Source organism: Nansenia antarctica, assembly GCF_963989245.1.
Source record: "Nansenia antarctica genome assembly, chromosome: 12".
NCBI classification, from domain to species: Eukaryota; Metazoa; Chordata; class Actinopteri; order Argentiniformes; family Microstomatidae; genus Nansenia; species Nansenia antarctica.
Window position 1 is genome coordinate 8,367,447 of NC_137682.1, and position 144,179 is coordinate 8,511,625.

A 144,179-nucleotide genomic window follows, 5' to 3' on the forward strand; every position below is an offset into this window, starting at 1 on the left:
CACGCACACACACACACACACACACACACACACACACACACACACACACACACACACACACACACACACTTTGAAGACACATTAGCATCAGGGTGAGGAATACAACTTGTGTGATATGCATTCATGATAGTCTAATCGACTATGTGTGAGCCACAATACTGCATTACTAGGTATTATTAGCAGTATTAGCAGTATTATTACCTAACCACTTTTACAACAATCATGGTGATATACCAAGGCACTCTGTCATCACCACAAAAGTGAAACCCATTTCTCACAGAGACATAGATTCAATAGATAGGAATATTGGGTAGTTTAAACCTGCTCAGCAGGACCCTATGGAACCTTTAGATACCATAGTGTTACTGGGGGAGTCATTTTGGCAACTCCCTGATGCCCCCTCCTGGCCACTTGGAATTCTGCACTCGATCTGGACTTAATTATTGATTTGTGTCAGCCGTGATTGTTTGTATCTTGCTATTTAAGTGTCCCACTTCCCTGGGCCCTATTCCACGAAGCTCGATAAAGTTCTAAGCCTCGATAAAGTTTTAAGCCTCGAAAATGTTAGCTTGCGTTTGGTGCCATCAATGTGGCTCAAATAATTCGCTGCTTGGTTGAGCTCCTTCTGAGTCAGATATAACTAGCCTGGTCGCGACCAGGCTAAAACACAGGCTATAGTGAGACGCGCGTTGAAAAAGGCTCACAGGCGGAAACTACATCCCGAACGACAGTTCCTCCCTAGGAAATATTAGTTCCCACTTCACACGAGATAGATAGATTAGATAGTTTGACTGTGTGATAGATAGATAATTTGATATTTTGAAAGTGTGATAGATAGATCGATATATCAATAAAGAAAAGAGTGTAAAAAAAAAAGTAATTCTCTCAACTTGCATTGCTGTCATCACAGCGGTCTGGCTGGCGTAGTGGTTAAGGCTGCGGACTCGAGTTCCAAAGGTTGCGAGTCCGAGACTTGACTAAGTCATTATTTATTTATTTTTTTTACATTTAACCGAAGATTTCATGCAAAGGTTTCAAACACCATTGTAATCGTGTCAGTTCTTGTAAATTAGCCTGCACCATAATTTTATAGCCTACATACTTTTTTAGATGAGATTTTAGATTAGATTCAGACAACGAAATGCAGTAAAAAGTGCGCCTGAAGAGGGATTTGAACCACCGATATAAAATGACGAATAAATCCTATGGCAGCGGTCGATACCACTAGGCCATTGTGGCGATATGACGGGTTGTAGCCTGCTGCTGATATCACCACAGTAGTAAATATTCATTTATTAAAATATGAACATATAACAATAACTGGGGCTAGTATGACCTACGCATTTAATCGGTCAGCAATTTCTTGCCAAACCATTTCCCTCGCCTTGTTAATTGCGGCAGTATTGCACTATTTTACATCTTATTTTTCCGTCTTCATAAAAAATCAATAATTCGGAATGCTGCGCAAATGTAGTACCCCTGCAGAGTGGAGTATCTTCATTTCGACAGATCGACTCTTCTGGGCTGCGTATGTCTGCGTGCACGCGCCCATATCGAAGATTTGTAAGCCTGTCTTCTGTGAACACTGATGACACAAGGCTGATCCTCATTCGAGGAATCACCTGAGGCTTGAAATCCAATCTCGAGTTCCCTGAGCACCGCATTTATTTATAGCGCCGCTATACTGATCCACCTTTAGTGGAATGACCCGGTCCCCTTGTCGCTTGATCGCCTGTCGGAACCAGCTACCTTATAGAACCTGTGATTGTTTATTTTAATGTTTATTCCTATCAGGGTTCCCTCTTTCACCAGCTGTTGTCACATATGACTGAGAATGAAACTTGGCATATTGAAAGACAACATGATTTTCATCAATATGATAGGCCAAGCTATCAGAACCTTTTGAGGAAGGTAGAGGAGTTGCAAACTGCCATGGCAATACCTTTAGTAGCAACAGATCACACCCATACATTTTGAATAGAGTGTCAAAACAGATTTGGCAACAGTGACACAGTAGGACATTTAGTTTAAAATGAATTTGAAATTGATAATTATGATTATGACCAGATATACAATCCTGTTCACAGTCAATGAGGGAAGGTTTGGACGGATAGAGTGTGTTATGCAAAATGTATTTCTTCATACGAGGCAAGGACTCAATAAGGTGTGATAGCAACACCTTCATTGACAGAAGTTGTCACTGTCCTTTAGGTTTTTTACACCATGTGAAATCTTTCCCAGTTTTACATCTAATAGATTTGATTGTACTACCATTGAAGGATCAGAGAACAAAGTGGTTGGATAAAGGAGAAATGAAAATGTCACATGAAACATCGCTCCTCTACCCTGTTATGATGTCACCTCCTCCAGTGGTTGTTCACTGAGAGAGATGGGCCAACTGAAAGATAGTTTTCTGCACAGTGAGTGAATTGCTGTCACCACTGTGGTTATCCAAGTAGCACAGTAGTAGGAAGCTGCATCATCTGATTTCAGGTTATAGATTGTCAGTTTGAAGATGTCTGACCCTTCTTGCTTTTCAGCTTGTAAATGTTCATAACCAGGATCCTTAATTGCTTTCCCACCGCCTTTGTGCACGGATAGGATCCTCTTCAGAGCTTCTCCGTCTCTTTGCTTGTACCAGTAAATATAACTAGTGCTGACGTGTGTGGCTCTGCATTCCATAACAACCGTCTTGCCCGTGGACCGGGTCACTATGAACTGGTCTTGAACCAGCTCCACAGCCTCTACCACTATGCAGAACAGAAAACATGATTGGTGATTGGGATAAATCGTATACAGTACAGTAGAAATATAGTCAAACATGAATTTGACCTCAGTATTACTAATATAATCTCAAATGAACATTACTCAAATTGCACACATTCACCTACCAACATGAAAAGAAAAAACCAAGACACAAAGAATGCATGATTGTTTGTAGATGTGTTGGGCTGTCATGCTGCACGCTTCCTCAGTTTGCTCTGTATGGTATGGGATGATGAGTTAGATGCTGCATTTGACTGGTAAGGCTTTGTCTCAATACCAGGAAGCAGAACAAGAAGTGACTCACAAGGATTGAGAGAAAACTCTAACTGGGATCCTTGGGACGGTCCAAGCCTGATGTCACCACAAGTCAAGTCATTAAAATCCAAAACGTTTTAGCTAGGGGTTAGGTTAGGGGTTATAGCTACGGTTAGGGTTAGCAAGGCTTATGGTTATGGTTAGAGTTAATGTAGGGGTTAAGGTTCGGTTTAAGGGTAGGGTCGTCCCAAGGATCCCATTTAGCACTGGAGTGTAAAGGCTGGAACAGCTTGACGAGTGACACATGCACATAACATGTGATGGTCTCTACAAAGTGTGATGGTCACTACCCACTAAACATTGTTTATGGTCTCCTTTCCTCCCTTCAAGTGATCACTAATCTAACAGAAAAGTGTAAGTGAATGTATGGTTAACTAACTCCTTACAGTTTAATCCAATCCAGTTATGTGAGGTCTAGATCACCATAAAAAAGGATGCATCGTTGAACTAAGACAGGACCAGGACCAGTCCAATGTAAATCTGAAATCTATAGTGACAACAGTTTTAGTCTGTGTGTGTGTGTGTGTGTGTGTGTGAGTGTGTGTCTGTGGACGACGACGACGACGACGACACACTACAGGGGGGGGGGGGGGTTAGGGTTAGGGTTATCCCAACCCAAATTTGATTGGTCCGCCTGTGTCTATCTGCTTGTCTGTCTTTCTGTTCGATACAGAGAAATACTTTTAGTTCATGGTACAATATGCTGTGAATCCATTGCACCCTCTTGTGGCTCGATTTATGCAACCTTTCACTTTGAGCTTAGAGGGACTGAAAATACATTGGGTATATTTGTCACTGGCAGAGACTGAGGAGTTTGTCAGGATCAAGAGCAAATTATAAAAATGTGCTGAGTCGGTAGTGACATCCTAATCTACACAGTGTGTAGTTGATTCCTATGCAAATCAGAGACCCTATAAAAACAAAGATATTGATTCCAAAATTACATAAACTGTTATCCTTGCATTAAGATGAACTCAATTCAACTTATTGAATGATTTGTTGATGACATTTTAGCTTTTTAGCTAATTTTAAGAGTGTCATAGCCATTTTCACAGTATATATGTTACGGTACATGTGGGAATACGGTACATGTGGGAAAACTAGGATTAGGGTTAGGTGCTACGTCGACTTGGTACATGCTGGCATGTCTAACCCTAATCCTAACCCTAACCCTAACCCTAACCTTAATCCTAACCTTAACCCTACCCCTACCCCTAACCCTAACCCTACCCCTACCCCTAACCCTAGCACCCAAGCACCTAACCCTAACCCTAGTTTTCCCACATGTACCGTCTTCCCACATGTACCGTAACATATAGATGCCATTAAAATTACCTCGCCAACTGAAAAACCTCTATCTCTCCTCTCTTGACTTGGCAATGACCTTGACCTACCTACCTATCACTGACCTTTGTTCTTTTCTTTTCCCCTCCTTCTATGTTTTTACTTCTGTATTTATTTTAATAATATGTATTGTTGTTGTTTTTTAGTTATCTATTATTTTTAGTACCTGTTTACTTTTTTCGTTGGTATGTTGTTGCTTCCATAGTGTTGCATTGTGATGTACCTGTGGGTTTGTGATGTGAACCTGCAAACCCATAAATGAATCATAAAAAAAGAATTAAAAAAGACACAAACAACAAACAGCCTTAAATCCAACACTGCCCTCTTGCTGTGTTTTGTCTTACTTTACTGCATATGCCAATAATCTGTACATGTTGAAGCTCAGGTAACAGACAACAACAGTTCATACTCAATTCCACTATTACTATTTAATATGTATTTAAAAAAAGAGGTGCATGAATAGGAAGGGAGCACTGAACAGCATTGTTGTCCATAAAGTGGTGGGATTCATAGGGGTTTCAAATGTTCAGTTCTAAGGGACCAGGGTATTCCATCAAACTCGCTAAAGAAAAATCCAGGCTTATTCTGTTAAATCTCGCGATATTTATCAGAACAACCCAAGCTTATTTTGATAAATCTCACGAGATTGATCGAAAATAAGCCTGGATTTTCCTTTAGCGACGTTGATGGAATACCCCCCTGTTACATGCAGTAAACAACAATGGTCCCCACACAAAAACCATTTCCCCAGTGGTATTTGTGAGAAACAACGACAGTCACTAAAAAGCAACTGTGTTGTATGCTTTTTATTATTATTATTATTATTATTATTAGGATTATTTCCAATCAATGATGATGCTGTACAATATGAACTATTCTTTATTCACCTTCAGATAAATAATCACAGATATGTACATCACAAAAAAGTTCTACAGTGAGGGCTAACTGTACGAACACGGGAGTGACGTCATATTCATTGCTATACTGAACAGTTGGACTATTGGGACCCTATATAAACCAATTACATAGATTGCATATCTGATTTCCCACCCAGCACCTTCCCAGTAATCTTGGACTTAAAAAATATAAAGGTAAATAAATACAATTTATCAGAACATAAAATCTCATTCACAAATAAACATCTTTGTTATATCTTCCACTTGGTTGACTTGGTTTCTTGTATATATGTAATTGCAGATATACAGAACAGTATTTAAGGATATACATTGATTTGTTTCATGGTAGGGGAACTACATTGTAATTTAAAATTTTACTTTTCAAAATGTGCATCTGCCAGTTTCAGGAACATAATCTTCCATGCTCAGAATTGCTCAAAGTCAATTATGTTTTTGGCGAGAGCACAGCAAGTCTTGTCAATTAACAATGTCAACACCGAGTTACACCAAATAAATCATCACCGTAGCCGCACATGTTCAGCCATGACACTACAAGAGAACACTAACAATGATGCAAGGTAACATTTATGGCTGAAATGTCAGAAAGAAAACACTTAAAAGTCTTGTGTAACACTTAAAGAACGGTTAAATAGATCATAGCACTACAGATTCTGATAAATTCCGGTCCCGAGCAACAAAATCAATACAATACACTTGGTGCAGAGAAGATACGGTCACTTTTTTTTTCTTCAGGAGGAACCTAATTTAAATTTTTCCTTGAAACAGATAAGTGTTTACATGTGTAGGTCACCACAATTCCAACAAAGCACACATCAATTCGCCGCTGCTTATATGTTAACAAACAAAAAAACAAAACGTCTCGATTCGGAGAGAGGGTAGACCATACAATCGCATCATGCTCATGTTATTTTTCTTTATGCTTCGAGTAGGTACGAGAGTGTTTATCCACACTTGGTTTGGTTGTTGTCGATTGTTTGTGTTGTTTCCTCTATTCATGAGGGCCTTGTTCTGTCTGACAGACGGGGTCACAGACAGGTCAGCAGGCGATTGGCTAGACACCGTCTGGAAGTCCGTCACGGGCGCCTTGCCTTCACCTCCCACATCCTGTTTCTCCAGGCTCAGACCGTTATTCCAAGCGCTGTGTGAAGTTTTCTGGGAAGAGTCCTTTGTGGGCCCCCGCCCCAATCTGCGACCAATCGCTTTCTTTGATACCTGTGAGCCAACCAGCATCCTTGAAAACAAAGAGGACAAACAGGTAAAGGTTCATTTTGATGGACCAAGGATAGGTGATTTCAGAAGATTTTCTATTCCATTCCATCATTATATTCGATACCTTTATTCCATTCAAAAAGTTGAGTACCGGTATTATTACAAGGTTAACACAGTACAATGATAATACAGGGTTTGTCTAACCTGATCTTCAGCTGTCGCAGTGGGAACAACCAGAACAACGTCACCTTTCTTCAGCTCCAACTCATCTGAGTTTGCAGCTTCAAAGTCATGCAGTGTCTCCACCTACAGTACAGGATGGGAAACACAATACAGCATGACTACATGTGGTTGTGTGAATGTGTAATAGGAGAGAAACACTTCCAAAATAAATGTTTGCTTCAGTGCATACCCTTCCCTTTCACTCAAGGGGAAATCGCCATTTTACCCGGATGTAAGATGGTGACAAAGAGCAGGGCGATTCTCTCCTGTTTGGAAAAGGGGAATTCTGTCCCCTCCAAAATCCCCTCCACCAAATCAACAAAAAACATCCCTTCAGCACGAATTGTGTATCCCACAATCCCACGATCCAATGTTTCATTCCTGTCTTTAGACGTACCCATGAAACGGTGTTACGGTACATGTGGGAATACGGTACATGTGGGAAAACTAGGGTTAGGGTTAGGTGCTAGGGTGACTTGGTACATGCTGGCATGTCTAACCCTAACCCTAACCCTAACCTTAACCCTAACCCTACCCCTAACCCTAACCCTAACCTTAACCATAGCACCCTAGCACCTAACCCTAACCCTAGTTTTCCCACATGTACCGTATTCCCACATGTACCGTAACACCTATACCACTAATGTAACACAACAAAATACGGAAAGATTCCAAGGGGGTGAATACTTATTGATGGCAGTGTATGTGGAAGTGTGATCAAGCTTAAAGAAGAGGTAACCTTGTACAGGAAGCCAGTGGGGAGTCCTGGTGAGCCATCAGAAGAAGTGATATCTTTGGCCACCTGGCTGTCTGGTGTCACTCCGTTGTCACTAACGGTCGTGGGGGAAATGATATCACCGTCGCGGTCATCGTCACCCTCGTTGCTGGAGGCAGGCTCGATCACCACAGAGGGAATCGGCATCTTCTCCTGGAGATGATATAGACACCCATTAACTTTCAGTATTCACAGTAACATACTCACGCACGCACACGCATGCACACACACACACACACACACACACACACACACACACACACACAACAACATCCATTTGGTTTCAGAACATGACTTCATGGGACTATTAAGCCTCAGGCATGGTTCTATTGAAATCGTATTGTAAAATGTTTCTCGCTGATAACACTTCTGCATGATGGGTGAATTATATACCTCCTCACGGCCCACTTCCGCAGTACCCTCAGTAGCCCAAGTAGCCTCCTTAGGGGTCTCATCCACTGCTTCAGACACTACAGTCTGGAGAGATGTGTGGGAGCATAAGAGCCAATGCTGGGACATTACAGTCAACCAGGTCAACCAGGTCAGAGTGTACATGGGCAAAGGGACAAGGATAGTCGGGATGGAACGGAGACAGTTTAAGCACTAAACATAATATACTGTGGGGTGGGGGAGGCTGCAGGCTGGAGGAGGTAGAACAGCAGGGGAGGCTTTCTACCTAAAAAAAGCCTTCCCCCAAAAAAATAGATCAAAGAAAAAAAGATAATAAATCATATGATCGGGTGACAGGCACTGGACTGTACAATGAGGGTCATTTTAATTGCATGTTTCTGACCATACAATACAAAGAGGGGGTGATACTATCCTGTTTAGTTTTATTGGCTGCAGGGTGTTTATGAGAATGCTACTGTATAGAGGTCAATAGATTTTTGCTGGGAGTATACGTATGTTGAATAGATAAGCAAACATATCATATTGTGCCTTCAATTAAGTGTTTGCTGTGCACATTGTCATGGTTAACAGCAACATTGTTCTACCAGTATACTGCAGGTGTAGAAATGTTCCCATTCAGACACAAACAATTCGATCAGTAGCTTAATGTTACTGCACAATCCATGACCTTTCATCGTCAGAGGACGTTCTGATTGGTCAGTGTGACTTCAGGGGATCTCTACACAAGGGGAATGAGTTGTACCTGGTCCTAACCGTCCAAATTAAATTTGATTGTCTGACTACAACATGCATACTGTAGCATATGTATTGGAGTTTCCTGGAGGGACAGATCAAAACAGCCTTGATTTTCAATAAATACAGTATGTAAGGGATCACTATAAATGAATATTAGTATACAGTATACACCAAACACACACAAAAAATGTAATACCTATAAAACAAGGTAACGCATTCTATTACAGTCAAATATCAGAGAGAATAACTCTAGCAGCATGGTAAAAGAGTGTCACCACCAGAAAACACCACAAAAACACAAAATATATACAAAATATTTACAGCAAATCATCACTATTAAATTTGCACAGTTTTGGACTTTCTCAAAAAACAAGGTTTACATAAATGGCCACCCTTTCAATATTTTATAAAAGGAGTTTCATGAACGATGATTATCATAATTTGAAATGTACTGTATCCATACAATAATCTGATCAGAGAAACTTACAACAACATAGTTTACATCACAAAGACTCAAAACAACAATGTATTTGATAATGCACAGTACATTTGAGTACAAAATAAAACTGCAGCATGTACTGTAATCAGGTATTTAAGAGCAAATATGACTGGCCACCTACATTGTTATTTTCATTGTCCAGCAATCACAATGTCATGCTGCTACAAGGCAGCATTTGGATACTAATGTAACACCTCACTTGGAGCCTACGTCATTAAGCCAAGGTAAAAGGTGATGTCTCTTACGAGCCAGTTATAATGGAAAACGTTGACATAACTGATAAAATCAGATGCCATGCTTGTCATTTTGTCTTACTTTATTGTTATATTCAGTTTGGATTTGAAATCAAACAATTACTATGGGGTCAAAGCAGAGGTTCTCAGCTTTAATTCAATGTCTTTTTTGTCCAGATAGGCTACACCATTTAGAAAGTCCAACTTTATTATTTTTCACTACAGGGACATTTTCAGTTATTGCTTCCTCAAAATTCATTATCAAAGAATTGTTCAATGTGAAAGCCTTGTCTCTTTACTACTGTCATTGAACACGTGCTATGTTACATCAAAGACCAAATTACATGTCATGTGTTCTTGGATAAGCGAAAACAATAAACCCTTGGACCAATCCCAATGGTCAAGCATTGTTTACAAACAATTGCAGGAACTGCAGCACATTTGACTGTATAAGAAATGCAAATTGTGCCTTACAGTGAATGGTTGGACAGTATATGTGGGGTCATGGTTATTAGGGCTTTGGGTTTGGGGGTGAGGATTATTAGGGGTTTGGGATTGGAGGGTGAGGGTTATTAGGGGTTTGGGATTAGGGGGTGAGGGTTATTAAGGATTTGATATTGTGGAGTGAGGGTTATTAGGTGTTTGGGATTGGGGGGTGAGAGAATAATTACCGGAGCCTCCTCCACAGGGGAGTCCTCTTCCTTCGGGGTTGGAACCGGTTCCTACATACAGAAGAGAGTGGGTTCACATTCAAGTAAAGAGGGAAGAGAGGACTCTTAAAGCCTTGCGGGGGATGTGATGGTGTGCTTGCTGTGTCCCTTTATTGGGATGAATGACAGGTGGGGCCATCTCTTGCTAGTGTCACCAGCCTGTACCAGTTATCTTACTGTTATCTTCAGGTACGCAAAAGTGTGTGTCCCATAGTGACGGGGTCGAACTGAGTCGACTGAAACAACAACCTTTTCCGTAAAAACAATAAACTATCATTAAAAATATAATATCCATTTTCTTTGGGATAATTATTTTTCCAATTATGGCAAAAACATTACTTAAGGACATTCCAAAGAATGTTAATTTCCCAAATCCCACGTTTATCTCAATAGTAACCTGTGTCCTTTTGAGTTGAGCCTCAGTGTCATGTGATTCACTCTGTCCCTAACGACTCACACTATCTACTTGTACAAGACACTCTGTCAAATATGACATAAGGTACCAACTCATACGAGACACTCTTTAGAGTTCCTTATGCCAAATTGTGCCTTAAGTCATAGTTACCGGAGCAGCTGCTTCTTTGGGGGATGCTTTTTCAACCTCTTCATAAGGGGGGATCTAAGTGTGGAAAAAGATTAATGCATCTAGCTAGTCGCTACCTAAAATTAGCAAATGTTTTGGAATTAAGCCATTAGCTTTGTGTTAGAATGAGGGATATCTGCAGTGCATAGACTGGAGTAGCAACTGCATGTATAGTAAATAACAGCAGTTCTGTTCTTCATGGATAGTATTAGTACAGCATTGTAAAGGACTGAAGTGCAGGCGTGAATGAATCCCTTTACACAGTCGTTGCTTATCCATGTAAATCCAGGGTTAATCATATTCATATCATACTGTATGATACAGTACATATTAACATACAGATTAAACATTTAGATACAACAAACACCAGGAACATATTCTTGTTCAATGCAAAACTATTACAGAAATGTTTTAAGTAAAACAAAAAAGAACAACAAATTAAAGGAAATTATAAACCGTATTTCAACAGACATCTTTCGTTGAAGCATTTAAAAGTAGTTTTGCAACTTATGATGTCACATGAAAGAAATGCCACTCACATTTCTAGCATGACAGCGATTCATTCACCACCCTGAATTAAACCAGTCATAATCACAATGCAAAAGACACAAATGAAATAAAAACACACAAATGAAATAAAAACACACAAATGAAATAAAAACACATACAAATGACCATTGACATATTTAGGTACACACAGATGAATACTTAATGTTGTGTGTTTTAACAGACTTACTTGAAACATACAACATACCATTAAAAAAAGGACAAGTATGATTTAATGGAATATTAACTTACTGTACAGTAGTTAGGCTTGCAAACTTGAACTTAGATTAGAAGTTCATTTCACATACAGTATTTGGTTTCTCTCTCTCTCTCTCGCTCTCTCTCTCTCTCTCTCTCTCTCTCATTCCCATGAGGCTTTGAACAATGTTGATGGTAGGATTTGAGACCCAGCTTCTACTGTACAATGAGGTGGACTTGACTTGCATGGCAATAAGGTGTGGATAGACAGAGAGGAGAAGATCTTGTACATACCTCAGTTGGTTCCACCGCTTCAGTGGCTGCAGACTCCACTGGAGAACCCACAGTGGACTTAACCAGCAATAAGTTAGAGAAAGATGGTATTTAATACTCTAATCCTGCTGTCTTTTACAGAACTGTTAAGAAGAAATACAGTATGGATGGATTCGTGTTGAGGTATGGTGCAATGGTTTGAAAAAAACACGGGTTAGGGTTATGACTTGAAAAGGAACGTGACAGAAATAAACAATAACCACAAAACATAGAAAAAAGAAAGTCTGAAAATAATAAATAAAATAAAATCAAAAATAATAAATGAGAACATGATGGTAATGATGATGAAGATGAGGCCAGCTGATGCAAATGAGAACAACTATGATGACAATAATAATAATGATGATGATGATGATGATGATGATGATGATGACGATGATGATGACGATGATGATGATGACGATGATGATGATGATGAAAGCACTGATAATGTCGATGACGATGAGGATGGTGGTTGTGTCAAAGCTGATGAAGACGATTAAGTGATGAGGATCAAAACCATGCATGATGATTGACGGTAGCACAGGGCTATGCCAATAATGACAGCATAGACCATAGTGACCATGACATGACACTTGCTTGTGGTGATGATGACCATGCTTTGTAACAGATATATAGGTAACTCTCACTCACAGCAGCCTTCTCTTGAGGACTGGTGGCATTCTTAGCTGCCTCGACCTCATCACTGGGAGTTGCAGGCTCCTGGACCTCCCCTACCTCTGTCTCAGAGGCTACAGCTGGGGCGACAGCCGCCTCAGGGGCTACAGCTGGGGCGACAGCCGCCTCAGAGGCTACAGCTGGGGCGACAGCTGCCTCAGAGGCTACAGCTGGGGCGACAGCCGCCTCAGAGGCTACAGCTGGGGCGACAGCTGCCTCAATGGCTACAGCTGGGGCGACAGCCGCCTCAGAGGCTACAGCTGGGGCGACAGCTGCCTCAATGGCTACAGCCGCCTCAGGGGAAGTGGCAACCTCAATGGCCACGGCAGCCTCGGGTGAAGCAGCAGCCTCAGTGGCCGGAGTGGCCGGAGCGGCCCCAGCCTCGTTCTTTCACAAAGACAAGCAGGGTAAGAGGCAGTCAACCCCTCTGTCAAACACAAGGTAGCTGCCAGAACAGTAGCATGCCGATACAGTTCTTCCCCCCAGTGTACTGTAACTTAGTTGGGGGCAGGCCACCATTCCTGTGCCTGCCCATCCCCTGTCTAACCGAATAAGTCTTCATTATTGTTTCAATGAAAATACTGATATTTAAAGTCCTGGGGCCTCGTTTATAGAAAGCACTTTGGATCAAATTTGATCTTACCCGTGTCGTATGTAGAAAACCACGTCAAAGTAGTGATTTATACAATTTCAACGTGAGTCGATTTGACCGTGGAAACGATCGTAGCTCTACGTCAGGTATTGACTTGACGTACACACATTACCTACTGGTTATGCGGAGTTATTACAGGCATGTGAGCCGCACTGCCTACTGTAATTCATGCGAAGTGAACGTGGCTCGTAATAAAATTAACGATGTTGTTATCAGCCGACAAAATGAGTTTAATTCAAGATTTAAAGGGAACTGATGTTTATGATTGTATTTCAGTCTTCCTTTATATTCCTCCGCTATAATTGAGCCGCTATCACAGGGCGTAAATACAAAGCTCATTCACCTGCGTTCAATTTCAAGTATATTTGGTATTTATAGACTTTAGTACGTACGCAATTTTAAACAAGCGTAGCCCGTTTTATAAATAATGCTTACGTCCGTTTAGAAAAATGTGCTTACGTGCAAGTCAAAGATGACGTTCAAGTACTTTTTTTTATAAATGAGGCCCCTGGATGATTTGGCTTCACAGTACAGTGTGTTTGTTTAGAAAACAAAGTAAAACATGATTGCTTGTTTTTCAAAAAAACTCAACATACAGTAGGTACAGTAATACATCAAATACATACAAGCAATGCACTACATGTACACAAACATAATTTATCCATAACGGATTAAAAAAAAACATAATTCACCCAATAACAAAAAACAACTGGCATAAATAAACATACTCTTGGAAGAATACTGTGAGGAAAGAAATGTGTGTCATATTGAGAGTGTTGACTCACCATCTGACCAAAATCAGCAACAAATGTTGGGGCAGATGAATCCATCTTTAAGATATGGTGGTAATTTAAAAGAGAGAGAGAGAGAGAGAGAGAGAGAGAGAGAGAGAGAGAGAGAGAGACAATGAGAGAAAGGGAGATAGAGAGAGAGAGAAGGAGAAGGAGAAGGAGAAGGAGAAGGAGAAGGAGAAGGAGAAGGAGAGGAGAAGGAGAAGGAGAAGGAAAAAGTTAGAAAGTACACAAGCACAGCATACTCAGTAGATATTACCATAAAATGTCAGAACAGATTCATGTATATGTATAATATTTTTTAGAGGACATTGTTGATGGGACATTCAGGGAAACATGGTGTGGGATTAAAGGAGTGATAGTACAGACGGTGACTTGGTCCTAACATATTTGAGGAAGATAGTTTGTGAAAAATTCACAAGGCGATTTAGGTACATTATTGTGTATGTGGTAATGTTCTGATCCGTCTTGACTTTGTTATACACAAAATGATATCGTCATATGGAGAGTTTAAGGGTCAATTTCAGCGAACATCATCAGGATATTAAATCATGCCACCTAATACCATCTACTAACTACATCTAGAGTACCTAACTACTCTTTGGGAGGTTACAGCTGATCTGCAGGTTAAGTTTACCGTAATATCTCATGTCAATTCCATTCAGAATATAGGGTTGTAGATGAACTTCAGCCAAAAAATATATGGTTGTTGACATCATAATCCCACTTGATCCTTCCTTATCTTTTGTGATTACCTACTGTACAGAATTATTTTACAATATACTGAACCTTACAACTAAGAATGATGAGCAACTATGCAGACTAGCCAGACAGTGATAGTCTCACTATCATCATGCTATTATTTAATAAAAAGAAAACGAATAAATAAATCAAATTGGTATGGGCTAATTACCTGTGAAAATCCGTTAAATGCATTGTTGGTCACCTAAATTCAATCACAGAGACACAATATGCATTTCAGGCTTTTAGGCAAGACAGAAATGTGACACGGTCTGGTGGAAAGGGCCGCATGTCGGCAATTCTCAAGTCGCGCCAATGAACAAACTTTACGAAAGTGTTGAAGAGCCCACTCAATATAACAAACAACAGTTTTAGGATCACTAAATACTCATTTGTGAATTGAATTCACTCTCTACTGGGTACTAAGTAGGATGTGTTCAAAAGCAAGGACTGTGTGATCATCTAATTATGTGTTTTTAGCATGTTGATAGTTCTATGATGTGCTAAACATGCAGTTAGATGTTAGTAGCGATGTTCCTTTTTAGCGCTAGCCTACTAGCAGCTGTTTTACGTGTGTGTTTTGATTCAGAGTGTGTTTCTCCGTTATTTGGTTTGAGGTGTACCAACATTCAAATAAGCATATCTTCTTCAACTATTTTACATTCTTAACATTGCTCCTCTTGAGGACTTTTTAACCAGACCCTGTCACAAATGTGTTTCAAGCAGATACGTGACAGAACGCCATTTATATAATCGACAAAGTGGAATCGACAAGCAAGCAAAGCAAGCAAGAGGAGAGAGAGGAGAAGAGGGGCTGGGGTTCTGTGGAGCTGCAGGATCCAAGGTGGGGTTGCGGGACAGCTGTTTCTATTTAATTTGTTGTGTCATCTGGGCAGGGAAAAAAGGAAAGGGAGTTCTGTTTTACTCTGGTCTACTCTATGCTACTCTATGTAGAGGGAGGGAGGATTGTCAGGTACCTCTTCCTTCTCTGTATCTATCTCTTGGTACAACTTTCCGTATCTCCGGTTTGCCACCTCGTCTTCGGACAGGTCAGAGCTTTCCAGCTCTTTGTGAGCTCTGAGCTGGATGGCACTTCCGTCCTTCGCACCTTCAGCGCCTCCTGCCCCTCCTGCCCCAGGGAAAGAGGCAAAGAGGTCTCTTGCCTGGCTGCCATCACCCCCCCAGCCTGCAGTGAAGCAGCCCTGTCCGTCTGAAGAGGAGAAGAAGCCACTGCTGTCGCTAACTTCTTGCCAGGACCCGCTGTCTACGGCGGCGCCACCTGTCTCAGTGGAACCGTTGGCAAAAGGGTCTGCCGCCCACCCTCCCCCACCACCTTCCCCAGTCGTCTCCGCAAAGGGATCTGTGGCAAAATCACCCACTACCCCACCTCCTCCTCCTTGTGTTTCTGCAAAGGGATCCGATCCAAATCCCCCCGTCTCGTGAGTCTCTGCTGCAAAAGGATCTGACGTAAAACCCCCAGGAGTTTCTGCAAAGGGGTCAGTTGGAAAACCGACGACCTGTGGAGCCCTAGTGGAGCCCTGCTGCTCCCCTGGCATGTCCTGCTGGGCGAAAGCATCATTCTCTGGGCTGCCAAACAGATCTGTACTGGCTGCAAATGATTTGTCAACGCTGGGCTGTGGAAGTTCTGGGACACTTGATACTGGATCTGTTTTGACAGGCTGTATCAGAGCTTGTTCAATTTGTTGAGCCCGGTTGGCTGCATCTCCTCCAAATTGTATATCGCTCCCCTGAGCCTGCTGCTTCTCGACTGGGGCGGCTACATCCCCTGTGTGCCAGTCTGCGAAGCCTACCTGGGCCACGGTACTGTCTGCGAGACCCTGGTCTACTGCAGCTTCCATTGTCACCCCGACATTATCCACAGTCACAGGTTCGTCATCGCCGCTGGCCCAGCCGCCACCCTGGCCGGTTGCGTCGCCCCACTCCTCCGCCGCCGTCTCATACTCGGAGCCTGACCCGTCTCGGTCGACCTGGCCAGTGAGCCCCTCCCCCTCGGGCTTGAAGTCATCTCCCCCATCCTGCTGCACCCGGTACAGGCCATGCTCGCTGTCCTCTGTGGTGTCCTGGATCTGCTGGCCATACTCATTAGTGAATATCAGGCCTGGCGTGATGGACTTCCGACGATGCTCCCCATCTGCCTCATGATCTCCCCCTGAATCTGCCTGACCTGCCCACATCCCTTCTGAGCCTGCCTCCCCTACCCCTGCCCCTGCCCCTGCCCCTGCCTCCCCTGCCTCCCATCCCCAAGACCCTGCCTCTGGTGGCCCTTGTAACGGCTCCTGCTTGGCCTTCTGGTCATCCCCCACTGCATAAGGATCACAGTCTGGGGTAGATTGGGGGTTAGGGTTCCAGCCGCTAACCTCGTCTGCAGCTTCTGCCACGACCTCTTGTGGCTGTGCTGCCACTGCTGTCTCCCCCGCCTCCCCGCCCCAGCCGTCTGCTGGCGGCCAGCTCTGGGCCTCGTCCTGCCCTGCCGCAGGCACATCAGTAGCTGCTGCCTCAGAGCCTCCGTTCTCAGTGGCGGAACCAAAGTCGGCAGCCCAGTTGGCGGTGAAGCCGGAGTCGGCGGTGAAGCCGGAGTCGGCGGTGAAGCCGGAGTCGGCGGTGAAGCCGGAGTCTCCAGCCTGCTCGAGGAATGCGGGGAACTCAGGGTTAAACTCAGCAGCATTTGGGGCATCGCCACCTCCGCCCCCCTCCTCCTTAACACCCACAGTACTCACAGACCCAGAGTCCGGCTGAAAGGCCGGTTGCGTGGAGGTATGGTAAAGAAAGAACAAAGAGTGTGTTTATAATGACAGAAGGTCCCAGAGAGGGACCGACAGAGGTGTAGAAAGATAGAACACAAGCATAGACACAAGAGAGGACGATAGTGAGAGGATTGTGGTGAATGGAGTGGTCTGAAAAGTCCACTGAACAGCTCTGGATTGTGATATAAAAAAGAGTGTCAAAACATTCTTGCGTACAGGATGAAAACATACATGTCCACAATTAATGACAGGTGCGACTACAGCTCACAGATATTGACAGTTTAAAATCAATGCACAAATATTCTCTTACAATGATTTGTTTATATTGGTGATCTGTTGCTAAGCAATGCATTTATTACTTACAGGCTGCACCACAGGTTCAGTATTTGCCTGCAACAAAAAAACAATCTCTAATGTGAGATATATATAGGAACAGTAGCTCAAATGAGCTAAAAAGCTAATTAAGTAAAATGATAAAATAGAGGTATGCCCAGTTTTGAGCAGGGGATGCATGCAAACAAACAGCCATGCTAATGTACCACATGGTCTAGCTAGCGCACCAGCTGAAGTATCATGGAAAATCGTCAGGGAAGAGGGAAGCTTCACACTGGGTATAGCTATGTCTAATGCCGGCATACACTTTTATTTCACAACGAATTTGCCAAGTTTTTGCCGTCCCAGACGATTTTTCATGATCACAGTCAAATCCTATAAACTTGGGCTACGATCAGCACGGTGGGACTCATATCGTTTGAGAGGGTCACTGACACACTGACGATGGCTGTTCCGTTCCCTAGACTCCTCTCACGGAATTCCGATAATTTTCTAACATGCCAAAAACGTTGTCCGTCCCTAGTGTAGTATGATCTCCATAAGAATACAGCCCTACACTGCAAAAAGTCTGCTCTCAAAAACAAGAAAAAAAGCAATTAAATGTGGGGAATATTACTTAAAAAAAGCAAAACTGTCTGCCAACAGAACAGGAACATTTCACTTGGCAAGATTAGATATATAATCTAACTTAGATTCACTTTTTGCAGTGTAGGCTCTAGGTTCTAATAGAAATGCATTGCCAGCGGATACACTGGTGACAAAATACTGTGAGGTGAGGGAGTCAGCTGAGGGAGCCTCTCACATGGTTTGAGGGACTCAGCAAATCATGAGCAAATAATAAATGTCATTCTACATGTGATACATAAAATGACATAGCATTAAGATTTTTTGAAATTATGTAATGTATGCCCGGCATAAAGAAAAACTACTAGTAAAAAGATAATTCAGGCATATAATATGTGTTGATTCTTTAACATACTGTATGTATATGCATTACAATACCACTAACAAATGAAACTGGAACACAGATGTCTAGACATCAGAATGCATCATTGCATTCATGTAAATCAAAGTTATTATCCACATCAATCAATGAGCAGATTATTGTACTGTACTTACCGACCACAAATCCCAGGGCAGCGACTGTGGAAGCATAACACATTAGTTATTCATACAATCGAAGAAACTTAAAACAAAAATGCACTACATTCTCTAATAAGAGTCTTCTTGTCGTGAATTCCCATAACTGACTGGCTACAAGCTGATTATTCTCTTGGTGGCTGTTATAGCAGCAGAATGAACACCAAATGAAGAATTTGATAATTACTATAAAAAGAACTAAACTACCTAGAGTCGTAGTTCTTTATTAACACTAGAACAGCCATGAGTAAAGAAAAATGTTATATCTTTGCACTCGATCAAATTTCAGGACCCTCCTTTCATGACTTTTCCTAGATATGTGCGTTCTACCACCCAGTATCCTTACATTTTCAAAATCACATCAGGATAAGCTAGTATGAAGCTATTTTGCCGTTTTTCAGTGTAGGAAGCAGGCTAATTTACAAGCGGCCCAACTAGTGGTCGTTGTGTGTAAATAGCAGCTTTGCATTGAAAAAGAGCCCCCATTTGAGCCCCCAAAGAGCCTAATTTGACCCCCGAGGCAGCTCTTTTAGTAGGTAAAAAAGGCACGGCTGTTCTAGTGTTAAAGGTGTGAGGGATATGAAAGTGAAGAGGGACCTGTGTCATGGGTGATGCGCTCTGCCCAATCGGGTTGTTGGCGTCAGGACTGAATGGATCAAAGTCCATATCGAGGAGGGATTCTCCCGGTCTCTCGTTGGGCTGCAGAAAACATATGAATGCTTTGGTTCAGTAAACTGCTTTATTACACAATTCGATAAAGATCCTGAACACATGAAATAAGATGAATTGCACATTTTGGGGCTGTTTCCCAGACACAGATCTGAACTAGACTTACAATTAAGATTCTCCATTGAACTTGATATTGAGTCCAGGACAATACGTCTGTGTCTGGGAAATGATTCCATAGTAATATACAGTAATATACAGTATATAGTGTATTTCTAAAACCACAGACTTATACAAATAATGTTAAGGCTTTGATACTGAATCAGGTGATGGTCACTTCCCTGGCTAACACAGCAAACTTGAAGTCCCTGACGTGTTAAAGTGAGAGAAAAACTGTAATGTAAATCCCTGAAATGGAGTTGCAGTGTTGACATTACAGTTTTTCCGTATTAACACGTTTTCTGAAAGCATGGCTCATTTTCTCTAACTCTAAACACAAATCTAAAAGCTCACACACAAAACCTTAAACTCCACAAATCACTTGCAAAAGCAAACACTGCATTCAAAATAATCCTATGTAGAATTGTGTGTGAGATCAGATACACACATTTCAGGTTTTTGGTCATTGTGTCTCAAGTTCCGATGTTAGTGTGTAAGCGATTGAGAAGAATTGTAACTGTTATGTTTCTGCACACATGCACAGTTCTAAGAGCAAGTTACCAGAGAAAAAAACATGAGTCCACTCCACTAGAATACCCCTGGCCATAACAACAGTATCAGGTAGGACACTCCATTTTAGAAAATGCAGAAAGGCCATTAGAACCATTAGGGACTTGAAAGTTACTTATTGGACCTTTAATAACATGGGACTCAATGACTGTGTACGACGTGGTCTGGACAAGGACAGGCGAGGTGGTCACAGCTAATGAAGAGACAGTGACGATGCCACTGACCTGTGAGGGTGAAGCTGCAGGTAAGAATTCATCACCAAACAGGTTAATGATCTGCTCCTGGTGCAGCTCCTTGGTGGGGGTGGCCTTGGGTGGTGGGGGCACCGGCGGGCCCTTTTTGAGCTGTGGAGGAGGTGAGACAAATAACATTGGGGTTTTGATTTGATTTGATTTATTAGGTTCCCCATTAGCTGATGCAAATAATCCCTCCTCCTGGGGTGGCCATATCATCCCTCCATGCTAGATATTGCAGTTATGTATTATTATTTTTTGAGTGGGGCAGTCCCACTCATATTTTCATTTTTATTGGGACAGAGACAGTAGAGATTTGACAGGAAGGATGGGTGAGAGAGAGAGAAGGGATAACATGCAGGATATGTCCGCGGCCGGAATCGAACCGGGAACCCTGCGGTTACATGGTCAGCGATTAGTCCGCTACGCCACCTAAGCGCCCCATTGCAGTTATTTATTGACATCACTCCATAACAAGGCATCTATTTAAGAACAACAATGCCAAGTGTGCTCTAGCTTTTTCCTTTTCTACGTTTATTCATTCACTCTGAACACCAAGAGCAAACCAAAATGTGCAAAGTTTTCTCAAACAACTGTACAGTATGTGAAATATGAGCAAGGCCAAAAAGATGCTGACTCCCTCATACACTCTTTTGAGGAATGTGAGATGGTAAGGAATCTATGGTTAGAACTACAGAATTGGGTCATGCAGGTGGGCAAGAGGGATGTAATCTTACACCATTTCTGTGCGTCTTCCAAAGCACTGAGAATCTTAGATACCCGGTAGAATGGATGATTCTATTTTCCTATTTAGTGCTCAAGAAATGTATCTTAAAAAGGTGCCTTTAATGTGTTCATTTCAAAAGAACATTAGGTGAAGAAAAGGGAAAATGTGATAATTTATGGACACATACATTATATTTGATGCCTTATAATAAGCAAAGGATGGGAAATACAATTAATGTGTGGATGTAAGTGTGTGTAGGTTTTAACATCTAGGTTATCTGTGTATATCTTATGTAAGAACGTTCTTCATTTAATAAATGTGTTCTTTCAAGCACAGACGTTTGACCTGCAAACATTGATTTTACAGATTTGTTGTTTGGTTGTTGGGAGAAGCACTACTAAATATACATAAGCTTTTGGGAAACTGACCACAAGTCATTTAAAATGAACTACAGTCCATAGAATGCAATACAATCAACAAACTATACATTGGGCAGAGGTATCAGCAAATTATGTGACCCAAATCTGATACCTGTCTACCATACCCATAAATACATTTAGGAAACAATGATGGATGTACACTACAAATCGAACTAAAGCTATTACGTTACTAGCTAATCACACCACTACTCGGGGGGGTCTACAAGCTACATGTGACATGGTTACTTACCATGGCACAACACAAGCAATGTATAGGGAAAAACAAAGCCATAGCAAATCAGGTTGAGACAAAACGACAACTGCTCCCAAGAATACAGTAGTGTATATATAATATTTGGTTTGGAATAATGAGTCAATTTTAATTCCTTGCGGAGACAAAACTAACCTGAATTCATGTTCATAATTATATTGTCAGAATACTGTATGTCAAGCACACACAGTGTAAGGAAGATTGGACTACTAGTATTCATTTTTTGTCTGGTGGTGTATGACATTCATTGATATAGTATATATAAGTTTGTAAACTAACCTAAATGTTGGGTTAGGGTTAACTAACCCTAACTAACCCTAACTTAACTAACCCTAACCTTTGACAACAATAACATATTTGTTACATAACAATAACTAATTTCTATTTTCAGTGAAATGTAGTTATCTTGAAACATATGGTTTCAACATGGCAGTCATTGAAATTCGACCGTACATTTCCATTCAAATCTGTACGGCTCTGGTGTATGGTCCAAGTGAGGGGAAAGGTGTAGGCCTATTGAATTAATAATTAGCTATGAATTCTGCAACCCATATCTTCTCAATGCCTGAAAAGATGCTAAATATTGTAGCTCTATTAATACCACTAAACAGGTGTCTAAGTACTAAACATGACACGATGTGATATGTTACTCACCAGAGCAAAGAGAACATGCAAAGTGTGCAGGGAAGAGAAACAAGTCAATGTGGGCTCATACTTAAACAACTCCTGAGACTACATTGGGTTAAGATTTGATTTGGAACAGGCTATTGCTAATATGATTAATGTTGGCTTATTATTCCTTGCCAAAACAAGATAAACTGGACATTCATAATCATTATTTGGCAGGTGGTTGGCTAACAGACATACAAGAAACAACACACTATTGCAAAATTTGCTATGAGCCGTGTACAGTGTCCCGTATTTGGTCATAAATAAATGATGTGAGTATCTCTAAATAAGAACTGTTTGGTTGGTAACTCTAAAGGAAAATCTATGTTGGGAGGTACTGTATTTGGACAGTTGGGCTGTTGAAAGTATATCTGTATTGGGTTTCAGCTAAGGAATACCAATAGTACCTATGTTACGGTACATGTGGGAATACGGTACATGTGGGAAAACTAGGGTTAGGATTAGGTGCTACGTCGACTTGGTACGTGCTGGCATGTCTAACCCTACCCCTAACCCTAATCCTAACCCATAACCCTAACCTTAACCCTAGCACCCTAGCACCTAACCCTAACCCTAGTTTTCCCACATGTACCGTTTTCCCACATGTACCGTAACACCTATACCTCTTTTATAATATTCTTGCGATACTATTCATGTGGTTAGAGGGTTATATCTTTAAATGGGAGTGGTTTGGGGGTACCTGTGATGGTGATTTGGGCCGAGGCGGGCCGGGAGAGGCTGGTCTTAGCATGTGGTTAGGACTGGCCACTGGGCTGTCAGGTGGGCTGTCATCATCTGGTGGCGAAGGGGTCCTAGCAAGTCGCAAGGGTCCCGAGTCGCTGAGGGTGGGTTGGGTAAGAAAAACAATAGGGTTAAAACCTCATTAAAGAAAAGTAAAACATGTAACATCATGTGATGTATTCATTCTAAATACTTATTTTAAATTATAAACTGTCATATTTAAAAGTGTCTAAATCATTCAAGTGTGAGCAGAGTTATGGTTGAAATTCATGAGATGTACAGTAATTGCCCTCTACTCTATTATAATGGTACAGAATAAGATATTCAGCGAGGCAAGATGATGGTAATAGAAAGGGTTCGAGGTTGAGGTATACATTATTGATAGACCACAGGCATTGGGTGTTATAACGGTAGGGAGTGTATTCTACTGTAATTACATCTCCTGGGAAGCAACATAGGATCAATGCTATTGCTAACAACTAAGCTAGCTACTTGCTATGGCCGGTTAGCTACTACGCAACAGACTAATAAGCCAGTGACCGTTTCACTCTGTCAGAACAGATGCAAAGTGTACAAGAGAGGCACAGCCATGTCATGTCTAGAGACTAGTTCGGAAAACCTGGTGAAACCCTTTCCATAAAGCAGCTACAAAGAGGTGGGAACCTGTTTTGAAATGAGCGCGTTTTCCTTCATTTTCTACTATGTTGCAAGCTCCTACCCAGTCGGTCAATGCACATAACAAGAAAGGTTAGCTGGGAAGCTAGAGATGTTTTAATGTAGATGACTGGTGATCTCTCATGCTCTCACAGCTATGGAGAAAACACCTGCTTGCATTTCATGTTCTCCCTCATCTACCGGGTAAAATAGCACCCAGAAAGCCTGTGATTAAAAAAATATATTTATATACAGTATAGGGACTTTTCCTAATTGATTACGAGTCCAGATATGAGTACTTGTGTACTCAAGTCCATGTACACACCTCTATAACACTGTAACATTTGAGAAGAATTAGCTTGCTATCATGCAAACAAAGTCAATGTCCAAATTAAATATTGTATATTTAACAATTATCCTGTGGTAAAAGATAGGTATTGATAAACAAACACACAGTATACAAATAAAAAAATAAGTATGTAGTAAGTTTATATGAAACGAAACATTTCCACAGAGCGAAGTTGGTGACTGTTCTAGCGAAGTTGGTGACTGTTCTAGCGAAGTCGGTGCTTGGTGCTTACCTGGGCGCCCCCTGGATAGTGAACATCTTGTCAGAATGCTGCTCTCCAAGCTTGGTCATCACTTCATACAGCTGCTTACAGAGCTAAAGCAGCCAAGACCAAGAGGGACAGAAAAAAGAGAAAGTTGAAAACAGAAAGACAAAGAAAATATTACACTTTGGGTTACATAATATACTGTACACAAGGCTCTACTGACAAAGTCTAGACTGAAAACTAAAGTTTTTAAAATTATTATTATTATTATTATTATTATTATTATTATTATTATTATTATGATAGCGTAGTAAACATATACTGCGTCAGAATGTTACATGGTTTATACATGCATGAATATACACTAATTAGTGTATCCTTATTGTGTTTTATACACTACTGGTCAACATTTTTAGAACACCTGAAATCTAGCTAAAATGCAAAAATGTCATCAACAAATCATTCAATAAGTTGAATTGAGTCTTAATGCAAGGATAATAGTTTATGTCATTTCTGAATTAATATCTTTGTTTTCATTTATACATAAAAAGAGAAATGAGGTTAAAGGTTGTGTGATGTGCAACAAGCCTAATCCTTCAGCAGAGGGTAGTCTAGAAGTGAAGCCACTAGAACAAAAATGTGTTCTTTAACATACATACTTACTACTGCCTGGCACACCTCTTATTCTGATCTGAACACTCGATTTAGGCCTACCTAGCGCGAGGTATAGAACCCCCCCCCAAAAAACAGTATTTTGCTTTCGTATTCGGTATTCTGTGAGACCACACAGTGGATTTGACTAAATAGAGCCCTGAATCATCAGACTGCTTCTGCTATCGCATCTGTTTTCTGTTCCATTGGAGGAGGCCTATCCTGTTGTCTTAGTAACTCACTGCACCAACAGTCACTCTGGTCAGACTCTGAGGCAGATGACAGTTCCTAGTCACCACATACAGCTAATAGCCTTGAGTAAGTATCTTATTTACATTTACATTTACATTTTTGGCATTTAGCAGACGCTTTATTCCAAAGCGACTTACAATCAATACATTTGAATACTAAGCGAGTGAATCATCAATCCATCAGTCGTAGCAGGAAGAGTAATCCAGCTCAGGCCCGGGGCCATTGATAGAAGGAAAAACCTTCTCCTATCACCTTCTTCTAAACCTAGTTTTTTTCTTCTTTCTTTTTTTACAGTGGAGAAACAGAGAAACAATACAAGGGGGGCAATAGAAGTTTTTAGGGACACAGTAGAGGGGAAAGCGGGTGTCTTTAGGAGACGTAGTGCTGAGGGGCAGAAGATGTCTCAGGAGGAGCAGTTAAGTTAACTCACCAAAGAGATCTCCCGGTGGAACTTGGCCTCCAGGTGGGTCACGTTCTTGAATGTGCTCACGTAGAACCCAACTCGGCTATCGGAGAGGAGAGGAGAGAGACATATGTGACACCATTTTATGAAAAGGTCCTCATGTTGGCAATTGTGAAACCTCGTAATAGGCTAGGTGCACGATCTCCACTACTTCCTGAAAGGCACCTTGCATGAACATATCCTGTCTCACTCTATTGGTTTAATTGATTAATCAGCTGTGCGGTAAACTGTTGGAACACACAGTGCACAGCTGATTAATCAATTAAACCAATAGAGTGAGACAGGATATGTTCATGCAAGGTGCCTTTCAGGAAGTAGTGGAGATCGTGCACCTAGCCTATTGAGCCAAAGTCTTGGTTTTTGGCATAGGACGAAAATATAAGCGATGAAGAACCCACTCAATATCATAATATTTACAATTAAGTAATTAACATTGAACCGAGAACTATCCATTTAAAACATAAAATCAAGAACTAACCCTTTAAAATCATATGACAGTTCGGTAGTTAACATTAAATCAATCTCCTAATGTTGTGTAATTGAACTGACCACAATGTTGATACCTGCAGTCAGTGTAGATGATGTCACCTGTGACATTTACAAAACCATGACATGACACACTGTGTCTCTGTGTGTGTGTGTGTGTGTGTGTGTGTGTGTGTGTGTGTGTGTGTGTGTGTGTGTGTGTGTGAGTGAGTGTGTGTGTGTGTGTGTGTGTGTGTGTGTGTACTGTATGTATGTTTCTGTCCAATGTTGAGCGGCAGCGAGCTGTAGGTTGTCTGCTTACTGGAGAGGAATGCTGCAGCAGTTACATAATCCATCCAATGAAATCAGAGGCAATCGTTTCTCTGCTGTGCCCTCCAGCACGGCTATCCTCATGGATGGGGATGGCAGGGGTTTATTTTTAGCCATATCATTGTTATCATGACATCTTGATGATCTCAGTCAACTTCTACATGCTGAACTACACTCACTGAACATTTTATTAGGAACACTATACTAATACTGGGTAGGGCCTCCCTTTGCTCTCAAAACATGGCATTGATTCCACAAGATGTTGGAAACATTCCTTTGAGATTCTGGTCCATGATGACATGACATTACATCACATAATTACTGCAGATTCTGTCAGGTGTACTTTCAAGCTGTGAATCTCCCGTTCTACCACATCCCAAAAGTGTTCTATTAGATTCAGATCCGGTGATTGGGAAGGCCATTGAAGAACATTGAACTCATTGTCATGTTCATGAAACCAGTTTGAGATGACTTACTTTGTGACATGGTACATTATCATGCTGGAAGTAGCCATTAGAAGATTGTGGCCATGAAGGGATGCACATGGTCAGCAACAATACTCAAATAGGCTGTAGCACTCAAGCGATAATTGATTGGTATTAACAGGCCCAAAGTGTGCCAAGAAAACATCCTCCACACCATTACACCACCTCCAACAGCTTGGACTATTGACACAAGGCGGGTTGGCCTGCGGCCTCGTACCTATGACCGAATCACAGCCGTGCTGATATTCAGTATAACAGCACTCCCACTCGTGTGATATTGCTTAATTAAAACTACTATTACATGGCTAGTAGAATCTGACTGTAAACCAATAGCTGTTAAAGGCAGTAGTGGACCACCTGGTGTTAGTCTTGACCAGATCATGTTTGTTTTTATTATGTTTTCAATACTCTTTTACTCATTTACTGCTATTGCTTGTATGTTTTTAATTTTAATATGTTACTTTTTCTTTCTGTTGCACTGCATTGTTTTAGTTTTAGTTTAATCGTTTCTTTTGCGCTGTATTGTACAGCACTTTGAGCTGCATTCTTATGAAAAGGTGCTATATGAATAACGCTTATTATTATTATTATCATCATTATTATCATAATCATAATCATAATCATAATCATAATAATCATAATAATAATAATAATTAATGGCTAGTATTATCCCACAATTGCCCAATGAGTGCCTTATATGTGTTCCCAATACTAAAGTGTTACTGAAAGCTCCTCTCTGTTGGGTGCGATCCGAGGGATTCATGAGGAAGAATCCGAGATGGGGTTCTACAGTTGTTACTTTTATTCCAAGAAAAGGGGGGGGGGGGTGACCTATCCGCTTGTTAAGTCTGACGTCAAAAGTGACGTTTAGCCATTTCCGGGTCCAAACCAGAAATTCTCCACACCAGAGTACCAGTGTACTACAGCGGTAGAATGACAGTTTAATCGTTTTTTAGACTCGGATCTATTCATACAACAAGGGACACAGCACTTTCCCGTTTTCTCCATATTGTCAGGGTATTTGAGCCTCGGAAAAGCGCTATATAAATATAATTAATTATTATTATTATTTCTCCATTTCGAAGACAGCGCCTCAGCCAACGTTGGACCCGGAAACACGTCACGACTTAACAAGCGGATATCAATAGTGTAGGAATACCTACTATATAGCACTACATCATTCTCTATGATGAATAGAGGTGCTCCTGTCATTCGCTGCGTACCCAGGTAGTAATAACCACGATCAAACAGTTATAGACGTGTAATAAACCTGGTATAAGGAGGAGGTATTAGCTCACCTGTCCCAGAGAGAAGGAAGCTCGTCCTGTAGATCAACGTTGAGCTCCTCAAACACCTTCTGGGCCTTTTTCAACTCATCCTCGGCCTCAGGACAAAAACAGACATTCTCTGGTCACAACATCGAAACAAAACCCTGATATACGTTTACTTGTCCAGTATTGTGGTGTTGTGTTGTATTTATATCAGCGAGGGCTGGTGGAGGTAGAAATCGGAGGACAGGCTCATTGTAATGCATGGAACAGAATGAGGAATGGGTATCAAACATGTCTGTTCCATGCATTACAATGAGCCCATCCTTAAGGCGCCGCACATGGCAGCTATGGTTTTACAGTTTGTTGTGTTCTGTCTGCACTGCTGTCTGTCCTGTGTTGTTTTGTTTGCATTGCATTTAGAAATGCTCTTACTGTAACGGCAAATCAAATTCCTATATGTGTATGCTTAATGTGTATGCATAAATGGCAATAAACGTTATCTCATCTCATCTCATCATCTCATCCTCCGATTTCTACCTCTAGTAGCCTCCCCTGATTTATATATATTGTAAGTGCTGTAGAGGTCTTACCTTTGTGACCTTCCGATCATTTCTCATGGTGGATGCTTGGAGGGTCTCTAGATGATGCCGTGCACTGTCATAGTCGATTAGCTTTCTGCTTCTCTTAGCCACACGGGCCTGAAAGTTAATACATTTGTGTTAGTAGATTACTACACAGACTGGCCTTTACAACGGCCCACAAAGTTATTGTCCTCAGAGAATGATCCCAGCATAGAGGTGACTTGACCTTTCTGAGCTACAAAACAAACACATTTTTACAAATCGTGACCATGTAATATATAGAGATATACAGTACTTCAAATACAAATATCGCTGTTCTATAAGGATCTTTATATTAAGCATTGACAAATAGCAATGCCATAGCAAGGTCTTACAGTTCCTCATTCATTGATTTGATGCGCAGACAGCTACATTGGCATGTGTTCATATACAAAGCACTTTGGGTCAACTCTGTAGCCTACTCTCCTTTACCACAAGCAGTCAACAGATATACAGTAGTCTATGAGATAGTGGCTACCACTAGAACAGCCATGAGTAAAGAAAAATGTTATATCTTTGCGCTCGATCAAATTTCAGGACCCTCCTTTCATGACTTTTCCTAGATATGTGCGTTCTACCCACCCAGTATCCTTACATTTTCAAAAGCACATCAGGATAAGCTAGTATAGAGCTATTTTGCGGTTTTGTCTGTGTAGGATGCAGGCAATTTACAAGCGGCCCACTAGTGGTCGTTGTGTGTAAATAGCAGCTTGACCATTGTAAAGAGGCGGCTCTTTTAGTAAGTCAAAAAAGGCACGGCAGTTCTAGTGTTAAAGTCCCCAGGACCGTTACTGAGTTAGGCAAGACTGCCTTTTCATATTGAGGCATGGAATAAATAGTCTGCAAGGTATGCTTCACCTAGATGTACTAGTGCCCCAATAATGTTGTTACGCTGATTGTATTGTATGTTTTAAATTGTGTAATGTTGTATTGACTGCTACTTCTTTCTTCACCAGGTCTCCCTTACAAAAGATTACAATGGCTTTTCCTGGTTAAATAAAGGTTAAATACATAAATAAATCAAATAACATTTGATAATTTGACAAGAGAAGCTTCACACAATACCAAATAAACCTTGTCCCTCCTATGTAGATTAAGAAGTTGAGTATTAACACACAGGCTTTGTGATTGGGGTCTGTCTGTGGTGAGAGAGAATCTAGGCTAAGCCCTTGAGTACACGCAGTACCTTGATGTCAGGAAACTGTGTGAGATACGAGTCCAGCGTGAGGAGTGAGGAGTCCACTAGCTTCTGATGGAAGTCCTCCCACAAGGCATCGCAGCTCTACATGAAGCACAAACCACCAATGTTGAAGATGCCAAACAGGACAAGAACATGTCCTTATGAGAGAAGTTAAGGCTTACTTTATCAGTTAACAAGGAACAATATTGAAATGAACAAGATGCAAACAAGGAACATTTCTAGATAGCAGAGGGTATGCATGCATCACACAATAGAGCATTTTAGTTAAGCAGCAACATACATTTGATTTAGCAAGAAAGTCAACAGAGATCCTAAGGCTACTTAAGCCTGTTTGAAATGCTAATAAAAAACATACCATAAGTTAACAATTCGGATTTGCTTAACTGAGGGACAACTACACCAGGCCTCAGTTTGCAAGGCTAACTGACAGGCTACTTCAAATTTGTTCCCAGACACTTCCGCCCCAAACACTTATACCCTAATAACCTAACCCTAACCCTAACCCTTTCACAAGATCCCATTTTTCAAATGCTTTGAAAATCGACCTAACCGATGAATGAAAGTCTGACTGAATAGAGATGAAGGGCTGAAAGACAAAGAAGATCGAGGCAAGAGGCACTCACCTTCCCGATGGTCATGACGTCATCCTTCCCATGCCAGTCAGGCTCATAGACTTCATGTAGGGACTCTGTCAAGTTGATGGAGGCTTGCTGCATTGCTATTGGACGACAGTGAACAGATTCAATTAGCCGCCAGATTGTGTGTGGGTGCGTGCATGCATGCGTGTGTGTATATTTCTTAAGTATTCCCTCTGGTGTTATTATTGCAAATGGAATGGTAAATGGACTGCACTTATATAGCGCCTTTAACCAAAGCGCTTTACAACGGCCTCTCATTCACCCATTCACACACCCATTCACACACCAATGGCGGCAAGCTGCCATGCAAGGCTCCGGCCCGCTCACTGGGAGCAATTTGGGGCTCAGTGTCTTGCCCAAGGACACTTCGACATGTGGCCAGCCAGGGCTTGAACCGCCGATCTGCCAACCTTGCGATCATTAGACGGCGGCTCTACCTCCTGCGCCACAGCTGCCCCCTAGTAGTAGTGCTTAAGTCTTCCCTCACCTTTCACAGCCGTCAGGTAGGCCTTCATCTCCCTCTGCAGCCTCCCGCCCTCTGTCTGTAGAGAGAACAACAGGAAACACGTCCGTGAGCGGAACATATGTGACAGCAGCTGGTGAAACCGGGAACAAGTCGCCAACCAATCAAAATGTTCAGATTTTTATTCCGAAAAATGTAAATAAATTTCAACGTTATTGAAAATCAATGACAGACTCGCTAGTCAAGCCAAAAACATGGATTCGGTGAGTAATTCCCACTACTACCTGGTTAACAATAACACTACTTTACATTGTTAGCAGGCTCACAAAACAAGCTGTGTTAGTTGACTAGCAAGTGTGTAATTGATTTTCAACGCTGAATGTATTTCTGAATGTGTACATTTTTCAAAATAAAAGTCTGAACATTAAATTGGCTGTCACATACAGTGTCCTTCGTATGTAATGGGACAGTGAAAATGTTTTTGGGTTCTGTACTCCAATTATTATAAAGTTAGCTAAAGGATTGTCAGATTTGATTTAAGGGTATTTTTGTAAAAATAAATTGGAGGCATGAGTTTGTATAGTGTTCACTGTATCACATCGTTTTAGGTTTGACTATTAGCCTTGTTATTGTTTATGTTAATTTAATTCAACCTGCATGACACATTTTGTGGTGAGTTCAGATTTTCTTCACCTAATATGGTATTCACTGAATAAGATATTTTCATGTTGATGTTTGGATAAAGACCTTTCTTGTTTTGGATAGTATTGACTATATGAGACACATTGTGTTCATTCATTCAGGCTATTCCGGCTGTACATTGTATTCACTATGACACATTTATATGTTTGGATATCCAGCCTTCTAAGCTATAGCTTTGTTTGGTATTTAGCGTATACTTTTAGTGAAGCTTATTCAAGCTTTTCATAGTGGCTAGTGCCACTAATATCTTTGAACTTTGATTTAACCTACCGTATGGCGCATTTCCTGCTTTACATGTCACTGCATGACACATTTGTGGTTGCTCATATGAAACATTTAGGTTTGAATTCTAGCTTCACTAATTGCTGCTGTGCTTGATATTTACAGTATGCATTTTGCATTAAAATCAGGCTTTCTTTAACTTTGCATGGTATTTATTTCCCGTATAATTAGTTTGGGTTGGATTCGTGCCGCCTTGTGTGTCTTTGGATGGGATTTAAATTGGATAGTGTCAGCAACAGCAAACATGGCAGCGGCTGTGTCAGTCAACCACTATATTGCCTGCCTAGCTATGACTCAGCACAGTCTGTCTCCCATAGGTTGAATATGACAGTCTGTCTCCCATAGGTTGAATATGACAGTCTGTCTCCCATAGGTTGAATATGACAGTCTGTCTCCCATAGGTTCAGTATGACAGTCTGTCTCCCATAGGTTGATTATGACAGTCTGTTTCCCATAGGTTCAATATGACAGTCTGTTTCCCATAGGTTGAATATGACAGTCTGTCTCCCATAGGTTGATTATGACAGTCTGTTTCCCATAGGTTTATTATGACAGTCTGTTTCCCATAGGTTCAATATGACAGTCTGTCTCCCATAGGTTTATTATGACAGACTATGGCTTCAATGAAAATTCTGATTTATTTTATTTAACATCATCCAACTTTGTTTGACCTGGAACCTATAAAGCATATTCAATTGTAGCTTAATCATTAAATAACTTTCGCCTTTCCTAAAATACAACACTGCCCCTTTAAAACCTCAGCCAGCCCTCGGTAAGCTTCTGTCTTTCCTAGAATACAACATTGCCCTTTTAAGACCTCAGTAAGCCAGTGTGTCTGCCTTGCCTTGAACAACACTAAACAAGCTGTTAGTTGAGCTACACAATATGATATGATATGTGCAGTCTTTCATTTAGTTTTTAGTTTTTTATTAACTCTTTAGACATTTCTAACTGAATGATCTCCCTTCTCCGCAGTCTGTAGCTCCCTGTGTGTAAGAGGATATTGGGTGTCTGTGTAAAAGGATCCTATCCTCCAGACGTGTTTTGAAGGTGTGTTACTTGATTCTTCTCAGAATCAGAATTGCTTTTATTACATCAATGTATGGGTACACAGAGTAAAATTCTTCGTTTTAGGTTCATTCGACATTGGCATTGCAGCAGAATATAAATTCAATAATAAAATAAACAACAATCAACAGTAGCAGCGATAATGTCTATAGTAGCAATAGCAGCAGAATGCAAATCAACAATAATAGAATAAGTAATAGCAGCAGAATGCAAGTCAGCATATCCGTTGACTCTGTATTCAATGCCAAAACCGGAATGAATGACCCCACAACGCAGATTTGTAGCAATCCGGGGCATCCTCAAACTGTTGCCATGTTCTCAACTCTGCTCGCCATGAACAAACATTTGAACAAGAAGCAACTGGGTTCCAGACAAACTCGACCTCTGACTTTGAATGGAACGCAGCATAAACTGAAAACCGCCACAGATCACTAGTGTATTGAACCATGGAAGGCGAACCGTACGGCGCAATATAAAACCGAGAACTATTGCACCCCTATTTGGAACAGATATGGAGCAGTACAGAGTTCAAGTATGTAGTGTTCATGTAATCAGGTAGTCATAATATATTATTAATGCAGTGGGGGGGGATGGGGGGGACAGTCTTTTGCCTTATGCTAGTGCATTTCCCTAGGAGCCTGATTGCTTGTGGGAAAATCGCTGTTAGACATCCTCTGGGTTTTAGCCCTGAGATTATGGTACCGTTTCCCTAATTCTACGGTAATTCTAATTTCTAATTTGGATGGCTGGGGTCCTTGATAATCCTGGGGGCCTTTTTTTTTTTTTTTTTTTTTTTTTTTTCTTCCAGATTTTATCCCTTTTTCACCCAATTTGGTAGCCAATTTAACCCAACTTAGCATCCAATTATCCCCTGCCTATTGCATAGGATCCGCCGCACGACCCCGTGGCCGGCAGTCCCAGAGGAGGGCGCCAGGCAGACTAGGCTGACTGGCTCCTCGAGCCCAGTACCGTTATTCCGGCACCCAGGGGGCGGTGTTGCGCGACGGATCCTAGTCCAGAAATACTCCTATACCCCCCTCGGAAGCGGCCGGCCAATATGCCGCTTCCCGTGTGCCTCGGCCATATCTGGATCTGGCGAGCCGGGATACGAACCCCGGCCCCGGTGGGCAGCATGCACTAGCGGCCAGTGCGTAGACCGCTACACCACCGCGGGGCCCTGGGGGCCTTTCTGACACACCGGTCGCTGTAGGTGTCCTGGATGGAGGGTAGCACACAACCGCTGATCTTCTCGGCAATGCAGTTCCCGTACCAGGCAGTGATACAGCCTGTCAGGACGCTCTCGGTCGTGCCTCTGAAGAAGGCCCCCCAGTATCTTGGTCCCTAAGCCAAACTTTTTTCAGCCGCCTGAGATGGAAGAGGCGGCGGCGTTGTGCTTGTTCCACCACTTGGCTGGTGTGTTCATCCCAGGTGAGGTCGTTGGTGATGTGAAGCCCCAGAAACATGATGTTGTTTACCCTCTCTACAGCAGACCCGTTGGGGTCTTGTGCCCGCCTCTTTTTCCTGAAGTCCACCACCAGCTCTTTTGTCTTGTCTGCTGTTGAGAGCGAGGTTATTGGCCTGGCAATACTGAAACAGCTGGAAAGCAAAGCACAGGACAGAGGACCCTGGCGAACTGTTGTCGACGGCCTATGCTCCTCCAAAAGGAGCGATAGGCGTAAGTAAGTAAGTAAGTAATACTGAGCCAGACGGTCAACCTCACTTCTGTAGGCCGTCTCGTCACCTGTCAGTAATCAGGCCAATCACTGTTGTGTCGTCTGCGAACTTGTGGGTGTACAGGAAGTAGAGGAGAGGGCTAAGAACACAGCCTCGGGGGGCTCCTGTGCTGATGATTCAGGGGGGCGGAGGTCTCAGAGCCCATTCTCACCACCTGTTTTCTGTCTGTCAAGAAATCTAGGATCCAGTTGCTTAGGCTGGGGTTGATGCCTAGGTCCCTTTTGCTGCAGAGTCTGGCGGGGATTATTGTGTTGAATGCCAAGCTGTAGTCTACAAACAGCTGATTCAGATTTTCTAAACCTATATAAAAAAAGAAATGCCTAGTGTATGCCATCGTGTTCTTATGCTCATCAGCAACATCTTTCATATAAATCATGCTACACAGGCGAGTACTGTGTAATGACATCATAACTACTGTATCATGATTGGGTCATTCATGAGATCCACGCAGGATTCAAACCCACAACTCTGATACAGCAAGTATTCCAAACCAACTGAGCCATCGGAAACCAAATGTCATAACATCACTATGACATTTACATTCATGATACACAAAATGTAAAAAATGTACCATATATCATATGGTATCACAATCATAACCTAACCGTAACCCTTACCTCCTGTCTCTTGAAGTTCTGGACACATTGTTCAAATTGTTCGTCCTTAGTCTCGTCCGCCTTGCCCAATTTCTGCAGCACCTGGAATGAAAAATCACACAACGTGGTAAGAAATACTGTGTAGAGATAGAAATGAATGTTCAAACTCTGCTCCTCAGTTTTTTATTCTCTTTATAAGCTACAGTACAACATTGTTTACCCCCTAGTTATACTGCATCCGAACAGTTCACGCAATACATAACATTCTCAGGTCAGCTTCCAACGATTTCGAAGTCTTTGCCCATAGAGGAAGGTCCATAGAGGGCATAATTGCCATAGAACACAAGAAGCCCAAAAGATGCTTTAGAAAAAAATATTATATAATTTTCTTACCCCCCCGAATTACATCATAGGGCATCATTTTAAGACCGTATCTCATATCTTGTTGAACACAGAATGTAGAAAATCAGTTTTCACATGTAGACACTGGTATGGTACTGGTGATGGATATAATGTTAAACATGGATGAAGTCTGGGCGCTTAGGTGGCATAGTGGATTAGGCGCTGACCATGTAACGCAGGGCTCCCGGTTCGATTCCAGCCGCGGACATATCCTGCATGTCATACCTTCTCTCTCTCTCACCCATCCTTCCTGTCATAATCTCTACTATATCTGTCATTAAAAAGAAGTTTCACTGTGCCACACAATATTAGGGTTTGAAAAATGATACCATAGAGACCTTCCACGCCTGCCATTCACTGCATCATGCACATGTAGAATGGATTGATAAAAAAAAAAAAAAAAAAAAACGGAAAATTATCAACTCTCTTTAACATCAACGTAAGGGGGCAACTTGCAGACAATCATTGTCCACACAGACCACATTTTGGGGACCTCTGACGAATACATGAGATCTTCTGTGATCTCCTCATAAGCTCATCCCCAGCCACTGGTGAAACAGTTGACAGGGAGAGAAAGTAAGTGGGCTGATGTCAAACAGGGAAGCCATCTGGCTTGAGGGGGGGGGGAAGGCCAATGAAATCCTCTTAGTGCTGAACCTAGCTGAAGCTAGACCGAGGTGGTACACAGTGAGCGCCGGCACTCACTTTTGGTCTAGAAACCCTACTTCCCTCACTCCCTACACTACATGTTAAGCCATCCATATTCTAGCCGGCTTCTGAGCAAGAGCACTGATTGGTTCTTGCATTTACTTTTGCAAACTGTATTTGCATTTGGGAGAGGCATCTCATTGCCCCTTGCTCCTTTTGCTGGAGAGGATTAGGGTTAGAATGTCTATGTATGCATGTCTATGTATTCTAGTTGACATGACATGGACCTTGTTTGTTAATAATGTTTATATTCATCGCACACTATGATAAGGGTTTGAGGTGAAGTTGCTAGCTCGAGAGCTTTGTAGAGCTTAGCATCTCACTGTACTGTACCAGTGACTGTGTTTACTGTACCAGGTACTTAAGCTACATGTTGATGAATGTAATACTGTTATGAGACAATTGAATGCTTGAGTCTAGCCTTGTGTCCCCCAGAGTCTGAAGTGCTTGTTGGTGAGCAGTAAGTGCTACGTCTCCTAAAGACACCCGCTTTCCCCTCTACTGTGTCCCTAAAAACTTTTATTGCCCCCCTTGTACTATTTCTCTGTTTCTCCAGTGTAAAAAAAAAAAAAAAAGTTTTAGAAGAAGGTGATAGGAGAAGGTTTTTCCTTCTATCAATGGCCCCGGGCCTGAGCTGGATTACTCTTCCTGCTACGAATGGTGGACTGATGATTCACATGCTTATTCAGATTCAAATGTATTGATTGTAAGTCGCTTTGGAATAAGGCGTCTGCTAAATGCCAAAAATGTAAATGTAAATGTAAGTGGCAGCCCCTTTGTCCCTCATCACTGGACAGAGTCCTTGTGTGTGACTGTGTGTGCAGCAGGGGAGACAATGCAGCCAGCCAGTCAAAACCCCTGTGGCTGGTTAGCCGTGGGGCCTACGGTGGAGACAGTACCTCATTTCCCCAGGCCAGGATAACATACAGTTTCTTCAATGGTGGTCTACGTTAGCTACAACAATATATGACAAAGTTTGGTGGACTACCGTACTATACGTCTACATTTACATACTATACATACAATACATCTATTGTCAAGGTCTAGTTCTACCAACGTTAGCCTACATCTACAAATCTAAATGAATAATGACAGTGGGTGAACTGTTTTGGTTTTTAGATCCCTGGCATGTTCAAAGCTCAAAGCTAAGTCAACCACTGAATGACTCCTGGCTCAAAGGCTCACAATCTTTGATAGCCGACAGCTTCCTAGGTGAGAGTGTGAGTAATAGGGAGAGGATCACGTGACAGAGATGTCAACAACTGTTGATCACATTAGCCTACTTTTTTTTTAGCCTTCAGAGGGTATGTGACTTCCGTTCCCTGGTGGTATATAATAAATAGAGCTGGCATGCATAGTGTCTCTGTCAAATTTGCATCTTAGATCTGTCTAGGTTGAATAGTAGAATAGTTTATTGTCCTCTGTGAAGGAAATTCTTTTTCACAGACTGATAAACAACACATCTTTCTATTCTAAGTGCTTACGGTTGTGGGGATGAAGTCTTTGCAGGTTTTAGTCAGCTCGTTCATTGAAGCTCATTCATTCTGTAACAATTTCTAAAACTTACTCCAAGACTCCTACAGACTCCTTCTGAAACACTCAAACCAAGGATATACAGTATTACGACAATGCTGCTTCCGAATAATTTGTCTGTGTTACTTTTTTGATGGGTAATCTATCTTTCACTTTTTAACATTATTTTATTGAAAGAAGTTATAATAAGTTCTTTGTTTCTCTGTTTAGATTCCTTGTCTCTATGTGTAAGCTTCACGTTTTCATGATACAATTACGGCTTATCCAATGGGAAGGGACTTCTGATAGACCCGCCTCTCGTCAATCTCAACTGCTGCACTGTCGACAGCAAGAGCCAGCTACAGTACCTGCACATTTGTCAGAAATAACATAGCCTAAGTGCAATGCTTTTAATATGTTTAAAACAGAACTGAGCATTTAACATTTTAACATAACAAATTTAACCATTTAACCCCCAAAACATACTTTGAATACTAGACATGAATATAGTGGAGCATTGCTTTAAGCCTACATAAGATAGATTTTGCTTAAAATATGACTCAGATCATTTTTCATTTGTTAGAAGCAGACGTCGGACACTAAGCTTGACAGAGATGAGAGGGTACCCACACTGTGGACTGAACCACACACACAGAGGCCACGACAGGGGATGTATGGTAAACACAAACAGTAGGGATCTGCCCCTGGGGAGTGCATGTGCGCCTGCCTGCCTGCGTGTCTGTGTGTGTGTGTGTGTGTGTGTGTGTGTGTGTGTGTGTGTGTGTGTGTGCGTGTGTGTGTGTGTGTGTGTGTGTGTGTGTGTGTGTGCGTGTGTGCGCGTGTGCATGCGTGCGTGTGTGTACCCGTTGTAACTGCTGTCGCTAATGCAGTAGTGTTTTTTGTGTCAGACATGGTATGTATGAGTCACACTCCTCTCTCTCTCATCTCACCTTCACTATGCCAACATGCCAACTCAATTAAACACTAGTCAGCTACAACCATGACACACACACACACACGCGCACGCACACACACACGCGCACACACACACACACACACACACACACACACACACACACACACACACACACACACACCAGACTGAGCTAACAAGTAACAGGTCACCCACACCTCCACATAGCTCTCCAGGTAGGCCTATTCCACAACTCCATGGGTTTTTTCAATCTCCATTTCACACTACTTAGATGTGTGTGAGTATGTGTGCGAGCACTGTTCAAGGTTCTGACCTTTATCTTATAAATTTATGTTATGTATACCTTTACCTTTATCTGTACATAATAATACACAGGTCTTATGACAGAAAACTAGGCAGGTAAGAAATAGTACACAGATCTGTCTGACTCTCTCAGGTATAAAACATCTAGGCTACACGAGGCTTCTTCAGAATCTGTTTTACACACTCCCCTCTTGTTCTAGGCTATATTTTACTGTATGAGAAGAGTAGGCTATTATTAACCTATTACTAGGCATAGATATGATAAAAACACTCTCAAGAACTGAGCTCTTTAGGTTAGGATAATACAATTGACTCTAGCAACAGTGATAACCTCATTGGAGAATGGCCTTTACAAGCCAGGCTATAACCAGAGATCAGCCAACAATCTAGCCTCTGCATTCCACTAGTTTAGAAACCTACAGTTCTGCTCTCCACAAGGTCCACACTAATCTATTGAGCATGCCCCCTTACAAAGCTGTGCATTCAGTAAAGATAAACATGTTTTAAATGAATTAATAGAAAAGTATTCATTATAATTAGTTTATGAATATTATTATTATTATTATGTTGCTTAGCATATTGGGAGTGGGAGTGCAAGTTAGATCACAAGATGAGGTGGCAATTGAAATTGAAATCATCGTTGCAATTTGTTGTCCCCTGAAATCATCTTGATTCTTCAATCTGCATGTTTGGATAGTAGCATTGTATCATGTGATCTATGCCAATTACATACAAAAACATAGGCTTACATGCAATTGCCGAATAGGCACAAGTGACTATGTGGGCATCTAGGCCATCTGATCCATCTAAGGTGTCAGCTACACATACACACACCCTATTTCTGTGTGGTGTGCCTGGATTAGCCCTGAAAGCTCTCTTTTCACCCTGAGCACAAAACCCTGAGAGGACCAGTGAAATGTAATCCAACGCAGACAACTATCCTATCAAATATTAATCATGAGACTAAGCCAGGAGTCAGGACCTAGTCCCAAAGTGCTGTCACACAGGAGCCCAAATGTCACACACTGACGTGATAATTAATATCTAATTGCAGCAATGCTAGCTAAATGCTCTAAATGCAGTTGTCCATGGGTTAACCATGCGCTAACTAACCATCATGCTAACTAGTGATGACGATCGCACGTATACAGGCTTATTATTTGACATTTCCTTAGATAAGGTATGTTACCTCAGCCTATCCCTTAGCCAATAGTTAATTATGTATGGAGCTCTGTGCACAGTGCAGAATTTCAACACTGCTCACTGCAGCTAATAGGCTACACCTTATCAGCCTCATCTTAGCAGTTAATTCACTGCCAACGTGTGTCTCCATCTCTTCATATCAAATCATTTTGAAGTGGATGGAGGAGGATGGCACATAGTAATCAGAGAGGATTAACCCATTCAAAGTTATCACATGCAAACCAGTCAATCAGGCTAACGACATGAATTGTCAAGTTGAATTTATCTTCAATATTATGTTAAGAATTTGAATATACCATGTCCAAGATAGACAACATCTGACTGTATTGAAAGGAGGAACTGAATACATCACTATGACGTGGACATTTGTATCTCTCTTATTGAGGGCCCTAGGCAAGATCTTAGCTTGGGGCCCATCCCCACACTAAACATATGATAAAAGCTAGTTGAGCTACAAAATATTAGCCTAAATCTGTATTGAAATTTAACAACTTCCTGTAGTTTTTAACTTTCACTTAACTTCCGATAATACAATGGAAATCAGTTTCTAGTATTGGATTCATTCATTCATTCATTTTTCCAGTTTTTTTTTTGTCATTGTTATTTTTTAGATAATCATAGCAGATAACATTCCTGGCTCCTTTTAAAATAATAATTTCTGTACTATTTCTGCCTACCTTCTGAGATTCCTAACTTTGAATTCTCTAGCTGTCTTCACATTTCAGAAACATGTAGGATGACTTGTCAGTGTGAGGGCAAAACCAGGAAACAGCCCATTCGAAGAGGACTAAAGTTAGCTCAGTAATTGAATCAATTGAAGGACTGATTCAGTATCTGTATTGTCCTTAGCAGATGTTCAAGACGGTGTGTGTGTGTGTGTGTGTGTGTGTGTGTGTGTGTGTGTGTGTGTGTGTGTGTGTGTGTGTGTGTGTGTGTGTGTGCGTGCTCGAACTAACCCTGCCACTGACGCATCGCATTTATCCAGTTATGGTTTCCATGACAATGATAATAATGAATAAAAAATCGAATTTACCGACACATGTCGGTGAAAATAATGGAACCAAGCAGATTAAGCTGGTCTAAGTACAAAAAAGCTTTAGACATAAGGGTTTATCTTGTACTGTGCTGACAATCTAGTGTGAAGGCCAACAGAAAATGAGCAGGATAATAGCAGACGAAAAGGGCACCACATATTAAGCTCCATCATACCAAAAACAGCGGTTTAACTGTACTGTTCTCGTTATACGTTTTAGAATTGTGATAAACAAATCAAAACTGCCGGGCAAATGGACGAGACACACGTCGTGACGTTAGAATTATAAGGTTCTATCTCCATTTTGGTCAAAATTGAGTTTTTTTACATAATCTGATCCATTAGGTGTTTATTAATGCCTGTGGTGTTATTTTTAAAAATGTTGACATTTTTGAGTTAGTAATGAATACAATACAAAGGTTCCATCTCACCAAACATAATGGAATGTAAAAACGTTGACGCTCAATATCTCTGAACTGCCCTAAACGGAGATAGAACCTTATCATTCTAAGCTCACGACATGTGGATGTTGAGAATAGTGCTTTTAGGAACCATGGACAGCGCAATTCCACACCGTTGATTTGTCGTATCATGCTGACTCAGCGTCCTCCTAGCGGGTGAAGCTCTGGGGATCATATTGCTCGTCAATATATCTGACGATCACTTTCCCCGGCACAAGGCCCATTTGCACCTCCGAAGAACGTTTGGGTGCACAGTGTGGACTTGTACTGAGCGACTTCCCAAAGTGTAAAAACTAATTGACTGTTGTGGGATATGATTTTAAGGTCCGGAGCGAATACCACTGAAATGAAGAGCTTTCATCACCTCGAGTCTACCATCAGGACAAGACAGCCTACTGGAGATCGTTTTGGCACGAGGGGATATTAATAGGAATGCAATCCTCTTACGGCTAGCAGTGTGTGTGTGTGTGTGTGTGTGTGTGTGTGTGTGTGTGTGTGTGTGTGTGTGTGCGTGCGTGCGTGCGTGCGTGCGTGCGTGCGTGCGTGTGTGTGTGTGTGTGTGTCTGCTGCTCTGTTGACCACATTCACAGGTCGTTGATTTTTATAGTCTGTTGCAAAATTTCGTTGTTTGGTACCTGTACTGTAGCAATGACAATAAAGTCCATTCATTCATTCATTCAATTCAACCAAGTATTTCGACCTAAACCAATTAGCCGGATAAATGAGAAAATTGAGATGTGGGGTGCTATCTTTTTATCATGGTTGTAGATAACATTTTATGACATCCATCCTCGTATGGCTTCTGCTCTGTGCAACGTTCCAATTCAACTCTGCCATTCGTGAGTTTAGAATGATAAGGTTCTATCTCCGTTTAGGGTAGTTCAGAGATATTGAGCGTCAAAGTTTTTACATTCCATTTATGTTCTGTGAGATGGAACGTTTGTATTTTATGAATTACTAACTCAGAAATGAAAACATTTAAAAAAATAACACCACACAGGCATTAATAAACACCTAATGGATCAGATTATGTAAAAAAACTCAATTTTGACAAAAATGGAGATATAACCTTATAATTCTAACGTCACGCATTGCAATTCAATAGAAGATACATGCATAAAAACATATTTCTCTGCGTATTTCGCCCCTTTTACCTATAACATCCCATTCATTGTCTGCGAGGAGTCCACAAATACGAGCAAGGCCCTATAATACCCGGTCTTAGGGAGGCTTGGCTGACGTATCTAGCCTACATGGTAAACCCAGCCTGAAAAACGCATCGAGCTCGTTTAATTATAGGGAAGGACACCCCCGCTATTTCCTCAATGCTGCAGAGAAAAGGGCATCCCCCCATCTCCCCTTCCCCTGACCTTGTAGGAACAAAAATGTGTTGAACGCAAACACTGAATTGATGGATATCGCATAAGCATTGTATAAGCAATGTGTAAGCATTGTAACAGAATGGGGGAGGCCTTTTTGGTGGATTTGACGTGTCTGACTGACATTCGGTTTCGCAATTCACATGCGACGTGATGGAGTGTAAAGACTGCCATTATATTTCCCATTGAATAAGCTTCATAACTGTCTGTAGACGACTAGTGCTTTAGGATCTATGCTGGAAAGAAAGGCATTTTGTCGGTGCTTTCCATTTATTCGGTTGGGTTTGATGTGCACGTAGACTTATCCCAATGTAAAGTGTCGCCTAGTAGAAATACTGTCATGGAGCCTTTAACGGTGTCGCTTTGAAATGGCAGTGGGGGATAAGATTGCATTTGCAATCGACAACATATATGTCGCCAGGTTAGTAGGCCTTAATGCAGTCCAAGGTACACCAATGAAGCTAGATTCAGGTAAAATAACCACGCAGAGTATATAGGCTATATACTGAGCCAAGCGCGAAAAGCGCAACTCACATTTGGCTACAATTGACGCACATCCATAGACTGGTTTATACCTCCCAGCTACATCCTCTGGCCAGCTCCTCGGGGGCATAACATACGTCAATGCAACGATGCAAAAAAAGACACTTGCAAACACAGCGAGACACGATGTCGAATCCAAATATATGACATTATCGTACCTTTTCCTGCGCCCGACTTAGCCGTTTCTGGACGTTTTTGGCGAAAATGCCCGTCTTAATCTCTGCCATGGCTGCTGGGACTGGAACGGGGAAGAGCGACGTCGCTTTCAGCACCTTGGACAGCGAACGATGATGAGGGGGGGAGGAGAAGGGCTTAAAGCCACAGTGTTACATTCACCTTCAACCAAACCAAACGGTAATAAGAGTACTGTATTGACTGAAATGGTTTAAAACCATGATATAATAACCATACATGTCATGTCTTTGATCACACACAACAACAATACGTGACGTTAGAATTATAAGGTTCTATCTCCATTTTTGGTGAAAATTGAGTTTTTTACATAATCTGATCCATTAGGTGTTTATTAATGCCTGTGTGGTGTTATTTTTAAAATGTTGACATTTTTTAGTTAGAAATTAATAAAATACAAAGGTTCCATCTCACAAAACATAATGGAATGTAAACACTTTGACGCTCAATATCTCTGAACTACCCTAAATGGAGATAGAACCTTATCATTCTAAGCTCACAATTAACACATAATTAACTATAATTATGGCTTAATTTAATCAAAGTCCACATCTAATAATAAAATAAGGCAATCATCCTCGTCCACCTTCCCCGCCACTATGGTGATGATGCTTGTGAATAGTGAATACACTTCTGGTTGCGTCAAAGGCTTTGTGAGCATTAATCCATGTGGATAGTCTTATGTCGACTTCATGTAGTCCTACATGAATGACTCCACCTCTGTAGGCTACAGTCTGCATATACTGAAATAAAAACATCATCATATAATATGCAACCTCTTGCATTTATCCGCTATGGCTTTGCCTTAGCCTATATCTGAACTTGTCGTGCTGTGCATAATTAGAATTGAAATGCAAATGTTTTAATTTCCTTGCAATTGCCATTAGTAGAAAGTAATCACACACGCAGGCCAATTATGTAATTAAATATATATATATATATATATATATATATATATATATATATGTTACGGACCGTGCATGTGGGGAAACTAGGGTTAGGGTTCGGTGATAGAGTGACTTGGTACATGCTGGCATGTCTAACCCTAACCTTAACCCCAAACCTAACCCTACCCCTAACCCTAACCCCAACCCCAACCCTAACCGTAGCACCCTAGCACCTAACCCTAACCCTAGTTTTCCCACATGTACCGTATTCCCACATGTACCGGCGTAAAATGATCTGTCTTCTCACATCAAATCACAATGCATAATACACTGCAATAAAAGTTCTAAAATGTATTTTCAAACTCTACTACTAATGCCAAATGAATGTTAAATCATGACTATATACTGACTCATTGAAATGTCTAAACTACAGTACTGTATGTGCATTGGTTAAAATCTGCTAAACTCAGCTCATTGTCAATAGCAATGCCCATACAAGCACATAACAAACATTTAACCAGACTCCCCGTATTAGCACAACATTCAATGTATGGATTGGGACTTTTGGAATGACAGGGGGGGGGTATTCCACGTTGATTAAAAGATTGCGGGTACTAGACTGGCCTGCCTGCTGTCCAGAACTGTCTTCCATTGAAAATGTGTGGCAGACCCCGGACTGTTGAGCAACTGAAGTCGTACATCAAGCAAGAATGGGAATTCCGCTTTCAAAACTTCACCAATTAGTGTCCTCAGTTCCTGTTCTGTTCTGGATTTTCCAAACGCTTACTGAGGAAAGGTGATGTAACACAGTGGTAGACATGGCCCCCTGTCCCAACTTTTTTGGAACATGTTGCATGGCATCAAATTCAGATTGAGTGTATATTTACAAAGAATCAATAACATTTATCAATTTGAACATTAAATATCTTGTATTTGTACTGTGTTCAATTGAATATAGGTCGAAAAGGATTTGCTAATCATTGTATTCTGTTTTTATTTACATTGTACACATTAACCCAACTTTGATGGAATCAGTGTTGTAAATTATGGCCGCGTTCGTAAATTCGCCGGAGCGCACACTGGGTTCAACGTCATAACGGAACCAAGTAATTTGATTGGACGAGAGGCAGTCACGTGGATGCTCCGGCGCTCTCAGAGCGAATTTACGAACGCGCCCCATAATGTAATGGAAAATGTATTGTATTTAAAACGGAGTTTAAGTGCACTTATCATGAGTTGACTGTATTGTATTTCTGCAGTAGTCGACGTGCACTCAAAGCAACATATTATTATGATCGTTATCCAAAGCGCTGTTGTATTCCGGAACCTCGGCAGATGCATTCGTTGTTTTACACGGACGGAGCTGACGGAAGCTCGTTTCTTCATCGGACTACATACCGTATAAAGATCAATATAAATATAAACTACAATTCCCTAAACTCCCTCCGTACCGTTCAACTTCCGTGTTGTGTTTGAAGTTGTCCAACAACCAGCATCAGCAGCAGGGAGATTATTTGACAAAGTATGTATAACTGTATCTTATAATATAACACATATCTCATTGAAATGAAAACCATTTCTTTTCTTCTAGCTTTAGCATATTGTTATTGTATTGGATTAACTTGATACCGTAAATTAATCTTAGATATAGCCTTCGTGCTACAAGTATGTTGTGAGTTTGAGACTTTTTAGACATCGCAGGTGTGAATGTTTGACGCTAAACTACTAGGTAGCTAATAAATCTACAGGGCTCTAACTATATATTATATATATAAGCCTGCAAAATGACACCGACAGACACAGGGTCACGAGTCCACGACCACAAACTATTATTTTGGCGTTGGGTGATGTGGACTGCATGGGTTGTCATTCATTACAGTCAGGGGGGTATTCCATCAACGTCGCTAAAGGAAAATCCAGACTTATTTTGACAACTCTCGCGATACTTATCAAAATAAGCCTGGATTTCCCTTGACCAACGTTGATGGAATACACCCCTGGTTTCCCTACACAAATCGTATATCAATGTTGAGTGCATCATTCTCCTGTCCTTGTCAGCCAGAGAAATGTGCCTTTCAGTACCACAATGCGTCCACGTGCAAAGGATGACGACGGTGAGAGGGTTGCTGAGACAAGGGTGAAGACGACCCGTAAAGCATCAGTTGAGGACACTGATAAAGGAGTTAAAAAGTCAAAGCCTGAAAAGGAGGGACAAGTCAGCAAAAGGTAAAGAGCTATTTACAGAATCCCAGAAGGAGAAGCCATCTATGATTAACAATGTTTTAATACTGTTGCTTGGCCTACATTCACATGAAATTACATTTGTTTCCATGTAAAATCCATTTTAATATGCAGAAAATAGTTGCTTTGACACTTCATTTGCACTTTTCAAAGTGAGTATGATGGTGAAACATTTCTCCTTAACCCTACCGCTATTAACATACTGTATTTTGCATAGTTGTTCTCTGGCTGGCCAGACCCCAATACTGACAACGAAAGTAAAAAAAAACAAGAAAACGTCATCATAATATATAATTATTTATTTATAGCCGTTTCTTTTTCCTTTGTTAGTACCAGAGTGGCAAACCATCCAAAGGAACCCTCTTCAGAGGACAGGAACCAGCCCAAAACAGAAGTTCACTGGGCTAAGAGAGATGTGGTTGAAGTCGCCAAAGGGGCCACCATGGACGTAACCAAGCCCACCTATGAGACCCCAACCGTGGCTAGTCCACAAGAAGACCACCAGCTCCCGAATTACTATGATCCACAGTCGTTGGAAGTGAATAGTGTGTCGTCAGTGACAAAAGACAATGACACCACGGCGGAGTACAGGTGCGTGTTCACACGGCAGTTTGATATTATGGAACACTAGATGATGATAATGACACCCATGGCTAGATCATAAGAGCTAGGCTAGTTACAGAATGTGATGGTAGAAGAAGGTAGTGCCAAGGGAAGGGAACCCTTCCTTTATGTAGCCGTGGCAACATGCGTAAGGTAGGCTACAGTGGTCACAGCTGTTCACACCTGTTACGTGGGTGGTTCCACTTCCCCCTCCCTACAGTGATGAGGACCTATACCGTGGTGTAGACGAGATCGAAGAGGAGAGAAGAGAAGAGAGGGACAAACCACCATCAGGGAATCAGCACTCGGGTAAGCGTCCCCGTCACTTATTTAGATATGTGAGTTTTCACTTGGAATGAACTGGTCATCTCCACAAAGAAAACCAGGAATACTACAGTGAGTAATTGTTTTAGTCTTTTGTACCACACACTTATGTTGAGCATTAATTTAAAACCGGTTAAACGTGACATTTCTCATTCTCGCGTCGCAGGGGTTAGCGTGGCAAATTCAGTGGACCTCTTGACCTACAGTGAGAGAGAGTGGAGAGGCAATACAGCCAAGAGTGCCCTTATTAGAAAGGTAGGTATTTTTCAATCAGCCAATTTACCCCCTTTTTACTGTTGTGGATCAATTTGACGGCAAACGTTTGTAATTGTTTGCCATTGAGTGTGTGTTGTTTGTTTGTGAAGACATGGATTTACATCGATATGCACCTAGAATACTTGCGATCTTGTCTATTTTACCTTGTGAACGACCTCCCCCCTCTTTTGTTCTGATGTGTCTATCTGCCACAGGGGTATTTGGAGGTGTCTCTGAGGTATCAGTGTCTGCGCAGAGTGAGGGGGGACAACTATTGTGCTCTCAGGGCCACCTTATTCCAGATCCTCTCCCTTTCTCACCAGCTGCCCACCGTGCTCCAGAGCAAGGACTTCACCAAGGTACATACTGTCTATCTCCTAACACATCAATATAACACATAGGGCCGGTTTCACAGACAAGGCTTAAGCCTAGTCCTGGACTAAATCACACTTTCAATGTAACATCTCCATTGAAGATGTTTTTTAGTCTAGGACTAGGCTTAAGCCTTGTCTGTGAAACCGGCCCATACAGTAGAAGTTAGTCCGGGACTCCAGAGACTCTGCCTTACGAAAATGATATAGGAACTGTAAACCAATGGTTAAGATATGAATGGTTGAGCATGTGCAAATAACAAAGTATGCACAAATGGGGAAAAAGTAATCTTGCTGTTCTTTGTGACTGAGCCTAAACAGAAGCCCTAACCCTAACCCTATTTAAGAATCAGGTTGTAAAACACCAAAATGTGGAGTGTGTGTGTGCGTGCGTTTTCCCTTTCATCGTTGTTTGTTTGCATTGCTCTAGTGTCTGTACACTGGGTTGGTAGTGTATTGTACATTAATATTTCCTTTTTTTTGTAAAAAATTATTACTTTTAATGTACACATAATTTTTTTTAATGTTTTATTTGGGGTGGGCAGGGGAAGAGGGGCCAGGCAGCATTTTAATAAAAAAATCCATGTCTTGTTTTCACAGGATCTCCTAGCAGATAAAGATGTTGTTGGACGATGGAGGTTTCCATTTGACAACAGTGAGCAGATGGCCACTGGGCGCTCCAAGGCACAGCTGGAGGTCTACATGGAGCTTCTCAGGGACCGGGTAAAAAACCATCTATGTTTACTAGGGGTGCAACGGTTCTCGGTTTTTTTACGGACGGTACGGTTTGCGTTCCACGGCTCAATTCACTAGTGAACCGTGACGGTTTTCGGTTTATGCTGCGATTTGGCTGCGTTCGTAAATTAGCTCTGAGAGCGCCGCAACAGTTTGAGGAAGCCCCGGATTCCTACAAGTCTGCGGTGTGGGGTCATTTCGCTTTTCCCGTTGAATACGACAATAAGGGGGGGGAAACAGTGGACAGAAATATTACTGTCTGCAAGCTCTGCTTAAAGCGTGTGCCATATGCAAATGGTTGCACCTCTAACATGAACCAGCATATTCGCCGCTACCACTCAACGATAACACTGACTGGGAGCAGGAAAGCCAGTCAGGTAGCGTCAGTGAGCAGACAGCAGTATCTCTCTGATGCGTTCGGACAGACGTACACTACCACTTCAGAGAAACACAAAAAAATAACCAATGCAGTGGGGATGTTCATTGCAAAGGATTTGCAGCCCTTTTCGGTGGTTGGAGATTTGGGTTTTCGAAATCTGATAAAAACTCTCGAGCCCCGTTACAGTGTCCCCTCCCGTACATCATTCAGCACCAAAATAATCCCCGGTATTTACCAAACAACGCGCAGAGGCATTGAAGACGATTTGGCAAAAACACAGAGCTTTGCACTGACTACGGAGGGTTGGACCTCCCGGGCAACGGAGAGTTACCTCACTGTCACGGTCCACTACATGTCACCGGATTGGGAGATGAAGAGCGCAGTACTGCAAACTCGTCCACTATACGAAAGCCATACCAGCGCGCACCTGGCAGAGGAACTAACAAATGCAGTGACTGAGTGGAAGTTGGAGAGGCCAAACATAACAATTCCCGTAACAACAGACAACGCAGCAAATATCGTAAATGCGATCCATGAAGCTGGTGGACTGGGGCCACAGATCGGCTGCTTTGCGCACGTCGTAAATCTCGCCGCCAAGAAGGCAGTGGCAATAACCCCGGTGTCCCGCCTCCTGGGTAAGATCAGACATGCAGTCACTTTCTTCCACAAAAGCACCACAGCCCACCGTATTCTGACAATTAAACAAGATATGTTAGATTGACCAAAACACAAATTAATCCACGATGTCGCAACTCGTTGGAATACAACACATGACATGTTGGAACGCTATGTGGAAAGTGTTACTTTTGTAGTGTGAATTTGTTTTCCTCCTGTTTGTATACGGGCTACCAGCTGTCAAGGCTAAAGTGCACTTTTACTTTCGAAAGTGTTTATTTATTTTTGGACATTTGAAAGTGTTTTTTGTTTATATACAATTATATATACATTATATACATAACATATACATGTGTATGTTAAAGTTCCATATTATGTATAAGCAAAATAAAGTAAAGTAACAGTTTGTAAATAAATAGTAGCATTTGTTTCTGAACCGAACCGTACCGAAAACCGTGACCCAAAATACCGAACCGTACCGAACCGTGGGCCAACTGAACCGTTGCACCCCTAATGTTTACAGAACAAGATTATACTACTGCTCCTTTGAAATCGTTTATCCTTTAAAATAAAAAAATATCTTCAGTTCAGTCAGGAGGACACTTACATTGGTTTAATCATGTCCTGTAGTAGCAGGCTGCAGTTCTTGCGTTATGTATACTTCAGTCTTCCCGTGTCATTGAATGTCTTTGTGTATTTTCTATGCCTTTATGACCTGTAGGGTCAGAGTGTAGGGCAGACATTTAACCTGTTTGAGTCTACATTACCTCTACATTACTTAACGTTTACCTATGTCATCTCTATGCCTGCTTATGACCTGTTTTGTCATGTCTATGGCCTATAGTGGCAGGCTGCGGTGCAGGCCCGGAGCACTGCCCAGAGGGAGCAGCTGTGCCTGCAGGTGTTCCAGGGTCAGGAGGAGTACGGCCTCCTGGAGGCCCTCAAGTTCCTCATGCTGCACACTGCCACCCAGCTGCACGGCCTCATGGGAAAGGGTGCAGCAGGTGGCGTCCCCGAATTCTGCGGGTTGCTCTTCGCTCGAGATTCATCGAGCTGTCCCCAGACCTTCCTCAGGAACCACCTCAGCCATGTGGGCTTTACCGGGGGCCTGGAGCAGGTGTGTGTGTGTGTGTGTGTGTGTGTGTGTATAATAATGCATTACATTGGCCGACTAATGTAGTATTTGCAGGTAAAAAGCGGGTTATTAAATAGGCAGGCAACATTTTTCACAACAAGAAAAATATGCCGTTGCTCTAATAGTCAAAGTAATGAGACAGTTTAGCTAGGCATCTCTGCTGTGGGCATCCTTCTCTCTTTCAAGAAGGGTGCACAGACCTGAAATTGATGCAAATGTTACCAAAGGAGGGACAATTTATCAGCTACAGCAGTTGCAGTGACTGACATCAGGACAAAAACGTTGATATTACGACTGGGTAACAATCATCATCCAAGTGGCTGGGCGATAGAGATGCGGTGAAATTAATCTGAGTGAGATTAATCTGAGTGAGCGCATATGAGACACTTTAATACCCAACTGTAATTGGCAATATAAAGAGGAGTTAGTTGGCATTGAAGTTAAATACAGGCTGGTTGAGTATAAAAAAGCATGATTCTTCATCATAATGAATACAGAGGGCCACATTTTCCAAAATATAAAAATTACACACTTTTTTAGGAAAGTTAGATGCCGATGCATGGTATAACTTGTTTGCTGTAGATTCTAAACAATGCACTCATGAATCCACTATTTTTTCCGCAGGTGGAGATGTTCCTCCTTGGATATTCGTTAGAGCACACCATCCAGGTCTTCAGACTCTACAAGGTTGACACAGAGGAGTTTGTCACCTACTATCCCAACGACCACAGGAGAGACTGGCCCTGCATTTCTCTGGTCACAGAGGATGATAGACACTACAATGTCCTAGTGGCCTAGCAGGACAAAATACATTTGACATTTGAGTTCCACATGTCAGATGGAGTTTCATATAATCTCAGAGTTATGGGTTGAGTTTCATCAAGCAATCCTGTATCTCAGGGAGATTGCTCAGTCAATCCTACCTGAAGATATCAATGTATAAAAACCTTAACACAGAGGACTGTTTATTGACTGCAAATGTTGAACATTAGAGAGTATTTTACATTTACATTTTGGACATTTAGCAGACACTTTCATCCAAATCGACTTACAACAAGTAAGTTACATTTTTCTAAAGTAAGTGAATCATCTATACATAAATCATCATATGCAAACATCTATGCTAGCGTCAGTTGCCATTGGCAACAATGCTAGAAGAAGGAACGTTTCCTTTGAAAGAAATAACATAAAATATGCAAGTAATCGTAAAATAAATGGCAATGTACAAAGTTAAATTCCTATTTAAAGAGGGACTGCACTGACTGACTTTATACATTTGCTCTTCATCATTTAAAAACAATGCAACTGACAATATGATGTGTTTGTTGGAGGTGAGGTTTGATGTACCATCCAAAGCCCAACCATATATTTCATATATATGGTTGGGCTTATATATATATGGACATATATTTCAGGGAAAAGGAGACTCTCTCCCCAAAGCAGTCTGTTCATGATCTGACTCGATTTAGACTAAACATGACAATACACCCAGGTCCAAAGTTATTGTTTTTTTACATTTTTTAGTTAATATTGGGGCAAGAGTTCTGTATAATGTCTCCTACCGACGCTCCATGTAGTACATACAGTGCCCTGCGTAAGTAATGGGACAGTGAAGCATTTTTTCTTCTTTTGGTTCTATGCTCCACGGTTTGGATTGTAAAATCAAATAAATACTATTATGTCAAAGTAGATATTGTCAGCTTTTATTTTTGAGTATTTTTCTATATACAAAATGACATAGTTGCCCTATTTTGGGGCATAAAAAGAAATGGGACATATTCATATGATGTTCAAATCAAGCACTCATGTTTAGTATTTGGTCCATAATCCAAGTTGCGTGCAATAACTGCCGCTGAAGTCTGAGACCCATTGACCCCACCAGCTGCTGGGTACCTTCTCTGGTGAAGCTCTGCCAGGCCTCTACTCCAGCCATCTTCAGTTGTTGTTTGTTTTTAGGTATTTTTGCCTAAAATCGCATTATAATGAAATGCATGTTTAATTTGACGTAAATCTGAAGACATTTGTTTTAAGGATACTGGGTGGTAGAACGCACATACATATCTAGGAAAAGTCATGATCAAATTTGATCGAGTGGAAAGATAGAATTGTCTTTTTACTCACAGGGTCACTGTGACCCCACCCACCATGGCTCCTCTACTGTTAACTTGGCCAGTCAATAACCTTTTCTGAAAAACTCCCTAGTTGCTCTGGCAGTATGTTTGGGTCATTGTCTTCCTGTATGATGAAGCACCATCCAAAGAGTTTTGAGGCATTTGCTTGTACTCAAGCAGACAAGGTGTTTCGCTACACTTTAGAATTTGATTTCAAATAAAAAAGGAAAAAATGCTTCACTGGCCCATTACTTACGCAGAGTACTGTAAACAATTTTTTCTCTTCAGTTCCTCTTTAATATGTAACAGGTCATTCCAAGAGAGAGAGGTCTATTGGGTTCTTTATGAGCCTGTCTAGAACCTTAAGTATGTTGATCATACCCCCCCCCCCCCCCCAGTTAACTGGCTCTTGGATTTATTTTTGAATTGTATTAGCCTGTCTTTGTTGAGTAATTAAATGGGTGTTTTGCTACTTGGGTTGAAAGAGGTTGTGGGCCAATCCTGTCTTCCCTTTTGAAAATGTTCATTCACTTCCTGTCTTCATCCAGCAACAGCTATGGATAGTAGTTTTGTACAAATAATTCATATTACACTTTGCTTTGTGTATCGTATGGAGTGCTGCAGAAGAATGTAAATGGAGACAACAGGCCTTACCTGTTGAAAGGATAAACTATGAAATCAATTTTTGATTACATTCAAAATGTAGTTCAATGTAGTACACCTCCAACATACCTGTCTAAACTCAGAGAGCAAATGACACTATGGAAAGATAAAAGGTAAAACACACAAGTCCATCTGATTTAAGGAATGAATGAGAGAAGCGGTGGGAATGCTTTTTATTTTATTTGATATGCCGAGAACTTTTGGGAATTTTTTTAGTTATTTTTTTTTAAATAATCGGTATCAGTGAAAAGGCTCCTTTGGGGATTATCATAGCCTGTGAAAGAAAGAAAAAAGTCATTTACACTGTTACTTCAGTCAAGCTGCATGTTACTGTAAAGAACACATTTTAAGTTCAGGAAATAATGAATATATATATACAGTATGTTTTCTGCATTACACAGAAAGCAGTAAACCAAAGGTGAAAATGTCTAAAACGGGTCTTAAAATAGCTGGGAGGGTCTTACCTAAACTGGCAACTCTCCTGATGGGACACAACATTTCCCAGAAGACCATGATGGCCCTTCTCCTTGGTAGCTGTAGAGACATTAAAAAACACATTACTCTCTGTTAAAAGCAGTCATAACCATAATGTAACTCAACGCAGAAGAGAGAAAACAAATGGCTCAAATAAGTACTGACTCTCCAGTGTCTTGGGGATGGGCGCCATGGTTGTTGCGGGGTCCATCATTGTTGCGGGGTCCATTGGGTCCAGCAGCGCTCCAGGTCCCTGTCCTGGACCCGTGGAGGCCATTACACTGGGGTTCAGAAGTTCGGGGGACCTCCTCACTGGACATATTGTTACTAGGAAAAAACATGATAAAATGTTCGTCAACATCACCACAGTCATTACAGTCAGCACTCGAGATGAGGGGGGATGGCATCCCCTCTGAAATAAAAACAGTAAAAATCATCCCCCTTCTAAAACTGCCATCCCCCCTTTCCATCCCTTATGTCATTCTATCAATGAACGTGGTATTACTGCTATTTCAACATTTAGTTTTGCGCATATTGAGTAAAATACTGTGGGCGAGGGGGCACGCGCACACATGCAATTGACATTTTTACCAACATTTTTACATTTTACCTGTGGGGATGCTAAAATTGTCCCCATATGATAAAATCCACCATCCCCCCCTGATTTTCTTTTACAACTTGAGTACTGATTACAGTCATTACAGACTGAAAAAAAAACATGATCAAATTATCGTCATCATCACCACAGTCATTATAATCATTACAGACTGACTGGGTGTAAGGAGTTAAGCCACAGCAGTAATTACCTGCACTCCTAGAGTGTATGTGTCCTGGAGTGGTAGATGGAGGATCCCACAGACAGTAAGGCTTCATGAGGGGAACCATCTTAAGGGCAGCTGTCGTTGGTGGAGCCATCATTGGTGGAGGTGATGGAAAGGGCATGCTCTGTGAAAAATAATTATATAAATAAAATCTGCTCAATGAAACTAACCTGAATGAGTTGGATAAAAAGCAATGCTTGTACAGTTAGAATATGACTGCTGTAAGATGATAGTTAAATGTGGACCTTAAGGTGTAGCTGGATCTAAATCCTGCCCCTTGTCCTCTGATGAAGCGCATGTTTTACCCCTGTGTGTAGTAATCGGGGTCTCACCTCAAGGCAGGTTTTCGGTCGAACTCCCAGCTGTTGTGGAGGCTCAACACCCAGAGCGCCAATCTCCAGCAGATCCCACTTATATTGGGGGTTGGTGTCAGGGAGCTGGTGACACTGGTCCCGCTGTTGGGGATTAAATGCCTTCAAGAAGGCAAACTGTGTCGGGGTCACAGTGTTTTTGGCCACTGCCTTGTCCAGAAGGTCAACTTCCTCGAAGAGGTCACTAGGAGGCTCCACCTGAACCATCATGGGCAATATCCTCACCATGGAGAGGGCCTTTGGAAGGAGCTCCACCTTCCAGAGGCACATTTTAGTGTCAAGCTGTTGTGGAGGCTCAACCTCCTGACTAAGAAGCTCCACCTCATCCCTCTGTGGAGGGGTAGATTGGGGCTCCCAACCTTCCCTCTGTGGAGGTGGTACAACCTCAGGGGCTGTCATGATGTCCTGGGGCTCTGCCTTGGCCTCATCAACAGACTGGAGGGTCTGGTGGAGGGTTATTTCCTCCACACCTGTAGCCACACCCACAGCACCCATCTCCAGATCCCACTTTGATGGGGGGTCGGCGTCAGGGAGGATGTCCCCCTGGTCCCTCTGTTGGGGATTAAATGTTGTATAGAAGGCAAACTGTGTCGTGCTGTCTGCCTTGGCCTGAGAGTTGACACCTGTCATGGGAGGTGTGTTTACCACTGACAGGGCCTTTGGGAGGAGCTCCACCTCTTTCCTCTGGGGAGGGGTAACAACCTCCGGTGCTGTGTCTTCATCCCTGTGGGTAAAGAGGAGGACACTGGGAATCTCCACCTCTGGTAGGAGCTCCACCTCATCCCTCATCATCGTCCGATGGAGGGTCATTTTCTCAAGGACACTGGGAATCTCCACCTCATCCCACTGTGGAGGGGTACATGCCTCTTTGGCCTCATCAACAGACTGGAGGGTCTGGTGGAGGGTCATTTCCTCAATGAGGACGCTGGGCATCTTCACCTCAACCGTCATGGGAGGTGTCCTCACCATGGAGAGGGCCTCTGGAAGGAGCTCCACCTCATCCCTCTGTGGAGGGGTACATGCCTCTTTGGCCCTGGGGCCCTCTTCTCTCTGAGGAGGTGGTTCAACCTCAGGGGCTGTCATGATGTCTTGGGGCTCTGCCTTGGGCTCATCAACAGACTGGGGGGTCTGGTGAAGGGTCATTTCCTCCATGAGGACGCTGGGCATCTTCACCTCAACCGTCATGGGAGGTGTCCTCACCATGGAGAGGGCCTCTGGAAGGAGCTCCACCTCATCCCTCTGTGGAGGGGTACATGCCTCTTTGGCCCTGGGGCCCTCTTCTCTCTGAGGAGGTGGTTCAACCTCAGGGGCTGTCATGATGTCTTGGGGCTCTGCCTTGGGCTCATCAACAGACTGGGGGGTCTGGTGAAGGGTCATTTCCTCCATGAGGACACTGGGAATCTTCACCTCATCCGTCATGGGAGGTGTCCTCACCATGGAGAGGGCCTCTGGAAGAAGCTCCACCTCATCCCTCTGTGGAGGGGTAGATTGGGGCTCATAACCATCCGTCTGTGGAGGGATACATGCTTCTTTGGCCCTGGGGCCCTCTTCTCTCTGAGGAGGGGGTACAACTTCAGGGGCTGTCATGATGTCCTGGGGCTCTGCCTTGGCCTCATCAACAGACTGGAGGGTCTGGTGGAGGGTCATTTCCTCCACGAGGACACTGGGGATCTTCACCTCACCTGTCATGGGAGGCGTCCTCACCATGGAGAGGGGCTCTGAGGAGAGCTCCACCTCATCCCTCTCTAGAGAGATTATCTGTGGGTGGTTCTCATTTGAGACAGACTTTGGTCAAAGTCAAAAATAAGAACAATTAGTCCAAAACAATGAAACATACAGTTGATATCATAGTAAGTGACACACTCATATTATGATAAAAACCTGCACACAATATTTGCATGCTGTATTGATTGAGAATGTTTATTTTGGTCCCTTTACAATTCATAATACAGATATTAAAAATGTACACAGTCACAATGCGTAACACCAGGACCAAAAAGGTGTAGGCTGAAGCCATGGCTTATTGCGCCTACCCTTTTTACATGTATGGGTTTTTCCCCATGAGTACATAATCAAAACATTGAAACTTTTATAAACAAAAATTCACTTACGCATCTTAACAGAAAACTCAAAAGTACCAAACAAAAAACTATATTAATGCACCTAACCTTTTTACATTAGTGGTTTTCCCCTTATGAGTGCATAATCAAGACATAGAAACATTTATAAACACATTTTTACTTAAGCATGTTTTCAAAAATACCAAACAAAACTATATTTATACCTCTGTTTTATACTTGTTAATCATCTTATTTTTTTGTAATTTCTTTAATCCTTTTAGTGTACTACACATTTTCATTTCCTTTTCAAAAGTATTCCATAAGTTAACTCCTTTAACTGTTATACATCTTTGTTTTGCATTTGTTCTAATCTTTGTTTTCATAAACATACATATTCCTCTGAGTTCGTAATTACTCTGTCTAACTTGAAACAGTCTCTGGATACAGTCTGGAAGCATCTTATTTTTTACTTTATACATTACTTGTGCCATTTTGAAGTCCAAAATGTAGCAATACATACAAATGTCACCATTATCAATATCACCACCACGATAATTACACTCAGAGTTATTGACATTGTTATTGACATGTCTGGCTATTAGGACATTACATTAAATTACATATCCTGTATGAGACTCATCTGACTACCTTTTGAAGGGCGTTTAGCCAGGTGAGCAGCAGACTGTCCATCGACTCTAACCCTGATGTTCCACGTTCTGAGGCTTGTCCTCCAGACTCTTGGGGCGTGACTGAAGGACCAGTAGGCTGGCCAGACGGTACCTCATTCCCAGGGGCCACTGGGTAATAATAATGGTAATGATTGTTGATCACACCATAGTTATGGTTGATGTTCTGCAGTGCACCCCCACCAGTCTGGCTCCATTGGTTGCTCCCTGTAAAAAAAAAAAAAAAAAGGAAACGGAGAAGAGGGTTGATACTCAGTCTTCAGATAAGGGGGTATCAATCATTATACATTATAATAACAGTCAGTTCCGACTAAGTAATTTGATTGGACAAGAGGCATTCCACGAGTGCCGATATACAGTATAACAGTACTGGGACTTTTAACTAATCACTCCGCCGCACAGGTGTTCTACTAAATGTTATAATTAGACTACATGTTTGTGTTCAGGTTACTAGGCAACAGTGCAGTTGACGTTCAGTTGCGGAACAATTTTTTGTTGGCGGAGCCAAAATAAATGATTAAATAAACAAACAAATCATAATCTGTTGTCGCTTATTACTGTTAACTAATAAATTGCGCTCTAGAACTGTTAAAAAATAAAACAAGTATAAAAGCAATATCACACTTGTGGTCGTGCTGTTATACTGAATATCAGCACTCCCTCTCGTGTGATAATGCTTAATTAAGACTCATCGGGAGTAGTGTGTGTAATGCTTACCTCCAACATCGTCTTGTCTCCTGTGGTTTTGAGCGTTACGTGCTCTGCTTTGCCCGTCAACAGGACACCGTCCACACCGTCCACACTGCAAAAAGTAAATCTAAGTAAGATGAAATATCTTAAATCAAGGCAATATATGCTTGTTTTCTGTCCGACTGCACTAGTTTTAAATTGTCCTGTTCTGTTGGCAGGTAATTTAGCTTACAGTATTTTAAGTAATATATCCCCCATTTTATAGTCAGTGTTTGAGGTTTGATTACTCACGGGAGTGGTATCCATGATAGGCCACTGGCCACCTCCTCTAAGGCAGCTGTGTCTTCTTGGTTTGTAAAGTAGGGGGCATTGAAATGATGCTCTCTCTTGTAGTAGATATGTAATGACACAGTAGTATATTTTCTATCTCTCTAACTGATCGTCGTCTGCAACAGAGTGATCTCAAAGAAGAACGACACAGCAATAGGCTACAATAGAACAGAAATATGATTCTAATTCTAATGTGTCATAAAGCCAATTTCGCCAGTGACGCGTCATTTTCTTTGACAACCAATTCTGACATAACCACGCCCCCCGCTCGGTTCATGGGTCTACAAATCAATTTCATTTGAATAGATTCTCCCTAATTAATTACAGTTATTAACTAACATACACTCACCTGCGCATCAGCTGGTCATTGAGCATATTTGCCTCAGTTGTTCTGAGTCTATTCTCAAAATGCGGTCGAGGACAAGAGCCTTTAGCAGACCTAGTCTAATTGATATAGGAAAAGTGCTATACAAATACGTTATTATTATTATTATTATTACATGACTAAAAAATCCCTCACTCACATGCTTCATTTCCTCAGAACGTTAGTACCTATAAATGGTTTGAAGTCTGTGAATTAGCGTTATTTTTGGTGTAGGCTGATTGTGTAAGAGCGTAATAGCGGCGGTAAACATAATGAAAATTGATGTTCACAGAAATAGTGATAGAAAATGAATTGAAACTCATAGATGCAGTCTCTCTGATCCAACGGGATGTTTTCGCCACAAGACACTCTGCTAATAATTCAAAGATGACATGAGTACACAAGTAGTGTTCTTGTCATTGTTTTGATTGACAGCACAGTGAATACGGTTTTGGAAATAAATCAATTCATCATTAGCAAGAGGTTGCTACAAACATTACACAAACATGTAATCTATTGATTTTCTTACCTCAGAAAGTTAATTTATTCAAGACCTGAAAGTAAATATATTTGGACTGGAAAATCTACTCAATAATTAAAGATGATAATTGGATGATTTCATGTATTTTTCCTACGATTCTCCTTGTCTTGCTTATTATCATTCAATCAGGGCACTTTTCCAGACAGCAGGGTCATTGAGTAAGTGATCTTACTAGATCTTAGATAAACTTCACAATGTCTGTTAGAGAATGAGAGCTCAAGTTATAACAGGATAGAGTTGAGTTCCTGTAACCTGCAAGGGAACAGGGTAAATCAGGAGAATTAGTTGCTGTTGTTGGTGGCCAGAAATTGACCCCATCTGCTTCCATTATATTGAAAAATGTGTCTGCTGCAAGTATCTCAAGCAAAGTATTGCAGTGACATTATTCAATGACAACATTATCTTTTAACTTTACAGTACACTAACATTCCATGTCATGTCTGTATCTGTAGTGAATTTTTATATTGTATCACTGTGTTGAATAGGGGCGAGTTTGAGGTTAAAGGTGAATGTCCTTGAAACAAACAAAATGTAAAATAGATAAGTGAAGGCCAATGCTAAACACCAGACTTCAGAAATCACTGTTTGGACCAAAACAGTACTCTTCGCTGAATGTTCTTTATCACGATCTCATTTCTTGATCGCTACAGATTTATCATGGCTGTTTAGCACTATTTTAATACTTTAATTCTATTTCAATTCAGAACTGAAATGGGCTTCCAGTTTTTTCAAAATAGTTCACTATTTAAATTGCTCACATTGAATTGTGATGGCATCAAATTCATTACTATAGTTTTGATGGAATAGCGATAGACAAAAAAACACTTAGAGTACCACATTTAACCACTGAATCATCACCCTTTAATCACTGTAGAATTAAGCTGTCCCTTTGTTGTGATAGATAAACAATAATAACAGAAGTCATATCTGCTCTTTTACGCTTCCCCCCCCCAGACAGGGCTTTAGCAGTCATATTCAAATACAAAAGGCCCCAAGAGCTTGGCAAGACTTTGCTATTCACTACAATTTATATAAAACTTACAAAAGCTTCAGACATTTTCTTAAATACTTGTGCATTATCGTCAAAGAAAATAATTCATAATACAGAATAGGCGGGTGGAGGGAAATCAATGACTGGACATCACTACACCGTGTCTGTGACATCACTACACCGTGTCTGTGACATCACTACACTGTGTCTGTCATGGAGTTACATCCTGAGATCGAAAGGAAATGCCCTAGTGTGAATAAGAATACTGCAACAGACATGATACAAAAACAAACAAGTGTTGTCCTGTCTCCACCATCCACCCCTGCCATTTCAGTTTAACAACATCTTCCATACATATGTGTTCTAAAAATGATGACCAAAGCACCAAACCATCATACACATCAGGAAACCAGCAGAAAAACTCCCTTTTTCAATCCTCAACTTAAATAGAAATCTGTGGATAGATGTCTTTTCTTAAACCCTTTCTTCTTATAGCAAAAGACAAAGCATTTTCTTTGCATCATTTTGAACTAAACAGCTAGCTAATAGAAACAAAGTGCAGAGGTAACGCCACAGGGACCGTGGCGTCATTCAATCTTGTAAAAAAAAATATTGTCCTTGTACAATCGAAGATAAAACAAGATATGTTTCCCAAGCGGTTCAATTTATACAGTACAGTTACAAACGTTCTCTTTCCTTTCTCAATGGTTCATGAATGTTAATAAAGTAAAGGACGGCAGCACAGAAATGCTTGGCGAACATAAGAGAGATGGAGTGAAATGAGCAACATTGCTTTGGTACAAGTTAGCATCTTCACCATGCTAGACTGGCTCGGTAGCAACCAAAAGGCAAAAGCTGGAAGGCGCAATTGAATGCATGTGCGTGATTTTTGATTATAATGATAAATATTATGTTTTAATAAAAGAAATATAACAGAACAACTTATTTATACATATTAATTTACTCCTTTAATCAGAAGATCCCTCAGTATATTATATCTATATATTATAATTAATGTATATGTATTTATATCTCAATTATGGGGAACAAATGTTTTCCCGCTGCGGTTACTTACAGATCCCTCACCCTCTCCTCCCTAAACCAATAAGGGGGTGGAGTTGGGGGACTCCTGTCTTCGTGAAACCTCTACGGTTAAGAGGGGCATCAAAAGGGTTCAAAAAGCAATTCAGAACATGCCCCAGAAAACAAGGGAACCCCTTGCACTATCCCCCAGCATGTCCTTTAACAGTCGAGTCGCTCACTCTTCGTCCTCCTCTGTCTCCTGAAGTTCAATGTTATCGTCCATTTGGCTGCTAGGCCGCACCTCGTTCATGGGGGCAGAGTCTTCCCCTTCCACATCTTCCTCTTCATCATCCGAGTCTTTCTTTTTCTTCTAAAAAAACAAACAAACAAACAAAAGTCTGAGAACAGGTTTTCATTCTAGCTGAACATCAATTATACACAAATTAGCACAAACGATTAACAAAATATGAACAAAGAACTTTAAAAAAGTAATGTATTAGTTAGTGTATTTTCTAGAGTAGGAAGATGCTTGCCAGCTCCTCTCACTATATCACAGAACAGCTACTGGACATAACTAATTAACCATTATGCACTTCAATATCAGGATCAATCAACAGCAACACAGTATTACAAATAAAAATGTCAAAATAGTATGACGGGTGGGTCTAGGGTCGAGGTTCATTCTGTGTGCCTAACCTGTTTTCGATAGACGTAGAAGGCGGCTATCGCCACCATTGTAGACTCTCCAAGGAACCCGGCAAGTAAGGACCCCACACCCAGACTGGCTCCATGCACCCTGAAACACACATCTCGCTATGTCAGCCAAGGATACACATCGTCTTCTTCCTGCTGGGGAAATGTCACTTTTCTCTGAATTTGTATTCTTTCTTTACACTGGAATCAAATGAAGTTCGCTCTAAGAGCCTGCACATTTAAAATGTGGTTATATTATTATTATGACAGGAAATACACTTGCTTTTCAAATAGAAATAGGTCTGTCTCAGACAAAAGTAAATAGATCAGAATTGGGAAAAAATACAAAACCAAAACATTTACAAAGTATAAACAGTATTACCCAAAATGTGGTTTAGTATCCCTATCCTACTGTGTCACCCCATGTACATCATGGGTATACATTCATGCAGTGTGTAAGGTATGCTTTGTAGAGATGGTAACACTTTACATTTAAGTGGCATTTATAAACGGTTTAGAACAGTATAGAATAGTTTCTAAACAATTTATTAGCTGTTTATAAATCCTTTATAAACCGGTTTCCTGGACATATATAAATTACTGACAACATCATTGTAAATAAAAGTAGTACAACTCACAAATGTGTACCATGATCAGTAAACAAAAACCACAGAGCCCAAATATAATTTACTATAACCTATTTCAATATATGCTAAATGCTTTGTAAAAATATAAAAAATATTTGTTAGTAAATACTCACATTTGAAAACAAACTTCACAATATGTGGAAGAAATTAAGGTTTCTGCAAAACTTCCATTTGCATTGACAGAAACAAATGGAAATATAGTTGAAACTTACAGTATCTACCATTGAGAAATCAGCACAGCCTAATTCTCTCTAAATACATGTGTAAAAAGTTATATTTGTCTCTCAATAAATCTCACTCTCTCCAGAATGTTGTGCCGGAAAGAACTTCACGCACAGTGAGTCCGTGAACTAGCTAGCCTATGATTTGATTGGATGGCCAGGAGGTGCGTATTTGGTCTGAGGACCGTCCTCAGAAGCTCCTCATTTTTACACTGAAACAGATACAGCGAAAAAAATAAAAACACCAACGAATGGGGCTTAATGTAGCTTTTGTTGTTGTTATTAGGAGAAGCTCCCAATCCTGTTTCCTCTATTCCCTTTCAACCTGCAGTACCATGTTCCACCACCAGACCACTGCTGAGATCACAGAAGGTGAAACTACTTCTATTTGAGCTGTTTGAGTGCATTTTGTATTTTTCTATTTGATTTTCTCCAAATTCAAGGGAGAACCATCCTTTTCCACAACAGACCGACAGACGCTCCACTGTTCCACTAAGCGCATAGCCTTGACGTTTTCACACCCCAGGGCTGTTTTGTGCTGCAATCTTCTTTCATAAACTCAATTGTCAAGAGACTGGTGAGAGGTGTGATGACCACTTTTGAAAGTAGTAATCTATGAAGTGTGCACTTACCCCATGTGAGGGAGCACGATGAGACTGGTGATGAGGACGATGATGCGGAGCACGGAGCTGGGAGCGAGGACGAAGGTCTTCTTCAGAGTCATGAGCCAGCCCGTCAAATGAGCCCGGATGGTCACTGTCGTCATGGTAACAGAACAGATGAGTAAATCAGATGAGTTTGTAGAATTACAGTTGCAAGTTATACAGCAGCAAAGGGACAAAAAAACATGATTGTGTGGTGGGTTAACATAATTCACCCCCGGAACTAATAGTTGGGAGTATTGTTCCGTACGGAGGGTTAAGTGGGTGGTACTCAGTTTGAGTTCCTGTTTTAAGTGTGTGGTAACAACTTGTTCATGTCTATTAATAAACGTCTAGCTGTGACATTTGATACGCCGCCTCCGACTCCCGTCTCTCGGCACTACATTGGTGACCCCGACGTCAGTCCCGTTGAAGTATCCGAGACTGAACCGAACATGGCAAATAACGCCGTTTTTCTCAAATTGCCGGAGTTTTGGGAGACGTCCGCGGCAGCATGGTTCGCACAGACGGAGGCGCAGTTCGCCCTCCGTGGGATTGCAGACGACGCTGCACGCTACTACCATGTCGTCTCGGCTCTGGGGAGCTCCACTGCAGCCAGAACGGTGGGCTTCATTACAGCTCCCCCTGCCCTGAATAAATATACAGCGTTTAAGACTCTCCTCCTCAGGACCTTCGGACTATCACGGTCGGAACGAGCCCGACGTCTGTTCGCAATTCAGGGGCTGGGAGACAGCAAGCCTTCCCAGCACATGGACATGATGCTGAACCTACTAGGTACGGAAGAACCACATTTTCTTTTTATTGAACTGTTTCTTCGGCACATGCCTGCACATGTACAGACGGCGCTCGCTAATACGACTATTACGGAACCCCGTGAGTTAGCAGAGGAGGCTGACCGCTTCTTCCTAGCTACCCAGCGTTTTACCCCTGAAGTGCTAGCCCCGACACACAATTACACTCCCCCTGGCAGAGACAGGCTGGCTAACATGGGCCCACCTACCACCGATAGCCGTACTAGCCCAGGCATGTGCTATTTCCACTCACGCTTTGGCGCGAAGGCGAAGAGGTGCCGCTCCCCTTGCAACTACGGCTCGGCGGGAAACGGCAAAGCCTGCGTTCTGTAGTGGCTATGTGCGTGGGCACAGCAAACCAGCTACTGTTCATCAGAGACACTCTCTCCGGGTGCAAATTCCTCTGTGACACCGGTGCTCAGAGGAGCGTCCTGCCTGCGACAGTGGATGACACCGCCAGGGGAGGTCATGGCCCACATTTAAAGTCCGCTAACGACGCCCCCATCCGCACCTATGGCACGAAAGCTGTAGACCTATGTTTCGGGGGTCAGCGGTTTACATGGGAATTCGTCACGGCCGACATCTCTTTCCCCCTCCTCGGTGCAGATTTCCTATGTGCTCACGGACTGCTCGTGGACGTCAAGAACAACCGCCTGGTGGACGCACTGACATTCTCCTCACTTGCATGTGTCCGCGGTGAGGCGACATACGGTGGGCTCTCCAGCTCACTCTCAGAGGGTGACAACTATCAGCGCCTGCTCAGCGAGTTCCCCAGCTTGACACAGCCCACATTTTCCGCCACCACTACCAAGCATGGGGTGGAGCACCACATAGAGACCAAGGGCGCCCCCATCTACGCTAGGGCCCGGCGGCTCAACCCCGACAGGCTAGCAGTCGCTAAGTCTGAGTTCGCCAACATGGAGCACCTTGGTATCATCCGCCGCTCAGACAGCCCATGGGCCTCACCGCTACACATCGTGCCGAAACCAGACGGCGGATGGCGACCGTGTGGCGACTACCGCCGCCTCAACGACGCTACGACACCCGACCGCTACCCAGTCCCCCACATTCAGGACTTCTCTGCGCATCTGGCGGGTAAGCTGGTTTTCTCAAAGGTGGACCTAGTGCGTGGCTACCACCAAGTCTCCGTGCACCCTTCAGACATTCCCAAAACGGGCTATTCGAATTCCTACGCATGCCGTTTGGACTTAAGAATGCGGCCCAGTCCTTTCAGCGGCTAATGGATTCGACGCTCAGGGAAATGCCATTCCTATTCGTCTATTTGGACGACATCCTCGTTGCCAGCTCCTCGGTGGAAGAGCATCTGGCACATCTCCGAGACCTCTTCACGAGGCTCAGCCAACATGGCCTGATCATTAACCCGGCGAAGTGTCTGTTCGGGTTACCCTCCATCCGATTCCTTGGGCATCTCAACAAAGATGGGGCCGCCCCCCTCCCATCGAAGGTGGAGGCCGTTTCCGCCTTCCCCCGCCCACACACAGCTCGAGCACTCCGAGAGTTTCTCGGAATGGTGACTTTTTATCACCGGTTCATCCACCGTGCAGCCCACACCATGCACCCGCTGTACGAGGCAATGAAGGACAAATCCCCCAACCAGGCCATCGAATGGACGGCCGTGAGGGAAGCCGCCTTCATTGACACCAAGACCGCCCTAAGCCAGGCCGCCATGTTGGCCCACCCGTCACCCAAGGCCCCTATTGCCATCACCACCGATGCGTCCGACTACGCCGTCGGCGCGGTGCACGAACAATGGGTCGCAGGCGCCTGGCAGCCGCTCGCCTTTTTCAGCCGTCAGTTGACGCCCAGAGAGCGCAAATACAGCGCGTTCGACAGGGAGCTCCTTGGCCTCTTTTTGGCAGTCCGCCACTTCCGGTTCCTGCTGGAAGGCCGTGAGTTCACGGCGTTCGTGGATCACAAACCCCTCACGTTCTCCATGTCCAAGGTGGCCGAGCCTTGGTCTGCCCGCCAGCAGCGCCAGCTCTCGTACATATCTGAGTACACCACGGACATCCAACACATCGCTGGCAAGTCCAACGTGGTCGCGGACTGTCTCTCCAGAGCGGTCGTCGGGGCCGTTCAACTGGGTCTCGACTACCTCCGCATGAGTGCGGACCAGGCCTCCGATCACGGGGTCCAGACCCTCAAGAACGCGGACACAGGCCTACGCTTGGAGGATGTCGCAGTCGGTGACTCAGGCGCAAAACTGCTGTGCGACTTCTCTACGGGCCAGCCGCGGCTGCTAGTCCCTGTGAACTGGCGCCGGCCCGTTTTTGAGGCTGTACACAACCTCTCCCACCCCGGCAGGAAACCATCCGTAAAATTGGTTTCTGAGAAGTTCGTATGGCAGGGACTCAAGAAGGAGGTAAGGGGCTGGGTCGACACGTGCGTGGCCTGTCAACGCGCCAAAGTACACCGCCATACCAGAGCCCCTTTTGAGCCCTTCACTGTTCCTGAGAGGAGGTTCGACCACGTCAACGTCGACCTTGTGGGACCACTGCCCGCCTCTCACGGCTTCACCTACCTTTTCACCATGGTGGACAGGACGACCCGCTGGCCCGAAGCCATTCCCCTCTCCTCGACGGCGTCTTCCGACGTGGCCCGTGCGTTCATCGGCACGTGGGTCGCGCGCTTTGGGACCCCGTCTGACCTGTCCTCTGACCGTGGCTCGCAGTTTACCTCGGAGCTGTGGAACGCTGTAGCTAGTGGTTTGGGGGTAAAGCTGCACCGCACTACTGCCTATCACCCCCAGGCTAACGGTTTGTGCGAGCGGTTCCACCGCTCAATGAAGGCGGCCCTACGCGCGAGTTTGACGGACGGCAACTGGGTGGACAAACTTCCGTGGGTCATGCTTGGCCTCAGATGTGCCCCCAAAGAGGACTTGCAGTCCTCGTCTGCCGAACTCGTGTACGGCCAAACCCTACGAGTCCCCGGGGATTTCATCCCGGATGCCACTGTCCCCTGGTCTGCAGCCAGGCAGCGCTCCTCCCTACTGGAAGCCGCTGAGGTGTTCGCACCCGTCCCCACTTCACAGCACGGTACCCCTGCTTTCCGGGTCCCCACCGAGCTGCGCTCGTCAGACTTTGTCTTCATTCGCCACGACGCCCACCGCGGCCCCCTACGCCCCCCTTACGATGGCCCGTTCAAGGTCCTACAACGCGGGGACAAGACCCTGGTGGTGGACGTTGGTGGTAGACACGAGACGGTCTCCATTGATAGGATCAAGTCCGCTCACGTGGACGTTTCCCGGCCATTGGAACTGGCTCAGCCCCCACGCCGTGGCCGCCCCCCCATGCCCCACCCCCCGCCCCCGGTCGCGGTGCCTTCAGCTGCCCCTGCCCCTGCCCCTGTCCCGGTTCCCCCTGCCCCGGCCCCGGCTGGCCCTGCCCCTGCCCCTGCCCCGGATGCCCCTGCGTCCCGCACCCGCCGGGGTCGGCTCGTCGTCCCTCCCCGACACAGGGATTTTGACTATGGGTGAATTCTGGGGGGGCTTGTGTGGTGGGTTAACATAATTCACCCCCGGAACTAATAGTTGGGAGTATTGTTCCGTACGGAGGGTTAAGTGGGTGGTACTCAGTTTGAGTTCCTGTTTTAAGTGTGTGGTAACAACTTGTTCATGTCTATTAATAAACGTCTAGCTGTGACATTTGATACGCCGCCTCCGACTCCCGTCTCTCGGCACTACAATGTAATGCATGTTGGAGTTATATTATGCCAAAATGTACATATACCAAATCTATGCCCTAAGATTCCAAAGCATTTTTTTTAGCTTGCCTCCAGTTCAAGTCCGTTAATTTTTTACCATCAGGATTTTCACAAATAGATAATACTGTAAAAAGTGTTGTGTAGCATACAGGCCTACAGTTTTTGCATCCATAACTCTCTTTATACATTTCAGAGTAGTTCAATTTCTCCAGCCCCATCGCTCAGATGTTTACCAAAACAAGTGATGGGTAGGATATTTTATTTGGCGAATCCCAGATTGGCCCTTTAACATCTGAAGTCTCTAAATTATCTTAGAATTGGGAATCTGTTACCAGAACGAAACACTTTTCATTTGGAAAAGAAAATGGATGGATATTTTCAGCTTTGACCAGAAGTTCACAGACTACATTTTGATGAAAGCACCTCCCCTCCCTATTCGGTTGTTAAGTCGTGACGTGTTTCCGGGTCCAAAGTTGGCTGAGGCGCTCTCTTCGAAATGCCTCAGTAATAATAATAATTCATTATATTTATATAGCGCTTTTCCGAGGCTCAAATACCCTGACAATATGTGGAAAACGGGAAAGTGCTGTGTCCCTAGTTGTATGAATAGATCCGAGTCTAAAAAACGATTGAACTGTCATTCTACCGCTGTAGTACACTGGTACTCTGGTGCGGGGAATTTCTGGTTTGGACCCGGAAATTGCTAAACGTCACGTTTGACGTCAGACTTAACAACCGAATTGAATGTAAGACAGAAGTTTCTCAGCTGAGTCTTACCTGGCACAGGGAAGAAGGAGAAGATGAGCAGAGGAGGGACACACAGCTCAGCAAAGGCGTGGTCGACCCCGATGATGTCCACAAGGATCCTCTGTGAGACGTGAGGTGTCCAGAACACCAAAAAGCATAGCTGGACAACCATAAACAAACACTGAGGTTAACACTGTTCACCCCAGGATGAGTAGGATGTGGGGCAAAAACTTGATCTGGGACCAGTGCCTCATCACTCCAACTACACTTGTTTACAAGAGAGAAGTCGTTAAACCACATCTGGAAGTACGCTACACACACACACACACACACACACACACACACACACACACACACACACACACACACACACACACATAGAGCTGAGTAGAGATGTGTCAGGACTTAAGTCACAACATGAGGCTGTGGAAAAAAAGAGGAGCATTGGGTAACTAGATTGTTTGCCATGACAACGGCTAAAGATAAGCTAATTTTTACTTTTCTAAGTGGTTTTATAAACCAAATAGTCTTTGAACATAAAATAAAGAAAGCTAAGACTATATCTTTATCCACATTAGATACACGTAAGGTAATACGTAAATGAAGATAGAGAACATTGAATAAATTCAATGAAACAATCCCTGTATGAACCCATCACTGATAATATCACAAAGAATAGCAACATGAGATTAAAACCACAGCCAGGGCAAGCCATCTCGCATTACTCCTTTCTAAAAGTTGAATTATTAATAGGGGTCTCAACAGGGGAAGCGCACACCAATGTGGGATTGACCACAGCCAAGGTACATGATGATGTGATATTATGGTTAAGTTGTATATTGGGTGCACTATCCCTTTAATGGTTCTTTAAATTCAGAGACAACATGATGGAGCATCAGCATTCCCCTAGGGTCTGTCCTGCCACCTTCTAAATCTAAACAGTCCAAAAATAGTCTTAATTACCCGCTCACATTCAGAGAAAACTCGACACAAAATAAGAGAAACATGCAGAGTCAGTGGCTAAACTTGCTGATGGAAAACTAAGCCTATGTCATGGGGTTCTAAACTCTTAACACCTCCATTTTATTAACCTTAAATGACATCACATTCTTTTCCATTGTGACTGATTGTTGAGAGAGAGACACTACTAACTGTCGAAACATAACTGATAAACTGCCAATCGCTCTCACAACTCTACAGCGTAAAGTCTGTTGCATCTCAGTTTTTGAAAGTCTCTCCCACTAGTTTAGCTATGATGTCATATCCCAGAGTTTACCTATAACAAAGTATTTATTGCAGAGGCTTCGTAGTGTCTTTTTATATTTATTACATATATATAAACAGATACAACATTTATTTCACCCATAAAAGTGGATTATGACATTGTACATACCGTAATAGAAATGGCAAAGCAGACAAATGTGAACTTCTTGATGTGAGACTTTGTGATTGTTGTACCGCTGTTGGCCATTTTGTAAGTGGGGTTGTTCTGCGGGCACAGAGGATAAAACACACAAGCATTAACCAAATAATACATTTACTGATATCTAGTGCTTCTGTGGTTTTTATTTTGGGCCTTCTCAACTAGTCATCACGATAGGGACAACTATCAGCTGCGTTTTCGTAGCTTAAACAATAAAACAGACTAGTTTTGTCTTGAGCGCAATATCTGCCATACATTAGCAACTTAATATAGTAAATATCCACAACGCATTAGAATTTCAAAAGGTGGTTCATTTTAACCAGTGCCATTATCGACTTATGACTATTCAAATTGATACCTGACCTGATTTGTCAAATGATTACATTCCGATTACATTAAAATCAGAAATCTACAAACAAATAACACAACAATTCACTAGCTGTTTACAACCGTGGAAACATCTACCATTACATTGGAACCCCCCACCCGCCCCATTGGAAAGATTCATCACTCTCACATCACGAGTCAGCACTTCTAAATCACACAGCGACTTTCTTAATAGCAGTCTTTAGACATCATCCAGAGGGTCTGCCTTTGCTCTGCAAAGCCCTTATTTACCACTCAATTGTCCCTCAAAGCAGGGGTATTTCTAGCTGTCTGTTGGCAATCCAGGACCCGCCAAAACACATGGAATTATTTAGTGATATATAATCATATAACAGGTGTATCTTGCTGTGGTGTGATTTTTGCATTACTGTCCCACCAGCAGTTTGAAATGGGGGTGTTTGTGTGCTTATATTTGTGTGCTTAGATAGGAGCTATCTACACTGACACATTAAGCATTATACTTTTCCCTAAGAAACAGCATAGTAGTTGTTGTTTTTTAGGTCCTTTATGTCTTTGAAATGTTTGGTGTTTGATACTTATGTAGTCTCACTAATGATAGTGCACCCTTCCAAAAGTGCAGCGGCAGCAGTGCATCCTGGGAATGTCACCAGTGACACGCAGATTCTACCGACAAATAGGGCAGGTTAACTTAACTAATGTTATTGGAGACAGGTAGGCAAGACTCTTGAAACTCTCACCTAGAAAAGGGTACATCTTTGTGAGAGACATGAAACTGACCACTCCGTAGCCAATAGATAATAATCCCTTGTTGTTGTTATAGAGGGAGGTGGCTTTATTCAACGTTTTACGTCTGTCATGACAATGGAATCTGAATATGAATGCAGCGATATGTTTTGATGTTTTCGTCTAGTGACGAAAACGGCTCCGTATCCTCTGTTTCCTAGCTTGGTCTTCGCCGTTTATTGATCAGTGGTACTGCAAACACTGCCAGCATGTCACACTGTCAGCCATTTTTCTTGCAGGATAAACACAACTTGCGTCGTTGTTATGGAAACGGTCGCCTGTGTCTCGTTGCGTCTCATCACAGATCTTTGGTTTGAATTACCCATCGGTTGCAAGTAGTTGCCTTAGTTTTTTCTCTGCAACGTTCTAAAACTGACCTGCCACGTTGCGTTGTGAATCCTAGATGTGAACTGGGCTTAAAAGAAATGCCAGGGGCGCCTAGGTGGTGTAGCTCAGTAAGGCACGCGCCATGTAATCGCAGGGTCCCTGGTTCAATTTTGCCCATTGACCTATCCTCATACCTCCTCTCTCTCTCACACATCCTTCCTGTCAATCTATACTGCTTCTATCCCAATAAAGCAGAAATGCACAAAAAATATATTTAGAAAAGATGAAGAAAATGCCATTTTGATGATTGGCATAGACCTGTCCACCCTCCCTTTAGCCTCCCTCTAAAACACCTCGTCTTACCTTGTCAAAGGCAGGGTAGACCGCCCGCAGCTCTGTCAGCCATCCATAAGGCATGTGACCCACTGGGTAGGTTGCGGTCAGAACTGCTACCGCCTGCCCAAAGCACAAGATACCATACACACTCTTAGAGCTCTGCAAACCACTTCGCCAGGTAGCATCTGCAATAGGGGGGTTGGCAGGTATTGTATATCTGGGTTTTAAAAACAAAACTAAAACTAAAGTTCTAAAACATTGAAGGTTTAAGAACACTTGCACACTTGGTACCTGAAAACGATCATACCAACTAAATACACTGCAGTTTCAATGTCTACATAGTATGTGTATATATTTTTTTCAATCAACACTTCTGCCAATAATACCAATTGGCATTGTTTTTTTATATCGTTGGAAAGCCTGATTAGTCACCTTTACAACGAGGTACAACTTGTAAGGATTATGCATTTCGTGGAATGAGCAACACAGCTAACCGTGTGGGTAGCGGCCCCAAAAACATTTGCCAAAATCCCCCATGCACTCGCCTCTGTAGCAGCCGAGCTTCCCTTTAGGTCTCGGGACACAAACAGGTTGACGATAGGCCGGCTGATCCTCTGCATAGCCAGGATTAGGGCCAGAGGCCACCAGAAACTCAGCATCTTCTTGATAGTGGCATCCCCCTATGGGACAGAAGGAGGAAAGGGGAGGTGAGGAGTAGGACCAGGAGCTTTTTCCTAGCAAGGTCATATGGTCAGGAAAATCCTGGCTCTAGATGAGGGAAGGACATGGCTTCAAAGTACAATCATTCAATTCCGTTTTATCTCAGTCAATGCGAGATCAATTCTGTCCATTAATTGACAAAAACAGACCATAATCTTTCTGGGGAATTATTTTTTCGAATTCCATGAACTAAAGTCTCAAATGTAACAGAGGGATCACGCATCACATTCAACGAGACTACAACAAAGTGAGGTTATACAGTGAAGTTAAATATCCGAAGACAGAATCGTTACCCGACCCAACCGTGACCTCACAAGCTTTGATGACCTTACCCCCACTTCAGGTCCGCTGGAATCAGGGATTTTGTGGTGGATGTTGCGGTAGTAGCCCAGGCCAACTATAGTGAAGCGCACCAACGCACCCATGTACAGGGATAAGATAGGGATCAGCATCGGCTCCACACACTCCAAATGACTGTGGAGCAAGATGGCCACAAAAACAATCTGGAGAGGGAAAGAAAGAGTGTGAATGTGTGTGTACGTGTCTGTATTTCTGGGAGAGGGAGAGAGGGGTGTGTGCGTGCGTGTGTACGTGTGTGCGCGTGTGCGTGTACAACACTTCATGAACTGCATATTTGCCAAAATTGGTCCATTGATCACTGTTTCTTACCTGTGCAAAGGTATCAGACCCAACAGGTCCATTACTGAGTGCTTCTTACCTGTGCTATGACATCAGAGATGGAAGCACAGCCCACTAAGAGGCTGTGTTTGTGCTTCAGAAGGATGCCGGCATGTGTCCAGGCCTGAAACATTAGTCAGGGATACTTCAATAACAACACTAGCAACACTGTAGGCACAAATACTAACTGTGGGATGAAAACTAAACTGAAACATGCTTAACTTGTAGTCTGGAGCTATCCATAACAGCTAATGGGGTACGTCTGGAAATAATGGATGCAGCTTTTGAGAACTTGAAGAAACAGAAGCCTTCGACAGACAGACAGACACCTCTACTGACAAATCAAAAGTTTGGGTAGGTGGGGCTCAGAATGAAGCTTTCAATAAATCAAATTGAATCCATAGCTATTGCAGACAGCTACCATCGGAAAGCCTTAAGAAGTTAGCAACATGGGGAAGGGGGTGTCATGAAGAGATGTTGATGATAAGGCACAACCCAATTCAGAAGAGGTATAATGATAGGTGGACTTCCTAGGCGTGCATGTCCCGGCCCAACCGTCTAGGATTTGGAAGACAATACGCCTCTATATGCAATTTGTGGGAGGCAACATGTATGGCCCATAAGAGACTATCTATTGCACATACTGTGCATTACTCACCAGAAAGTCGGTTTACTTGAAGAAATACTATAATCTATCATGGACAGCACCGATATATCATCATTTTAACACAGACCAAACCTTAAGCCAGGCACCCCTTAAGAAATCCAAATCACCAAATTGACATTCAAAACAAAGCAAGTCACATGGATTTGTAATTATCAAATATTTACAGCAAATATTATTATCTCAGAATGTATAGTAAGACTGGTAAGACTTTAACTTATTTTTCTACAAATAGCACAATGACTGTGAGCTACTCCATTGTCAGTGAAACACTTCCTAACCTCAAACGCCCTAAAAGAGGAACAGAATCCAGGAGGCAGTGCATGGGCAACTGCTGGCGGGTTACTCACCATGGCATCAAGCAGCGGGAACACTGACAAGTAGAGGAACGCCCTCCTGGTCTTGTTCCCCACAGAGTCGTCCACATGATGGAGCCTGTTGATAATGTAATAGCCCAGCTCTGTGTAGGCTAATGGGCCCAAGAAACAATGTTACCAACAACAACAACAAGGAAAAAATGGACAATATGGCTTTACAGTAAGTACATAGAGAGTTCATAGATAGGTTGTTGTAGATGAAGGCCTTTACATCAGTGCAACACAGTTAGGAAAGGTGAGTTTGCCCCAGTTACATCCAGGAAGTAATACTATATAGTAATAGTATTATCTTATTGATTAATTATGTTTGAACTACCAGTTCTATTGGTAAGTATGTATCTGGTGTAGCCATTCCATGCGAACAATGTAATTGCCTCAACAACAATTGATTGATATAATATTGTATCTCAAAACAGACTTAACAATCCTCATACATTCTGAGAAGCAGTGCCACACTGTTGAATCCCTGAAGACACAAAGTTAAAGCGTGGCATTTAGCAATGAGTGATAAGATAGAGGCAAGAAGCCAAAAGCCACTCTGCCAACTTACAGTATCTACCTACATGTTCAGCAGCAACAGCCATTTTGATGAAATTATTATTTGTATCTGTGTTTTTCCCATGAGGGTGAAGGTAATTTGATATATGTTTTATTTATTTTATAGTCTTTAACTATGAGTTAATCTGCTCAAGCCAGTAATTATGTCAAATATGGGTGGCTGCATTGGACCCACCTACAGATTGGATTTCTTTTGCATCAGTTTAGTTTTGGAAATGAACAGCTAAGTGTTCAATGTTAAAATGTGACACATTCTAATGCTTTGGTCCTCATGTTGGGATCCGATGTAATGATCAGACTTTTCTTTAAAAAATGTTTTAATACATTTCCGCGCTGTTGAAAATCAATGACACATCGCTAGTCAACTAACACAGCTTGTTTTGTGAGCCTGCTAACAATGTAAAGTAGTGTTATAGTTAAGTAGTGGGGATTACTCACCGAATTCATTGCCTTGCAGTATTTTGGCTTGACTAGCGAGTTTGTGTTGTGATTCTCAACAACGTTGAAACGTAGTTCCGTGTTTCAAAAGAAATGTCCGAACATTTTTATTGGTTGCCGACATGCGGATCAAATGATCAGACTGTGTCACAAATCACTATATAATTAGGGGTACCTAATGTAACCTACCTTAATGTTTTCATACTGTGACTGGAAATGGCATTGGGTTACATGGCCCCATTTCCTTCACTGGGTACATACATGGGGACAATATCGTCACATGGAAAGAATCTCAGTAAACATGCTGTATTTGACATCATACTCAGTGCACACTGTTCCTTTTGTGAAGTCTGTAGAATCAGTTTATGTAAGTTTGTTTGTACTACTCACAACTGGGTCAGCTGAGGTAAAATAATGTCTGCTGTTATCTTAACACTGTTAAAGGTCACCTTTTTCTGTTTCAAATAAAGACAGAAGAGAGAGACGGCAGAATGAACATGTCTGAGGGAACGAGGTGCACTCTATCTGTTGACACAGATGATAGATAGGGGGAACAACCGGTCATGATGCTCATCCACATTGAATAAGAGCACTGGCGGACTCAAGGGGGGGCAGGGGGGGCGACTGCCCCTCCTGGTGCCCCCACGGTTGAAAAACGTCTCTCTTAAGTGCCCTTTTGAGTGGCAAAAATGCCCTTTTGAGTGGTGAAAATGAGCGGACGTGCCCTATTGGTGCCCCTCCAATGGTCTAAACTTGACCATGTGCACTGATGGGGTCCCACGTTGTGCAGTAGGTGCCCTTTTTTTCTTTTCACCCCTGCCCTTCAAACAGCCTGAGTCCGCCACTGAATAAGAGCACTAGTAAACTACGGCTCAACATGGTGCAACATTGTATTATCCGTTCCACTCCAGGGACTGAAGATACAGCAGCCCACCAGGTTATGAAAAACCACAAATTCATCAGCTACATCATTGCAAATGAATCCAAAGTAAATAATAAGGAAAAGAGTAGTGTGAAGCAAGAAAGAGAAAACTATATACATATATACATAAATATATAAAGAAATAATGAGAGAAAGATAGAAGTCAGCTCACCGATGAGGACGTGAAAGAAGATGGCTATCATCCCGGCGGCGACCATGCACAGGACGGCTTTGATGCGGTCGCGTTTGCTGTTGACAAACACCAGGCCTACATTCTTAAAGTCGCTCATGGGCCCTGTGAAGAACTTCATCAGGGAATACGCCAGGCCGTAGCTGGCCAACATCTCCACTGCATCCTCCTTGACCGCTGCTATGCCTCTGTTCAAAGCCTGAAAGAAAGACGGAGAGGGGGGGGTCATATTCCTGGATCTATGGCGGCACTGTAGCCTCTTTTCGAAATAAGACAGACATCAGGCTTCACATGGACCACACCTTCTAAATGCTAAAGAAGAATTGTTTATTTTATCAGTCAGTTTTCGATTTGTTTTCCAAGTTATATCCTTTTAAGAAAAGGAGCACTGTAATTCATTTTAACATGTTCAAATGTTATTAGACAGACATTCTGTGTTCAGAGACTCAAGGAGACTCACTCAGAGACTCACTCTCTGAATTGATGCTGAAAACCTGTGTAGGCCTACTTTCTTTTCCACACAGAAAGATCAGCAATCGATAAGGGAATTGATAAAGAATCGGATCGATCTTTTTCATCTTTTTTTGTTTACTTTTACATAACCTAACATTCCTGTTTCTCTGTCTGGGAAATACAAGTGCAAAACTTTGTACACCATTCACACTTGACTTAAATAATCAATCATAATATTATAAGCTGTCATCATACCAATGAATGATCTACTAGCAAAATCTACGTAAATCTACATAATCTATGTAGGCATAAACGATAGTATCATTAATACCGATAGACCACCAAACAATAGTATTGATAGGCATAGACGGATTATTGGAGATAAATCACGGAACCTGTCAACATATTACTACTTTTGGACCCGCAGCCAAAACCAATCACAGAAGCCACAAAAGAGCTTCTAATGCTATGATAAGATCTTGTTTTGGTGGGGTCCAACACAATATTCTTTCATAGGGCCCAAAATTCTACCGGCGTCCCTGCGACAAGAAATGCAAAGGGTCCCTTGAGCTCTTGGGCCCCTGGGCCTGGGCCCCGTAGGCCCGTTCGGTAATATGTCTTTGTCGATAGGCCACTGTCGTGGATATAATTGATTCTTAATAGATTTAGTAGAACTTACAAAGCACAAAGAGCTTAGATCAATTGTCTCCAAAGAGGCCTTTTATTACGCCAAGTTACATGAGCGCAGAGATAAATGAGCAGACCAATAAGCAAGAAGCAATAGCCCAATAGCAAGAAGCAAGCAGGAAGCAAGCAAGACTCATATTTATAGACCTGTCCCTGGTCATGAGGTCACTATTCTTGGGAACCAATCATATTATACAAATCTTTTAGTCATGGGCCCTGTCCATAGTCAGAATTATTCACTGCGCCACAGATCTTGGCCCATCCCTTACAGGAAGGAAATGGGCCTTCCTTGAGTGCTAGATTCGCCAAACTGTAGAGAGACTTACATTTCTCAGTATAACATGATATAAAACCACTACACCACCATTATGTGCCCGCTACACACTAATATGCATTATACTGCACAGCTACTGCATCAGTTCTCAAAGCTCATATCAGCCCTCAACCTTAAATTAACATTCACATGCTATTCCAGCATATTGCAATCAGTCTACTTGTCGTATGATACCTGATGCTATCAGGTGTTGCGATGCATTGCTGCCATTTTCGAAGGAATGGGCAATCTTGTTCAGACAAAGGCTGTTTTGTCTTGGTGACAGAATTGGACGTTCTATGCTTACTTGTCTCTAAACTCACAATACATGTCTTTCATGGCCTTCCAGACTAGAATTGACGACAGGGGGAGTAGGCTTTCCACACTATAGCTCTAGTTACCAAGAGACATAGAAACCACCCACCGCAACAAACACACACACCTCATCCTTTATCATATTAGTGGCATTACATAAGTGGCACTATCATAAATGCTGATGCACAACCAGGGAAGGAATTGAAGGATTTGGGGTACTGGCCACCCAGGCTATTAGACTGCAATGTCTACTAGGCTGGGTGACATTCTACAATCCCACTATCCAAAAACAGAGATAAATCATATATAGATGAATATCTGATCTGCTACACCATTTTTATTTCCCATATATACTGTATGTTACGGTACATGTGGGAATGCGGTACATGTGGGAAAACTAGGGTTAGGGTTAGGTGCTACGGTGCTAGGGTTAAGGTTAGGTTAGGGTTAGGGGTAGGGGTAGGGTTAGGGTTAGGATTACGGTTAGGGTTAGACATGCCAGCATGTACCAAGTCGACGTAGTACCTAACCCTAACCCTAGTTTTCCCACATGTACCGTATTCCCACATGTACCGTAACATATATACAGCTATACACATTTGTGGCTATTCCGTTATGACTACTTAGCTGTTCCTTTGGGATTAGAACACACAAATCTTACTGGCCTGAGGGGCTAGTTAGTTGGTCACATTTTTCACAATCCAGCTATGTAAAAAGACTAGCCTCAAGCTAGCGGGCTAGCTTAATTTCCATCCTGTAGTATAGCTATAGCCTTGAAAATGTCTTTCTTATAGACAAAATACGGTGTGTCCTGGTTTACGATCAAAATATTTACAATACATTTCATATGCAACAACAACAACACTCAACTCAATCAATTCAGAATATAGTGGACAGCATCCTTAGAGGCAATTACAAGTCAATTGTCCAATTGGGTCATACAAGGGTCTTCCCATGTAAACTCCTTCATTGGGTTGAGTAAGGATCAAAGTTCAAAGTTCAAAGATCAAAGTTAGTTGTAGGCTAACCCAAGTGTACAAGACACAACCATCAAGGGGTTACTTGAACTTGTGTACTGTCACCTTTTCTTTGATGCGACACCACAGACATCCCAAAGAAAGGTTAGTCAGTTATTAATACCCCCCACACACGCCAGCAATTCTGTTACCCTGATCCTGTTTCCCTTGTGTCTCACGCAGGAACAGATGAGTGGGTGTGTAGGAGGGTGGGCAGATTGTTAGGATTTGTAGTTTCGCCCAGTGCATCAGCCTGGTTTATACTCAGACGACCATAAGAATGACACAGTGTAGTTTGTTGCAACAACATTCAGTTCACTAAATACTCAGGTCGACTGTCAGTAGAGTCTCAGTGAAACGATCATTGCCCTTGTGATCGAGACATAAATGATTGTGAACCTGTTGTTCATATTGTGCCCGTTTTCAGGTTAAATAACTGTGAAGCATCAAAGAAAGTGGTCAAAGAAAGTGGTGGAATCTCCTGCTTTTTTCCTACTTAAAATGTAAATATTTTTTTCTGTGTTTAGTTCACCGTAAACCTATGGAAAGTTCACTACGGATACATTTTCCTGCAAAAAAAATAAAGCTTTGGCAAAGTCCAGCATTTGTCAGATGGGGGTCCAGCGTTTGTCAGCATCAACGTAAAGCATAAATCTCGCAAGATGATCAAAAAATAAGCCTGGATTTTCCTTTTGCGATGTTGATGGAATACTCCCCCTGGTGTCCTGAACCGTAGGTCAAGGTTTAATACAATGCAACTTTAAGGTTCACTGCGACTTCAGTTTGTAGTGTTGCAGGTTTGTAATGTTCAGTGGTTATTACCCCAGCATTCATTCACTCAAGGTTCGGTTAATGGAGTAATAGTTGCCTCTTTAGATAACTTTGCCGTGAGGATCCCCTGGTTATGTGACAAGGGCACAACCTAGCAAACAACAGTTTATCTGAATACTGGGAGATGTTCCCTTCAGGTTATAACCCCCCCCCCTCCCCCTCCTTCTATTTTCATCCTGGCCTGCAACAAATAACAGACTACACCTCCAAATCTATTTTTCCTGCATAACGTGGGTTATCACATCATTATATACATTTTCTGACTGTAAAAATACACATCAAGTTGTACCTGAACACATTTAGAAGAAGTAAAGTAAGTGGTTGTCCAATGAGGACATTGTATTTTGAGATGCAGGGGTGGATGTCAGGCGTTTCCTGCCAATGAAGTGAGGTCTTATTGTAATGTCAATGGCTACACCTCTTCACAGTCTGGTCTAGAGAGTGTAGTCTCCTTCAGAGAGAAGGAAATAGGCTACCGACCATGAAACCATCGGCTGTTTTCTTTAACTATTTTTGTCAAAGCAGATAAATGCATGTAGTTAGTGCATATGTTACGGTACATGTGGGAATACGGTACATGTGGGAAAACTAGGGTTAGGGTTAGGTGCTAGGGTGCTACGGTTAGGGTTAGGGTTAGGTTTGGGGTTAGGGGTAGGGTTAGGATTAGGGTTAGGGTTAGACATGCCAGCATGTACCAAGTCGACGTAGCACCTAACCCTAACCCTAGTTTCCCCACATGTACCGTATTCCCACATGTACCGTAACACATATACCGATGATACAGTGAATTATTAGGCTTTATAATTGGATAGTAATGGAGTTAGGTGTTATTCATTAGTACACAAGTGAGATGAGGATAGTTTTTTCTTCTTTTTTTTACTCTCACAATCCAGCCTAGGCCCCTTACCACTGTAGCCAAATCAGAGACTGAAGTGGTCAAACTCCCTTAGAATTCAGAAGCATCAGACTTCGGGGGAACACTCACCCTCAAAAAGGTAGGGTTGTGGTCCATTGAATTGAATTGACTGAATTTAGCTAAATGGAATTGACTCCAGTCCTGATCAGTAGGAGTTATATAGGCTAGACAGTTTATTATTGGGTTAGGGTTGTATTATAATTGTATTACAGGCGCACGGCTCATAGGACCAGGCAAATATGTAATAAGTTATATAAATGATTTATTTATTTCCATGTCCTGTCACCACACATGGCCCATTCCATATCGTGAGCTTAGAATGATAAGGTTCTATCTCCGTCTAGGGTAGTTCAGAGATATTGAGCGTCAAAGTTTGTGTCACATACCCAAAACAAACAACAGTGTCACAGAAATAGCGGTTCCTTGCGAGGAACTACAGACCTTCAAAACGTCATCATAGCACTTCAGACAGTTAATGCTATTCATGCAAATAATTGAGCTAGATCATAATATTTGCCTGAAATTCATCCCTTTCAATTCTGCTTAACGATATTCGGTAGTTTTAGGAATCCTGTTCAATCTACATCTTAATCCTGTTCGGATTAACCCTACATTCTAATCCCACATGATTGAAATGGATGTTTGAGTCATCAGAGTTGATCTGAGAAAGGAAATATGATGACATCAACAACTTGTTTTGCCTTAATATCATTGTACAATTGGATCAACGTGTTGAGTAAATAGCCTATGAGGAAATTGTCTTCATGTTCCAATCATAAAAAAAAACTAGGTCTATTTCCCAAAACGCATGGCTTCAACAAGGCCAAAATCATAAAATGCGCTTTCGGGTGACCAGCGCAAATGTGGACAAATAATCAGGCCACCCAAAACTGCACCATCATCTCGCTCATATTGCTTTTGCATTGTCCAGTCCTGAATGCCACCTGAAACATGTTGGCGAATACTGTATTGCCAGCTGGTGAGCTTAGAATTATAAGGTTCTATCTCCGTTTAGGGCAGTTCAGAGATATTGAGCGTCAAAGTTTTTACATTCCATTATGTTTTGTGAGATGGAACCTTTGTATTTTATGAATTACTAACTCAAAAATGTCAACATTTAAAAAAATAACACCACACAGGCATTAATCAACACCTAATGGATCAGATTATGTAAAAAAAAAAACTAAATTTTGACAAAAATGGAGATAGGACCTTATAATTCTAACGTCACGTGTTGACGCGCTCACAGGTGATGCGCTCTAACGGTGTCAGTGGGACCCCCCAGTGTTAACCCCTACAGCCTCCATAACGCGCAGTAGGAGATGGGTATTACGGTATTACCACTAGATGGGTTCCACGCTGTGACACTCACTGGTGGCATGGGACAATGCAATTGACAGTTGTGTCACTAATAGGGGAGGACGGGGTTGGTCGTCACATTTTTTTTTACTGTTATTTGAATCCCTCACAAACTGTATCCTTTATAGATTCCATTTCCCGTGTAAAGGAGGTCTGAAGTGTCAGGTAGTAATAATGGAGTGCCCTTACTCTCCTTAAGATTATTCTGTTCAGAAGATGTGGACCGTCAAATACGTGTTGTGCACTTGTGACAACCATCCCCATTTGGGGGGGAGTGCCACTGATTAAGTGGCAACTGATTAATTAATAAATACTAAACATAAAAACGCAGTGCAATATTAGAAATGGTATCGCACCTTCTACCTACTGTTAACACAATGGATTACGACATTTAGCCCTAACTGTTCACAGTTCACACGATGACAACAATATCATGATAGAATAGCATCATTGTTAGAATTAGAATTACTTGCCTGTTCTCCGAGGTCGATGGCGATGTTGGTGATAGCGAGAGGAACGAGAAATCGGATGAGAGGGAAGTATTGGGTGAGAGCATTGGGGAATTTCACCATGTTTAGCGCCGGGATGACAGCCCACGCCGGCATCTGCTTGCTTGTAGAATCGAGAAATTCTCTCTGTGTTTTCTAGCAGAAATCCAAAAAGATCGAGTCCGTCCCTGCCCTCCTAGTACACAACAACAACAGCATCCAAAAACAATGATCTAACGCAGTGGCACAGAGGAGTGTCACCAGAAATTTCGGCTGACGCTTTCTCCATTGTTCATCCATCAAGAGAGGGGAAAAAAATAAATACATAAAATCAACCCAAGCCTATTCCGCCCACAACGTCTCTACTCGCACCGATCTATATTCAGATTCCCTCTATGGAATAAGATAGGTGTGTGTGGGTTCTCTTCTTGCTTGGCCAAGCCGCTATTCTGCACTAGATCATGGCACCGTGGTTAACTGTACTACTTCAATCATCTCATCCTTCCGTTAACTACAACACTCCTCTTCTGGACGTGACGAGCTGCGCACCGAAAAACGATATCCTGACAACAAAACACACGGAAGCCGACTATAGCCTGCCCTACCGGGTGTGTTAGATCAATTATCAATAAAGGCAGCCTGTTTCGTTTCAAGATGTATAAGAAAAAGATATTTCATCAGACGCATCTGAAGATTCAAAGTTTCTCAGAAAGTCAAGATCATTCATTACATCTCAGTATTTATGCTCTCAGTTCCCCCTCATAAACAAGAATATAAATTATTATAATTATTAATTAAGTCCGCCCTTAGGTGAGGTCTAAACCAATCATTTACAAGGGGTGTGGATCTGTACATTGAGGAAGATGATGGGGATGAAGGTTAGGGGGGAATCGGACCCTCCCTTCCTTACAGTATTACAAAAGTGAGTCTCTGTGACAGACAATAAAGCAATCTTGAATCTAGCCTATTCGGCAGTGTCATGATGTAACCGAACAGTTTCTACACTGAGTGAATAATACAGTTGCCAAATGGCACTGACTGGCACTGCTTGCGCTCCTTGTTCAACACTTTCATCATAGTGCCCATCTCTCCTTTCTTTTCTCTCCATCCATCACCTGTCAATCAATCAATTTGAATTGGCCTTTTGTAAGAAAATAAAAAGCAAAACAACTTCTTGTGTTTACGAAATGTTTTACTTGGTGTAATCGGCAGAAGAGCAGTGGATCCAGCCGTGTGATCTGAGTCAAGTACTGAGTTTTATCAGCTCTTGTAGTGTAGAATCGAGGAGGGGAGAGGGGGGGAGGAGGGGAGAGGGGGGGTGACCTTTGATCTCTCACCAGTCTGAAGCAGTAGGCTATAGGGTGAATTCTGGTCATCTGGGACAATGGTTAATGTGGGACACCTATGTGCTTATTTCCTGTTCTAACTAAATCTAGTCAACAGGACCTTTACCATAGGTTTAGCATGGAAATCACTAGATGTTGTTACAAGCAAATGTGAAATTGATTGTGTTTAAAGAACAAGATGTCCTTGCTGGTTCTGTCCAAATCCAAAACCTTGTATTGTCCCTTCTGCTAATCCATGGAGTGAAGTGTTCTGGTCACCTAGGAGTCCTTCAAGTGTAGGCTAATGCTGTGCACCAGAACAGTGTTCACAGTCTCCAAATAGTAGTCTGAGTTCTTCAACCTTTAGTTTCAGAACACAATCGGAGAAAATATGTATACCACTCCTTCAAGTTTAAGGTTGTGGATTCTCCATCAGAGGTTCCATTGTTTTGCAACAGTACCGTAGTTTTCACGCGATATCTCCTTAGATAAATCCGGCTTCAAAACACCATCTGATTTTTATTTTATTTTTTTTATCTGATGTATCCACACATTGTCCAATGTCTTCATAAACAATGTCCAATGTTTTTGATGAGGCTAGATGTTCCTCGGTGGTCTGACTTGTCTGTTAGTGTGATTCTATCAGTCCATCTGCACTTTCTTTAGATTATTTCCACATGCAAAACAGACAACCATTCCATTGGATCACAATCATGTTATGTTGGGGGTCTCCTCTCTCCTCGTCCACTTTGTTTCAATTGTGGTATTGTAACCTCTATGCTTTGTTGGTTCGTTAAAGGTCAGGGTGTAATATGTTGTTCCATTTTCGTCCTTTTAATGGCAAAGAACCCAGGTATCAGCTGCCTGTTCCCCTCCTTCCCCCTGCGGCCGAAATGGAGTTGGACGTCGAACCAGACTTTCTGGACAAGTCCACTTGGTGTCTCAGGGTTTAACACCGCGGAGTGTAACCATTTCTGGCCTCTTCCTGCTCCTGGGAACCACAGTCTTCTTGGCAGATTTCGAGGCCTTTCCGACCAGTTTAATCAAGGGCTTGTCATCTGTCGACATCCTTTTCAGGGATTGACGGCCTCTCGTCTGCTTTTTTTTAAGGTTCCCGACAAATACATTATCAGAAGTTGTGAATTCAGTGTCTCGCATTAGACACCAGACACTCCTACTAATCAGGGGGTAGTTTAAGTGCCTGTTAATCCCAGTGCACAGCCCTGTGTAGCTACTCATGCCATATTATGGTTCACTGGGTGTGGTGAAAACCAGTTCTAAATGGTTGGCCATTAGCCTGTTCCCCAAAAGTCTAAATCTTACACTTTATTCTAACTTTTTGTTTTTGTTTGTCTGACTATTTGTTTTCACACAGCTAACAATAACCATGTCCATGCGACACAGACAACACAGACAACACAGACTGTAGAAGTAAAGTCAATCAATATGGGCCTGTGGGAGAGCCATTGTGACTCACCTTTTCCTTTACAAGTGCTTTTTTAAGTCACACTCATACACACCACCCCAGAATACACCTGGCAGGTATCGACGCCCCTTTGATAGTGAATGACTTGTTTTGCCTCGTCTGAACTTTGTGAAGGTTCCATCAATATTGAATCATATCAACATACTATTCCTGTTTCAGTTGTCTTTTAAGAAATATGCTTTCGAGAGAGGCCTTTGACCCATTTTCAAACTTATAAGGTGAGAAGTTGCAATATCAGAAAAGAGGATATAGACTAGAATAGAGTATAATTACAACTTTACTGTGCATGCAATGTAGAGAATTACCATTGGCTTCACATGGCATTCAAAACCCAGAAAACATCAAACATAATATGTGTGTTCTTTGTTGTCTTTGGCACCCCAGCTCGTCCCAGAGGGTCGTTTTTCCAAACTGTGGAAACAGGGGGTGTGAAAGATCCTCTACAATACTTTCTCGAAATCTGAAGTTTTCTTCCTTCTTAATGTCAATAGTACCCCTTGATAGTTTAGATCCCCATCTAGTGGGCAACAGCTATGCTGCAGCCTGCAGGGATAATATCTGTGATATCATAACATTGGCTGCTTCTAGTGATGTCACCACCCCTGAGAAACTAATGAGGAACTAACCTAGATAGGTTCTGCAATATATCATGCTTATTATTTCTATGTTTTCCAATTGATGTAGGATTAATAGGGGAACCCTTTTTTTAGGGGATCGCAACCAAGGTAACTCCAAGCCAAATAGTTCAAGTAAGATAATGAAAGCAGAGGCCAGTTTTTGAAAAGTAAATGATAAAAGACACATTTGGGATCAAATTCATCCCATAGCAAACCTAATGCCAGTGCCATATTGCCAGAACCAGGAGGACTGTTACCATGTGGACCATCCATCACTATTGTGGTAGAAAGTAGGTTGACACATTTGGTCTCAAAAACAGACACAAATGGTTTGATTCTTCAGAATATAAAATGCCTTAGACTTGGTCTGCAAAGGTCTACTCCTGTTTTAATAGAGTGCACTGTTGCTGATAATAAAATCTGGCACTCTGCCCCAATCTCCGAGTGTGTCCTCGAGTGTGTGAGTAGTATATCTGTACAGGGAGCATGGCACCAGTATAGGCCTGATAGAAGCCGTATAACCAACTTTGGCCCACTAGCGTGCAAAATAATACGGTGCATTCACAGAGTATCAGCTTTCTCTCCTTAGGTCATGGAGGCAGGCTTCCCCTTGTGCCTACTTGGCAATGGAACACATACTAATTATAACCATCCTCTCCCCCCAACACTTACTCAACTGCCACTCAACCACACACCCTTATTCTTGACTAAACATGGATCTCTCCTGGCACATTTTAGAGGGAGCGGAACCCATATGGTGACACCAGGAAGGACTGATAAGTGAGATGCACCAGTTTGTTTTAAGGCAAGTGAGTGACATGTGAACAGGGGCATGGGTGCTGCTTCTGTTGTTGGGAGTGCAGATCCAACCACGCTAGTTAGAGCATAAAGGTTTAATGCATTCATAGCACATATTAACACTTATTATATTAGCATGTATGACTACATTATAATGTCTTCTCATCTCATAAGCTGAGCTATTATCAGGAACTTTCCATCAATTGAAAAAGTCTTAGAAACAGAAATAACATATAAAAAATATATATAATATGAAGGCATCATAAATGCTTATAATGCAGTATAATGTGTTATGGACAAGTGTGTGAAAGTGTTTCCTTGTTGGTGAGCTGGGGTCTTCAGAAATATCATCAGTCCATAGTGCGGTGCAGAGGTGCACATTGTATGAAATTCACAGGAATTAGGGTAAATTAGATGGCCTACCCTTGTATTGTGCACTCAAAACTGTCATGCATGACATAGTTATGTGTACTTTAAGTTCAAGTTTAGTGTCACTTAGTTGTGTATAGGCCTATATATATATACTGTATGTCACCTGTGTGTGTTTGCTCACCTGTGTATGTACGTCCTCACTTCCCTGCACTCTCTGTTCAGTAACCTCTCCATGTTTCTTGACGTAAGTGTAGTCTATATCGCTGTCTGACTGTATGCGTAACACAGATAATTGAGAAGTGTTGGTTTCTTTCTTTCTTTCTTTTTTCTTTCTTTTTTCCCCTTTTTTGGGGGGGGGGGGGGGGGGAGGGGGGGGAGACCAGGGTCGGGATGGGGAGGGATGGAAGTGGGAGGGATGGGGGGGGTGTGGTGGGGGGAAGGAGGGAAGGGGGTTCAAGGGGAGAGTGGGGGTGGGGGGATAATGGGGAGGTCAGTGTGGGAGGGAAAGGGGAGGATGGAAAGGGGGACTACACTTATACAAGACAAACAATCAACCAACAGACTGACAGACAAGACAACGAGAAGGACAGGGAAACAACCACAACAGTAAGCAAGAACGAAACTAGAGTAGGAGGACAACAGTGGATAAAACAATACATAAGGATAATAATAATAATAATAATAATAATAACTACCTTAAACACCACCAGATAATCAATAACATAATCAACAACAAACAACACTTTTTTTTTTACAAATGTAGGTCCCCGACATAGCACTCCGACCGAGGTCGAGGTCTTTCTTTTTAACATAGGTAATTGAGAAGGGCTTTCGTATCTTTCTGTTAAGCCTGTTTTGGAGACTGTTTTTTCTCCCCTTTTATTTTTCGTGACAAGCCCAGTTTTTGTATCTCTGCCTTTTACCATCACAGAAAGGAACATTTTGATTTGCATATCGCTGCCTACTGTCTACTCTTTATTCTGCACCGCACCTGGGTCCACATCATACACGAAACCCGTACACAAGGATAGTGATGAGAGGTCATTATAGAGGTGTAACACCCTGAGGCATGGGTAGAAGCAGGCGAGCTGGGGTATTTATTCAACAAAAATAAATAGTTTAGCAGAAATGTTTTTAATTTTAATTGTATTTATCGTATATTTATTCTGGGGAGTCCCTTTGAGACCACGGTCTCTTTTTCAAGGGTGAGATGAGGGGTAATCCATCAACGTCACTAAAGGAAAATCCAGGCTTAACAAAATGAGGCTGTATTTTATCATAGATCTCGCAGGATTTATCAAAATAAGCCTGGACTGTCCTTTAGTGACGTTGATGGAATACCCCCCAGATTACAACATATATACAGTATATGTTACGGTACATGTGGGAATACGGTACATGTGGGAAAACTAGGGTTAGGGTTAGGTGCTAGGGTGCTACGGTTAGGGTTAGGGTTAGAGTTAGGGGTAGGGTTAGGGTTAGGGTTAGGATTAGGGTTAGGGATAGACATGCCAGCATGTACCAAGTCACCCTTGGTGACCCAAGTCACCCTTGGTGACCCAAGTAACCCTAACCCTAGTTTTCCCACATGTACCGTATTCCCACATGTACCGTAACATATACACATCACTATTATTTTAAGATTTTAAAAGGACACGACACTGAGAGATCAGCTCAGCCAGTCTATCGAGAGAACAGAACTCAGCAGAGGGGGGGGGCAATACACCCCTACCATTGTTAAACTGGTGGCTCGTAGCAACATATTTAATGCAAGGTATTCAAACTGTTTGGATGCAGTTGTGGAATTGAAAACTGATACGATTTACAAAAACAGCAACACCATCCCCTCTTCCTAACCTATCAGATCTAAATATATAGTGTAGCCAACAATGGTTATGGTATATCATAATTTGGTACAGATTTGTTTAGCCATATTAAAACAAAACCATCCTTGTTTGCCTAACAGATCCAAATGGTAATGAAGTCCATTTTAGAAACCAAGCCCCTTCAGTTTTCTAAGGCTGGTAACTGCCCAATAACTCTGGTTTCGATGCTGACTTTGATTGGTATCATTACAAGATTTTTTATAGCCACACCATTTGGTTTGTGTCTCAAACGAGGGACCAGATTATAGAGTACAATGTTGAAGACAATGGTAGGGAGTTGAAATGTGATGAGAGAGTCCAGGCTCCCAGATGGTTTGGGTGGATACCAGCTACTTCCCCCAGGTGATCAAGCTTATAAACAAGCCTACTGAGGGCAAATTACTATTTATCCCTAAGCACACCCCACACACACACAAGCAGAGGCTATCTCAGCTTATGCGTCGCTCATGGCAATTTCCTCCCTCTCACTGAGACCTGGATCACACCTGAAAACACAGCTACACCAGCAGCCCTCTCTGACGCCTACTCCTTTTCTCATTCCCCTAGATCCTCTGGTCGAGGGGGAGGCACAGGACTCCTCATCTCGCCTAAGTGGTCACATACTGTCCTTCCCCTGTCACACCTGTCCTCCTTCGAATTCCATGCTGTTCTCCTCCCCTGTCAAACGTCACATTGTTGTCATCTATCGCCCCCCCAGGCCAGCTTGGTGACTTCCTAGGCGAGATGGATGGCCTTCTCAGCTCCTTCCCTGATGATGGCACTTCCAATCAGAGAAGCTTCTCTCATCTGGAGTACTTGGCCTACTCCTCTCCTTCGGCCTTACCCTGTCCTCCTCTCCTCCGACTCATAAGGCAGGCGATCAGCTCGACCTTGTCTTCACCAGATCCTCCCACACTTCCAACCTTACTGTTACCCCTCTTCCGGTTTCTGATCATCACTTTATATCCTTCTCCCTTCCCCTCAAAACCACCTCTTCCCTGTCAGCTCAGGGCAGCTGAGAGGAAATGGATAAAAACTGGCCTCTCTGATGACCTTAACCTCTATCACTCTCTCCTCTCCAACTACGCCTCCTCTGCATCAGCTGCGAAAGCATCCTACTATCATTCCAAAATACATTTTTCTGCCTCTAATCCTAGAAAACTGTTCTCCACTTTCTCCACACTCCTTAATCCACCTCCTCCCCCTCCTCCTTCTCCTCCTGTATATAGTTTCAGCTGGTGTAGGCTAATAATGTCCCCCGATTCATTGAATCAACATACATAAAGCCAAGCGGCCGTCACCGTGTAGTTGCTCATTTTCACCAGTAGAGAGCGGAATCGTACAACAAGTTAAGTCCCATCGCAGTGCGTGTTCTGCAACAAGGCGTGGGCACTGCAGGATTGTCAAGGTTATCACACAATTCAGGTCAGATCAGCTGTTATATTACCTTTTCCTATTAACCGCATAGGCTACACTCATTGTTTCTGAAATAATGTCAGAAATGAGTGCAACATTATATTCAGCATTTCTGTTCAATGTTTTACAGGGATATTACATAGGGGTAATAATTGCTGTTAATTAACTGTTATAACTAAGCATTATAAATATGTCATTGATGCATTTCTTCAAGGGTGAACTCTCATCCTGATAAAACCTATGAATGCATACAGACTATTGCTGCAGTGTCTTCTCAAAATGTTATGGGGTAGTAAAGGCGTGTCATGGGAAGGTGAATGACAAATGGCAGATGCGCTCCATTCATTCAAACTCAAGTTTATCCTCAACAGAAGGTTGAAACAACTTAATATAGGCCTACGTTAGTTAGAAAACAGATGTATTGTACGATATCATTAATTCATTTTTCATCGGAGTACACTGTGCTGCTTCACTGTCTCTACTAGTAACTAGTACTCCAATTACAATGATTGTAAAATAACAATGGCCGTGTTCGAAATGGCATAGGCTACTAGCATACTACATAGCCTACTCGATGAGTATATACTGCATACTGTCTACTAAATGCATAATCAGTATGCCAATACCAGCCGACTGTTCACACTAAAGTATGCATCACAGTCTCCCAGAATGCCTTTCGTACCGGCCATCAGCGGGGATTTTAAATCTCCATTTCTTTCTTAATTTTGGCTCTACACGTGTTAACATGTCATTTTATTACGTTTTAATATGTTTTCAGGTGAGAAAGTAACCATGATGTATATTCCCAAAATGTGGCCAGTTTATCAAAATAACCTTAAATCATATCATTTCCCCCCCCCACTTCTGTTCACTAGCTACGTTACCTAAGTTAACGTAGATACCGTAGATACCTTTACTACTTCGACCGAACCGACGGGACATAATAGCTAAACAAGTTGTAACATGATTTGGGGGCCAATATCTTTAGCTAGCTAAAGTAACTAGCTTACTATACTGTTGTTTTAGCAGTAAAAGAACAGGATTACAATACATGAGCAATAACATATAGTTAACATATAGACTTGCTATAAATAAAAAACAACTTGTTCCTTCTGAAGCTACAATATTGGGACCATTCGTGAACGTGTGTGTGTAAGTGCGTGTAATACATGAATAAACTTGGATTTTATGCATTTCAAGTGGCATCTTTGTAATCATGACGATGTAGACATCTAAGAATGCATTTCACCATGTAAATTCCCAATATAGTGAAAATACCACCGCTCATCCCTGATCAGACTTAGCTGTGGTGCTACAGGTGAAGAATATCAAATAGAGTGCAAAAAAGCAGCATCCACACACTCAAATCTGTACAAAATGTTTTGTTTATTGCGAGTTTTCGGTCTCCAGGCTCTCGGACCATGTAAACAACAGCTGTATGACCAGTTTGTATGACGCAGTTTGACAAGCCTGTAGAGACGCGCAATGCATTTTGGGGAAGTTGAGTAGACTATATAGGTCTCAATGCGTACTCAGAGATTCAGGATAATCTCGTATGTATACTAGATTTCTCGCATAGGCCTACTCAAATTTCACATACTATACAGTGTGAACGCACTGCATACTCAAAATCTACGTCATACCTAGTATGAATAGTATGCTAGTATGCCATTCTGAACACAGCCAATGATAGTGGTGTATGCGTCCACTTGGTAGCATAAACTTGGCCCTCCAAAGCAATTTCATGATAACTAATTACAGTTATTGATGATACCATTAATATTATATATTAACATAGAAAAAAATATTAATATTAATATTAAACAGTCTGCAATGAGTGAGTTTTTTTCTGTCGAATGCAACAGTGCAGCTTGCTACTCTATTTGAACCTGCTGAGTTGATAGGGATATGACTATTTATTGTATAACCTACACACAGGGTGATTCATTGAATAATTGCAACGTTTCAGATAGCAAAGAAATGTAAGAAAAAAATAAAAATAATAATAAAGGCAAAACCTTCATACAAACAATGCGTCACTGATACAGAAACGGTTGCTATTTTCGTGACTAATAATAAATCTGTATGCTCTCAAAACAAAACGCCGGTCAGGCTGAGATAGTAATTGCAGCCGGTGAGATTTCCCGGAAAAAACCCACTGCATCATTTACTATCATCCCTGAGTGGGCCCGCCCCCTTCTGAGCAATGTTATTACTACGCCCCGCCCCCTCTCTGACCGCTTCACTCTGTGTACACCCGCCGAATAAAATAGGTCTTCTTTAGGAGCACCATTCCGTTTGCTGTTTGGATTTAGAAATCAAAGCAAAGTCATTTTCCGATGGAATGATCACAATACATGATTTGTATCCGCTAAAAGTAATACTATACCCAGGTTTTAGGCTGCTACGCAGTGCACATTTGGCGGGAAAAAGTGCCGGGGTATGGCGGATGGATAACAAAAACAATCCGTAGTATTAAAACCCGCGGGAGCAGCTGTTCGTAATCTTGCAGTAAATGACAGTCAGCCGAGTGGTTCACAACCAAAGAAAGGACACATCCATGCTGTTCGCATAGACACACACAGTGCATTGAAAGAATACGGATTTAACAATACACACTGGACAACTCCCACTATTGGAATATAAATCAGATACTTTCACTTGACATTGTGCTGGGCGACTTGATTTCGCCGTCATCTTTATTTTTTTTATTACAGGGCCACGGTAAGATTATTATCAATTGTGTAAATATCATAATTCATATGGTTGACAATTTGATTGACAGTTTGTTTGTCGGAGTTGTTTAACATGTTAACTTTGCATGTTAGAATTGCAGGCAAAAAGCCCAAACTATAAAGTCTATGGGTTTCTAGCGATCTAGAGCGTTGTTCCTGGCGTTGCATCGCACTTTAGTTTGAGGACATTTTGTGTGTCGGTGTTTGGCATTTAACTGACCGCTGCTGGTTGACCTGCATTGGGGTTCCCATTACGTGACGTTCGAATTATAAGGTTCTATCTCCATTTTTGGTCAAAATTTAGTTTTTTTTACATAATCTGATCCATTAGGTGTTTATTAATGCCTGTGTGGTGTTATTTTTTTTAAAATGTTTGACATTTTTGAGTTAGTAATTCATAAAATACAAAGGTTCCATCTCACAAAACATAATGGAATGTAAAAACTTTGACGCTCAATATCTCTGAACTGCCCTAAACGGAGATAGAACCATATCATTCTAAACGGAGATAGAACCTTCTCATTCTAAACGGAGATAGAACCTTATCATTCTAAACGGAGATGGAACCTTATCATTCTAAACGGAGATAGAACCTTATCATTCTAAACTCACGAACTGTCGGTCACGTTTTCTCCATGCTGGGGCTAAAACACCGGCAGCAAGCCTACTACTACTATGAATCATTAATATGCATATCTATGCATAGATCAGTAGCTTTTCTAGTTTGCAATGTAAATGCTATGGGGTTTGAGTCGTTAAGCTGGTTGTCACAAACACAATGTCGGATATATATTCCGTTATGCGTAAGTATTGGCAGGAGAATATGCATAATCTTACATGTTCTGTAGTAAAACCAGATTAACTGATTTTATTTTTTATGGGTTTGACATGTTAAGCGGTTGTCATATCACAAACACAATAATGTCGGATATATATATTCCGTTATGCGTAAAAAAAAAAAAAAAAGTATTGGCAGAAAATATGCATAATGTTCTGTAGTAGTAAAACCAGATTAACTGATTTATTTTTGTCATTTGTCATCATACATAGGCAGTGCCGAAATGCCGCAGAGTTCAACTATGGCCAGCAGCAAAAACTACGATTACGACTACGACTCTGTCCAGCCCTACTTCTATGTCGACACCGAGGAGGAGGACTTCTACCAGCAGCCCGGCTGCCAGCTCCAGCCGCCGGCGCCCAGCGAGGACATATGGAAGAAATTCGAACTGCTGCCGACTCCGCCTCTCTCGCCCAGCCGGCGACCCTCTCTGTCCAGCCTCTTCCCCTCCACGGCAGACCAGTTGGAAATGGTCACGGAGTTCCTCGGAGACGACGTGGTGAACCAGAGTTTTATCTGCGATGATCAGGACTACTCCCAGTCGTTTCTCAAGTCGATCATCATCCAGGACTGTATGTGGAGCAGCTTCTCGGCCGCTGCTAAACTAGAGAAGGTGGTGTCGGAGAGACTGGCCACGCTCCAGGCGAGGAGGGACTCAAGTGCCACGGTCACGGGGGAATCGAGTAGTACAACAGTATCCAGCAGCACGATACGCCCCCACGTGAATTACCTGCAAGACCTGAACACATCGGTGTCGGAGTGCATCGACCCCTCTGTCGTCTTCCCCTACCCGCTTACCGAGAACCCAACCAAACCCACCACCGCTTCAGCTTCTTCTGCCGTGGCATTGCCTTTGGATACCCCACCCAATAGTGGCAGTAGTAGTGGCAGCAGCAGCGAAAGCGACTCAGGTGTGTATGAGTGCGGCATGTTTAGGATATTAGAAATGCATTGATGATTTGCCTTGTTTTCATGTGCTGTCAGTGTCAACATGGTCGCACACTGTTGTATCCATGTCCGGGATTTAAAGTGTTAATTATTGCATGGGGTTTGCCATGTCACTGTTAGTTGCGTAAGCCAAGGAGTCGTTCTCCCTCCCTCCCTCCAGAGGCAATTTCCAAGAGCTGGGGTTGTCCAGTGCACCTCACCTCACTCACACTGCAATGCAATGCTCAGCAGAGGGTGGGGGACCTGAGTGATGTCAAACGTGGATACTGTTCTAGAATACTGTTCTAGAATACTATGATGTCAAACGTGGATACTGTTCTAGAATACTATGTGTGCCTCACAACCGGCATGTGACTGAACTTGATGTTTTCCCTTTTTTCTCCCACAGAAGATGATGACGAAGACGACGACGAGGATGACGACGAGGAGGAGATTGACGTGGTGACAGTGGAAAAGAGAAAGTGTGTGAGGTCTGACCCCGGTGCGTCTCCCACCGCGCACCTCAGCCCCCTCGTTCTGAAAAGGTGTCACGTCAACATTCACCAACACAACTATGCGGCCCACCCGTCGACTAGAAACGAGCAGCCGGCTGTCAAGAGGATTAAGTTTGAGAGCAGTGGGAGAGTCAGCAACCACCGCTCCAAATGCTCTAGTCCCAGGACTTCAGACTCTGAGGATAACGACAAAAGAAGGACTCACAATGTGCTGGAGAGGCAACGGCGGAACGAGCTCAAGTTGAGCTTTTTCGCTCTAAGGGACGAAATTCCAGACGTGGCGAACAATGAGAAGGCTGCCAAAGTGGTTATACTCAAAAAGGCGACAGAGTGTATTTACAGTATGCAAACGGACGAGCAGAAACTTCTCTCGTTCAAAGAGCAGTTGAGGAGAAAAGGTGCGCAGTTGAAACACAGACTTGAGCAGCTGAGGGATTCTTCTCAGCAAGCTTAATAATAATAAAGGACTAAAGATGAAGGAGTCACGATTTTAAAGCCTTGATTAACTTGCTGTGTATAGTTGTGGCGTTTGCATGCAAATGCAAAACTAACTCAAGTTATGGCAGGTGCTGACCACACCCCTGGACTGAAATTGGAAATTGATTTTCTTTTCTTTTTGACAATTTCACTGCCTCACTTGAACTTTCTAGAGGTTGTCAATTGTATTTGTATTTAATTTATTTTATTTGTATTGATAAAGGTTCTGCACAGTTATTGTTGACCTTAACTTAAAAATGCTTTGTTTTTGTAAGTTTTGTATATAATTCTCAAATGTGTTTCGGATGATGTATTGATCTCACAAATGCATTTTATAAAATCCCATATTTGACTGAAGTCGTCTGTTGAAATGAAAACGATTCCCTACCTTGTCATGTACCCGAAACTGGACATAATACCCAGTTAAGACATCACTTTGTCAGTGGTACACTTCTTGCTGGCCTCTCCAGGTCAAGGTCCCACTGTACACGTCTCTCTAGGTTTGTGTGAATGAAGAGTGGAGGGAGTAGCACAGCCATGCACACTCTGCATGGTCTTCTTATGGGCAAACACATGCACACCCACTCACACACGCTACTCTGCCCCGCTCGTAAGTCCACGTGGGAAAGTAGCGCAGAGTCTGTCACTCCACAGATATATGAGGTGATTGCTCTGCTGTCTTTCAGTTTAGAATCTTATATAATCAGGTATTTTATAAAATGAATTTTCAGTTAATTGTATTGAACTTGAATTGCAAATTGCCCACTTGGAGAGAAGTAAGAAGTACTGTCCCTCCCCTTCCGAGCAGGTAGGGTCGTAATAATAACGAATCCTTATGTCAAGAAAGTTACGTTTGGAAAGGTACTGTTGAACTACAGAAGAGCTCCCCTGGCCAGTAACTCATCTTTGACGGCCACGAAGACTGTTGGGAACACAATGATTATTAGTAATATGTAAGTAAAATGTGTACATATTCTAAAAATAAGACATTCAGTGGTGGGATTAATGCTTGCGGAGACTTTAACAAAGCAAGACAGATGTAGGTTAAACCCTGCCAATTTTCTGCACTATTTACCTCTGTTGCGCAGACAAATGCATTTCAATGGGTCTGTGGTCATTTGTTATGCTGCTGGAGTCATGGGCCAAGAACACACAATAACACACATCCTCACATCAACATCTTGATAGACTGTTTTGCTGCTTTGAAAAGGAGTCACTTATGTTTTCCTGTTTGATACCAAATACCTATTTTTATACCAAAAAGGGGCACAGAAAACTAGTTATAGGACCCATACATTTTCCTTCCTTTTCTATAGAGTGAATTGGACACCTACATTACTTTGATCAAATCAGCAACGCCCTTAATCTTTAAAGGTCTAGTGTGTTGAGCATCAAAATAGCACAAAATGGTGATAAATCTGTAGCGATCAATGAATGAGATCACATGATAAAGAATGTTCAGCGAAGAGCGCTGTTTTGGTCCACACAAAGTGTTTGGTGTTGAACACGTTTGGTTTGTTTATAAGAATATGCACAATGTTTGCCGTGATTATAATCATAGCATTATTTATTAATTTACTTACTCAAAATGTTCAGTGCGGCCAAAGAGGGCAGCAAAGTGCACAACCACATGCTTTACCTTCCATAACATTGGATGCTGCCGTGTTTCCTGTTACCAAATCACATCACACCTCAATGTCTGCAGAACAATGCATTCCACAGCCTCGTCCATTTATCCTGCAGCACCACATTCCAAGTCATGGAGTCCTACCCTGGGATAGTGCAATGGCATTCCACTCAATTCAAAGACTGATACCCTCCTCTCTCTCCACCCCCTCTCCTCTCTCTGGTTTGACAATAAGCCTCAATATTATATACTTATTGGACATTTTACTGGAATGTTTTAGAATTTTTGCATAGGATGTATTGGACATTGGACGTTGAGGTGGGTATTAGCTTTAATCAAGGCTATTTTCTACAGGCAGTTTTCAGTTTTCCAAACACTCTGCATCCCATCCGATTGCCTGCTACAAAGCCTGCTTCTATAAATCCTGGACCTAGTTTACTTCATAGGTGTCAGGTTAATCTTGCATCTTGCTGTAAGGTTATTGAAACATAATGAACAAACTAGAATGCCTCTTCATTCAATCACAATCATGTGGTTAAAAAGATGTGGTATAATTCTAAAATAAAGCAAAGATGATATTGTTTGAAAGAGGCTAAACACTGCAATTTCAGTTGCACATTTCTCTCTCCCATTCATCATGACTCCCAGCTCTAATCTGTGGGCATGCTTAATCTGTCATCTTCCACAGGTCACTGTGAGACAGTCGCATGGAGGGGATAGAAGCCTACTCTGTGCAGGATCATGCTCTTTTTAATGCTCCTAATTTAGGAGCTCCCTTTGGTTTACAAAAATAAACATGATTGATTGCATATAATTGCACCGCTTTATCCAATACATTTTTTTAAAGGGGCAATCTGGGATCTTTTTTAATGAACTTTTAAATGAATGATATCTATCATTACCCCATTAGAATCCACAATATAAGATGGTTTTACTCCATTGTTCAGAAACAATGTAATTGTAAACAAATAGTGTATAGCTTCAAAACGTGGTTAAAACAAATGTTGATCTCACGGACGGTCAGTCCTTGCACCAATGCCTATGAAATGTCTATGAAATTGAGAGTGGTAATACAGGCTGGGTAAAGATTGGGTAAAGATTGTTGTTTTGTGACTATAGCCTACTTAGGCTATAGCCACAAAGGTATAGTCACTTACTTGGACGATGCAAATACAAATTAATAGACGTATGTATTTAGTCAAATGAATGATTTAGGACCGGGGCTTTGCAGTATTCCATGGTGTCTGACTCTTTGGTGTTGATCAAGTGGAATGTGGTGTGGTAATCTTGTGTTGGAATTCAGTTGAAATGGTGACCTTTGACCTTTGTTTAGCACCTGAGCCAAGTGTGTCAGTGCCGTTTCAAGAATCATAGGCCTACATCTACAGTATGGACAATATCTTTTTATTCAGTGTGGAGTTGTTTTTTTATGTATATCTTACGGTACATGTGGGAATACGGTACATGTGGGAAAACTAGGGTTAGGGTTAGGTGCTAGGGTGCTAGGGTTAAGGTTAGGGTTAAGGTTAGGGGTAGGGTTAGGGTTAGGGTTAGGGTTAAGGTTAGAATTAGGTTTCGACATGCCAGCATGTACCAGGTCACCCTAGCTAGCCCCTAACCCTAACCCTAGTTTTCCCCACATGTACCGTATTCCCACATGTACCGTAACATATACACTGCCTTATTCTAAGGTTTGTCAATAATGAGGTATGTATATGCATGCATGGCTACTGACAGCAATTATCATAGAAGCATAAACCATTGATGAACACCTTGTAATAAACCGTTTGCCCATCCACTCCCTTTTCTGTGTACTTGCTCTAACTCGTTGATATGTCACGCATCTGTCTCTACATCTTTTTTCATTTTCTTTGGTGTTGCCTTTTAGCTGCTGGCTATTTTTCTAATATTGAGATTGTTGTTAAACCTGATCTTATTATTTCATAATCCTCAAATCTAGTTTGGAACGAATGCTTTATGCCAAATGCAAAGTGTCTTTTTAGGTTTTGAGATCAGAAACTCTAAAATAGGCTTCCTTTTGTTCCTAGTCAGCAGTTCTTTCAGGAACTGAACTTTTAACATCTGCAGTTGAGCATTGCTTCACTGACTTGGACATCAACTTGGTAGCAGTGGGGATTACTCACCGAATCCATTGCGTTGCAGTATTTTGGCTAGACTAGCGCGTTTGAGTTGTGATTCTCAACAACATTGAAACGTAGTTCCGTGTTTCAAAATAAAAGTCGGAAAATGTTGATTGGTTGACGACCTGCGGACCAAAACACTAGAATGTGTCACATGAATGTGTCAGCCTCCAGGCTGTCCAGATGCACTCCTACAACATAAGCCGCCTTCCTGATCAACAAATTAAACAAGTCGATCAGGAAGGCGCCAGGCGGCCTCTGTTGTAGGAGCATCTGGACAGCCTGGAGGAGGTGGCGGAGAGGAGGATGAGGTCCAAGATCTATAACATCCCGGGGAACCTATCCCACCCCCTGCATGAGGAGGTGATAAACCTTAAAAGCATCTTCTGCGGCCGCCTCGTCCTGCCAAGGAGCTTGAGTCTCATCAGCCATTAGGCTTTATAACTCCGCCAGCTGTGGTGACTCCTCCAGGGGGCACGGTGGTTCCTGAGGCCCACGATGGCCACCTCTAATGGACTGAAGAACACTGAGTAGAGCACTTATTCTTAAGTTATTTTTTCTGAGTGGGGCAGTCCCACTCATATTTTTCTTTTTTTAATGACAGATATGGTAGAGATTATGACAGGAAGGATGGGTGAGAGAGAGAGAAGGGATGACATGCAGGATATGTCCGCGGGCTGGAATCGAACCGGGAGCCCTGCGGTACATGGTCAGCGCTTAATCCATTACACCACCTAAGCGCCCTAGAGCACTTATTCTGACCTCACACTGACTGCATCTTTAACAATGTTCTTAATATGAGTAGCTGTCTTTCTCTTTTAGTCTGTACCATACTGTTGTGTCTACTCTATTTATTCCCTATTTTTATTCGTTATCTATCTATGTGTCTGATGAACTGCATTTCCTTGTCTTGGTACTTGTCAAGTTGACAATAAGCTTGAATCTAATCTAATCTAAAAGGAAAAAACATGATTTAAGATAATAAATACAAAGGGAGATATCTGTTTTTGCAAAACAGCCCCTCAAATATGTTGTACAGTTTAGTCAGGAATCATATTTAATTGCATCTGCAATTATTAAACAATACTTGGATGTTATTATTGTATTATCATAAATAATAAGGTGAATAGTAGGACGAATTACATTTAAACTGATTCCGTTGTTGATGCAGTCTGGAAATATAGATATTATATGTATATGTTATCTATGGTCTGGCGAGAATGTTCGTTGCGCAGAACTGTTGCGCAGAAATTGACTGGGTGAAATTAATTTTTTCCGGCGTTCTGTCGGGGCGTTTGACTGACCATTTATAGGCAACTATGGGCGTCAAAAAGGGTGGGACAAGACGCTCGTTCACATGCGCAACATTTAGAGATTCATAAAGGGAAGCAGGCGTGGAACTTGCAAATTCCACTGGTGTGCGCACCGTTTTATAAGTCTGAATGTTGGTGTGCGTAAATGTTCTTGCTTTGCGTACGTACGCAAGCCATTTACACCAGTTCTACGCAAAGCTTTATAAATGAGGCCCCAGAGCCTCAATGGAACATTGGCTGTGACCCTGATATTGATATACCAAAGTCACATGGTCTTAAGTGACCTCTCTGACCCAGTGACCCAGAGCCTCAATGGAACATTGGCTGTGACCCTGACATTGATATACCAGAGTCACATGGTCCTCTCTGTACCAGAGTGACCTCTCTAGTACCGTAATACCTTGTGTGACAGGTGGCAACAGAGACGGTGTGTGAGTGTGACCTCATCTCCTCTCCTGCATCTTTACCGATTTGAAAGCACTTGACAGGTTTGAGGCCTGTATGGCGTCCTCTTATATTGCTTGCTTCATACCCTGTGTCTGGTGTTTTTGCTGACCAAGTGATCTGACGTGCAACATGAATAAATAATGTACTCTTCAGTTGTGTATTGTTACTCAGTTGTGTGTTGTATTTGTTACTCAAGTGCTACAATAGTTTGAGTATGTACTGATATGTACACGACTTCCTTGTCTCCTAGCCTCTCCCTGATATTCTTATGGGAAAGAAGGATCAGAGGACCTTTTTACAGCAACCAATGGAAGGAAAAGGACATTACAATGTACAGCGGGGAAGTATTAATCCTCAAATGAAGCTTTAGGGACATTACAATGGTCAATGTGGAAAATTGTTGACCCTATAGATGAGACCGTTAGACAGTATTTGCAGTATGTGTTGAGTTTCTCACAGAAACCAAGTGAGTTCTGGTGATGTTCCACCAATGAAAGGGGAAGTAGGGGGTAGGTAACATGTGCAGGGCATTTGTTTTGATTATTAGCATGGATATGTATTTGATGTGGAATGTGTACCATACACATTTGAATATACTGTCATTTGATTACAAATTCTAGTGTTATTCAGGAATAACTTTCTCAATAGCAGCCTGAAGACATCATATCAAAAGTATATACAAAGCCTTGTGGGAATCCTTTGCATGATGGGAGTTTTAGAAGTTGGATGCTACACTGAGATTTTTTTATCTGTTACGTCCCTGTCTGTTTTTGCTTTGTGTTTGTGTCTGTGTGTCTCTCTCTCCCAGGTGTTCGTGATCCCTTGATTGTATCCCTGTTAATCATCCATCATCAAGTCCACCTGTGTTCCTGTCCTGTCAACCAATCACCTGTCTACCTGTTCCCTATATATGTGGCTGTTTGTTACTTGTGTAGGTTAGAGGGAAGAGGGGTGAGGTTATGTTTGTGTCATTCTATTTTGAGTAATTCTGTTTCATTTTGTTTTGTTAGTATATTAGTTGGTTGCTACATTTGTCTGTCTAGTGTTTGTTTGGTTACCTATGGTCCCCGGTTGCCTTATCCTGGGAGAGGGCTAGGTAAGATACCCTGGGGTTTACATCACATCATGTAGGTAACTGTTTGTCTAAACACACTAGGTAAGAACGAGCGGATGTCACATCCTTTGTAGCAGTTAGATTTAGGTTCCGGGTAGATTAGTTAGCAGTTCTGTACCTAGGTAGACATGCAATATCCATGCTGCTCGCTGTCTTCTCTTCCCATGATGGTACAGGGGGGGCTCCGCTCATAAATATCCCTTAAGGCATGACATGCAGTCTGTCATTAGTTTGTCGCGTTGTAAGTTTTACTAGGGATTTACGATGTGCAGGGTCCATGTTAGCGCATGGACAGCTCCCCCCCCCCCCCCCCCTCTCTTTGCCCTTCCTCTTCCTCTCATATACAGGAGGGCAGGTTAACACTTGCTGCATTTCCACCAGGTGGGTTCTCTCCTACGCAGAGGGTCCTGAGACCACACCATCTTCAACATAAACCAACATATTTTTATTTGACTTTTTTTTTTACAACTATTTTTTGGACAGTTATAGTAGGTGTCAATACCACCGTGTCTCTACCACCCAGACCCGTTATTCCGAGTCTATATTCTAATTTTACAGCATTGGTAAACAAAATGCCATCTTGATCACAAATGCCATCTTTCTTTTTCGAAATGTTGCTGAATGTTGCTATAATGCAGACATGTAATGTCAGGTCTGTAAACATTTTATTCAAAAAAAAAAGTATTCAATCAAGTTGATTTACAAGGTGCATATCGATCACTGTGGCATTTCACTAGAGGGACCCTTCCTCTGATTTATATATCTGTGCTGCCTACTGTACACCTGAGAGAACATGTCACACATTTCCCTGTTAGAAATGTATGAAGATGACCTTTTCTGCTGGGCTTAACAAATACATTCAGGCCCATATTCAGAATGCTATAAGATTGATCACCAGGGTGACAACCAGAGGTGCATTCTATCAAGAGTCAAGACAGCCCTGAATTCAGTTAGAATCGTAAACATTGTCCTAATGAAAGTGTCCCATGCTGGGATTCAGGAATTGAGGTCAGGTGTGGCGACCTTTGCCCTCACATTGAATGTGTGTGTCGTGTCGGCCGAGAAGAAGACAGCCAGAGCAGGGTCCGTCTGTGACATATTGGACTGTGACACATCATTTGTCTCGTGTGTGTGTGTGTTTGTGGATGGTTTGTGGTGACTAGGTTGTTGTGTGTTTGTGTGTGTGTGTGTGTGTGTGTGTGTGGATGGTTTATGGTGACTAGGTTGTTGTGTGTGTGTGTGTGTGTGTGTGTGTGTGTGTGTTTGTGCATGTGTTTGTCACTCTGTGTGTGCGTGTGTGTGTGTGTTCTCCTCTTTGTGTGTGTGTGTGTGTGTCCCTTTGTCCATGTGTCTCACATAGACGTCATTACTCACCGGGCGCTTAAGTGCGTCATGAGAGTCAGGGGCGGGGGGCACCCCTAGACAGTCGCTATGGCGATCGGGCCCAGCTGCAGGCTGCAGGCCTTTGATTTGTCTTCATCAGGTGACACAGGAAATGAGACGGTGACTGTGCAGAAACCCGCCATTGGCTTAAGAGTCAGACGGGTGGTCGGTCACCAAGGTTACTGGCTCAATCTGGCCCGACATGACACGACTCCTTTATCTCAGGATGATAGCAAAACGCTAGCGGCTAGCACTACACACACACACAGCATTATGAATTACCTCATCAATAGAGAGGAAGTGAAATCTAGACCAGGGTTAAACAGAAAAAAACTATGCAAAATGTTTTATAAAAATGTTGTGTAGTGACTGACTTGAAGGAGTTATGTAAATTTGACAAAAACAATATTTCTAGCTACAACTCCAAAATAATCAGCCATGATGTCCCATGTGAACAACGGGAGAGGGGAGCGGGGATGGGGAGTGGCAGGGCGAAGGGGAAGGTTAACCCTGCACATCCCTGCTTCAGCCATGTGTGTGTGTTGGCAGTGAGTTTTGTTGAATGTACACACACACTTCACTACTACACACAGACCTACACATTTGAAGTCGTCCGTCAGAAGCTACGCTGCGTACAGTCACGGGCACCTTTCACCACATGACTGGACGTCCACACGGCAACAGTGTCCAAGTGTGGTCTATATTTACACTTTCTGCTGCTATTTGTGTGTGTGTGTGTCAAGAGGCTGTGGGACACGAGGCTTTTCAAGGAAAGTATGCCGAACCTTTCCACACACACAAACACACACACACACACACACACACACACACACACACACACACACACACACATGCTGAGTTCACAGCATGCTCTCTCTCTGTCAGTGAGTTCATTTCTCTTTCTGTTTCCGCTCTCCTCTTTTACCCCCCCCCCCCACTCTTAAAGGTGTTTATCTCTGTGCCAATGTTGCAGAGTGCTACCTCACCTTACAATGTATTGTCTCTCTCTACTAGTCTTTCTTAGCCTCCCTAACTCTCTTCCACTGTCATCCTCACTCTCTTTCTCTCTTGTGACGTGACAGGCGTCAGGTCTCCTCCCCTTTCTGTCTGTCTGTCTCCCCCCGTTCTCCTCCGTCCTCCAGCAAGGTCACCCCACTGCTTCTTTCTCTTTCCTGTTTCTTAGTTGACAAACTAAATGCTTGTTTTTTCTTTAAGATCATGAACAATAATATCAATAACGCCCGCATCCTTTCAAAACTGTTGACAGACTAACAAATCCCCCAACACCAATTGCTCAGGAATTTCACTCGACCTTAGCTCTTCTGTGTCAGGCATGCAAAACAGGTCTCCACTAACAACCCCAAATAGGGCAGACTTAACAACATTGTCACAATTTAACACCATCGACAAGACTCTAGACAATCATGTCACGTCTTAAACCATCCACCTGTGCCCTTGATGACCTGCCAACAAGCTTTTTTAAAACCATATCTAGCTGCGTGGCAGGTGACCTAATACAAATAATCAACACTTCCCTTTCATCAGGAGTTTTCCCCGAAACCCTGAAAACTGCAGTTATCAAGCCTTTACTAAAAAAGAACGGCCTAGACCCATTTGTACAGACTACTGTACAGTTTAGATTTTTTGTCTGGACTGTTTGAGTTAATACCAAAGTCTGGTGCAAATTTCACTTGAATAGGCTCATTGGAAAATACATTTACTGGACAAAATATTTATGTGTTCAATACTTATTTCCCCCACTGTAAGCCTCTGACCGCTCAAACCAACCCCCCCCCCATCCCTTTTAAGTCATATCCCCCTGTCTGGTGAGGTCAGGAGGGCAGTCTTATTTAAGTGGTCATCCCATAGGAGAGCAGAACCAGACGTCATGGTCAGGTTCACAGCTGATGTCCATATGGCTTCTTATTGCCGTCCTCCCCCCTTCTCAAATTTACTCTCTTACTCTCTCTCTCTCTCTCTCTCTCTCTCTCTCTATCCAGCACTCCCTTTCTCTCTATGTGTCGTGGCTGGTGGTAGGGAAGCGGACCCAGACAGTTCAACATGGCAGTTGTCATGATCAAACGTTAAATCACCCTTCTCTGCCATCTCCCGCTTCCAGACGAACGCCTACCCTATATTATTATACCACTTGGCTTAATTCAGCCGCTATAATTGAGCCGCTATTCACCTGCGTTCAATTTAAAGTATATTTGGTATTTATAGAAGGAAGCACGTACGCAAAGTTAAACAAGCGCAGCTCGTTTTATAAATAATGCTTATGTCCGTTTAGAAAAATGTGCTTACGTGAAAGTCAAAGATGACGTTCAAGTTTTATAAATGAGGCCCCTGGACCTCCAAACGCCAGCATCACTTTCTATCACTATCGCAGACTGTCAGAGTGGATCTGGAGGAACTGTGTCTCCTACAGTGACCTCTGTATATATGCACGCACAAACACACATGCACAAGCTCATCACACACACACACACACACACACACACACACACACACACACACCACTTTGACTCAGGGACCCCACTGGGACGTCTCGTGTGTCTGGCACAAAAAGGTCCCTTCACATAGTTTCAAGTTGGTGGCGAAAAACTCAATAGAATAACATGGACAAATGTGTCGTTTGACCGCAACTGGTGATTAAGTGCTGGGCTGGGAATGCTTGCGGCCCCCTGAGCAAGGCTTACCAACCCTATCCAGCTCTTCTACTTCCATATTCTAAATTAGTCCTCTCAATAGTCCTAATGGCTAACTGTGATGGTCACCCCCCCCCCCCCCCCCCCCCCCCCCCCCAATCTCTCCCTCTTATGTCCTAGGTCTCCCCATGGAAGGTTTGGATTCGCTCCTGTCCATTCCCCTCCCCACCTCTACCCCGCCTCTCCCCCTAATCCATCCTTTATGTGTAAAGCAGTAAGGGATTGCTGGCCATCTGGAGAAAATGATACCATCACCACCTGATTCCTGTCGTTTAGAGTGCTTCCTACCCTCACGCCCTCCCTCTCCCTTTTCCCTTGCTTTTACCCCCCATCTCCTCTTCCCCCAACTGAGGAGTGACTGCAGAAGGATCCTCCTTACTTTAAATGCAACATTAGATCTCTCTCTCTCTCTCTCTCTCTCTCTCTCTCTCTCTCTCTCTCTCTCTCTCTCTCTCTCTCTCTCTCTCTCTCTCTCTCTCTCTCTCTCTACCAAATACAATGGATTAATGGATGCATACAAAGGGGGGGGGGGGAGCCACAATGTTACCAAGCTGTAACCGAACCCGACAAAATCCATTTTTCTAACATGCTTCTATTTACCCAAGCAAGGGACACAGAGTTGTATTACTATCATGTTTCCCCTGACAAAGATAAAAGCATTAATCTCCTAGTTAGGAGATCATTTTAATGTGCAGGCTTGAATACATTTTTGATTCATATGAACAAATACAGTAGATCAAGTGAGCAATGGTAAATGCTTGCTCAACATTCTTGGAATAAAGCATTTGAGCGGATGTTGATGTGCAGACAAAATGGAACAACCAACCAATTGGATGTTGTTATTGATACTATTCCAGTTACAGTTCAGGGGTCACATGTTTATAGGACACACTTTAAACAGTAGCATGAGCACCAGTTCCAAGTTTGTATACCACACACCGTCCCAAAACGTTTCCTTGAAGGTCAGTTGAGGGCGCGGCTGTGGCGCAGGAGGTAGAGCCGGTCTCTAATGAACCCAAGGTAGGCAGATCGGCGGTTTGAACCCCAGCTGGCCACATGTCGAGGTGTCCTTGGGCAAGACACTGAACACCAGGTGCCTTGCATGGTAGCTTGCCATGAATGAGTGAACGAGAGGCCATTGTAAAGCGCTATATAAGTCAGTCCATTTACTGTTTAGTTGAACTTTGGTGTAATGTAGGCAACGCTCGGATTTCCCACACTCCTCTGTTGACTCGGACAAAATCCACAAACCAACAAACAAACAAGCAGCTTGTCGTCACCCAGCGTGACTCCTCCAATCAGACACCTTTGGGTGCTTGGAAAGCAAACAAGAAAGTTTGTCTATCCCATGATTTAATCACGGCTTTGATGTGTGTGTGTGTGTGTGAGTGTGTGTGTGTTTGTGTCTTTGTGTGTGTGTGTGTGTGTGTGTGTGTGTGTGTGTGTTTGTGTGTGTGCGCGTGTGTTTGTGTTTACATTTGGTCCTGTTAGGTAGAGGATACTTGGATGATGATGGATCTTTATTTTTTCTCATGGGTAGGGGGGCAGCTGGTCTTGGGGTTTGTGTGTGTCTGTCTGTGTGTGTGTGTGTGTGTGTGTGTGTGTGTGTGTGATGTCCAATTGGGGAGTGTGTGTTGCTACCATTGAACATATGGACCTTGTCGGAGGGTAGGGTTGGGTGTAGACCCCCTGCCTCCCTTATTGACACCTCACAGTGTCTGTCAATATGCCTCTAGCCCTCAGGCTAGTGCAAATGTCCCTCACTTTCCATGTGAACAGATGCCTGAACAGATCTGGATAAGCAGCCTTCATGGTCTCCAGAGGGAGACAAGTTAAATTATTTGCCTTTGGGAAAGGCACTTACCGTAATCAGCTGTTCTATGGAGATATGGAAATATAGTGGAAATATAAATGTTTGTCAAATGTTTGGAATCATATACACCATTAGTGTATGGAAGCATATAGTGGACTTAACTCAAATGTTAATGCAATTTGAGATTGCAATTGCATGTTCCGCTTTTGCATGCATTCTTCAAATTCAAATGCAATCATATGATTTTCATTTTCAAAGCCATTTGATATTTCATTTTCAAAGTCATGCGCTACTTTGTAGCTGACAAAATTCAAAAGTTCATTCTAATGTGAAAATTACTGTGCAATCCCACAATAGCATATTCATTTTCCACTTTTGCCTGCATTATTTGAGTCAATATGAAAATTGTAATTCAATAATGTCATTACCATATTCGCGTAGCCAGGAATTAGTTTGTGGTTGGGCCCATGGAAAATTGGGTGGACCATTGTTTTGATATGGGCTAGGAATGTGGTCATCATCTGGGAAATATTGTGAAACGAGACTGTTTTGGGAATCGATGACTGTCGATGAATGTTGGATGTAGAGTATCAACTCCATGGCCAATACATAGCTCACCCCAATATTTATCCATTGTTGGAATTTGTCAATAAAACATATACTGTATACATTTTGGTGGTCATTGCATGCTTAGTTAGTGCTATGATGGGAAGCCACTTCAAGTAAAAAGTAAATCAGTTGGTCAGCTATTTGTTTTACTTTATGCTCTTCTGCTTTCCTTAGTACTTGGTCATTTGTAATGCTTAACATTTGAGGATTAGGGTTAGCAAAATGAAATAAAAGTACTGAGGAATAAAGTCTTTAACTCTCTTTGTTTATTTTTCAGATGTTGTGCAGTGCTGGAAGAAAGGGCAGTGTCCCAAGTTGAAATTCTGTTTCAAAACTCTTCTGAAATGTACATTGTTTATCCTTATTTAAGATTCAGTTCTGTCCTCTTTCCAATACAGCTGTTTTCTCCTCTTGCGGAACAAAGAGTTGAGCAGTGACCATTTCTTCCTGTTACTGCTGACTCACCTTTGAAGTGTTCTGTGACACACGGAGAAACTATCCCTTGGCTAAGCCAGGCAGACATTACACGTTTTTTAGCCTGTTTTTGTAGAAAATTGGAGTAAGAGTTATTTTTCAAACATGTTGAATAAACAGCCTCAATTTGCAATGTTTGAGTGGTACTCTTACATCAGATTCAGATTCAGATTCATTTATTTATTCAAGGGACAGTGCATATTAATAAAACAAAAATAAATTGTAAATACGCCAGAGTTAGCCCGAAAGCTAGTTTTCATCCGCAGTCCCTATGCCATGATGTTTTATACGGCTCCCTGGAGGAAAAAAGTACATTTAAAAGATAAAATATAGGTAGACCTAGGCACAAAAAAGTAGACAGGACAAGCATTTAGCTTAAGGGCATAACATAGGGGGTTGAAAGAGCATACATTAATCATAGGCGGTTAAAAGGAGGGTACATATAAGCAGAGGGTTAAAAGAGCATACATTAATCATATACGAGGCATATGTCCCGATTAGCTGCCACAGCTAAGCGACCAGTGATCACATCTTACTGCCACGCGTCACTACCCAGACTGCACATGTACGTTAGCACTATGTAGGCGTAGGAGTATCAAATGTCAGCCATCGGTACAGCGATGAAGCTGGCGTTCTCTCAGACAGGGCACTTTGAGTCGAACGGTGCAGCTGGCAGTCAGGTGACTGCATGTTGGTCATGCTATGAATTATGAATTGAGGCACTTGCTAGAAAATCATGACATAAGTCAGAGATTTCTCATAGATTAGATGTAGTGATTGCGTCAGTCCAATCCGTGTGTGTTGTCTGGGTAGTGTATGTACAGTACCGATTACCAGTTCAGTAGGATTTGGCTTGACTGAATCATTAAATGTGAGATGTTCTCTGATGTTCTGTAAGACCCCCACAACAAGGAGAGACAAAACACAAAACTAATGGTATTTTGGATTTGTTATAGGGCTAAAAAACCTGCCCCTAAATGTCTCTCTCCTTCTCCCCGATCAGGTTTACATTTATCTTATCTCTCTCTGACTATGAGAAAAGGTCCCTCTCCAGGACAACAATTAATCTAACTAAGAGTCATTGACTCCTCTCAGCCTCACTGGTTTTCAAATACGTGCTGCTGAGTCTGCCTGGAGAGTCAGGAGGACAGTTGACCCTTTTAGGACTATTCCGTTTATTTTATTTTATTTTTTATTGCGCCAGAAAAACTCAGTTTAGCTAAGTTTTGAGATTATTTCTGAATGGCTACACCGCCCACTCTCACCACCTTTTGTCTCTCCTTCAGACAAAAAACGTACTCTGTAGAGTGAGTTTATTTTTAAAAAGCTGTAAAAAGGGAAAGGTACATTTAAAGGAAAGACCAGAAGGACAGAGAATAATCATTTGCAGATGTGTTTTAAGTGAGGCCTAGGGGCACATTTTTCCATAGACAGTAACACAATATACAGTATAGCATGAAAAAAATAGATGTAAATATACATCTATTTCTCTCTCTCTCTCTCTCTCTCTCTCAATTCAATTCAATTCAATTCAACAGGCTTTATTTTTCTCTCTCTCTCTCTCTCTCTCTCTCTCTCTCTCTCTCTATAGGCTGAATTGTTGCTTTCTTTACATGCATGGTGGATACACTTTTTGACTGTTGGAAAATTCAAATATTAGGGGTCTAAGCTATGAAATTGCGTAAAATGTTGTTGTGATTATACTATTGTGAGGGAGGAGAGTGGGACAGGGTAAGATTGAAGGAGAGGAGAAGGTCAAGTACTCCAGACGTGTGAAGCTCTGACTGGATGTTGAATTCACCCAGTAGTGCATCCAGTGTCTCTGGTAACTCCCTGAGGGGTGAGCTCGTCGTTGGGTGTGTTGAATACCTTATAGCGTTTCTAAGTAAACAGGTTGAACGTGGATGCAGGCCAGGGTCTGTCTCTCCCACTCTGCCCAGGTGGCCCAGGTCAGGGCTCGACCCCTTCAGCAGGGTGATGATGTAGGTGACCCGGGCTTGCTTGGTGGGGAAGTAGGACGGCTGGAGACTGAAGACCAGAGAGCACTGCGTGAGAAACTTTGTAGCACTCAGGAGGCTGAAGTCGAGGCTCACGGTGGACCACAGGACGAGTCGAAGGAGCCGCTGCGGGAACATCTGCCCCGGGAACATCTGCCCGGGAACATCTGCCCTGGAACATCTGCGGCAACATATCATGCTTGTGTTGCGCAAGGACGGCGTAAGAGTCTCTAGGCACAGAGGGAGGTCGACACAGAGGACTGGTTTGGTCAGCACGTTTATTTAGCTCTACAGCGTGCTGGCGCAATTCAGTTTCAAAATAATAAAACACACAAATAGTAATCAGCCCTTTCGGGATTGGCTCGCTCGTTTCGGCACAGGGTCTCTCTCCGTCCGGCAGCTTGTCTCTGCCTCGCTCACTCCCGGGGGAACAAACACACACAGGTTAAAAAGACCAGTTGGATAACGAGTCTGATTACTGACACCTGTCCGTAATCAGATCGTCATCCATCCCCCACCAACAGTCTGGCTCCCTCTGCAGGCCAGAACGCGCCATGCTCCCCACAGACGGCGTCTAGCGCTGCTAGGGTGAGACAGCGCTGCTCTGCATCCACTGGTGGCTTAGTCTACTGTAAGGTTCCTGTGTTGTAAGCGGACCCGGGTGCAGACAAAGGCAGGCGGATAAGTAGTTAGCGGTACCAAACGATCTTCACTTAATAAGAGCAGGCAAAACAAGATCTAAAAACAGGGACGGATCAAGATCACAGTCTCAAAATAGTACTCGTAATGTTGGGCGAATCTAGTATACATACTAGATTTCTCGCATACTCAAATTTCACATACTATACAGTGTGAACGCACTGCATACTCAAAATCGACGTCATATCTAGTATGAATAGTATGCTAGTATGCCATTCCCGAACACTGAAGGAAGGCCAACCCAAGGAAGGCCAACCCTCTCTCAGCCCACTCTCATACAGAAGGTACAGTGATGTGTGATGGCTTTGGAGTTAGCTACGGGTGAAAGCTTCACTGGAGCGAGCAGATCGAGTTAGGATTCCGCCCGATAAGCCAACTGGACAGTTAATTCAGCGAAATAACAGCTTAACTCTCTTACTTGATTGGCTGTCACTCATCAGTTGCATGGTAAATAAGGGAGAGGTTATTCGTTTAGAATGAAGTTTGTACATGTACTGCGCACGTGCACAGCACTTCAACTACCCTTAGTGGTGGCATTCTTTCCCCCTCTGCTATAAGGACTCTCAACACCTGACTCACTGCACTAACCCTGCCAAACGTACTGCACTTTATAAATTGTAAATATTGACTATGTTCTTGTCTTATGGTTATGTGTGTACATGTCCATGTGATAGTTATGTGTAACGTGTGTATGTTTTTGACACTGCTGTTTGAGCTTTTCCACCTGTACCGAAAACAAATTCCACCGACCTAGGTCGTGTGGTCATTAAACGATTCATTCATTAAACGATTCATTCATTCATTCATTCATTCAATGTGTGGTGACTATAATCCATTAGATGTGTAGCAGCAGCAGCAGCAGCAGCAACAGCAGCAGCAGAGAGAGAGGGAACCCGTTATTAACCGGGATGACACACGGATGTTTGAATGGGATATAAAGAAAACCCTCTCATTACACATGACCACAGGAACTCTAACTTGTTTGACTCAGTGGCACACACACGACCACCACAGTGCACATACACACAGAGACACCCACACACACACTCACACACACACACACACACACACACTCACACACACACACACGACCACCGCAGTGCACATACACACAGAGACACCCACACACACACTCACACACACACACACACACTCACACACACACACACGACCACCGCAGTGCACATACACACATATACACTCACACACACACACACACACACACACACACACGCACACACACGGACACACACACACAAATGGTCATGCTCACTTGAAGACGCACAGACACTCACAAAGACACATACAGACACTTGTCCACGTGCACACGCGCACACACACACACACACACACTCACACACACACACAGACGCACACACACGTGCGCGCACACACTCACACAAACAGACACCCACATTAGTGCTCAGAGTCATAGAAACACACATACACACACACACACACACACACACACACACACACACACACACACACACACACACACAAACAGATACCCACATTACTGCTCAGAGTCATAGAAACACACATACACATTATGGCTGAAATTATATGATTGAATAAAAGCTAAAGGCCAGCCCTCCAAATGGCTGGAAGCAGCGCAACCAAGAAGAAAGCTATGAAATGAAGAGAATAGACTAAGGGAATAATTTAATACATATTTGGGGAAAAAATATATCAAAATTAAATGTTTATTCTGATTACGTTTAGGCCAGCAGAGAAGGCCTTGCTGGCCCTGACGGCCCACCACTGCCCCCCTGATGCCCTCCATCCCTCTGGTGCCTCCGATCTCTGCTCAAAAGTCCTGGACTTCTTCCAGGCGAAAGTTGACTCCATCCACCAGCAGCTCCTCGCACCAGCCCCCTCCCCCTCCACCCGTACCTCAGCCACATAGTGACGCCCCCTCAGTGTTGCGCGTCCCCCAATGCTGTCTCTCCTCCTGCTCCCCTGTGGATGCTCCTCAAGTCGCCAAGATGGTCACCATGGCCAAGGCCTCCACCTGCTCCCTGGACCCCATGCCCACAGCTCTGATCAAGGACTGCCTACCCATCCTCTGCCCCTACATGGTGGACATTATCAACGCCTCATTAGAATCTGGTATAGTCCCCGCCAGTTTCAAAACTGCCTCAGTCACCCCCATCCTCAAAAAGCCTGGTCTGGATCCTGATGACCTTCATAACCACAGGCCAATCTCTAACCTTCCTTTCCTCAATACAATTCTGGAAAGAGCAGCCGCCGGCCAACTCCATTAGATTATTATCATCATACCATAGTAGCCTAGTAGGTATATCAGGCCATAATTAGGTGACTGGTACCTTACAGGCCCGTGGTCCTAGGGTACTTTATAATATCAAAGCTTAGTATATCATGAGTTCAACTTGGCCCATATTAGGTGAGTGGTCTACCCCCCTGTCTGTAGGTCTACCCCCTATCTGTCAATCTACAACCTGTCTGTAGGTCTACCCCCTATCTGTCAATCTACAACCTGTCTGTAGGTCTACCCCCTATCTGTCAATCTACAACCTGTCTGTAGGTCTACCCCGTGTCTATCAATCTCACCCCATTTATGCTTATGGGGGCATATCTGTAGGAACACGCCCCATTGCCGCTTGCGGTTATATTTAGTAGTATGTGTCTATGCCTATGAGGTTTCCCAAATGAGCCCACATGTTTCCTCTCCTGCTGCTGTCTTGGACCAGGTCTCTCTTGATGAGAGTAACCTGGATAAATAAAAGTGACATAAATACAAAATACAATTTAAACTGGGTGAAATAACATGAGAGATTACAAAACATACTGTAGGTCAATGGGTTTATGAGCTACAGGGTTTGGTTATTTAGTCTAGAGCTCTGCATGTGTTTGTGTAGGATGTAACAATAGGGAGAGAGAAAGAGAACGAGGCTGTGTCACAATAACAGGAAACAATAATATACATTAGGCTCCATCCAGCAGGGAAAGTAGGATGGTCTGGATGCTTATCTACCATCATGGAATTACATTACCGGATTACAATACGATAAAACACACGTACACACATATCCACTTCCGCCCCCCCCCTATATACTGTCACAAACAGACATACACAGGCACACACACAATCATACAATGTTATATACATAACCCTCACAGAAACCTCTTATTGTTTCTTTAAATAAACATGCTGTATTTCCATCATGTCTTGATATGATTCAGGCAGCAAAAACATTACTCAGACGCACACTGACGCACACACACACACACACACACGCACACACACACACACACACACACGCACACACACACACACACACACACACACGCACACACACACACACACACACACACACACGCACACTCACACACACAGCAGACACACATCCACACTTCCTGCACAACCTGAAATTCCCCCCACACACACACACACTCGCTGAGAGTTGAAATGAGTTCCCCCTCAGCTCCAGGGCTGAGTCAACATCACTTCCTGTTACTAAGCTTTTTGGCTGCCTAGGTGTTCTTTGTGTCCAGGTTTGGATCGGGAATGCTGCACAACGTTCCGACAGATTATCCTTCCCTGGGGAGGGTGGAGGGAATAGGAGGGAGGGATCCAGTAGATGCCGCAGCCACTTCCAGACAGTCTGACTTCCACACGATGGACTTTGAAAATGGAGAGAATGAGGAGGAGGAGGAGGAGGAGGAGGAGGAGGAGGAGCAGGAGAATAGGATAGACTCAGGATAGACACATTAGCCTCTTTGTATGGTGAAAGTGCCCTTACTCAGAGAGGCTGCTGTGACCTCACAGCAGGGACCTGGGACTTTTAAAGAAAGAAAAATAAGTGGGATCCTGTTGTCTTCTATCAAATATATAGTTATCTATATAGTTAGAAAGTTATCTAATATGTATATCAATGTATTTCAGATACAGTGCCCTGCGTAAGTAATGGGGCAGTGACGCATTTTGTCTTATTTTGGCTCCGTACTTCAAAACTTTTATTTGATGATATTGGTGTACATATTGGCTTCACCATTCAGAAATTAGATAACTTTTTATGGTTTAGTTCCTCTATTACCGGGTACCGCAAAGTGGTTAGACTGTATACTTAACACATGATTTGGGAAAAGGGATTTGAGTAGAATGTGAAATGGAAGTGGGTATCTTTTCTTTATTGCAAATACAATAATGGTATCTTAATAGGTGCGGCATCTTGCTGTTATTACAAACATTAAAGTGATATATAGCAAGTATTGCCCTAATCATAGGGTAGTTATTCATTTTGGGAATCTGGAGCAAGTTTCCTCTCCTATTGATAGTAGAGTTGACATGGCATCCTGTACAGAACAATGAATCAAATTAAACTCATTGTAATGACGAGGCAAAGGGTCATCCCAGAAGAATTATAGGCCCAGTCTAAGGGAGCGACTCACCCATGGTAATGAAATATGATTTGATCAAAAAAAGTGACAAAATAGTATAAACTTTTTTTTTGTTATTGGTTCCAATGGCCAAATAGTTATTCACTTCCTTATATACCGGTACATCACAAAGGAACATTTACCATAGCTTCCCCTCAACTTCTTGGGCTTGTGTTCCCAGCCATCTCCCCAATCTCACATCTATCCAGCCAACTCCCCATATATCCAGCAAACCTTCCTACCCCTATGACCCAACACAATCCTTGACTGTCCTCAGATGAATTTTGACCTAAACTGTGGCATACACTTTGAAGAACGTCCCCCTCCCTTTTGCTCTGTCTGCTTTCAGGTCTACACCTAAACTATCCTGCAATTGTTGGGTGTCTTAAACAGAGGGCTAAGGAAGAATCATCCAACATTCACTCATAACAGTTCAAATGTCCATAGAGGTGCCATGTCAAAACAAAGACTTACTTTCATGATATTCCTAATGACAACCCTCATAGAACCCTCTCACACCATTGTTGGAGACCAATAGCGAAAAACACACACCTCAAAATGATTGGGAGCTTCCTTTGGAAAAAACTGGGACCCAAATCATTTTCTTTGTCTCTCTCCCCATTCTTGTTTTTTTCCATTTCCTACCCTATAGATGTTTTGCTGGTGGGAAGCCTGGCTCCTATTTTTTTTTCAGGTGGGGGGAATGGTGGGGGGGGGGGGGGGGGGGGGCGGGGGGGCGGTGGTGGGTGGGTGGGGTATTTAACTGCATGCCAGCCCACTAACAATGGCCCCATCGTTCGTGTGGAAAGAACAGCATCGTAACCCTTGGCAACGTGCCATTATTATTCAAACCGTTTTCAGTCTTTATTTTTAGGCGACCCTATTCCTGTCACTGCCTTATACTGCTACCGTCCTACAGAGCACAGATGAGATGAACTATAATTGTTAGTACACATGGCTGGAATAAGACTAAACAAATCAAGTGGTTTTGATTCTCGGCCATGGGTTGATGTCATGAGTAAATAGAACCGTAATGATTGTTCAAAGGCTGTCTTTCTCAGCATACAGCAAACTTGGCACAACCCAACACTGAGTTGGCAGAGGGCTACCATTCCCACCCATCAGAGGCCCTAGTCATAAAAACCCTATGTTTTATCAAAAGCCCCAATTGTGTAGAAGTGCTCGTTTATATGTTGAGAGTAAAGCAGACCGGGTTCCATTTTAGGTGATATAATCTTAGGTTATATAATCTTAATTTAATACAGTCTGTGCTTAAAATAGCACTGGCTCAATAGCAGCGAAGAGCCACCCCTAACGCATAAAGCATTATGGGAGTATGGAAAGCTGTCTCTGTGTAAATGCCTTATGTCATCATAATGGACACTGGCAGAATTGTGTCATTGGGTCATTTTCTTGTTATCATGGTCTAGCAGATGATAATAGAATGGCTGAACATACCACTTTCTGGCAACACTGCTGTTCAAAGAATCAAAATAACCCCATGTCCCAAATCATAGATCTTGCCAAATTGAGTGTGTTGTCCAACAGGCAAAGGAATTCATAAGTTTCTACCAATTCATGCCCACTGAATGGTTAGCATAGCATTACTAATAAGTAATATAACTACATGTAGCTCAAATGTCAATGTGCCATTTGTCTTCATTCATTGGCCCAAAGTTTGGGGTTTGCTATGCTGTGCAGGAGTTTCTAGCGTATAGCCAGCCACTGAATACAATGTCAATGATAGGGATTGCCCTGCTGCCCTCTCCCTTGACTGTCACTGACATCCAACTATTGTAGGCGGTATCCTTCCAATTCCCTGATGCCAACAACAACACCGACCCCAGAGGCTGCGGGATGAGCTAACTTGGCTATGTTTGGCTCTAGGAATCATATGTTAGGAGTTTTTCTGAAGTATTTAATACATCATCTGAAATGCTCCCCAAAAATCGCTGATTGGCTAAGACCGTAATATTGAACCTATTGACAAGCTCTTCCTGCCGCTACTATAGCTTCTGCAACAATCAGATTGTTGTGTGACGTAATAACTTTCTGTTTACAAAATGCATTGTGTTTAAAATGTGTGGCGTAACACTTTTTAGCTTGTATATAAACTAATGACGTACAGTTAGCTAAACTGGAGCTGATTCAAGACTATTGCATCATAGGACTGGTTCAGCAAATGATTGATTTAGGGATTTAGAATGACTGAATTAGGGATTACAAAATGATTGAATTTGGGACCCCAGCCACCCCAATCAGAAACTGTTCGAGCTATTGCCGACAGGGAAACAGTACAGAAGCCGCGGGGCTAAAACCCAGAGGCTGACAAACAGCTACTTCCCCCAAGCAATCCTCCTGGAGAAATACACTGGAAGAATCTGAAGTCTGCCACCCCCTAACCAGCACCACACACATTACAAAAATGAACATTATTATATTATTATAATATAATAATTATAATTATTATTATATTATAATTATTATTATTATATTATAAGTTATAATGTATTATAACTACTGTACACTACTGGATTACTTGTATACCATTGGACCTTACTACAGTACTGTATTGTATTATATTACATATCATCGTACCTTGCACAGCATTTTTGTGCTATTGAAACCACCACTTTATTACTTTATCAAAGAAGGGCTACTTATTTTACATTTTACAAAGAATTTTACTATTGTGTACTTGTTTTACAGTAAGATGTAATAAAAGCGATTCTGATTCTAATTCTCTGATTCCGACCGGGTTAATATACGCTCACTTTCTCCTTATTTGCCCACAACATGTTACCCTCTCTCACTTCACTCTCTCTCTCTTGATTAGAGAACACATTATAGAACAACTCCAGCATTAATTTATGTATGTGGTTTAATACAGACTTTTAAATAGTCATTCTAACCAGTGGCTTCCTTTAAGGCAGTTAATGGCCTAAAAAACACCACTGTCTTTTTTTTTCTTCCAATTTCATTGGAAATACAGACAAAATTGGAGGGGTACGTGTGAGCTTTTCTGAACTAGTCAGTGATAATATAGTGTGTGATATATATATTTTTCAGCTGCAAGTCACAGCTCAGCTGCCAGATGCATGACTGAATCCTTCCCTCCTCCCTCCCACTCTCCCTTTTCTCCTCGCTCCTTTCTTCTGGGTGGTTCTACTTCTGTGTCTCCCTCAGACTGTCCTGTGAGGTCAGGCTGTCTTTGAACATCACAGCACGACAGCCTAGCAGTGAGTGAATTAGCTAAGTGGCCCCTCTTTCTTTCCTACTCTTTTTCGTTCTGTAATTCCCTCTTCATATGTATGTTGGTCTCTCTCTCTCTCTCTCTCTCTCTCTCTCTCTCTCTCTCTCTCTCTCTCTCTCTCTCTCTCCTCTCATACTTCTCTCTTTAGTAGGCCTATGTATGTTGTATGCTGTAATTCCCTCTTCATATGTATGTTGGTATCTCTCTCTCTCTTTCTCTCTCTCTCTCTCTCTCTCTCTCTCTCTCTCTCTCTCCCTCTCTCTCTCCCTCTCATACTCTCTCTCTCTTTAGTCTCCCTTTAAATACTTTAATTTCTGTACTTGGCTGCTTTCCCGGAACATATCGGGAATGCCAACGAGAGAGACAGAGAGAGAACCATACGAGGTTGTGTGCAAAGAAACCTTTTGAATAAATAATGTCTGTCTCCTCCAGTAAATAAGACCCCACAAAACAATCAAGTGCTTCAGATCCAGGCAGACGGGAGGTGAGTTGATGAAATGCATCTGCTCGTGCCAAGCCTCAACCCCCAAAAGCTGTCAGACGGCGAAGGCTTAACACCATCTTTACCGTAAACAGCCTGGAATTCTGCCTGGGCCATTACGACAGCGTGTGCTGTCTCCGTGCCAACCCAACGCTCCAGAACCCTCCACTGCTGGCTATAAACCCACTTAAAGGGATCGAGTCACTGCTTCGTAATAACATGACTCTGCTTGTTTGCTATTGAGTCATGTAGGTTAGTAATGGGGAGCAATATTGTCTTTAAAAGAGTCTTAAAAGGAAAAAAATGTGACAACGTTTTAAAGTGGGAAGGAGATTTCATAATGACAAGTCGTCAAGTTTGTTTAAAAGATTACTGGAGGTGTTTCTGGTTGGGTGTTTCTCCGAAATGTGGACTTCAGACAATAGCCTGCAACGATGAGAAAGTAACTCACTGCATTCTTGGCCGCCCATGCACAAACGTTGGCAGAGCAACACAACTAAAGGTCAGGGGTCACTTCCAGTTGATGTTTTCATCTTAGGAAAATATGAGAGTGCCTATGGGATTTATTTGTTCTACTGTGATAGAAAACACATATACTGATAAAAGAAGAGAATTGGAAAAGAGAGAGAGACACAAGAGAGTGAGACAGAGTAAGCATCAGTGAAAATAGAAAATTGTAGCTACATATGCTACATAAAGTTGAATACAACCAAAAGATTTTATTGAAAACTATACTATTGAACACTAGAGAGAGGCAAGTCAAGCGTGACTGCCATGCAGTGTCTCTGATACGGGGGACAGAATTTCTTCTCCCTCCCTGCCCCTGTAAATGATCTGTGTCAGCAAGTTCAACCCTGACATCACCCACATGCAAACTAATGTCTTAGAAAAGCACACACCATCTATTACTAGCTAGTAAATGCTTAGGTCATATTTTGAGTATTTGTAGCCCCATCAGTGCACATATAGTGCCCCCCCCCCCCCCCATCCTCACCCACCAGCCACCTCCCAGTGAAGCAACACCTGCCATGCCAGGGGTATCAGCTCATGTCCACATTTATGTGCACTAATTTATGGGGCCACAGCTGTAGCCCGGAGTCAGTTAGCCACTCATGACCACCTTCCACCTCGGAAAGAGAAAAAAGATCTGGCAATATGATCAGAGCTCTTGTTCTTCCAAGGCCTTGCTTTGTATCACCTTACCTTTAAGTTAATCTCCGACTTGGAGATTCATGAGGCTTGAGTGGTAAAAGCATGTAAAAGAGAGCATACACATTTAAAACGGGGCTATAACACTGAGTTAGGATGACAGAAAACAGTCAGTGTCTAACCCTGGACCAGCTAGACTGTCTCTTTGCCTGCCTTCTACGTGAGCGCTCCTCTCAACTGCCAGCGGAATTCAACAGGCCTGTGGAAAAGTTCTCCCCTGCTGTTGAAGGCCTGTAGTTTGATCTAGTTGAGGGATTTCAGGCCTGGCTATTTTGTGTGGAGTGCTGGTGACAAAATGAATAATTATTTTTTAAAGGATTGCTTAATTAGAGAGCCTTGCAGCACCTTGCATTATCAAAGAGGTCAATAAGGTCTATCTCATCACCTGATCTGATAAAATGTACTGAACCTAATGGTTGAATGTGTGTCTGTCAACATAAGATTCTGTGAATAGCTGCATGCTGACTTCAGTTGAAATCCTACAATAATCAAATGAAGTATTGGGTTGTAGTGAGTTCGTCTCTGGGGACATGTGCAGCACATCTCTGAGTGAGACATTCCCAGAGGAGCTTTCTTGTTCTTGGAAACTGATGAGGGTTTGCCCTATCATAACCCTGGCCAGCCCCTGGTTGGAATCCGAGGAACAGCTGCTGCAGAGCGGGAGCGAGAGGTTTTAAGAAATGTGGACTGGGACTCCTGGGTCCTGGGGTTCACCGCAGAACCCAACACTTAAGCCCTCAGTATTTAGGGTTCTGCTGTGAAGATAGGTTAGGGTTAGGGTTATAACTACCAAGGAGCCCTTTTTTGGAGGAGAGGGTTCTTCTAGGGCCCTACCTAGAACTCTTTTCACCTGAAGAACCCTTTTTCTTAGAAGAAAGGGTTATTTTAGGGTTCTTTGAAGCTTCTCTATACTGTATAGAACCCATGTGAATCCATGTGAATTTTCCTGGATGTGGACACTGAACATAAACTGACATCATCATACAGCAGAGCTCTCAAGACAAAATAAACACAGGCTTCAAATATGCCTGACAGCACCTAGCCAGGGGATCCGACTCCACAGCCCTCACCATTTTTGGATGGTTCGTGTTCTGTGACCCAATACAGTTGAACTTTGAACAGACACTAATCCACGATACTGTAATAATTCACAGGTTTTTGTTGTTGTTGTTGTTGTAAAGTTGTTGTAAAGTGGGGCAGTCCCGCTCTAATATTTGTTCAACTATTTATTGGATAGAGACGGATTATTCAATAGAGACAGTGGAAAGAGACAGGAAAGTAAGGGCATGTCAGCAGGGCATGTGCCGGATTCTAACCCATGCTAGCATGGACATGCGTGCACACTGTCGGCCATGGTACTGGACCCCTGGACCACCCCAGTCCACATGTTCCAATCTTTGAAAATTCTAGTCGGGATGATTTACTTGTTATTTACTTTACTAGCCAAAATCAATCATGAAGACATCACAAAGTTCAACTGTATTGCGTGAGTCTAGAACACTTTCCCAACCCCTGGCCAGTGTTGGGGTTGGATCCTCTGGGTAAACAGCACTAGCACCCCGACTCCTGTCTGGCTGATAATGAAATGGCAGGGTTTAAATACTCTCCCCATACCTAGGTTTCTATGGAATATACTGTACAATTGGCATCAAATAATCTCAATCAACTTTAAAAAATGCAAAACACTGATTAACCTCACTTGATACTACAGTCAACAATGATACCAAATGAAGCCTTATTTACTACAGAATGAAGGCATTCGTTATGGTTAGGATAGTTAACAACTTAACAGTCACAAAGACACTTTACTAATGCTTAACTACTGTTAAATAATGCTTAGAAATTGCTCACAAGCGTTTATAAGGTATTAGTTATGGAACGGATAGTTTCAATTTAACAATAAGGGAGGAGACAAAGACCATTAACTAATGTTTAACTACTTAGAATAAAACCCATACTTTGAAAAACAATGATTAAAGTCATATTGCTTTTTTTTTAAGGCTATTGGTCTACTATCGGTAGTATCGCTGGATAATGCAAAATAGGCATTCCAGAGGGATGTGTCATTTTTGATTGTAGTTAGTTAGTGGTTTTGTATGGTTTTGTCATGTTATGGTTTGGTCATGGAATGGACCTATCGCTAAGCCACGCCCCAAAATAGAAATGGTCCAATCATATCACAGCAAAAGTCACTACAGGCAGAAAACTCGGACAAACAACTCGCTAGTATCTAATGGTGAAAAGCTTCTAGCCGAAGTATTCTTGTCATCTTAAAAAAATATGTCTTAATAATATAAGTAATATTACTTGCTGTGGTAAATCAGAAATCAGAAATTTGCCAACTCCCGCCATTGAATGTCATTCAGTCACGGTCGGTCAGTCAGTTATTGTCAGTGAAGCGTTGTTTGTTTATCTGAGGTTTCAAAGAGGGCGTGGCTTAGCGATAGGTCCATTGTCATGGCAATGACGGTGGTGCTGATGAATGACGGGGTTGCGTGTCGGTCTGCGAATGTGCTCGGCTATCAGGCTGTGGGACTCAGGGTGGTCCTTTTAGACAAGGGCATTGTCACACCCTTTACCTCAAGGTAGTGGGCAGTGCCTCTCTCTCTAATCAGCAGGAGAGTTGTCAGGTGTGCGGGAGTCAGGTGTCGGCTGCTCTAAATTACACCTCATTAGTCCTCCATAAAGACCCGGTCCAGCCTTCACTACTCTGCCAGATCGAGCTTCTAGCTCCCCTACCTGTTTACTGTTCCGCCAGTACCTACTCCTACCTTTGCCTCCAGAACCCCGTCCTGACTCCTGCTACAAGCCTGCCTGCCCTACCAGCCCTACCAGCCCTCCTACCTGCCCTCCTGCCTACCTGCCCTCCTGCCTACCAGCCCTCCTACCAGCCCTCCTACCTGCCCTCCTGCCTACCTGCCCTCCTGCCTACCTACTCCCCTGCCTGCCCTACCGGCCTGACCCCTGCCTTCCTACCGACCACCCCGCCTGCCTGCCGACTACTCCTCCTGCCTGACCCCCCGCTTGCCTAACGACCATCCTATCTGCTACCCCCTTGAATAAATGTACCCTATTCGGGTTTTACTTTTAAAACTGTCTCCTTGCTTACAAGAGTTAATGTAGCCAACAAAAAAAAACTATGAAGACATAAATACACTGTGTAGCCTAATTGTACTATTTAAGAAAAGTAATTGTTTCCACTTGGTAGTCTAAATGTTGAAGAGAGAGGTGGGTGGCGGCCTTCATTTTTGACCCTAACATTTTTTTGGGGGTCGCTTTTGGCTGGCCCCCCCTATTGAACTGTGGTACCCTTCTGTGTCCTCCTCCTGAAAAGGAACTGGCTACGCCCCTGTCGTCAGTGATTGATATACTATGGAGATAGAATGTATTGTGGCAGCACAATTATGACAAAGGCTTGGTATCTAAACCAGTATAAAGTCAGTATGCCAACAGCGAACTCTAAAGTTGTTTCTTAATTTTTTATTACAGGGATGATTAACAATCTAATACAGGAGAGATATGCTGCAATATTGCACATATTATCAGCTGATCATGTCATTAATGAAATACACTTTTTGCTTGGTTTCTGAGTCTGATCATAGACCAGTATCTAGCTGAGGAATTGGTCTTCATAATGTAAGCCTCCATATATAGCACCCTGAAATTTAGTGAAATTACTAAGATAGTAATTTGCTGCCACTATCTTGATACAGATTTTCCGATGTTTAGCCATGATTTAGAGCACCATTAAGCAATCTTCACCATATGAAATGGTCTTTAATTAGGTGATTCAGCCAATTATCGCTGCATAAACCCTGCATAAACGTTCCCAATCCCAATCCCAGAATAGAAGATGAACTGTGAACATTTCCTTAGGTGGTCTTAATGCATGTGGGAATTCCACAGACTGCATATACTCTAGGAGCAATGACATAACACCAATCTGTACACCACACCACACCCTTCCCTCTTTTAATAGCATCCATTGGATATCTCTTTTGAGTGTCCCTGCTCTCTCTCACACACACCGAAACAAAGATGCACACACACACACACACACACACACACACACACAACCGCATGCACGCACACACATGCATACGCATAGTCTATTTATACAACGGTGAGCGCGGGACCCGTTTCTGCTGTGTCAGAGGCTGGATGGCTGTGGGTGTTTGAGTTGAGTGGGGTGGGGGAGGTGAACCAATGCATGTATGGATCGGTTTACACCAGTCGAAAGGCCAAGAGGCCAGCACAGCAGCCGGTGAGACACAGCTGGCGATACCATGTCAAAGAAATTCTGTCCCTACATGGTGGCCTGGTTCTCTGGGTCAGCTCCCTCATCTTTCCCAGAGAACACTTTCGTTCTACTGTTAGCATGCGGTAATAGCCCTATATATTTAGTACAAACACCTTCCATGGCTTGCAGCCATTTACAATGAAATGTGTCAATGCTACAAACACTAAAGCATTGCCTTTAAAAAAAAGCCCTCAGGAATTTCAGCTTGGGACAGATGACAACTGAAACAAACAAGACATTTCCCAGGGAGAAGGACACACACACACACACACACACACACACTTGAAGCACACAGCCCACACAGTGAGGCCGCACAGCCACAAACAAACTGCGTTCTCTGCTGCTTCAACCTGTCATTGTCAAAGCTGTCACCGTTGGTAGCAGCAGTTTGGGGGGACAGACTGGGGACTGTGGGACTGTGTGTCACTGGGACTGTGTGTCTGACAGGTGTCTGGTCGGCTGGCAGCTCTGTCTGCCTCTCCCTGCGTCACCTCACAACTGCTCTCGACCTGAATGGAAGGCTCATGTTTCTGCCTGGCTGGCGATCAGCTGCTCTGATAAGACTACAGAACAGAACAGAGAGAGAGGGAGAGGTGGAGGGAGTGAAGTGCATCGTTTCACAATGGTAGCTAAAGGCACTACAACTGGTCTAATAGTGATTTATGAATGGATTATAAGGGGACTCATATCACCCCAGTGCGTTTATCAATATAGGCTAATACTTAGTATTAATCACAAATGCCTTGAAGGCACTTCATAAGTAGTTCATAGAAATTGTTTTTATTAATTTAGTATTTTTCTGAAATGAAGGATTCAGCACATTTAGCGTGACTATTCTGTTATGACATCTCTCAGCTCTTCGTCATAATACCCTGGTTGTATAAAGGTTTTTCTTCTCTGTCTTTACACACTTAAGTTACCGTACGGCGTACGCTAACCTGTGTTCTTACTCACATAGGTTTCAATACCACGTATTAGGCTATGATGCTATTATTAATTTAACCTTCAGTCCTTTCTGTTACTGTTGCCTTGTGGTGTTGTAGCCCTTGTAGCCATGCCCCCCTATCCTCCTCTTAGCCACTTTTGTTCCCCTGTTTTGATGGGAGAGCTTTGATTCATGGTAATGTAACACTGTTGGCTTGTAGCCTGCACAAAGCTAATATAGCTTTTAGTAGCGTACACACAGACAGGAAACTCATATTCAAACACATCACAGATAATAAAAGCCGCAGAGCTTGCTACAGGGGCCAGAGAAGGGTGCCGATAGCTGATCTGATACAGCAGGCTTGTGAGAGTGTGTGAGTGTGTGTGTGTGTGTGTGTGTGTGTGTGTGTGTATGTATGTATTTGTGTGTGTGTGTGTGTGTGTGTGTGTGTGTGTGTATGTATGTGTGTGTGTGGGTGTGTGTGGTGGGGGTAAAGCAGGTTCAGTGAGTTCATTTAGAGTCATTGCACCAGTGATGCATGATTTACACAAAAGCAGAGTTGTGCACAGGGATCTCAAGTCAGGGATTGAGTCTCTTACTACCACCGTAGCAGATAGTTACTCTGTTATACTGTTAAATGTAGTTACATTTCAGGAAAGCTGAAAGGAAGTACGATTTTTATAGCAGTTCCACAAAGATTAAGGTTACTGTATAGGCAACTACTGTACCATAGTTGGGAAGCTCCTCTCTCACAACTGAGATTGTAATGCACATTGTAAAACCCTGTAAAATACCATAAATATGTGTTTTAATACTGTAATCTGATTTTACTGTAAGGTAACATTATTGTAACATGGTACTGCTACTGCTACTGTAATTTACATTTACTCATTACATAATACATTACTTTACTTAAAAAAAAAAAAGACTGACATCAATCAGATTGTCAGAGAGCAAGTTAATACAGATGGTAGGCGTAGGTAGTATGTTTTCATCAATGATTAAATACTGTTTGGTTCATGTAACCGTTTCTCAACTATTGTGTCTCTGTCAAAACTTGAAAATAGCTTGAGATAGCTAATGTGAAGATTAATCAAACAAGAAATCACATAAGAAATGTTCTAATAATATGAATACTACTACTACTACCACGACTACTACTACTACCATGACGACTACTACTACTACCACGACTACTACTACTACTACTACTACTACTACTACTACTACTACTACTACTACTACTACTACTACTACTACTACTACTACTACTACTACTACTACTACTACTACTACTACTTCTACTACTACTACTACTACTACTACTACTAATAATAATAATAATAATAATAATGATCCAATAACTAGAACAAACATTTGTGTTTCACAGCAGACAGAGGGTAAGACAAAGGGACAATGTCAGACACACTCACACTGACTGCCACTCAAGTGAACTGACCTTAGTGACACTCACCTCAATGGCCACAACTGTGTGGTCAAATCCTAAGAATTATTCAGTAAAATACGTAAATGGTTTAGTTTTTATGGCAAACATGCTTTGTTGAGAATTTCTCGCAATAGATTTGCAAATAGATGGAAAGTTACTCAAAACCATCAAACAAGGATTGCTCAACTCCCTCTCTCAGAACGGTGATACTTTCTAGAAAGTGTGGAATTTTTCTGAATCATGTTTCCACAAGTACACCAAGCCTTGGGTGTAGCCTTATGTGGAACAGTGCCACTCCAGCTATATAACATTTGCAATGCAAATATTCCAGGATCTGATTTCCATACTCGTTATTACTTTTGATTTAGCAGTCAAAGTGTGAGGGGTTAACCGGTCATCCACACTGATATACTGTGATTGCCAAAAAACTGTTCTTGCTACGGTACGTTGCCGAAATGTGCTCCTCCTCTTGAATAATCTGAATATGCTAATGAGTTGGAACATGGAAAATATGAAGTCTGTTAAGGCCACTGCCTTACTGGTTTGAAATATATATCTGCTATAACCATCTCCAGCATACCATAACGTTGTAAGCAGTTGAACATCAAACCCCTCTGAGTACATTGCAGGAGGTAATTGTAGTGTTTCACCATGGGATTTTGTCTTAAAACATTTCCCTATTTGCTGGCCCTTATTTCCCCTCTTTTTTGTATATATAAATATGTGATGATTATTAGTATTTCAGCACAATGAGGAGGAATCACGTATATAATGTCATGTGTACTACATTGCCTGTTATTTATGCTTTGGAAAATCCCCCCCACGTATTTGTTTCTCTTACGGAAATATTAGCCAGATATAATATTTATCCAAACCTTAAGTGCTAGAGGATTGTATACCTTCGGTACAGATATATGGTTTTAACATCAACATTTTACATGAAGATAGAATATACTGGAGCATTTTGTATTCAGTGTCCACAGTGTGTGAACTCCTCTGACTGACAGCTTGCTTTTTTGGCTGAAGGTGCAGTTTTCCTGGGAACGGTATGGTATGTGTGTGTGTGCGTGTGTGTGTGTGTGTGTGTGTGTGTGTGTGTGTGTGTGCGCGCGTGTGTGTGTGTGTGTGTGTGTGCGCGTGCGCGTGTGTGTGTGTGTGTGTGTGTGTGTGTGTGTTTTACAGTGAAAGGGCGTACAGTAAATACATACTATAGCACCCTTTACGAGGCCTTTCTTTTGTCAATTAAAACCACATACAGTACCTGGTGGGGTAAAGTTCTGTTGAGGATATACATGTACTGCCTTGGTTTAGATGCCTGCCAGATAGGTGTATCACTTTGTCTGTCTTTTTAAAACGATTACTCGATGATTACTAGACAATGACACATTTCGTTTGATGATATTCCTAGTCCTATAAGATAACTGTCACTGTGACTCCGACAGTGACTCACGCTGAAGAGCTGGCAGTTCCTCTGTTCCCCGGTCAGCTTGATCTATCACTGGTGACAGCTGTCTCCTCTTTCTTGTTCTTTCTTTCTTCCTTCCTCTATTATTGTCTTTTATTTATTTATTTATTTATTTATTTCTGTTCTTTGATTCCTCTTTCTCTAACCCACTCCCTTCCCCCCCCCCCCCCCCCCCCCCCCCCCTGTGGCCATCAGAGATGCTGTTGATGGAGGTGTGATCGTCGTCAACTTGTAACCTGTTTGTTGCTTTATGCAACAGATGCTTTGAGTGCTCCCCGTCGTGCAGTCTTCAAGGATGCCCTGCTGGAAGCCAACATGATACTGTTGGGGGGAATAACATACAGTAACACCTGCTCTAATGTTAAAAAAGTAACTAACCATACCACTGACATCATCCTGTAAGAATGCACATTTCAGACAGTGTAATGCATTTCCATAACAGTGTCATTATAAAGGCTATTATTTCAGAGATCCTTGAATGAGGTATTAAGCCCAGTTCACATCGAGGATCCGCAACGCAACGCAACGGCTCTGCGATGACAGTTGCAAGGCGCGGTTCTGCGATGGCAGTTGCAAGGCGTCGCCAGCGTTTTGACATGTCAAGTCTCAGCGAAACGTCCAGATTCTTTGGAATGTCTGCCGAGTTCTTTCTCTGTAACGTTCTAAAACTGACCCATCGCTTTGCAAATCCTAGATGTAAACTGGGCTTTACAGATGCCTCTACCTCACTGAAGGCTAAATAGTACCTTGACATATGCCTGCAAACCCACATATCAGATTTCCATCATCTAATAACATCAATGGGAGATTTTGGTGGTGTCTTTCAAGCTACAATTCAGCTCTGAATGCTTACCAAGCTTACAATCTGTCACTCAGTCACTCAGTCACTCAGTCACTCAGTTCTATATGACGTTATTTCGTCACAGTTTAGTACCTGGACTGTATTCAGTTCAGAATACCGGGCTTAAAGGCACAACAACACTGACTTTCCAGCGGGATCAGAACCAGCAACCTTCTGATCACCAGATCCCTATACCACTAGACAACCATACATACTACATTCACAACAGCACATGAACCAAACAAAAGGAATGAGAGCAAAGAAACAGACAAGCTGCCTATGGCAATATCAGATTGTAAAGGGGTTCCCTTGGGCATAGTGTGAGCTGGAATAGCACGGAGGAGAACTTTCAACTGATTTATGACTTCTTCCCTTCTTCTCTTCTTCTTCTGTATGGAATGTTAGCTTTGCGTTATTGCTTGGGGCCATGGAGATGAGAGATGTTCTGTTTCTTTTGTTGCTACATTTTACCTTGTTAGGTTACTGGAGGTTTGGGTTATACTACAGCCCAGGGGCGTAGGTTTGATTTTAAATGTGTGTGTGTGTGTGTGTGTGTGTGTGTATGTGTGTGTGTGTGTGGGGGGGGTGGGGGTGGGGGTGGGTGGGACATTTCATCTGGCAGGGGGTATGGAGGTCGTCCCCCTGAATTATTTTGGAAATGTAAAGCTCTGTTCCTGCATTTCTACACATTTTAACAAGACTCATGGCACCTCTAGCAGGTCATATAGAGGACAGCAAAAATGATAAACATTTTTACAAACATGAAAGATAGAATAAGATTGATATGAGCGTGGCCTGGGGTGGTCTAGTGGTCTAGCACGCGGTCTACAGTGCACATATGCCCATGTAGGCATGGGTTCGACTCCGGCCCATGCCCTGCTGACATGCCCTCTCTTACTTTCCTGTCTCTCTTCACTGTCTTATCTGTCCATTAAAATGAAAAACTATGAGTGGGACTGCCCCACTCAGAAAAAATAACTTACAAAAAAAAAGATTAATATGAGTGCTAGAACACAGCAGAGGTGAGTCAACTATCATTAAAGTGGTGCATATTTATCATCAAATCAAATCAAATTTAATTAATATTGAAGTCTATTCTATAACTCACAGGGAGCCAGTGCAGTGATTTCAGGACTGGTGTGATGTGTGCTCTCCGTCTGGTCCTTGTAAGGACACGTGCAGCAGCATTCTGAACCCTTTGCAGTCGACTAATCACTTTTTTTGGTAGACCTGTCAGGGGAACATTGCAGTAATCTAGTCTGCTAGTGACAAACACATGCATTCGTTTTTCAGTGTCTGCCCGGGAGAGAATAGATTGTACCTTAGTAATGTTTCTTAAATCATAAAAGGATATTTCTGTTGTATTTATGGTCATTAATAGTCATTGTAATTTTAACATATGTGACACGTTCTAATGCTTTGGTCCTCATATCGACAACCAATCAAAATGTTCTGACCCGATATGAGGACCAAAGCATTAGAACGTGTCACACATTCTCCAAATGTTTTCTTCTCTTTCATAACGATGCTGATCCTTCCACAGGCAGGGTTCATAGGCTATCCTACAATTTGGCTGCTTTTGATGCCATTTATGAGATACACTTGCTTAAATGAATAATACTACAACTAGCCAACTGTAACTAGAAATGGAACCGAAGAACTCTAATAGTGCACCAATGTAGGCCAGATGAATTATTAGTGGTTTACAATTGTCTAACCACCTTTCTTCCTACTACCTCTACAGCTGTATCTGAGAGCGACAGGCCCGGATACACACACACACGCACACACACACACACACACACACACACACACACACACACACACACACACACATGCACGCACACAGGCAGGCACGCACGTGCACACACACACACACACACACATACACACACACACACACACACGCACACACACACACACACACACACACACACACACACACACACACACACACACACACACTCCCCAGAGACAAGCTGCAGCCTTGTATAATATTAGGCTCACTGTCCATTGGGTATTATTAATAGCTCGTACTATTTAGATCATTTACATTCCACTGAATAAATCACACACCCAAATTAAATGTTGAAACAGAGTGTTACGATTTCTGATGCCACCCTGTTCCAATGCCAGCCTATTTCTGATGACCATCATACTGTAATGTAATTCCACTGTTTTTGCGGGGGGCAATGGTATGACGCCATGCCTAGCCCAGTAACAGTCCAATGCCAGCCTATTTCTGATGACCATCATACTGTGATGTAATTCCACTGTTTTTGGGGGGGCAATGGTATGACGTCATGCCTAGCCCAGTAACAGTCATATAGGGTATAGAGAAACAGAGCTAATAACACATATCACAGAGGATATTATAGATCATCATATTTTTTTTTAACAGGAAGCAGATGAAGTTATATCATTTCCATCTGCCCTCGTGTTTAGTATGCACCTGTCGTACCACCACCCCCTCCCCCTTCTCACTCTCTCTCCCTTGGTTTCTGGTTCTCTTTCCCTGCACCTCTCTCACAGTTTCCTTACTTTTTAATTTTCTTAATCTCCATTCACTCCTTCTCTCAAATTAGAACACATGTCATTAAAATGTCAGGTCACAATAATAAGATGATATAAGAAACAGTCAAATAATGTGTGCTAACAATTAAACAATATAAACGTTTTTTTTTGTTATATACTCCTTCTATGTCCTCTCTCTCCTTTCCCCTCTTTCTCTCTCTCTCTCTGCTGAAATCCATTATATGCCAGAGGAAGTGATTCTGCTCTGACGGTTCAATAAAGCGATAGACACTTGGAGGTATGCCAGAAGACAACGTCAATGATTAAATTGCACTTAGGAGGAAGTACAGATCTTTTTTAATACGTCTACAATACGGTTAAACTAAGAGGGGGTTTCTGCGTTGTTATTTCTAAAATGTCCCTTCCTCTAGACAAACGTCTTTATTGATTAATCAGCTAGTTTTATTTTTAACCTGATTTGTGAATCACAACTTGTTTTGTCCGGACATCGGTCAGTGTGATCTCTGCCCCAGCGTAACAGCTTCCTCTTTGTGGTTTTGTGAGATGCTTATGAATCTAACTGTGGAGAACGGATGTTCACACTATCAATACAAACTGTAACATTTTTACAATGTAGTTGGGTTGTCTGGTTGACTTTTGTCACACCCTCTACCTCAAGGTAGAGGTGTCTCTCTCTCTCTCTCTCTCTCTCTCTCTCTCTCTCTCTCTCTCTCTCTCTCTCTCTCTCTCTCTCTCTCTCTCTCTCTCTCTCTCTCTCTCTCTCTCTCTCTCTCTCTCTCTCTCTCTCTCCCCCCCTCTCTCTCTCTCTCTGATTGGCAGGAGTGATGTCAGGTGTGCAGCAGTCAGGTGTCGGCTACTCTGCATTACACTTCATTAGCCCTCCATAAAGACCCGGTCCAGCTTCCACTGCTCTGCCAGATCGTAGCTTCAGCTTGAATGAATGAATGAATTAATGAATGGCCTTTATTGTCATTGCTACAGTACAGGTACCAAACAACGAAATTTAGGAGGGGTGGCTCCCCTGGTGTTAGGAAAGAAAAAAAAAAAAACTCACAAGAAGGGAAGGAGCTGGTTTACATAAATAAAGGCTATGTACACTATCCACTGTACTATACTGTACAGATAGTCGACTAGGGTTGTCATATTGCACAATAGTGTTATTGCACATTTATTTAAAGTGTCGCAGTTTGCAGGCTTGAAATGTACATATTTGTGCCTCAGCACTACACCTGATTTTTTCAGTCCAGCAGCTGCCATCAATCCGTCCAGACTGTCCAGGGCCCAGAACCTAGGTCTTTGCTGTGTTCAGGGCCTGGACGACCCTGTGGTAGAAGCTGTTCTTCAGTCTGTTTGTCCTTGCGGCCAAGGTCCTGAACCGCCTTTTCGAGGGCAGCCGGGTAAAGTGTTCGTACCCAGGGTGGGTTGGGTCCCTGGAGATCTTGGAGGCCTTCCTGAGACAGCGTGTGTTGTACAGCTCTTCCAGAGAGGGGAGGGGGGCGCCGGTGATCTTCTGTGCTGTTCTCACGACTCTCTGTAGCGCATTTCTCTCCGCGGTAGTGCAGCTGGAGAACCAGTTGCAGATGCCGTAGGTGAGGATGCTCTCCACTGCGCCGCGGTAGAAGGTCACCAGTATCTCCTGCTTGCTGTGTTCCTTCCTGAGGACTCTCAGGATGTATAGCCGCTGTTGTGCCTTCTTGATGGTGTCTTTTGTGTTGTCCTTCCAGGTCAGGTCATCCCGCATGTGCATCCCCAGGAATCGGAGGGTTGAGACTCTCTCCACGCTCTCTCCGTCGATGAGCAGGGGCTGGACCTCGGACTTTTTCCTCCTGAAGTCTACGATGATTTCCTGGGTCTTTGACTTGTTCAGCAGCAGGTTGTTAACCTTGCACAGCTTGCTCAGTTGCTCTACCTCATCCCTGTACGCCGCCTCTAGTAAAGTCACGCTAGTCTAGCTACCCTACCTTATTACTGTTCCGCCAGTACCTGACTCCTACTTAACCTTTTTGTCCATGCCCCCAGAACCCTGATCTGACTCCTGCTACCTGCCCTACCTGCCCTCCTGCCTTTCTGCCCTACCAGCCCTGTACCTCCCTACCTGCCCTACCAGCCCTCCTACCTCCCCTCCTGCCTACCAGTCTTCCTACCCGCCCTCTTGCCCTCCTGCCTACCTGCCTGATCAGTCCTACTACCTGCCTGCCTGCCCTACCGGCCTGACCCCTGCCTGCCTGCCGACCATCCCGCCTGCCTGACCCCCTGCCTGTCAACCGACCATTCCGCCTGCCTGACCCCCCCGCCTGCTTAACGACCATCCTACCTGCTACTCCCTTTAATAAATTCACCCTATTCGGGTTTTTACTCTTTACTGTCTCTTGTCTGTGTCTGCTCTTGGATTCTATCAGTCTGATCGGTCACCGTTTTTGGTATTTGACTGTTTCACCGGGTCTAGCCATGCAGACTTGATTCAGTGTTTAACAGATTTCATTTTCAGAAAAGTGAGGCGAGTGAGCAGACAAAGAAGAATCAAAGTGTATCAAGTGTACTAATATCGGGTTAGGGTAAGGTATTGGTACCAGTATTGGCAGTCACAATGCTAGAAGATTATCATCCTCAATGGCAAATAATGCACACTCAACTTCAAAACAACATTTCGAGTCATAAAATCATGTAATTATATTTTGTTGGAAATAAACCTGAAAATCACTTATGGATTTATTGTTGATTTGTTGAATAGTCATGACTGATTTAAGGCTGAAGATTGTTTGCCAGTCATCAGACAGTGGAATCACCCAAGGTGAGACAGTCAACTTGAGATGGATGGTGGAGAACAGTTTGAGCAGGCATGCATACCTAAAGCACAGTGTTAGTTCCTGTTTTGGGTTGAGTGGGATTGAGTCATCTAAGCAGATGGGGAAAACCCTTCGCATTCTTGTTTTCTCAAGAAATGTTTTGTGCATAAAGAAATGTTTTTGTTTTGTGTATAACCCCCATCCCACATACTGTACTTTCCTTGTAGATAATTGTATTTAACTGTATTTCCCCCTATTTTGTATGCATTGACTATTGCATTTACAGGAACTGTTATTCTGCGGGCTATTCTAGGGAGCCATGTATATTAGGAATATTATATTAAGACTTACCGTACAATGCACTATACTGCAGATGAATAATGCATTGTGACTGCAATAAAGCCTTTATCAATTTAAACGTTTGTAACCATGATTTAATTATGAATTCTTAGTCTAACAATGCACTTTAGGGATCCTGAATGCTCTATAACCTCACTCGTAATGCATTATACTAGTTTGGTTCATAGAAACTTAGCTACTACCACATCCCAAAGGTGTGGGGAGTGTTTTCTTGGCAAACTTTGGGCCCATTAATACCAATCAATCATCGCTTGAATGCCACAGCCTAGTATTGTTGCTGACCATGTGCATCCCTTCAGCAAAAGTCGTTTCATCATGTTCTTCAGTCACCAGATCTGAATCCAATAGAACAGGGCATTACAGAGGGCATTATACAAAGTAATACATGTAAGAACATGACCTACATTCAAACGATGTGGTTGCAACAAACAAACAGTAGTATGGGTTCTAAGTCTGTACAATAACAGGGTATGTTTCCTTTACCAATACGTTGGTAAACTACTTCAGGCAAACTACTTAAGAACGTCACTGTCTGAAGACACCCAAACAAGCACACAGTGCTGTAACACTGACATAATGATGCAGCTATTTGGCTATCAAACATGATCCCACGGTAATACAATAAACTAGTGTTCATTATTATTGTGTTCATCACAAACATAATTAATTAACTCCTCCCTGTTACTTAATTAATATTTAATTTTGCCATTCAGCAGACGCTTTTAATCCAAAGCAATTTACAATTACGAATTACAGGGACATTCCCCCTGGAGTAACTGAGGGCTAAGTGCCTTACTCAAGGGCACACTAGTAGTGGTGTGGTTTCAGGCGGGATTTGAACTCACAACCTTCCGATCACAAGTCCAACACACTATCCACTAGACCACCACTACCCCACTACCCCTGTCCACCGGCCTTGAACCCCCTGCCCTCGAGCTCGCACGTCAGCCCTCGAGCTCGCACGTCATACACCTGCCCGTTCACTCCACTCTTCCACCTCTGCTGGCCAACTGGCACCATGGCCTCTATGGGGTTGCAGCAGCACTCGCATTACCCAGTCATGGCTTTTCACCGACCTGGCACCCTGCTGGTGTGGAACAAGCTTCCCCCCGCTGTCAGAACTGCAGAGTCACTCCATATCTTCCGCCGTAAGACTGAAGAACCATCTTTTCAGGCTACACATTAACTGTCTCCTCCTGAAACCTCTCCACCCTCCCTCTACCCCCCCTGTAGTGTTTCCATGGTCTCCTCCTCCTCGCCCCATCGCAGAGGCAGAGGTCGGCTCCCGAGGCTGTCACATCTGAAGGTGAAGTGCGGGCTGCTCGGCCGCTCGCCTGTCACACTGCCCGTGTCCATCGATCTCTCCACCCCGGAAAACAACAAACACACCTGCGACTCACCTGCTCTGTTACCAAAAAGCAACTTTGCCAGATAACAATTCATAAGAAAAACTAAAACTTTGGGACAGAATTTCCCCCCCACAAAATATGACGGATACAGAAACATACAGAAATTGTGGTCAATATCAATTTTCATGATATGACGGCCTTGTCCCCCCTGCCCTCAAGCTCGCTCGTCATCCCCCATACACCTGCCCGTTCACTCCACTCTTCCACCTCTGCCGGCCAACTGGCACCATGGCCTCTATGGGGTTGCAGCACTCGCATTACCCAGTCACGGCTTTTCACCGACCTGGCAGCACCCTGCTGGTGGAACAAGCTTCCCCCCGCTGTCAGAACTGCAGAGTCACTCCATATCTTCCCGCCGTAGACTGAAGAACCATCTTTTTTAGGCTACACATTAACTGTCCCTCCTGAAACCTCTCCATCCCCTCTACCCCCCCCCCTGTAGTGTTTCCATGGTCTCCTCCTCGCCCTCCCCATCGAAGAGGCAGAGGTCGGGCCCGAGGCTGTCACACTGCCCGTGTCCATCTCTCCACCCCGGAAAACAACGAACACACCTGCGCCTCTCTGTCACCTCTGTGCAGAACTCTCTACGCGTCAAAGGCGGGACTGCTAAAACGCGAGATCGCTGACGGAAAGGACCGCGGGTCTGAGCGTCTTTGGTGGGGAACAGGACCTGGATTATTAGAGAATAGAGACTTTCAAGACTCTGCTTGGGGACTCACTGCCGTCGTGGACTGGACTGCTGTGATGTTCTGATGCGTTGTATGTGGTATGGATGTCTGTCTTTGGATGTGTGCGGTTAAGAATGTTAGATGTCCTCCATGTTTATTTTGTTGTCCTTACCCGTCTTGCTGTGCTATGTTAACTTTCCTCTCTCTGAAAAACAAAATACACCCCCCCCCCCTTCTTCTGTCGGTTGATCCTCACCCGGAAGTGTGTCGTACACATGCGACACAGATACACAGTGCTTTCCAACTCTGTTACGTATACGTCAACACCTGATCTCTCCCCACACTATGTGGAAAGTGAATCTTACCACATCACTGTTAATACTTGAAGACAATGAGAAGACAAATGAAGATCATCGACAGATCAACAACACATGGCCAAATGTCTATTCAATGTATTGGCTCCACCTGAAATTAGGTGGAAATTAATTCCATGGTAGTTATTATAATACTGTAACACATTAAAGATGAATTATAGATTCATTTAGATATTAAAGTTGTTGTGCACTGACACTCAGACGTGCAAATGTGACAATTATTTCCTAAAATTTGATCACTCATCAGCATTTATTTGATAGTCTAGCTAGCTACAGTATGCTGCTTTGCTATGACAAAAAGTAAACATTCCATATATTTGTTTTCCTTTGCATGACCAGAAACAAAACACAGATTCAAATCAAATCACTGTTAGTTGTTTGGAACATACAAACAACCTGCTGTACCAAACAGAAATGAATGAATAATGGTATTTCCTTCAGACAAGCCCTGAAGCTGCAGTACGCCCAGTGTTCAGCTCGTGACGTTAGAATTATAAGGTTCTATCTCCATTTTTGTCAAAATTGAGGTTTTTTTACATAATCTGATCCATTAGGTGTTTATTAATGCCTGTGTGGTGTTATTTTTAAAATGTTGACATTTTTCAGTTAGTAATTCATAAAATACAAAGGTTCCATCTCACAGAACATAATGGAATGTAAAAACTTTGACGCTCAATATCTCTGTACTACCCTAAACGGAGATAGAACCTTATAATTCTAAGCTTACCTGATGTGTGTTCACCTCGATGTGAATGTCTGAGCGCTCAGATAATGGTTTCTCATAGGCCTACATACATGCTGACAACTGCTCAGATCGGATGCATTTGGGAATATGCTATGTACACGTTTATAGGAGATTTTTGGGATTTGTTGTGTAACCGTATAAAAGCCACAATTCCCTTGAATATTGACAATGCATCATGGTCTTTCTGGCATTAATTCTTAAATAATGTCTTTTCATTGTCGACTTCTCCTTCTTTATGTTGTTCTAAAGAAACCTGTCTCTACGATGCCTATAGGGCTAGTTGTTGGAGAGAAAGAGGCCCCATGGGGTCTTATACTGTACGCAATAGAGCAGGTGGTATTCCAAGCCTGCGGCCATTAAAGTGCCATGTGTTGAGGCTTATAGTGCATCCTAGATCCCTAAGCCTAAATTTCCTGTGACTGCAATTCATCCCCTGTTTAACTGCTGCTCCGATAACTCACAGGGAGAGTTGACGAAATGATCCTGAGTGACTATAGTGTCAAAAAGCCACTTTTTGAGTTCTAGCAATACTGATAAAACACATTTTTAATAAATGACATTTTTTACTGCCATAAGTGGCGCAGGAGGTAGAGTCGCCGTCTAATGATCACAAGGTTGACAGATCAGCGGTTCGAGGCCCGGCTGGCCACATGTCGAAGTGTCCTTGGGCAAGACACTCAACCCCGAAATTGCTCCCAGTGAGCGGGCCAGCGCCTTGCATGGCAGCTTGCCGCCATTGGTGTGTGAATGTGTGTGTGTGAATGGGTGAATGAGAGGCTGTTGTAAAGCGCTTTGGAGCAGCAAAAAAGGCGCTATATAAGTGCAGTCCATTTACCATTCAAATACTCAGGTTACACAGCTGGATATGTCACCCGAGGTGGGTGGATGAACAAAGACATCCATACTGGGACAAAGCATGTCTTTACCTGACACTATTTTACTGCATATTTTTCTATATTAGTCATTCCCTGGTTCAACAGAATGAATAGCGAAGTGAGCAGCAACCAAGACAGTTTCTGAATAAAGGCACAGGTGAACACAGGCTCAAATGTCTGTTTTCTTTTTGTTTCTATTCTGTCGGATCACTGAGTGTCTAGACCCACTTTCATCTGGTACAAAGTCATTGCAGCAGCTGGTCCTCTGACCTGTATGTGGGAAGGGGGGGGAGATAGAGACAGTGAGAGAGAGAGAGAGAGAGAGAGAGGGAAAGAGAGAGAGAGAGAGAGAGTGCGCATGTGCGAGAAAGAAAGAAAGAAAGAGAGAGAGAGGGGGGGGGGGGTGCAAGCAAATGGGTGAAAGAATGTCTGACTGAAGGAGGTGAAAGTTAGACAAGCAGGACACTAAACAAAGGGCAGAGAGTGAGACATACCGTACTGAAAAAAGATTAAGCACCTGTGGTTGCGTATCTAGAGAGCACATCAACCTTTCTGACCTCGTTTCTCTCCCCCTCTATTCTCTCCGTTCCTTGTGTTCCACTCCCTTTTTCTTAAGAGTAGATTTGCATATGATTTGCATATGATTTGCATGTTTCCCCCCTTTCATTATCTGCCTTGAGGAGGTGAGTCACAATCTATGCAAAGAAAATACATCAAGCAATTATCGTAAAAAAGCATATTTCTTCTTATCTAGATGACCATCTATGCATTTTGAAATGTTAAATAAAACCATTTCAATGCACAATGTGCCTGTACAAAGCAATAGCCATATTCTCTATTGATCATATCACTATTGATATCATGTACATAGTGAATGGCTTTGTATTCTTCCAGTAAATGTTGGCCTCAATGACCCAGTTATGTTATAGCCTCTTATCCTTTAATAATAATAATAATAATAATAATAATAATAATAATAACTTTATTTGTATAGCGCTTTTCCTTCCATTTTATAAACAAGCAGAAGGATCTTGAAATCTATAGATTTCTTGAGATCTTGAGATCTATGAAATCTAATAGCCACTGGTACGATTCTAGTCTATTACTATACGCTGAGACAATACCAACTGCCTGAAGCAGCCTAGCTCCCGAGCCATACAATCCTTCACATCTTCCAAATAGATCATAGCTCCCCATCTTGGAACCATTGTAGCTTAGTTTTAACCGCCCATTGCTCTGCATAGTGGGGCGTCCTGCAACTGATCTTTTACTGTAACTGGCCCCAATCTGATGTTATGCCTAGCTAAAAATCATATGCCCAATTCCAAAATTGATAATATCCGTATCCCAAGGTAGTCAAAGAATTTGATAGGTAGACAGTAGACACAATGGTAGTCTCTCCATCTTGACCTAGGGGAGATGGCATGTTAACCACATTACCGATCTATACAAGTGTTTAGGCGATAGGGGTTGAATTGGAACAGGCTATACAGTACCTCTCATGCAGGGCTATGTGCCAATACTTCCCTCCCCTGAACATAACTCCCTTGGGCAAGACCCTGCCTTTGTGTTGCTACCTAAATCCTTTAGCTAGAAGGCACTATTAAAACCCATACTATACATTACAGCCATGCCATCTAGTAGCTGTGTGCACCCCCCACCTAACCTGTTATAGCCCCTC

General features: G+C 42.7%; 4 protein-coding genes across 4 annotated transcripts; 2 read left to right on the plus strand and 2 right to left on the minus strand.

Annotated features, from left to right (window-relative positions):
- Positions 1 to 6,468: 6,468 nt before the first annotated feature.
- Positions 6,469 to 44,464, minus strand: amph (amphiphysin; the record flags this gene model as incomplete). The annotated part of the gene is made up of 23 exons (XM_080543473.1): positions 6,469 to 6,573; positions 6,756 to 6,857; positions 7,513 to 7,701; positions 10,098 to 10,148; positions 12,430 to 12,840; positions 13,891 to 13,935; positions 14,810 to 14,842; positions 15,615 to 16,817; positions 16,911 to 17,390; positions 17,766 to 17,792; positions 18,855 to 18,878; positions 19,473 to 19,574; positions 20,495 to 20,614; positions 23,290 to 23,428; positions 24,566 to 24,648; positions 25,872 to 25,947; positions 28,483 to 28,568; positions 29,046 to 29,153; positions 30,262 to 30,357; positions 30,900 to 30,994; positions 31,402 to 31,456; positions 35,781 to 35,861; positions 44,396 to 44,464. The coding sequence occupies 23 exons, from the start codon at positions 44,462 to 44,464 to the stop codon at positions 6,469 to 6,471; spliced, it is 3,780 nt and encodes a 1,259-aa protein (XP_080399599.1).
- Positions 44,465 to 46,809: 2,345 nt separating this feature from the next.
- Positions 46,810 to 53,573, plus strand: otulinb (OTU deubiquitinase with linear linkage specificity b). Its single transcript, XM_080543284.1, has 9 exons — positions 46,810 to 46,838; positions 47,375 to 47,542; positions 47,888 to 48,148; positions 48,381 to 48,469; positions 48,651 to 48,739; positions 48,955 to 49,098; positions 49,711 to 49,833; positions 51,684 to 51,956; positions 52,599 to 53,573. Exons 2-9 carry the CDS (start codon positions 47,403 to 47,405, stop codon positions 52,770 to 52,772), a joined length of 1,293 nt encoding a protein of 430 aa, XP_080399410.1. The 5' UTR covers positions 46,810 to 46,838; positions 47,375 to 47,402; the 3' UTR covers positions 52,773 to 53,573.
- Positions 53,574 to 63,334: 9,761 nt separating this feature from the next.
- ankhb (ANKH inorganic pyrophosphate transport regulator b) lies at positions 63,335 to 84,809 on the minus strand (the record flags this gene model as incomplete). Its single annotated transcript, XM_080542934.1, has 12 exons — positions 63,335 to 63,469; positions 63,796 to 63,895; positions 65,293 to 65,416; positions 70,614 to 70,743; positions 71,977 to 72,072; positions 73,828 to 73,920; positions 74,346 to 74,480; positions 74,853 to 75,023; positions 75,239 to 75,322; positions 76,213 to 76,331; positions 78,330 to 78,546; positions 84,711 to 84,809. The coding sequence occupies 12 exons, from the start codon at positions 84,807 to 84,809 to the stop codon at positions 63,335 to 63,337; spliced, it is 1,503 nt and encodes a 500-aa protein (XP_080399060.1).
- A 10,341-nt stretch (positions 84,810 to 95,150) lies between these two features.
- On the plus strand, positions 95,151 to 98,435 carry mycb (MYC proto-oncogene, bHLH transcription factor b). Its single transcript, XM_080542993.1, has 3 exons — positions 95,151 to 95,328; positions 96,390 to 97,088; positions 97,514 to 98,435. The coding sequence occupies exons 2-3, from the start codon at positions 96,401 to 96,403 to the stop codon at positions 98,071 to 98,073; spliced, it is 1,248 nt and encodes a 415-aa protein (XP_080399119.1). The 5' UTR covers positions 95,151 to 95,328; positions 96,390 to 96,400; the 3' UTR covers positions 98,074 to 98,435.
- Positions 98,436 to 144,179: the final 45,744 nt, after the last annotated feature.

Coding starts and splice junctions, on each gene's coding strand:
- otulinb (XM_080543284.1), top strand. CDS start 47,403: ATGCGTCCACGTGCAAAGGATGACGACGGTGAGAGGGTTGCTGAGACA. Junction 47,543..47,887: donor GAGGGACAAGTCAGCAAAAG/GTAAAGAGCTAT, acceptor TTCCTTTGTTAG/TACCAGAGTGGCAAACCATC. Junction 49,099..49,710: donor AGAGCAAGGACTTCACCAAG/GTACATACTGTC, acceptor TTGTTTTCACAG/GATCTCCTAGCAGATAAAGA.
- mycb (XM_080542993.1), top strand. CDS start 96,401: ATGCCGCAGAGTTCAACTATGGCCAGCAGCAAAAACTACGATTACGAC. Junction 97,089..97,513: donor CAGCAGCGAAAGCGACTCAG/GTGTGTATGAGT, acceptor TTTCTCCCACAG/AAGATGATGACGAAGACGAC.